The 144,179-nt window shown below is 41.2% G+C and overlaps 7 protein-coding genes and 2 long non-coding RNA genes across 29 annotated transcripts in view; 4 read left to right on the top strand and 5 right to left on the bottom strand.

Annotated features, from left to right (window-relative positions):
• The window catches only part of LOC124144590 (ras-associating and dilute domain-containing protein-like), a 25,304-nt gene extending 20,255 nt beyond the window's left edge, over window positions 1–5,049 (bottom strand). For 2 of the 3 annotated variants that reach the window (XM_046514078.2, XM_046514079.2), the window contains exon 1: window positions 4,811–5,049. The gene's annotated coding sequence lies outside the window, so the exon portion shown is untranslated. Of the gene's footprint in view, window positions 1–3,918; window positions 4,104–4,810 lie in introns of those variants that run through there. The other variant, XM_048392109.1, reaches the window with a different exon arrangement.
• A 9,496-nt stretch (window positions 5,050–14,545) lies between these two features.
• Window positions 14,546–16,968, top strand: LOC125377958. The gene is made up of 3 exons (XM_048392107.1): window positions 14,546–15,612; window positions 15,869–15,942; window positions 16,334–16,968. The coding sequence occupies exons 1-3, from the start codon at window positions 15,579–15,581 to the stop codon at window positions 16,652–16,654; spliced, it is 429 nt and encodes a 142-aa protein (XP_048248064.1). The 5' UTR covers window positions 14,546–15,578; the 3' UTR covers window positions 16,655–16,968.
• A 7,568-nt stretch (window positions 16,969–24,536) lies between these two features.
• LOC124144594 lies at window positions 24,537–40,216 on the top strand. Of its 5 annotated transcripts, none has more exons than XR_006862437.2 (3): window positions 24,553–24,676; window positions 37,380–37,441; window positions 39,049–40,216. XR_006862437.2 is itself a non-coding variant. In XM_048392108.1 (3 exons), exons 1-3 carry the CDS (start codon window positions 24,643–24,645, stop codon window positions 25,692–25,694), a joined length of 411 nt encoding a protein of 136 aa, XP_048248065.1. In that variant the 5' UTR covers window positions 24,553–24,642; the 3' UTR covers window positions 25,695–25,742. The 5 variants fall into 5 exon arrangements, 1 of the variants encoding a protein (XP_048248065.1); XR_007219891.1 differs by having other exon boundaries at window positions 37,380–37,453; XM_048392108.1 differs by lacking the exons at window positions 37,380–37,441; window positions 39,049–40,216 and adding exons at window positions 24,931–25,004; window positions 25,392–25,742.
• LOC124144592 (2-oxoglutarate and iron-dependent oxygenase domain-containing protein 3-like) lies at window positions 28,925–37,409 on the bottom strand. The gene is made up of 9 exons (XM_046514083.2): window positions 37,068–37,409; window positions 36,380–36,582; window positions 35,024–35,099; window positions 33,043–33,085; window positions 31,806–31,870; window positions 30,638–30,694; window positions 30,249–30,402; window positions 29,402–29,525; window positions 28,925–29,110 (listed from the first exon to the last, which is right to left on the bottom strand). Exons 1-9 carry the CDS (start codon window positions 37,127–37,129, stop codon window positions 28,974–28,976), a joined length of 921 nt encoding a protein of 306 aa, XP_046370039.2. The 5' UTR covers window positions 37,130–37,409; the 3' UTR covers window positions 28,925–28,973.
• On the bottom strand, window positions 39,984–58,810 carry LOC124144591 (uncharacterized protein C2orf81 homolog). 2 transcript variants are annotated; one of them, XM_046514080.2, is made up of 13 exons: window positions 58,665–58,810; window positions 58,308–58,446; window positions 57,137–57,299; window positions 56,268–56,337; window positions 50,361–50,502; window positions 49,450–49,561; window positions 49,019–49,219; window positions 48,527–48,553; window positions 47,322–47,425; window positions 46,193–46,350; window positions 45,808–45,866; window positions 40,871–40,942; window positions 39,984–40,677 (listed from the first exon to the last, which is right to left on the bottom strand). In XM_046514080.2, the coding sequence occupies exons 2-13, from the start codon at window positions 58,418–58,420 to the stop codon at window positions 40,483–40,485; spliced, it is 1,416 nt and encodes a 471-aa protein (XP_046370036.1). In that variant the 5' UTR covers window positions 58,421–58,446; window positions 58,665–58,810; the 3' UTR covers window positions 39,984–40,482. The 2 variants fall into 2 exon arrangements, with proteins under 2 accessions (XP_046370036.1, XP_046370038.1); XM_046514082.2 differs by lacking the exon at window positions 48,527–48,553.
• A 128-nt stretch (window positions 58,811–58,938) lies between these two features.
• LOC124144593 (enkurin domain-containing protein 1-like) lies at window positions 58,939–80,652 on the top strand. Its single transcript, XM_046514084.2, has 7 exons — window positions 58,939–59,045; window positions 60,632–60,737; window positions 63,104–63,264; window positions 64,462–64,602; window positions 66,653–66,813; window positions 77,785–77,921; window positions 78,576–80,652. Exons 2-7 carry the CDS (start codon window positions 60,674–60,676, stop codon window positions 78,731–78,733), a joined length of 822 nt encoding a protein of 273 aa, XP_046370040.1. The 5' UTR covers window positions 58,939–59,045; window positions 60,632–60,673; the 3' UTR covers window positions 78,734–80,652.
• On the top strand, window positions 73,753–77,778 carry LOC125377959. Of its 13 annotated transcripts, none has more exons than XR_007219896.1 (3): window positions 73,753–76,424; window positions 76,531–76,575; window positions 76,629–77,778. It is a non-coding gene; the product is annotated as an uncharacterized LOC125377959 (long non-coding RNA). The 13 variants fall into 13 exon arrangements; XR_007219901.1 differs by having other exon boundaries at window positions 76,531–76,673; window positions 76,764–77,778; XR_007219903.1 differs by having other exon boundaries at window positions 73,756–76,424; window positions 76,531–77,224; window positions 77,331–77,778.
• On the bottom strand, window positions 79,534–82,040 carry LOC125377960. The gene is made up of 2 exons (XR_007219906.1): window positions 81,767–82,040; window positions 79,534–79,605 (listed from the first exon to the last, which is right to left on the bottom strand). It is a non-coding gene; the product is annotated as an uncharacterized LOC125377960 (long non-coding RNA).
• Window positions 82,041–82,715: 675 nt separating this feature from the next.
• Window positions 82,716–129,995, bottom strand: LOC124126300 (broad substrate specificity ATP-binding cassette transporter ABCG2-like). Of its 2 annotated transcripts, none has more exons than XM_048392106.1 (18): window positions 129,952–129,995; window positions 118,045–118,241; window positions 112,228–112,287; window positions 111,697–111,811; window positions 106,579–106,731; window positions 106,015–106,172; window positions 105,438–105,589; window positions 104,096–104,197; window positions 98,280–98,340; window positions 97,804–97,912; window positions 97,609–97,674; window positions 97,202–97,287; window positions 91,857–91,946; window positions 91,603–91,727; window positions 89,206–89,360; window positions 88,859–88,948; window positions 88,624–88,697; window positions 82,716–87,486 (listed from the first exon to the last, which is right to left on the bottom strand). In XM_048392106.1, the coding sequence occupies exons 1-18, from the start codon at window positions 129,958–129,960 to the stop codon at window positions 87,336–87,338; spliced, it is 1,953 nt and encodes a 650-aa protein (XP_048248063.1). In that variant the 5' UTR covers window positions 129,961–129,995; the 3' UTR covers window positions 82,716–87,335. The 2 variants fall into 2 exon arrangements, with proteins under 2 accessions (XP_048248063.1, XP_048248062.1); XM_048392105.1 differs by lacking the exon at window positions 129,952–129,995 and adding an exon at window positions 118,330–118,613.
• Window positions 129,996–144,179: the final 14,184 nt, after the last annotated feature.

The following is a 144,179-nucleotide window of genomic DNA, read 5'->3' as shown; positions in this document are numbered from 1 at the left end:
CGCCCTCTCTCCCCAACGCACACATTTACCACGTGCACACCCCCTGTCTCCCCAAAGTCCCCCCCCCCCCCCCCCTCCCCCCCGACACACACACACACACACACACACACACACACACAAACACACACACCTCTCTACAAGTCGACCTGCTGCCGCCATGTCAAGCAACGTTGAGGTGATGGGTGTTGTTGACATGGGGATTTCTCAATTTTTCCCCTCACGTAAACCCCACAAGCGACGACATGGGGTTACGTTAGTGAAGGCGGTAGTAATCGCCTTGATTTCTTCTACAAACTGCAAACATCCACCGTACATTTTCTAATTAAACACTAGATGGTAGTCATAGTCGGATGACGTTTAACGTGTTAAATCAGGAACTGGATTTTATTTCGACATATTCAAAATATAACGTGCCAGGAAATGGTACACATGGATTTCTGTTTACACGGGTCCATTTCAAATATACTGCAGAATGAGTATAACAAGATAATATATAACAATCATAAACTAATCCACAGCATTGACTTGTTGTCTGGACACTAGTGAAACAGATTTAACACCAGTCTACAGCATTGACTTGTTGTCTGGACACTAGTGAAACAGATTTAACACCAGTCTACAGCATTGACTTGTTGTCTGGACACTAGTGAAACAGATTTAACACCAGTCTACAGCATTGACTTGTTGTCTGGACACTAGTGAAACAGATTTAACACCAGTCTACAGCATTGACTTGTTGTCTGGACACTAGTGAAACAGATTTAACACCAGTCTACAGCATTGACTTGTTGTCTGGACACTAGTGAAACAGATTTAACACCAGTCTACAGCATTGACTTGTTGTCTGGACACTAGTGAAACAGATTTAACACCAGTCTACAGCATTGACTTGTTGTCTGGACACTAGTGAAACAGATTTAACACCAGTCTACAGCATTGACTTGTTGTCTGGACACTAGTGAAACAGATTTAACACCAGTCTACAGCATTGACTTGTTGTCTGGACACTAGTGAAACAGATTTAACACCAGTCTACAGCATTGACTTGTTGTCTGGACACTAGTGAAACAGATTTAACACCAGTCTACAGCATTGACTTGTTGTCTGGACACTAGTGAAACAGATTTAACACCAGTCTACAGCATTGACTTGTTGTCTGGACACTAGTGAAACAGATTTAACACCAGTCTACAGCATTGACTTGTTGTCTGGACACTAGTGAAACAGATTTAACACCAGTCTACAGCATTGACTTGTTGTCTGGACACTAGTGAAACAGATTTAACACCAGTCTACAGCATTGACTTGTTGTCTGGACACTAGTGAAACAGATTTAACACCAGTCTACAGCATTGACTTGTTGTCTGGACACTAGTGAAACAGATTTAACACCAGTCTACAGCATTGACTTGTTGTCTGGACACTAGTGAAACAGATTTAACACCAGTCTACAGCATTGACTTGTTGTCTGGACACTAGTGAAACAGATTTAACACCAGTCTACAGCATTGACTTGTTGTCTGGACACTAGTGAAACAGATTTAACACCAGTCTACAGCATTGACTTGTTGTCTGGACACTAGTGAAACAGATTTAACACCAGTCTACAGCATTGACTTGTTGTCTGGACACTAGTGAAACAGATTTAACACCAGTCTACAGCATTGACTTGTTGTCTGGACACTAGTGAAACAGATTTAAAACCAGTCTACAGCATTGACTTGTTGTCTGGACACTAGTGAAACAGATTTAACACCAGTCTACAGCATTGACTTGTTGTCTGGACACTAGTGAAACAGATTTAACACCAGTCTACAGCATTGACTTGTTGTCTGGACACTAGTGAAACAGATTTAACACCAGTCTACAGCATTGACTTGTTGTCTGGACACTAGTGAAACAGATTTAACACCAGTCTACAGCATTGACTTGTTGTCTGGACACTAGTGAAACAGATTTAACACCAGTCTACAGCATTGACTTGTTGTCTGGACACTAGTGAAACAGATTTAACACCAGTCTACAGCATTGACTTGTTGTCTGGACACTAGTGAAACAGATTTAACACCAGTCTACAGCATTGACTTGTTGTCTGGACACTAGTGAAACAGATTTAACACCAGTCTACAGTATTGACTTGTTGTCTGGACACTAGTGAAACAGATTTAACACCAGTCTACAGCATTGACTTGTTGTCTGGACACTAGTGAAACAGATTTAACACCAGTCTACAGCATTGACTTGTTGTCTGGACACTAGTGAAACAGATTTAACACCAGTCTACAGCATTGACTTGTTGTCTGGACACTAGTGAAACAGATTTAACACCAGTCTACAGCATTGACTTGTTGTCTGGACACTAGTGAAACAGATTTAACACCAGTCTACAGTATTGACTTGTTGTCTGGACACTAGTGAAACAGATTTAACACCAGTCTACAGCATTGACTTGTTGTCTGGACACTAGTGAAACAGATTTAACACCAGTCTACAGCATTGACTTGTTGTCTGGACACTAGTGAAACAGATTTAACACCAGTCTACAGCATTGACTTGTTGTCTGGACACTAGTGAAACAGATTTAACACCAGTCTACAGCATTGACTTGTTGTCTGGACGCAAGTGAAACAGATTTAACACCAGTCTACAGCATTCACTTGTTGTCTGGACACTAGTGGAAACATATGTATTTTTCACCTCTACCATCAATTAGCTGATGATTTGTTGCTAACCAGTAATAGTATTGTATTTGCAACACACACATAGTGTAGATGACTGCAAAATCCAAAGTGCATACACTTTTGCATTGAACTGAAATACGAGCACATGTTGAGGTTTTACGGTAAATGAAACAACGCTCTCTCGACTTTACTCACGATTGTTTTTTCCTCGTAACATTGTCTGCAAAAACCTTTATACTGTGCTCTGGGGAAAACCTCACAAAAAACAACGTCCTTATCGGAGAACTAAATGTACTTGCGCATGTAGTGAACACGCGGAGTCACATGACCTATTCTTTCTTTAAGAATTTGTAAATTAATCTGACCTTAACTTTCCTCATCATACACCAACAGCTGGCCATGTTGACAGCAGGAGACTGCGCGGCACATGGGTTAAACAAATTGGCTTTCTCCCAATTATTAGAGCTAAATTAAAAAACCTACAAACGTATTTCCTTTGAAGAGGACAACTTGCTATATGAGGCTCTGTTCACCTTCGAAGGCTGGAGCCAGTCTATGTTCCAAGCTACGGAATACACTACTGTTGTCTCGAGGTGAGGGGATCCAAGCTAAACTTCGAATTACCCGGAGTTAGGCGATCCTGAATCATATATATGAAACACAACTTGTTTTGTTGTATCTGAATTGGCACCAGCCTAATGCCCTTCGCATGCGCACACTATACATGTTTGAATATACGCGTGCTTTCACAATAACTACATGAATAATTACACAGAGGTCTACATACGGATGTGTATGAACACACATATGTAGCACGCGTAATGGGTGCTGCATGTGAATGGTGTATGGGTTACACCGACATGTCTTAAGCCACCAAGGACGACATGTTCAAATGTAATTGTGAAATGTCGTGTTCGGGCGCGGTGTGTTTTCTGTGTTGAGTACGATGTTTGCCGGTCAATCGACACAGAGCATTCAACACACGTTCAGTCATCCCGGTTGAAAAGTGGAAATAAGTTGAATAAATCTGATAGCTGACCTTGACCTTTGACCAACAATACATGTACAGGTTTGCTTTAACTTTCTGCTTTCTACATTCAGTAGATGATGCGTATGTGCAGCTGCACTCTAGAATGTCGCATTTATAGATAATGGGTGAAGAGTGACATTTAAAAAGGACAACTCGGGGACGTGCTTCAAGCCTTCCGGAATCTTGGGAATGACAAAACATACTTACCTTCATTTCACGCCTGGTGTTGCGAATCTTTCGGCCATGTTCATAGGCAAAACACTAAGTCTTTCTTTCATTCATTAACTATAGTACACATGGCGGTGAAAAGGTATGCACCTTCAACTGTTTTGTGTGATGCGCTGTTGCGCTGTTGCAACTGTGACTTCACCCTTTCTGTATGGCTCCCATAATTGAATATTTACATCCTGTAGCATGGCCGCGTACTTCACACCGACAAGTTGAATAAACGTAAACCTATCGATCTACACGCCTCTTTTATTACACGATCATAAATGTGGCCATAAAAGCATAAATAACAACTATCGATTGAAAATCGCGTTGTCAGAAACCCTTTCAGGATAAAGCAACAAAAAAACAACCTTACCTGGAAACGGGTATGAATCACTTCGTCTCTTGGCATCCAGACATAGGGAATATTAAACTGTTCGCCAAGTTCGTGGAGAATAACGAGACTTTGGGACAGACAGTTTGAGGGATTACTCGTTCAAGAGTGAAGTATAGCTAATATCAAATACAGGTATACAACTGTTTCCCATTGTATTGCTGTCACAGTAAACGAATACAATTCTACCTTTAACTTGTATTCAAAAGTGTGTTTCTCACGTTAAAAAAATATAAATTTAATGATTAGGATTTGATAAATGTTGAGCCAAGGTTTTGTAAGTATTTGGCGAAAAGTATGACTGGTGAGAACTAATCACACCCTCGGTTCGTCACGCTTTTCGGCCTTAAAGTGTTTGGTAGAAACCGACTGAGCAAATAACCGTTCTCGGGTGAATACAAGTCCGTTCCTAACTATAGGTGTCCATTTGTCCTATCGCACCTGCCGTGATAAAACATTCATGTGTGTGCGAAAACAAACTCTGTATACACTTACCTGTGTGATCAAAGAAAAGCAGACTAATGCCGATTTACAGGTAGACAAGTGAGGAATCCAGGTAAACTACCAGCTCGCTCAGTGTTTTGAGCGACCTGTCCCAATAAATGCACTCATCCTTTAAAAATGTTAAAAAGTTAGTCCCATCATTCCACAGGATGTCCTCAATGGATATCGGTTAATGAAAAATTTGGTTTCCATGGCAATGGACAACGCGAGCAGGTCGAGCAGTACTCCATGTTAAGTTTCTCCCGGGTAACTCACATCAAGCCAATTCGCATGAGACCATTTGCCACAATTTGCTTCCTAGTCAGAAAACTTTCTCTCTGCTCACCACTGACTTGTCAGGCCAGACCAAACTGCTTTAACACCGGAGTTAGCGGATTACGACGGGCTAAGTCTTAGGAAAAACCCCATTGCCTGTCATTATTCGGTCTCAATTAATCCCTCTAAAACCGCACAAACGCCGAGAGGACGGGTCCCCGGCTTTGCATGTAAATATCGCTGTGGAGACGCGTGGAAGCCATTCAGCTTTAATTATAAATCCATCTTTCCTCTCCCCGCAGGAGGCCATGATGCATGTGTCTTGAAATTAACACACGGGGTGCACGTCATTACGTGGAAGATGTGGGACCCGGAAACGAGTGGTGTAGGGGGGGGGGGGGGGGGGGGGTTAGTTGATGGGGGAACTTGTGAATGCTTCAGATTTAATTTTCATTCAAGCTAACAATTTGAATTTAATTGCACTGTCAAGATCATTGATGATGTAATTCTAAAGATGTGATAATTCCTTAATACTGCTTAGGTATATACACTATACCCCTGAAGGCAGTACAATATAGCAGTAATATAGCAGTTGCACTAGCAGCAGCGGTGCTAGTGGTAGTAGTAGTAGTAGTAGTAGTAACAGCAGTAGTAGTTACAGCAGCAGCAGTAGAAGGGGTAGTAGGAGTAAGAGTTGTAATAGCAGTAGTAGCAGCAGCAGAAGAAACAATAGTAGTAGTAGTAGTAGTATCAGTAGTAGTAGTAGTAGTAGTAGTGGTTCGCAGAAAAATGATGATTGAGAACTCGTTAGAAATGGGACGGGGGCGTAAGAACACTATGGCAGTTCTACCGAAAACAGCTTGCTTAGACGCAGAATGTGAATGATACGTCGATGTAATTTTACTTGTCCGCCCGATGTAGCTCGCGGCTGCGAGTTCGGTACCACTAGTCAGTAGACGGATCCAAGTTTCATCTTTCTTAATATAACACTGTCGGTGTAACTTTTACTTTCATCAATTTAATTAAAACATAGTGCGGACAATACAGTCGCTTTTATTTGAAATTTAAGACTCATAAAGTTTAATTATTTGAAGTATTATAAAACATAAAAAAAAATTTACCATTCAGAAAATAATAGTGCGCTGTAATCAAAAACATAATTTGATAATTTACTATTTATTATTTTGTTGTGATAATATTACAATTTATACAGCAACAAAGAAGATATAAAAGTAAGAACTTCGACAGTATGTGAAAGGAAATTACATAGGGTCGTACCTTAATGAAGAAAGCCTCGAGACAAAAACTTCCTGTGCTTCAAAGACGACCTGCATGCATTGACTGACGACAGACAAGCATTGCCCATGTCTCCTGCCTTTTGTTTTGCACAGCCAAAACCAACATGACGGCGAGCAGCGAGAATACACAACCTGTACAATGTAAAGCTGCACACAGTGTTTGTCAACAGTTTGTTGGGACTGGCCTCTCCCGTCAACTGACTTTGGCCAACTGGTTTCATCTCTACAGTCACAATTTGTATTTGATTGGGGGAAAAGCGTGCCCCAAACTGGATGTTATGTTTCCAGAGCCCGGGAGAACCTGTGTACGGTAACAGGCTTAGTACACCTGTTTGGGCGAGATTTGAAACGTCCGAGAGGATTTGAATCTCGAGACAATCTTAGCTTAGAGAATACGACAGGAGCAACTACTGGCTTCGTGATGGACAAAGGTAGCAGCGTCCTTTACAAAACTATACATTGGTTTACCTTTCGGAAACATATTAGATTTGTGTTTCCATGCTTCATAGAGAAATGGAAAAACGGGCTGCACCCATTGTAGAGTGGCAACAGTCTGTATGATCTATGTGTACGAGTTGGTTGAAAAAATCCCGTGAAGATCCGGGTTAGAATTGGTCTTCAGCAACCCATGCTTGTAGTCAGGGTCGCTGACATGGTTAATGCACGTCACCGTATCCCAATTGCGTGGATCGAAGCTCATGATGTCAATCACTGGATTGTCTGGTCCAAAATAAGCTGAATGACCCTTTGCTTAAAGTATTGTTTTAGTTAATTTCATTTTCAGCTTCCAATGCGATTGCATTTTTTTACAAGAAAAGCCAACAAGATAAATTCATTCATAAATAGTCCAGACAACGCATCCTCTACGCGTATTATCCTCGACCCGCATGGAATTTGCAGTGAAGTTGTTTCGACTTTATGTTGCTGCAATATTTAGAATATTTCCAGGAACGTATGTGAAAAGTACGTGAAAACATGTAAAACATCTGTCACGAGAATGTAGACATGTCTAACCTTGTCTACACATTGGTCCAAAGTTTGTTGTTTAACGCTGCACAGCACTATTCCAGCTATATGACGACGGTCTGTAAATAATCGAATCTTGACAAAACAATTCTGTGACTGACTCCATGAGCATCGATCTTTGCAATTGGAATACGATGACATGCATCAACCAATTCTGCTAGCCTGACCACCCGATCCCGTTAAACGTCTCTTACGGCTAGCATGGGTTGCGTAAGATCTATTCTTTACCCGGGTCTTCACGGGTCCTGTGCGACATGACACTTTAATGACTATATGTATCCAAACAGTGACAAACATGATTAATGGTAGTTCTGACTGACTAATAAAGTTATGATTGCGGCTCCGTTATTTCTATTGATTTCCTATCAGTGGCTCTGTTGGCTGAGCTTCAATACTTCATTGTTTCAATATGTGGAGCCAGTATACCCACGATGGCGGCTAAAGGGAGCTGTTACTGCCTCTGCAGCAGGCAATATGCAGACCATCGATGCACGCTGCAGTACCTCCAGTCAACGAGGGAACTGTCAACGCCGCCAGGTAATACAGAGATACCGTGGCAGATAACACGTCACTGTGACCCTGCCTTAATGGTTGATCGATGACATAAAATGCCTTTGAGAAAATGTGAACAATAGCACTTTTGATTACTTACTTTGAACCTTTTGAAACAGATCTAACCCGGATTAACACGAGACTCGATGGCCATAATGTGAGTGTCAATGAGTAAATACAATAATAAGGACGTTTGATTCAATAATGTTTATTTCACATCACTAAATAACTTTATAAATGCCTCCTTGCGCTTGCTTGCAAATTTATTTTAAAAAAATATAAATAAAGCTTCAGGTACTCTGACGACATAGAAATAACGCCGACGATTATTTGCATTAGTAGTGCATCCTTACACGTGTGCATAAAAAACACAGTGTTAACATTGACATCCAAAATATTGCCCCAGGTAAGCCCAGGCAATATATACAAATGGCCATCTAACATGGAGGGATCACATTGGGCAAGCCTTATTACCAAGTATTTACTGTCCAGGGCTGGCGAGCATCCCGTGTGTCGTCTACAAACAACCCGACAAGCATAGCCCTGACCAAGACGTCTTGCCAAGTTGGCTCGCCCACAACAGGGGGATTAACCTGCTTTAGACATTAATCCGTCTGATTATGTAGTTTACTTGTACTTTTATTGTGGTTATGATGACGCTTATTAAAATGTTGTAGGCATATACATACGTTGAAATTTGAATTGTTATTTTATAAGTTAAGTTTATTTTAAAGATATGAGTCTTCATGACCCAAGTCTAGAATAGAATAGAATAGAATCGATTTTTCGAATTCCCGGTTGTCTCGAACTCATCTTCCGGTCCCTGCAAATCCCTTCTATATTTATCATCATTTATAATCGGATCTGTCGAACTGGATGTGTCGAATTCCCGGTTGTCTGGAATTTAGTTGGGAGTCCCAGGTATCCAAATTAAGCATAAAATTCCCCTGATGACTCGATCAGTTCATAATAAAAAATAACGTCCACACACTCACACTTCAACTCACTTCAGACACAACTGGCTGACCTCACTGCGCAATTACATCAAAGGCAGGATACCTTCTGACATCACGCCAATATCCAATCAAGCCTAACTGTAACAAACACACCTTACAACAGACCCGTGAAGATTCGGGGTAGAATAGGTCTTCAGCAACCCATGCTTGCCGTAAAAGGCGACTATGCTTGCGGTAAGAGGCGACTAACGGGATCGGGTGGTCAGGCTCGCTGACTTGGTTAATGCAAGTCATCGTATCCCAAATAAACAAACAAAACAAAAACCTTACAACAATGGTGAACGCTGGTTACTGTATGCCTTATCTTTTCTTTGTTTGTTGTTTAACGCCGCACTCTGCAATATTCTAGCTATATGACGGCGGTCTGTAAATAATCGAGTCTCGACCAGACAATCCAGTGATTGACATCATCAGCATCGATCCACGCAATTGAGTACTGTTTTCACAACAGCGGCAAGTTACTTAAATGTTCTCACGTAACTGCCGATGACACATGAAAATTGACAAATGAGTAAAACGGATTAAAATGATGTTAGTTAATTCTATTATTTGAGACAAGACATAAACAATGACACCCATCCAGATGGGGACAGTGAGATCAGTGATTCGTCTGAGATGCCGCCCCTTTCACTACCAGCAGCCTGGGCACTGAAATTTACGTTCGCCTTGAAATCTTGTGTTGCATCCAGACTTGGTAAAAATCTCTTATAACATGATGTTTGATTTTCGAAAAATCACTTTGTTGGTTGTCTCGCACTTTCTGCTAGGACCCCACGAGGTTCGATTGTATGAGGATACTAGTGCATGATATAATGTGACGATCAGATGTCAAGTTTGATGACGACGCAGCACTGGTTGGACCGGTTAGAGACAATTCAGCGTAATGAATTGACAACTGAAAGCTCAAAACTGTTACGTCTTCTCAATATACCACAGTATATATGGTTTGAAGATAGTAGGTTTATTGTGCTGAGTGTTGAGTATACAGCCTCCATATGGGCATTGATATAAGGGAGACCACTCTCGCATATCTACAGTCATGCATAACAGAGCTGGGGGCACGGGTGGCCCAGTCGTCTAAGGCGCCGCGATTCGCTGTGCAGAGTTGCGTCCCTTGGGCACGCCAGAAACCTATGATTGTGGGTTCGAATCCCGGTTCGCCCCGATTATGTTTCTAGGTTTGTCAGCACCATACCCGTGCTCGTGGGTTTCACCGAAGTGGTAAACGTCGGAGACCTGCATCACTTCGGGCTTTCCCCCCACATTAAGCTGACACGCCGTGATATGACTGGAATACTGTTAAAAGCGGCGTTAAACCCAACTCACTCACTCACTCATAACAGAGCTAGTAATGTTTAGGCGGTAGAGCACCTAACCATAGTCATACATAATATAGATAACCCTACATCCCCCTTTCTGGGAACGATATGGTTCTAGTTACAGACAGATATATGCCTAACACATTTAAATACATTTAAACACAAATGTGCAATAAAGACTGCAAATAAATGATCATACTTTCTTAAGTGAAAATTAACATTTGATACTTCAAAGCATATGTATTATGCATAACATTATATTGAAAATAAAGACTTAACACTTAGTCTACGTTTCTAGATCATTCTACTTTATAAGTGTTTTCTAAAATAGAACATTATAACGAACATTGCTATAACTCTGAGTAATGATAAACTTCAAAATTACTGATAAAACATCGCTGTCAAATGCTTTTCAAATACAATGAAATATGCATTTCAAAGATCAAATCTTTTTGGTGGTTTTGAATGTCTACCTCTTTTAGTTTGAACACATGATGGACTAAGAGGATTAACTTTAATTGGAGTCTTAGAGTTAGTATTGTCTTGTGACCACAGACTTGCACTTCTAGGACTGCTGTTGACAGTTGGTTGGATCAGTTTGACACTTGTATCCTCTGAACCAGGAATTAACTTGAGATCACATCTATTGCGCCTCACCTCCCCCTTTGGGGTTGACACAATATATGACAGGGGGGTGTCAGCTTTACCAACCACTTTCGACTCAGACTGATTTACCCAAACACAATCACCAGGTGATGGTGGTCGCACATTATGATGATGATCATACTGATCTTTCATTATTAGTTTTTTCACAGATTCAGCTTGCTTGAAGCTTTTCACATCCACATGTTTGGATTGTAGTTGTGTAGGATGACATGGTAAGCTTGTTCTCGGCTTTCTTCCCATTAGAAGCTCACTTGGAGATAATCCACCAGATACAGGTGTTGTCCAACATTGCAAGATATGGATCATCAGCTTTACGCAACATATTCTTGCATGACTGAACAGCTCGCTCAGCCTCTCCATTGCTCCTTGGATACAATGGGCTGGATGTGATGTGAGTAAAGTTGTACTGTTGAGCAAACTCACGGAAGTCCTGTGAAGAATATTGAGGTCCATTATCTGAGATAACTACCTCTGGTATCCCATGTCTAGAGAAGATTTCAAACTGTTGATGATACTCTTTGATGTTGTAGAAGACAGTTTCATGATTCTAATTACCTTGAGAAGTAGCCAATCACAAGTATGTACATTACTTTGTTCAGTTCAAACAGGTCTGTACCTACTGTCTGCCAAGGTCAATCAGTAATTGGTGTTGGTAGGAGAGGTTCAGTTGGATTTCTCCTGTACTTTAAACAGATTTTGCAGTGTGCTACAACAGATTTTATTTCTGCACTCAATCCTGAAATTGTATCTGCAATTGCCAGATTTTTGCCAGGTGTGTGGAGCACAGAATAACTATATCACATTAACCTCATTCTGAAACGTTGCAATCTTGGAGACAGATCACTGAGACATTTGGATCCATGTATGGAAACAAGAGGCTTATGGTCAGTCTCTATTTGGAAGTGTTTTCCAAGCACAGAATAATGGAACAGTTCTGTTTCCCAGGTAATCGCCAGAGCTCCTATTTCAATTTGTGCGTATCTTTGCTCTGTGTCACTTAGATACCTGGATGCCAAGATTACTACTTTCCATGATCCATCAGCTCAGTTTTGTCTGTATGAGGTTTTCATGTTGACAAGGGCTTTGACTTTATCCGGATCAGGTTGAACACCATTCTCACTGATGACATGTCCAACAAACTTCAGTTTAGTTTTGTTGTACTCGCACTTGTCCCTGTTGAGCGTGACATCATTATCTGCTTGACGTTTGAGTACTCTCATGTGACACTTAGCATGCTCCTCTTGAGTCGAGCCATAGATGAGTATGTCGTCCACCAGGCAGATTACACCAGGAAGATCTTTCAGGATTTGAGACATTGTTCGTTGAAATATCTCGGTTGAACTCGAGATTCCAAATGGCATCCTTTTGAACTGATATCGGCCAAATGGAGTTATGAAAGTTGTTAACTTGGATGCTTTGTCTGACAACTTCAGCTGTTAAAAGCCTGAACTAGCATCTAAGCGAGTAAACTACTTAGCACCTTTAATCTGACCGAGAATATGATCAACTGCAGGCATAGCGTAAATGTCTCTTCACACTATTGTTGAGCTGTGTCAGATCAACACAGATTCTCACTCCTGTCTTCCCCTTTGGAAGGACGACAATACCTGAACACCAGTCAATTGGATGTGTAACTGGTTCAATGACTTGCAGATCCTGCATTTTTTCGAGCTCTTTCTTGACCTTTTAAAGGAGTGGTATGGGTACACGTCTTGGTGTGTTAAGAGAACAGGGTACAGCATTATCAGTTAGTTCTATGTCATGTTCACCCGGAATTTCACCCAGACCTTTGAACACTGATGGAAAGTCTCTCTCCACATCAGTAATTGTGACTGAGTCTACAAACTTGATCAATTCAAAGGCTCTTATGGCTGGTCTCCCCAGTAGACTTCTGTCAAGGTTTCTCACAACACAGATGTCTTGTGATGTACCTTGCTGCCTTTGGTTAGCTTTGGAGTAAACACCCCTATGATGTCAAGTTTTATTTTGGCTGGGCCAAGTAATTTCTTCTTGGTCTTTTCAAGCTTGACATTACCAAGCTTCTTGAAACATGTATCAGATATGGCAGTGACAGCCGCACCACAATCGATCTTGAACTTCATCAAGGTACACGGAAATTTTATGGCCGCTACACGTTGGGCGCTAATGTAGCAGCCATAAACTTTCCGAGTACCGTGATGGGATTCGAACCACGGACCTTTAGAACACAGTACTACAACTTCTCGTTAGGACGATCTCTCCAGTTTTAGTGAGAATCCGTCGGACGCGAACCCGCGACCTTCGGATTGTTATCCCCGACAGCTAACTGACTGATCTACGTCCACACTGTTAAATGTAGTGCAAATTTACCTAGTCATGCCTATGACGTTACGGAACTGAACGAAAAGGGTCGAATAGGTGACGGACACTTACGAAGGTTACGGGTAGGCATGGTGTCTCGTGACTTTAGTCTACGGACACTTACGCATGATCCCGATGCCATTTGGCACACTCGTCCCATTCCGTAATGTACAAGATACCGAGTGGTGAGGAATGAGCCGATATGCCGCAAACTGAAAACGGCTCCAGGCGTCAGACGTCAGACGTCGAACTCGCAAGTAGTCATGAATTATATGGTATTTAATAATTCGTCGGGTGATTTTTGTGACAGAAAAGTGTGGTAGGGAACACTGTAAGGATGATGTGGATAATAGTAAGGAACGAGGGAGGAATAAGCATGACTAGTGACGACACAACGGTGAGTTCGCTTTTGAATCAGTACTGAAAAAGTGTAGCCGATGAAAGTGGCTTGTGTGAATGTTCCAGGACAGTTTCCAGTAGCCAAAATATTCGACACAAAACCATTTCATCCTTTTTACTCGACGTTTTTGTGTGAAGAATATTAGGACCCGTTATATAATCTATAATAGCCACTAAACGAGTACCTAACCCCTAATGGTCGTAAAGGGGTGATTGATCGTAAAGGGGATCCAAGGGCTAAGGATAGACTTCGGGTAATCTAATCGCCACTAAACGAGTACCTAACCCTAATGGTCGTAAAGGGGTGATTTATCGTAGAGGGGATCCAAGGGCTAAGGATAGAGTTCGGGGTAACCTACCCTAACACTGGCGACATTTGGATGTGTTCAGCGCCATAGAGAATCTATAGGGCCTATAATATCCCTAATAAACTGCATTCTTGTGCATAATAATAAAAAATAATGAACTGAAAAAATAATATATGTATATTAGTTCATTTATAACCATTTTATCCACTTGAATTACGAGAAAAACGAAATAAAAAATAAATAAAAAATAAAAGTGCTTTCGTAAACTAGCGCTTGCTCTAAAATGCGCCGCCGCAGGCTATTATTAGTAAACAAATTCTCAAAACTCTCAACACCGCAGGGGGTATTCAATGACATTGCGTGTAAGGATGAAAGATCACTGGGAGGAGCTTATGCACACTCGATGACCCCTGACGTCACAGGGCATTGTTTCGCCGGTGTGACTGGCAACAATACTACAAATTACGTCATAGGGTATGATCACGTGTTTGAAAAGTTTGTGGTACTGTATTCTAAAGGTAGGCCGAGGTTGGACGCCTTGTCCACATGACAAAAGAGGTTAACCCCATCAGCAAGCTGACAAGGTAAGGATATCATCTGTGGGATGACTCCACGCCCTGCTACATCACCATCTTTTTGTATGCGTCTGTTATTTATACAGCTCGATCTCTCATATATCACATTATGAGAAATTAAAAAAGTGTCTCAGAAACGTTTCAATCACTGTTTGATATGACTTCATTTCTTCAGCTGTCAAATTCAGAGATGACAAGATATCCTCTGCTTCATCCCCCATATGGTAAATGAGTGAATTGATTTGAACCTCATCTGCTTCTTCAGTCACAAGAGATGACTGTCTGAATCGTTCAAAACGACGTGACCATTTTGGCCAAGATTATGGTTTTGTAAAGTCAAAGTGTTCAGGTGGGTTCACCCTGTATGTTGACTGTGGTAATAACTGAGGTAACCGTGGCTGCTTTTCGTTATTTGCCATTTTTATCACACCAGATGAAAATTTCCAACACTTCACAAAAAGCACATGGACTTCAATTAAACCTTCCGTTTTCGCTCACTAACAAGTTCATTAAGTAAAATCTCTTTTTGACTATTGTAGTTGCTAACCTGGTTAATAATATCCTCATCCCATCATGTTATGTCTTCTCAATATACCACAGTATATGTGGTTTGAAGAAAACTTCCTAACCTTGATTTTGTTTGGATTAGGAATGTGCAGATCTAGTATAATGGGTTATCCGTCATGAATGAAATCACTTGAGACATAAATAGATCAGGTTCGATTCCCAACATTGGTAAAATGTGTGAAGCCAAATACGGCGTAAAACCAAACTCACTCTCCCCAAGAAGTAGACTGATAGCGCTCTGCGCAGAGCGCACAAGATACCAGTTCATCATATATACCGGGTACCAGTTCATCAAAAAACGTAGTGATCTCGCGAGAACGTCTCCATGGTGACTTTTGTCTGTAAACGACGCCATTGTTGTTTTAGCATCACTGTTGCAAACTTCAAGTCTCCTCTCTATTTTGCGATTTGTTACACACTTCTCGCAAGGTCAGCACCATGTTCACGAGTGTGGCAAGCGTCTTTCATCAAGGTATCATATTTTAGTATTGTGGATTTAGTATTTCTGATACATCTGGCTTTGGATCCAGATGATTAATGTTGATCAAACGCGATTTTCCTAGATCCTAAAATTCTGGATACCTTCCTACACGTAATAGGTTACTCTATTTTCATTTCAAGGCATAGGGTCAACTTTATTTTAACTGTCAATTTATTTTTCTGATTTGCCTTGAAAGTGAGGCAAACGGTTTATGCACCATTTGTTCATGCTTCATTTCTTTGGGCAGCTCGGGAAGAGTTGAGAAAATCTCGGCGACCTACCATTGCTGCCTCCCTCTCCGACCTTCCTGTTCCTCTCCCAGTAGGTCATCTAGGGCATTTTTGTGTGTTTGTGTAAAAGGGGGGTTATGCCTAAACATAGAACATGGGCTTATAGGGGAATCCTAACATCAGGAGTCACATATAGGCTCTTTGGAAACGTATAAAGATAAGTACTGTATATTTAGACATATAGTTTTCATGCCATTGACTGTTGTTCTAAAATCATGATAAAAACAAGTGCACGTAGATAACTTTGACATTAGTTTATGGAAATTCACAGGTTAAAAACCATTTGTTTATTCCAATTTGGTTGGAATCAACGGATTATGACTAACCCCCATACATTACATTACATTAACAATATTTTACACTTTTGTCTGATTTACTTATTCTGTAAACCATCTATACGCTCTTTCTCTTTCCTCTCTAAGCTCTCAACTGCTGAAGTTGATTCCCTGCCCATAACCCAGGCCCCTCTCCCCAACCCTGCCCGTCCGTCACTGTGTGGTTCCTCCATGAACTTGGAGCAAGACATCCCCGAGATAGACTTGGGAGATCCAACAGAACCATTTGCAGGACAGCATGTAATGCCAGTGAAGCATGTAAAGCCAGTGAAGCATGTAAAGCAAGATGCATATGTCCTCATTGACATGAGCCACCTGGAAGAAATAACGCCACCACAGTCATTTGTGACAGCATGCTGCAGCTCCAGTGTATTCAGCTTCATCAAGAGATTGTTCACTCTGTACTAAATGGACATTTCATGTGACTCAAAACTAGTGGAACTTTTATAGCATTTAAGAAACTAAATATTTTCTGTAACACAAGATACCTATTTCGACTATTTGAATAATGCAAAACTTAATTATGTTATATGAATGAATATTTTCATAACCCTTATTGTGATTCCAGATTTTAAAATTTTCATAAATGTTGTTTTCCGTTCAGGTGTTTGTTTCCCCTGTTATTGCATGTTACCATAAAATGTTGAGAATTGTGTTCTACATTTAAACACAACTCTCTAACATTATGTAACATTGAGAGAGGGGAGGAGAGGAGAAGAGAGTTCTCATTAAAAATTAGTTCTTGCTTCCGCTAAACAAAGCAGTAACAACAACTTAGATCTGATTTTTGTGAGATGTAGGGTGTGTGCTATTAGATTAAACAGATTCCTGAGATCCTACGTGGAAAATAAACTGGATATTTTTTTAGCATAACTCCAAATTCACATGGTAGGAATCATAGGTTGTGGAAAGCGAAATGTTATATATAACCACGAATTTCTGACATATTATGTCAGAAAAGATTTTCCAGCTCATCGATTCTGTTCTTCAGGTGCAGAGAGACTTTGGGATTTGATTAACCGAAAGTACACCGACACACAATGCTTGCTCAACGTGTTAGTTTACAAAAGCTAATATGCCCATAAACTTAACTTGGAACATATCGATAACTTGGCATAACAGCGGTAGAAACTAACATTTTAGTCCACTAGTCCTTTTAATGATAACATATAGCAAAACCCGTAAAAATTCCAAACTTCTACTAATCCTTAGGATACCTTAACTATCGGGCAATTTTGACAAGGACTATAGGACTAGTGCCAGTTTCTAACGCTGAATAATGCCTAACGCCTAGGGGATCGGTAATTTAATATAGGGGTGGGTGGGTCAAAGGGAATCAGAGCGTGGTCACATAAATGAAGACACTGAAGAAATAGCTGATTAATGTTTACTCGTACGCAATTAGGGAAATCCTGTTGGTTATTTTTATTATACTTACTACATAATAAAAAAAGGAATGCGTAACGACCAGCTGAATATGTCCAGTAAAATGATGTTTAATTCCGCCAAAACATTACCTTCACCGGAATGACCTGTAGTGAGTGAGTAAATATTGTGAAACGTCACATAAGCAAATATGCTCCTATGGAGGTACAGAATACAAAGTGAAAGGCACTTTCACATGTTACTAGGATATATCACAAAATTCAGGTTGAATATGTTTACATAGTCAAACAGACGGTGTTAAAATGAAACTAATAAATGCATCGGCAGGTGTGCTTCGATTCATGTCGTCTGGAATTAACGCGCACTGAAAACTAGTGCAACGGAAATGAGCCCTGATGGGTAGACCTCGTAACCATGACATCACGTGACGATGCTGGTAGACACCTGCGTGAAATCTGAAAGGCTTTAAACCTGGTTTGACATGTGTTTCTAAATAGTCTCAAACGACGAAGCTAAATTTCTCAAGGGGAAGACGTTCAGCGGCCTTTCCCAGGCTAGTGAGTGAGTTGGGTTTAACGCCAAGTCAGCAAGCCTGACCACCAAATCCCGTCTTGTCGCCTCTTACCACAAGCATAGTCGCCTATAGCATGTATCTTTATGTAACTTTATTACAAATGCCACTCCACAGCCATTCGTTTATATCCATCATGGTCATACTGTGTCCTACAAAATATTTATCATAGTCTGGCTGATGCTATACATGTTCATGGCAATATCTGGTGTCTTTTGAATTACTTGAAACAAATTTATTAATTAGCCCGAACCTAGCACCGCAAAATCATCGGCATCCACCGCCCTATTAAACACACAAATAATTATCACTTTTTAATTATAATAAAAATGGTTAATCCTTATTAATAATGAGTATGTGAGTGAGTTGGGTTTAACGCCGCTTTTAACAGTATCCCAGTATCATCACGGCGTGTCAGCTTAATGTGGGAGGAAAGCCCGAAGTGATGCAGGTCTCCGACGTTTACCACTTGGGTGAATGGTCCTGACGAACCTAGAAACATAATCGGGGCGAACAGGGATTCGAACCCACAATTATAGGTTTCTGGCGTGCCCAAGGAACGCAACTCTGCACAGCGAATCGCGGCGCCTTAGACGACTGTGCCACCCTGGCCCCCCTAATCAATAATGATTGACCCTGCCAAACTAATTAAAATTAAAATCAAATCAAATTAAAATCAGATCTTAGTTCTCGCTACCGCTAAACAAAGATCTGAGGACATCCCATAACGCACTGAAGTCAGAGCTCCAGTTTTTACTCTAGGGTTTCTATTTTGATTGGGCTATTACATTTTTCATTGGGTATCCAATATTTTTTCACTCATCTATTCATCACGCTATTGGGGTTTTCCCAAAATAAGTGACCATTTTAAGATTTAATAAAATGAAATAATGTTTTAGATGTATATCTGTTCTAAATATATAGGCTTGACTCGGAAAGTAAATTAGCTCGTAATTGTGTTTCGGAAATTAGCTCCTTTGTACGCATGCTGAAAAAGCTTCATTGGGTATTTACGCGTGCTGTTTTTATACATTTGAGTTTTTCTATTAATGCATGCGTTTCTGTACGCAAGTTAATTGAAATTAATTGGTTTTGAATATTTTGGGGGGTATTTTACGCAAATACGCTGCTTATCAGTAGCTCAGATTTGTAGATAATTAATTAAACTGGAATATCAACACAGGTGCTGTTTTTAAGAAATGAGTGAGTGAGTGAGTTGGGTTTAACGCCACTTTTAACAGTATTCCAGTTATATGGCGGCGTGTAATTTAAATTTTGGAGGAAAGCCTGGTGATGCAGGTCTCGGACGTTTACCACTTCGGTGAAACCCACGAGCACGGGTATGGTGCTGACAACCCTAGAAACATAATCGGGTCGAAACGGGATTCGAACCCACAATCATCGGTTTCTGTCGTGCCCAAGGGACACAACTCTGCACAGCGAATCACGGTGCCTTAGACGACTAGGCCTTTCGTGCCCCCTTTCAAGCAATGTCAACAAAGATGACATTTTATGCGAAGATTAAGATCTTTAAGAATGTTAACAAGAGTGTGCTGTCCCTATTTAATCGTTGTTTTGTTGAAGGCGTTTTAACGTTTTCCATTCAGTGCTGGTGTGGCGGCGATCTGTAAATAATCGAGTCTTGACCAGACAATCCAGAGAGGCGACTAACGGGATCGGGTGGTCAGGATCGCTGACTTGGTTGATGCATGTCATCGTATCCCTATTGCGTGGGTCGATGCTCATGATGTCAATCACTGGATTGTCTGGTACAGACTCGATTATTTACAGTCCGCCGTCATAAAGCTGCAATATTGCTGAGTGCAGCGTTAAACAACAAATAAACAAACAAAACAAAAACCTTACAACAATGGTGAAAGCTGGATATGTATGCCTTTTCTGTTCTTTGTTTGTTGTTTAACGCCGCTCAGCAATATTCCAGCTTTATGACGGCGGTCTGTCAATAGTCGAATCTCGACCAGACAATCCAGTGATTGACATCATCAGCATCGATCCACGCAATTGAGTACTGTATGCACACCAGCGGCAAGTTACTTAAATGTTCTCACGTGACTGCCGATGACACATGAAAATTGACAAATGAGTAAAACGGATTAAAATGATGTTAGTTAATTCTATTATTTGAGACAAGACATAAACAATGACACCCATCCAGATGGGGACAGTGAGATCAGTGATTCGTCTGAGATGCCGCCCCTTTCACTACCAGCAGCCTGGGTACTGAAATTTACGTTCGCCTTGAAATCTTGTGTTGCATCCAGACTTGGTAAAAATCTCTTATAACATGATGTTTGATTTTCGAAAAATCACTTTGTTGGTTGTCTCGCACTTTCCGCCAGGACCCCACGAGGTTCGATTGTATGAGGATACTAGTGCATGATATAATGTGTCGATCAGATGTCAAGTTTGATGACGACGCAGCACTCGTCGGAGTGGTTAGAGACAATTCAGCGTAATGAATTGAAAACTGAAAGCTCAAAACTGTTACGTCTTCTCAATATACCACAGTATATATATGGTTTGAAGATAGTAGGTTTATTGTGCTGAGTGTTGAGTATACAGCCTCCACATGGGCATTGATATAAGGGAGACCACTCTCGCATATCTACAGTCATGCATAACAGAGCTAGTAATGTTTAGGCAGTAGAGCACCTAACCATAGTCATATATAACATAGATAACCCTACATCCACCTTTCTAGGAAAGATAATTGCAAAACTTTAAGCAGTTGAAATAAAGTAAACATTAATGCATTCTACATGCTCTAGTTACAGACAGATATATGCATTTAAATGCATTTAAACACAAATGTGCAATAAAGACTGCAAATAAATGATCATACTTTCTTAAAGAAAATTAACATTTGATACTTCAAAGCCTATGAATTATGCATAAGATTATATTGAAAATAAAGCCCTAACACTTAGTCTACGTTACTAGATCATTCTACTTTTTAAGTGTTTTCTAAAAGAGAACATTATAACGAACATTGCTATAACTCTGAGTAATAATAAACTTCAAAATTACTGATACAACATCGCTGTTAAATGCTATTCCAATATAATGGAATATGCATTTCAAAGATCAAGTCTTTTGGTGGTTTTGAATGTCTACCACTGTTAGTTTGAACACATGCTGGCATGGGGGAATAACTTTAATTGGAGTCTTAGAGTTAGTATTGTCTTGTGACCACAGACTTGCACTTCTAGGACTGCTGTTGACAGTTGGTTGGATCAGTTTGACACTTGTATCCTCTGAACCAGGAATTAACTTGAGATCACATCTATTGCGCCTCACCTCCCCCTTTGGGGTTGACACAATATATGACAGGGGGGTGTCAGCTTTACCAACCACTTTCGACTCAGACTGATTTACCCAAACACAATCACCAGGTGATGGTGGTCGCACATTATGATGATGATCATACTGATCTTTCATTATTAGCTTTTTCACAGATTCAGCTTGCTTGAAGCTTTTCACATCCACATGTTTGGATTGTAGTTGTGTAGGATGACATGGTAAGCTTGTATTCAGCTTTCTTGCCATTAGAAGCTCACTTGGAGATAATCCACCAGATACAGGTGTTGTCCAACATTGCAAGATATGGATCATCAGCTTTACGCAACATATTCTTGCAAACTCACGGAAGTCCTGTGAAGAATATTGAGGTCCTAACTACCTCTGGTATCCCATGTCTAGAGAATAAGATTTCAAACTGTTGATGATACTCTTTGATGTTGTAGAAGACAGTTTCATGATTCTAATTACCTTGAGAAGTAGCCAATCACAAGTATGTACATTACTTTGTTCAGTTCAAACAGGTCTGTACCTACTGTCTGCCAAGGTCAATCAGTAATTGGTGTTGGTAGGAGAGGTTCAGTTGGATTTCTCCTGTACTTTAAACATATTTTGCAGTGTGCTACAACAGATTTTATTTCTGCACTCAATCCTGAAATTGTATCTGCAATTGCCAGATTTTTGCCAGGTGTGTGGAGCACAGAATAACTATATCACATTAACCTCATTCTGAAACATTGCAATCTTGGAGACAGATCACTGAGACATTTGGATCCATGTATGGAAACAAGAGGCTTATGGTCAGTCTCTATTTGGAAGTGTTTTCCAAGCACAGAATAATGGAACAGTTCTGTTTCCCAGGTAATCGCCAGAGCTCCTATTTCAATTTGTGCGTATCTTTGCTCTGTGTCACTTAGATACCTGGATGCCAAGATTACTACTTTCCATGATCCATCAGCTCAGTTTTGTCTGTATGAGGTTTTCATGTTGACAAGGGCTTTGACTTTATCCGGATCAGGTTGAACACCATTCTTACTGATGACATGTCCACCAAACTTCAGTTTAGTCTTGTTGAACTCGCACTTGTCCCTGTTGAGTGTGACATCATTATCTGCTAGACATTGGAGTACTCAAGCCATAGATGAGTATGTCGTCCACCAGGCAGATTACACCAGGAAGGTCTTTCAGGATTTGAGACATTGTTTGTTGAAATATCTTGGGTGCACTCGAGATTCCAAATGGCATCCTGGCATTTGAACCAATATCGGCCAAATGGAGTTATGTAAGTTGTTAACTTGGATGCTTTGTCTGACAACTTCAGCTGTTAAAAGCCTGAACTAGCATCTAAGTGAGTAAAGTACTACGCACCTTTAATCTGACTGGGAATGATGATCAACTGCAGGCACTGCGTAAATGTCTCTTCACACTATTGTTGAGCTGTGTCAGATCAACACAGATTCTCACTCCTGTCTTCCCCTCCGTAACGACGACAATACCTGAACACCAGTCAGTTGGATGTGTAACTGGTTCGATGACTTGCAGATCCTGCATTTTCTCAAGCACTTTCTTGACCTTTTTAAGGAGTGGTCTTGGTACACATCTTGGTGTGTTAAGAGAACAGGGTACAGCATTATCAGTTAGTTCTATGTCATGTTCACCCGGAATTTCACCCAGACCTTTGACAATGATGGAAAGTCTCTCTCCACATCAGTAATTGTGACGGAGTCTACAAACTTGATCAATTCAAAGGCTCTTATGGCTGGTCTCCCCAGTAGACTTCTGTCAAGGTTTCTCACAACATAAATGTCTTGTGATGTACCTTGCTGCCTTTGGTTAGCTTCGGAGTAAACACCCCTATGATGTCAAGTTTTATTTTAGCTGGGCCAAGTAATTTCTTCTTGGTCTTTTCAAGCTTGACATTACCAAGCTTCTTGAAACATGTATCAGATATGGCAGTGACAGCCGCACCACAATCGATCTTGAACTTCATCAAGGTACACGGAAATTTTATGGCCGCTACACGTTGGGCGCTAATGTAGCGGCCATAAACTTTCCGAGTACCGTGATGGGATTCGAACCACGGGCCTTCTGATAACAGGTCGGACGCCTTGTCCACATGACCAAAGAGGTTAACCCCATCAGCAAGCTGACAAGGTAAGGATATCATCTGTGGGATGACTCCACGCCCTGCTACATCACCATGTATGCGTCTGTTAAATACAGCTCTCTCATGTATCACATTATGAGAAATTACAAAGTGTCTCAGAAACTTTTAAATCACTGTTTGAAATGACTTCGTTTCTTCGTGCCCATTTTGGCCAAGATTATGGTTTTGTAAAGTCAAAGTGTTCAGGTGGGTTCACCCTGTATGTTGACTGTGGTAATAACTGAGGTAACTGTGGTTGCTTTCAGTTATTTGCCATTTTTATCACACCAGAAGAAAATGTCCAACACTTCACAAAAAGCACATGGACTTCCCATCATGTTATGTCTTCTCAATAAACCACAGTATATATATTTGAAGATAGTAGGTTAAATTTATTGTGCTGAGTGTTGAGTATACAGCCTCCACATGGGAAATGATCTAAGGGAGATCACTCTCGCATCTCGCATAACAGAGCTACTAATGTTTAGGCGGTAGAGCACCTAACCATAGTCATATACAATATTATAGATAACCCTACAAAAACCTCTCTCGTTTTCCAGCTTTCCAACTGAAAAATATAAAAACTCAAACTTCCTAACCTTGATTTTGTTTGGATTAGGAATGTGCAGATCTAGTATAATGGGTTATCTGTCATGAATGAAATCACTTGAGACATAAATAGATCCGGTTCGATTCCCAACATAGGTAAAATGTGTGAGGCCAATACGGCGGAAAACCAAACTCACTCGCCCCAAGAAGTAGACTCATAGCGCTCTACGCAGAGCGCACAAGATACCGGTTCATCATATATACCGGGTACCAGTTCATCAAAAAACGTTGTGATCTCGCGAGAACGTCTCCATGGTGACTTTTGTCTGTAAACGACGCCATTGTTGTTTTAGCATCACTGTTGCAAACTTCAAGTCTCCGCTCTTATTTTGCGATTTGTTACACACTTCACGCAAGGTCAGCACCATGTTCACGAGTGTGGCAAGCGTCTTTCATCAAGGTATCATATTTTAGTATTGTGGATTTAGTATTTGGTACGTCTTTTGATACATCTGGCTTTGGATCCGGAGGATTTATGCCCGTTGATCAAACGCGATTTCCTGGATAACTTCCTGCACGTAACAGGTTACTCTATTTTCATTTCAAGGCATAGGGTCAACTTTATTTTAACTGTCAATTTATTTTTCTGATTTGCCTTGAAAGTGAGGCAAACGGTTTATGCACCATTTGTTCATGCTTCATTTCTTTGGGCAGCTCGGGAAGAGTTGAGAAAATCTCGGCGACCTACCATTGCTGCCTCCCTCTCCGACCTTCCTGTTCCTCTCCCAGTAGGTCATGTAGGGCATTTTTGTGTGTTTGTGTAAAAGGGGGGTTATGCCTAAACATAGAACATGGGCTTATAGGGGAATCCTAACATCAGGAGTCACATATAGGCTCTTTGGAAACGTATAAAGATAAGTACTGTATATTTAGACATATAGTTTTCATGCCATTGACTGTTGTTCTAAAATCATGATAAAAACAAGTGCACGTAGATAACTTTGACATTAGTTTATGGAAATTCACAGGTTAAAAACCATTTGTTTATTCCAATTTGGTTGGAATCAACGGATTATGACTAACCCCCATACATTACCTTAACAATATTCTACACTTTTTGTCTGCTTTACTTATTCTGTAAACCATCTATACGCTCTTTCTCTTTCCTCTCTAAGCTCTCAACTGCTGAAGTTGATTCCCTGCCCATAACCCAGGCCCCTCTCCCCAACCCTGCCCGTCCGTCACTGTGTGGTTCCTCCATGAACTTGGAGCAAGACATCCCCGAGATAGACTTGGGAGATCCAACAGGACCATTTGCAGTACAGCACGTAAAGCCAGTGAAGCATGTAAAGCCAGACACATATGTCCTCATTGACATGAGCCACCTGGAAGAAATAACGCCACCACAGTCATTTGTGACAGCATGCTGCAGCTCCAGTGTATTCAGCTTCATCAAGAGATTGTTCACTCTGTACTAAATGGACATTTCATGTGACTCAAAACTAGTGGAACTTTTATAGCATTTAAGAACCTAAATATTTTCTGTAAAACTGTTCCAAAAGAACACAAGATGACTATTTCGACTATTTGAATAATGCAAAATTATATTATCTTATATGAATGAATATTTTCATGACCCTTATTGTCATTCCAGATTTTAATATTTTCATAAATGTTGTTTTCCGTTCTGGTGGTGTAAGTTTCCCTTGTAATTGCATGTTAGTTTATACCATGAAATGTTGGAATTATGTTCTACATTTAAACACAACTCTCTAGCATTATGTAACATTGAGAGAGGGTAAAGGGGGCGGGGTGTCTCATTAAAATCAGATGTTAGTTCTTGCTTCCGCTAAACAAAGCAGTAACCACAACTTAGATCTGATTTTTGTGAGATGTAGGGTGTGTGTTATTAGATTAAACAGATTCCTGAGATCCTTGGTGGAAATTAAATGGATATTCTTTTAGCATAACTCCAAATTCACATGGTAGGAATCATAGGTTGTGGAAAGCGAAATGTTATATATAACCACGAATTTCTGACATATTATGTCAGAAAAAAATTTCCAGCTCATCGATTCGGTTCTTCAGATGCAGAGAGACTTTGGGATTTGATTAACTGAAGGTAAACCGACACACAATGCTTGCTCATCATGTTAGTTTACAAAAGCTAATAGGCCCATAAACTTCAGCAATCAACCAAGACTGTCCACCCGATCTAGTTTATGGTCCATTACGACATGCAGTCAGTTAATGGTAACAGTTTGCTTATTGGGAATTATACAGCAATAAACCTACACTCACTTCTCGAGAGCCTTGACGCTTTTGCATACATAACTGTTTATCATCCAAAACTGGTTCCCACAGGAGATACCGCTTGGGCTATATGTACATTGTAGATATCGCTTTTATAATTTTAAATCACTGATCTTTTTGCGCGTATTTCGATTTAAGAATGATATAAGTTGCTAAATAAAATCACGCCCTCGTGTATTTTGACGTGTCTTTATCGGAGTTTTGTCCACTTTTATCAACTCGTGTTGATATATTTGATATCAAAAGACACTGAGATTCTCTATATATTCATAAATAAAGACCAGCTGAATAAATATTGTCAAACGTCACATAAGCAAATATGCTCTTATGGAGGTACAGAATACAAAGTGAAAAGCACTTTCACATGTTACTAGGATATATCACAAAATTCAGGTTGAATATGTTTACATAGTCAAACAGACCGTGTTAAAATGAAACTAATAAATGCATCGGCAGGTGTAGTGCCTTATTCCAATATGTCAGAGTAACAAACATTGTGGGCATTATTATATTGCCTGTCAAACCAGTAATATATTTCTTGTATGTTCAGCCTGTTCTTGTGAGGCGAGACAGATTAACGTCAAGTAAATGGATACAGCAAATTGCATCGTTTTGCCGTATTTACTGTTGTTAGTACAGATGATGAAACTAGCTATTACACATGCCCAGAATCGGTGGAGTGAACAGCTCATTTTGCGTACAGTTCTTATGTTGTTAATATTGGATAATAGAAAAGACATACGGTTTAATTATTTTAATCAGAACAGATAGCTGTGGCATTATCTCACATGTTATTCTAAGGGAACTAGTAATAAGTTATACGTGAACATGGTCAGAACAGATTAATTATTTATATATTCCTGCACTTTACCTTGTCATGTGCAACGTTTGTTCAAAATTAACAGCTAGACAAGAATAAAAAAAAACCCGTTTCTATATTGATATCCTTCCAGATTTATAATGCACATCACAAATAGGAAACAACGTTTATCGTATCGTGTAAATAGTAGAAATATCAGTGTCGAAGCATATATTCTCCATTTTATCAGCTTCTTGCCATCAAATCGACATGCACCGTTTCAGTTATTGAATACACGTTACTTGTTTCGATTCATGTCGTCTGGAATTAACGCGCTCTGGAAACTAGCGCAACGGAAATGAGCCCTGATAGGTAGACCTCGTAACTATGACATCACGTGATGATGCTGGTGAACACGTGCTTGAAATCTGCAAGGCTTTTAACCTGATTTGACATGTGTTTCTAAATTGTCTCAAACGACGAAGCTAACTTTAATAAGGGGACAATGTTCAGCGGCCTTTCCCAGGCTAGTGAGTGAGTTTGGTTTAACGCCAAGTCAGCAACTGGAATATCAACACTGATGCTGTTTTCAAGAAAAATTAAGATCTTTTACTGTTAACAAGAGTGCGTATTCTCTTTCTCATCGTTGTTGTGTTGAAGGCGTTTTAACGTTTTCTATTCAGTGCTGGTACGAAGCTCTTTCTGTTCAAACAAACCACGCTTGGACAAAATTGTTTTAGTAGCTAGTTTGTTGTTTAACGCAGCACTCAGCAATATTCCAGCTATATGGCGGCGATCTGTAAACAATCGAGTCTTGACCAGACAATCCAGAGAGGCGACTAACGGGATCGGGTGGTCAGGCTCGCTGACTTGGTTGATACATGTCATCGTATCCCATTTATTTGCTTGTTTGTTTAACGCCGCATTCAGCAATATTCCAGCTATATGACGCAATATGACATGCATCAACCAAGTCAGCGAGCCTGACCTCCCGATCCCGTTAGTAACCTCTTACGACATTCATAGTCGCCTTTTATGGCAACATGGGTTACTGAAGACCTATTCTACCCGGATCCATCCGTATCCCAATTGCGTGGATCGATGCTCATGATTTCCAGACTTGATTATTTACAGACGGCAGACATACAGCTGGAATATTGCTGAGTGCGGTGTTAAACAACAAACAAACCAACCAACCAACCTCACATTGTTCAAGCCACCCCACCACATTATTAGCCGATACTAACGCTTAGTCTCAGAAAATATATAATTATCACAGAAACAGCAACTACATTTAAATTGAAAAGGAGCAGCCCCTAAGAGATGAACCTGAGGAAAATCTAGACTTGCTTCTCTTAGAGGTATTTCTGTACAGTAAGGGCTGGTCACAAGGGTTTGTCATATGGTTCAGGGACTGTGAGACAGAATACTTGTACCCATGAGGGAAATCAAACACCTGGTTGTGAACATATGTAACACCCCCAGCACCCAAGGCACAGAGAAAATCTCACTGGGACCTGGTTTAAAGAGCCCACCCACACATAATCAATAATGTCCACTAGAAATCAGCTGGTCAGAGAGCAACTGAGCTTACACTGATAGAAGAATATGTTTTTATTGTGTCTTATTCACAAACATGGAAGGATTACCTCGACTCTGGGTCGGAAATAGCTTTGCTAGGATCACATGTAAATGACACAGTAATTGCATATCGTACTCCATCTGTCAAACGTTCTACAAAATGGACATTCTCCGAGCCTGAAGTGAAGAAAGACACACGCCCTGAAAAAAAATGGAACATGAATTCTGGTGAAAACATTCCCACTGACATGTTGAAAACATTCTTATTGATATATGAAAACATCTGCTTCAGCTCAGTCTATTTATGTTTTATGTGTCAGTGTACATTTCTATACCAGAACTGTCAGTTTAGAACAAAACGTTAATATGCAAAATCTTCATAAATTTTTCAAAATATGAAAAAAACTGTTTTCATTGCTTGAAAGGGTGAAACTTAATCAGTTTGTTGTGGCCTAATATTTATTCAGTCAATCCATTCACCGATATCCCTACCTAGTTTCGGTTCCACTGTTCTGTTGGCATCGGTGTCCACAAACACAAACCTGCCGCCATCAAAGTCCTGCTTGTAGGTAGCCAGATAGAGCAGGGAGGTGTAGTGGAAGGAGCCGTAAGTCTCCTGCATACACAAGTCACAAGGACGTTAGCACAAGCAATGTCTTCTTATTACTTGGTGTACAGATAAAACATTCAATAGAATGCCCCTAAAGAAGTGATCTCTCACACAGAGACTTGGGTCAATTCGCAATCCTAGTCATTTTGAATAAAGTCATTTAATGTTCCACTTTTTGTCTGCTACAGTAAAATATTACACTTATCACACACAGTCAATGTCTCAATGTGTCAGACAGTCATGACTCCATATTACAAAGTGGAGACCTAGGTTGAAATATGCATTAGACCATAGAACAGGTCCACCCAGACCCGTGGTTAGTCACGTGATTATATTTAATGGCAAAAATTATCTAGAACTCTATGGTTACACTATAAGGGATAAATGTTCACATTTCTTTCTGACTTTGCACACATTCCTTCTGACTTTATACGTTTGCATATTGATAAAACATCAGTCAACTTCAGTGTATGCATGACCAGATCGGTTTATACATATATCTAAATTTATTTTGACAGGAATAGGGTCAAACTATTCCCAATCGGACATGTTTTACCCATCTCTTGAGACCTACAGCGGGTATCTGGGTAGGGTCGGATAATAGGGGGATGGGTACCCGGGTAGTAAATTTGGACTCGTCCCAGCCCTAGAGTTGACCAATTGGTAAATGAAGTAGAATGTTAAGTGAGACTCCTAGACATCCTCCAGCTGGCCTCTTGTTAGACACACCTTGTCAACATGAGCATGCCAGTATTCATCGTGTATTGTCTTGGGCGTTGTCATGTTCATTCTAGAGAAGAAGGTTGGCTTTGTCAGATACAGTTTCCCTGGCGGCACCCCAAACTCTGCGGCAATGGCATCATGGATCTGGTCCTTGACTTTCCTGGAATGTTAACAATTTGGTATATTTACTTGTTTATCAATTGAAAATCTATGTTTTTAGAATTGTTGGTTTAATTAAGTGTTAGATGCTCAGAAATTGAACTCTTAAAACTCTTCCTTCTCATGCCTTGACTTGCCTCAAATACTAGATAACACCAGCAAATCCAAAACATCTTTCATCAGGAGATGTTAAGTGTAAAGTGTAAGAACTTTGTATCAACTCAAATTTTACTTACTTGTAAATCTTAAAATCTTTCTCTGTTAATAAGTCAATCTTTTCTGCTTTAAGTAATCTGTAAAAGACAAACAGATACCTCTTCAAATACAAGTATGTGAATTGTATTCAAAATGCTCCTATTGCCACAAGAAAATGTATAAACTATATATAAAATGTGAAAGTTTCCATGTAACTTCATTGCCACCTGGGTGCAATGTGAGAAGTCCGTTCTCTGCACTGAGACATGGCTGGAGTGCCACCACTATAGGCACACTTGAGACTATGGTCAGTGCAGACATACATTGATAAATGTGAACTGTTGTTTGCTGGACACCTATATAGGCAGGACACAAAATTCATAACAAAGAATTGCTTCCTATGGAAAGTTGGTAAATATTTTGTAGGATTAGGAAGCTCTCAAACTGTTTGACAGTATTTGTAGGTACAGTCTAAATGATGTGATGAAAACATATGTTACATATTGGGAAGTACAAACCTTACTAAGTAAATGTCATGCCAAATTATTTCTTACAAGACAGACACTGCAACCATACCCAGGATGTCAGGAAATAATTTTAAAATAAATAGTCATTTTGTAATATGTTTTCCAGATCCAGCATCCCTAACTTTCACCATTTCAAGTGGGTCCTGACACCCCAACCATGTGTATAGATCTGTGACCTGGTTTGTGAGGAATGTTGAACTCCTACATGAACAACCTGTATCTACTAGGGCTGGGACAGGCAACCTGGGTACTTGGGACCCATGGTTGGTCACGTGATATATTATTTATTGACAATACCCATAAAACTCCATGGTTACACAACAAGTGGCTAATGTTTGCATTGCTTACTGACTGTGCACACATACCTTCTGACTTTCATATGTTTGAGTAAAGATAAAGTTTCAGTCAGCTCCAGTGTATGCACGACAAAATCGGTTTACACTTATATATAAATAGTTTTTGCCAGGGTAAAACCATTCCCAATCAGAGATTTGGGGTAACCGGGTAGGGTCAGGTAATAGGGGGTCCGGGTCCCTGGGAAATACATTTGGAATCGTCCCAGCCGTTAGTAGAATCTACCACTCCTGTCCTGATACAGACAGTAAACCGACTGCTACAAGGGTCTGTAAAGTAAACACAATCTCACTAACATATTCATCAACAGCCAGCAGACTACTACTACCTGTATATATCAATGAATGCGTTATCCTTTGACAAAGCTCCAGTGTGTAGATCCAGGATAGAAGCCTGAGGATGTAGATGTAAGAGGTATTAATAACAACATCAGCAGCACTGGTTAACTGTCTAGACCATGGAATCTGATATCTATCAAAGACAGTAACTGTTTGGTGAACGTATCCTGTCCGTGGTCCCATACTCACATACAATCATGCAGTCTCAGAATGACTAATTGTACTGTGACTAATTAAGCTGGAGTCCCATCCTCTGTATCTCCAGGGTTCGCATTTCGGTGAACCTACACTTACCCATGCGTCCATGCCTGTCATTCCTGCAATCTCAAAATAATCGCCTTGATTTGCATGGGGTAATTTGATTTTCTACACTCTCTTAGTCTAAAGGACCAATCCGATTCTGAGTTACAAACCAGCTTCAATATTGGGTTGGCAATATCAAGAACATGGTGGGCAGTCCCACTGATAAAAATAGTTGCAAGTTAAGAAACATAAAAAAATATGTTGAAATGCAAAAGAAAGCCCTTAAAAATCATTTTGACGCAAAGGATGTCTTTACGTCCACCTCCTCTACCCATTTCCATTCTCCCTATCGTGATGTTTGATTGGTCAGTAGAATGTAAATGAAAACAGAGGGTGGGATCCACGAAAGTGGGTCCAGGGTTTAGTGTAGGTTTATCAAATGCGAGCCCTGGAGATATGGAGGAAGTTGTAGCCCATGTTAGTGCAGAAAAGTCACAATATAGAGTTATGTCTATTTGATCGATTGTCATCTCAAGCCATACCATAAACTGGATTGGGTGTTTAGGCTTGCTGACTTGGTTGATGCTTGTCATCACCGGATCATCGATTATTTACAGACTGCCGTCATATAGCTGGAATATTGCTGAGTGCAGCGTTAACAACAAACAAACAAACAAATCATACCATAAGGGTAAACAAAATAAACCCAAAGGCTATGAAATATACAGTATGTTGCCTTTATGTTTAAACATTGCATTAATAATTACTTGATGCCTTTATATACAGGCTGGGCAGAAAAGTTTGCCATGTTTGTCATGATGGCAGACTGAGCATCAGGTGGTTGTGTGTCATAGTCAGGCGACTTTTACTCATGCCAGTTGTTTTACTGGTTTGCCTGGCCAAGACTGTGCTTCACAGCCCATCCTGACCGTCTGTGATATTGCTGTGGCATAAAACAGCACCCACTCACTCACTCAGTCTTACCCCTCCGCTTGATCCACCCAGGGCGAGGCCCTTCTCAGCTACCCTGAAACAAGAGGTTACGATGCGGTAACAACACTTCCATTTTTCACTCAAGTGACTTCATAAATACAGAGTTTTGTAGTCACAGAGACTGGTGTCAGTCCTTGAGGGTCATGTCACCATCATAGTCCAGATTTGAAACATACTGTACAGACGGAGGGTCAGTTGTTCTTCCTTGGGTCAGTGAACCTGCCTCCCTGGCAATCTAAAGCACTACTGTATGAAATATGCCTGGAACATGGCAAGAAATACTGTTGCTGGATTTACCCAGACACTGTAGGCTGCTAGCTGCTTGCAGATGCTGGCCCCAGGGGATAGGCAGTGCACATGATTTCACCATGGTGATGTATGATTACTCAATATTTTGAGTCTGGTAATTTAACCCTGATTTATTAATAATAAATAGTAAAGTGTCTAATAAAACAAATGTTCCAACCTGGCACAGTGGCATTCAAGGACATAACCTGCCACAGTGGCATTCATGGACACGACCTGCCACAGTGGCATTCACGGACACGACCTGCCACAGTGGCATTCACGGACACGACCTGCCACAGTGGCATTCACGGACATCACCTGCCACAGTGGCATTCACGGACATCACCTGCCACAGTGGCATTCACGGACATCACCTGCCACAGTGGCATTCGGGGCGGTCGGGTAGCCTAGTGGTTAAAGCGTTAGCTCGTCACGCCCAAGACCCGGGTTCGATTCCCGACATGGGTACAATGTGTGAAGCCCATTTCTGGTGTCCCCCGCCATGATATTGCTGGAATATTGCTAAAAGCGGCGTAAAACCTCACTCACTCACAGTGGCATTCACGGACACGACCTGCCACAGTGGCATTCACGGACACGACCTGCCACAGTGGCATTCACGGACACGACCTGCCACAGTGGCATTCACGGACACGACCTGCCACAGTGGCATTTTCACGGACACGACCTGCCACAGTGGCATTTTCACGGACACGACCTGCCACAGTGGCATTCACGGACACGACCTGCCACAGTGGCATTCACGGACACGACCTGCCACAGTGGCATTTTCACGGACACGACCTGCCACAGTGGCATTCACGGACACGACCTGCCACAGTGGCATTCACGGACACGACCTGCCACAGTGGCATTCACGGACACGACCTGCCACAGTGGCATTCACGGACAGAACCTGCCACAGTGGCATTCACGGACACGACCTTGCACAGTGGAATTCACGGACACGACCTGGCACAGTGGCATTCACGGACACGACCTGCCACAGTGGCATTCACGGACACGACCTGCCACAGTGGCATTCACGGACATAACCTGCCACAGTGGCATTCACGGACATAACCTGCCACAGTGGCATTCACGGACATTACCTGCCACAGTGGCATTCATGGAGATAACCTGCCACAGTGGCATTCACGGACATGACCTGCCACAGTGGCATTCACGGACACGACCTGCCACAGTGGCATTTTCACGGACACGACCTTGCACATTGGCATTCACGGACACGACCTGGCACAGTGGCATTCACGGACAGAACCTGCCACAGTGGCATTCACGGACACGACCTTGCACAGTGGAATTCACGGACACGACCTGGCACAGTGGCATTCCCGGACACGTCCTGCCACAGTGGCATTCACGGACATAACCTGGCACAGTGGCATTCACGGACATAACCTGCCACAGTGGCATTCACGGACATAACCTGGCACAGTGGCATTCACGGATATAACCTGCCACAGTGGCATTCACGGATATAATCTGCCACAGTGGCATTCACGGACATAACCTGCCACAGTGGCATTCATGGAGATAACCTGCCACAGTGGCATCCATGGAGATAAACAACCTCCATAGGTCATAATGGCAGGTGTGGAATTATCACTTTTTGAGTGTCTTTTGCAGCATCTGAGTGGACACATCCAGCACTAGTGTTTACCTCAGCAAGTATTCAGCATCTTCCTGCCGCACCAGGTCATCCATCACCACTCTTCCACATCTCTTCGGCTTACAGTCTGAAACATACCAGCCATGGCAATCAGATACTGTACAATAATATCAAACATACTATTTAATCATTGAAAACCTATTACATGAAAGTCTGTCCAAAGACTTATGGATGCTTCCCTGATCAGAATCTGTAAAGAAGTGATGGGACCAGCCACATGGACCCATCAGCTGGTCAGGAGGCCTCTCTAACTGTGTTAGCCAATCATACAAGAGCTGGCCAACAAGATACCTGGTCAGAAAGGTGCTGCCACACCATTCTGTTGTATGTCTATAATACTGAAGTGTTTACAACATGGAGTGTGTTCCTCAACAGGTGGAACAGGAGATTTCAAATATTACTTGTCCTGCTGAAATATTACAGATAACAGGAAAGTAGGCAAATGATGAAGGAGTAAGAAAATACTCTGAAATATTGTGTTCCTCGTAATAAAGAATTTGGCATTCATAAATTCTCTCTGTTATGTGTATCACTTCGAAATGCCATTCAAAGACTTATATTTATGTAATAGCAATATTCCAGACATGATGGTGGTGCTTTCCAATATAATGCTCACACTTTGAACCCATGTGGGAAATGAACCCAGTCTGTGGTGTGATGAGTCAGTGCTTTAACCACTAGGCTACAACACCTTCCCCTCATAATAGTGGAATGCATTCTTAATATTCCTACCTCCAGTGACATCATCCTATTTTTCTCCAGTCGGGTTAAATCTCATAAACAGCGATGTTATAATTTCCCCAGGATTTTATATAATATCCCGGGGATATTTGCAATATAATATGTTATAATATCGCCAGGATTTTATATAAAATCCCGGGGATTTTATTAATACAGCTTGTGTTTATATTGTAACTTATGAATGTTTCTCGCCAGAAATTTATTTTGCATTTGAACAGAATGTAATAAAATGTAAAATCAGATTACAAACGTTTTCTTTATATTCCCGTGGATGAAACACGCAACCTTTGTATCTCCAGCCCAGGGAGTACCAGTAGGCTACAGAGGCGCTGATAAATCACAATGCTTTTAAGAATGTCTTTTTCAAGTAACTGTACGCCAGCAACATAGATTTTACGACCTATTCCTAAGGTTCATCATGTTCATAGAAAGTATGTTTGAAACTTCAAAATGTTGTTTTAAGTTTCTTTTTTTTGTTTATAAGTTAGATAAAACACTTACCCTCGGGTTTTTATAAGATTTAAAAACAAAACCTCTGACATGTCATATCCTACACATAACAAATACTGAGACACATTTGAATAAAAAAATATAGGCTTCAGTAACCTTGAAATTCTTCTTGTGAATAATCTTTAGAGCATGGAACATTATATACCGCCCGCTGTACATGGTCGGCCACCCGCACAAACACTGTGTCTGGGGCTGCCAACAAGAAGTAGTAGCCACACAGTGCAGCAGCCAGGGTGATGAGGAGGAGGAAGACTCCAGCTGAAGGACCTGGTGATGACTTGCTGTTGTCAGCTACACCTCTGTAACAACAGGTTCAATCCCAAGTCAAGTAATAAACAATTACAAAAGCTAAGCTAATATAACGGGCCCTAAAAAACAAATAAGTAGGGATGATATAATAATGAAAATATATTTTGATAAAAAATATACCTCAACAATTTTTCAACCACTAAACTTAGGCTAAGAATGAAATGGCTTTGAAATAAGGAATCTTCATAATGGCAGAATTCCTTGCTTAGGAATATTCTTTTCCTGAATAGAAATTGGATTCCAGAGTCGGTTCCCAGCAACCTATGTTGGTCACAAGAGGCAACTTTGTAGGTCAGACTTGGTGGCTTGATTGATGGCATGTCATATTGTACCACAATGCCATGAATAGTTGTTCATAACATCAACCACTGGATTGTCTAGTCCAGACACAATTATTTACAGACCTGTGCACGCACACACACACTTTTCCTGACTATTAATTAATATTGTAAATTACTAGAAGGTTTGCACCTACCCTTTGCTTTCTTGTGATTTGTTCTTTACACCAGGACGTTTTCGTGTGGTCTTTTCTCCCATGCTGAATAGTGAGTAATTCTACCACATGTAAGGTGTTCAAACAGTATGCATGAGTAACGGTTTCAGTTCGGTGCAATACCCGATTTACTCATCAGAAAGTTGATCATCCACTCCATGCGTTTGTCACGAAAACATTTACATCGTAACTTAGTATGCCCTTTGTTCATCACAGAGACGCTTACAACATTTTGACCTCATTCAGTTCAGTTGAATGCATGCAGATTCACACGTGTTACTTGTTGATTTGCAGTGCTGGAGATAAACAAGGGAAAACCCCAACAAGAGCAGATAACTCTAATGACTTAGCTACCGGTAAGCTTTCAGGTGGGGAATTCTACTTCTAAATTAGAGTTCGATCAATGTCGACTCTTTTGACTATTACTATATTAATGTTTATTCTTTTAAGGATACCATTGATATATTTCATTCATGTGTAATTGTCCTCTCTGGACAGCAAGATACATTAAATGAAACTCTAACCCATACATTTGTGAAATAAGGTGGTTTTATTGTGACGCTGCTACATCCATGGACTCCAAATATAAAGTGCCTGTGTTGCTTTCTAAAGAGCTGACAATGTAGTTTGGCTGCAGACTAATCCACTGACCATGGTGATAACTGTGTTGTGCAATGAACATGCTCTATAGCAGGGATACAGTTCAACACTAATATGTGCAAACATTAATATTTACATAAGGTAATTCATTCAACAGTGTATGGCTTTGTCAGAGTGAGTGTGCCACATGGATTGACACTGCTGTTTGCAATATTCCAGCTATATTATGTTGGGGGATGCAACGTTTTGAAGATTTGTAGATCTTGAGTAATAATAATCTTTGATATTTAAGACACAAAATGGCAACTTACTAATTATAAAGTGTAAGGTCTTGTGAACACAATCCTCAAATAAACCTGTTTATCAGTAATGTCAAATTATGAGAGCCCTCTTCAGTGGTGTATGAGTTATTAAATCACTGAAATGTAAGTGAAATAACAGGTTCATGTCTCAATGCAAGCACAGAGAATATTCAAAGGGCATTACATCAGTTGACTGGACACTATTAAAGTGGTGCACAGGCTATTCTTAATAATTCAGTGTATTACCAGGTATGCTAAATACAAAATCTTGCCCAAATGCCTTTTGATATTTAAATATATCAACACATGTTCATTGATGTAGTAAAGGAGTATAATTTGTTTCCCACTTTCATTAAAAAGAGTTGATATATTAGTGAGTGAGTGAGGTTTCATTTATTATTCAATATTACTGTCAATCAATAAAAAAATAATGTATTAGATTGATGGCAATGTCAACATTTCAGACCATCTTGAAATAATGAAGATGCATCACCTTTTGCGGCAGTTTGGGGGGCAGCATAGCTTTTTCTTTGTAACTGTATAATATCTATGAGAAAACAATACCTAAAGATATTTTATGTGTGTTTAAAACTAAAAAATTGCAAAGTTGAATGAAAAGCCTGTATTTTGCTGGAAATGGTAAACTGGTCAAGAGTATATTCTGTTGAGCAGTACTGCCAGTCTGTAGACGTGATAATGTTCCCGTTTGTCACAGTTCAAAAGTGACATCCCAATTGAAAGAAAATATATACTGAAGCAAAAGGTAGTAAAAAATAGAATCACTTATCAGATTTAAACATTTAAGCTTCCCACGGACGTTTTTTCCCAAAGAGATATAGTTTGATCACACTCAAGAGATATCTCCCATATGAGTCAGAATGGAACAATAAACACCCTTTACTCTTATCAGTGCTTCATTTGAGATTGATTTGAATAACAAAATGCTAAAACAGGGGGGGTGTCCGGACCCCCTCTTTTGAAAACCAAATGTAGTATGTTGCAGACAATCTCTCCCCTCCAACTGAGAGAGGATTTTGATATTTTGTACCCCTCCATTTTAGAAATGGTGGATCCGCCCTTGATTCTGTGCAGAGTAACAGATGAGAGTGATGGAGATGGTGATGCCACTACACCAGGCCGTCCAGGATATGTAAAGCGGAATGGAGATACAATTCCCTGCATACATGTAATTGAGGATGTGCTGTGAGCAAGGATGACAATTTGCCATTTCCCTGTGACATGGATGTATTGGTGCTTTGTGCTGGTACTTGTATATCTCATAAAAGTATCACAGATGTTCACCATTGTCTTGGACAGGACTTGTTTCTTCCTATAACCTCTGAGTCTTAGGAGGTGTTTCTCTTTCATAGTAAGACCTGGTGAGTGTAGTAGAAGACAAAGTTTGGACAATTTTCCTAAACCAACAACAAGAAATGAAACCTTTTCATTATGGGTCATTACGCCATGGGAATCGAACCCACAACCTCTTGATCAGTAGTCAGGCACTCTAACCACTAGACCACAGAACTGGTTGAAGAAGTTTAGCATATATTACCTGGCCAGATATATTTTACGAGCATTTCTATAGACCATTTTAACATACTTTATTACATTACATTAAACACACATTAATAAATGTTTTGGCGGTTCATAAGTCGGGTAAAACACTCCTCCTCGGTTGTAAGTTAACGTATGGGAGTTACGATCACCTTAGTGCTAAGATTGCTACAACTGCACCCTGGCTAGTAAAACTTCCCTTACATAAACAGTTCTATTCCAGGAATGTAGCTTACATACCAGAATATTTTATCGTCTATGAAAATAGAACAATTCATCTGACATCACTTTTGATGTTTGATCGCTGTTTGATGATGTGTTGCGCAGTTTCCTGACTATATTTCCACAGTTGTTCATTCTGCTCGGAATAAGGATGGAAGGAATAGAACATGTATCCCACACCATCTTTGTGTTTGCAGGGCAAAATCAAAACAAAGACTTTTTTATGAAGAAAACAGTTTAATACCTTTACACACAGATAAATATACATTTCCAGCATAACTCCTATCCATACCCCATCCCCAGAAACATATTCCCACGGTTCTACAAATCATGTTCAAAACAACAGAATTTCTTTCCTATTTTCTGTGTAAGAAATAGTGATGAGCAATAAACACAGTGTTCAGTCTAAAAAGTTCAAATAATAATGTTCAAGTATCAATTGTATTCAAATATTAACTTTAAAGATTTAGAGGCAGAGTATAGAAGACGAAAATAATGTAGGAGTCCTCATCCTTACCATTCAAATGATAAGATAAATAGAACATTATTCTACTATCAAAATATTCCAATATTTAGTCTACTTTAGTGTATACATGTATTTTCATCTACAATAAAAATATGTACAGATATGAATTTCGAAATTATCACAGTTGAAAATTACATGGCATCCAAATTTAAAATATGTACAATTGATCATTTTAGCATTGTAAATGACATTATGTTGTTATCCGTGACTGTGTAGGGGGGTGGGGGATAATAGGAGGCAGTGGGGGTGACTCTCCAATAGGGCGGAGGATGGGCGTGGTCCGATCAAGCAGATCGGCTACATCTAGAGCTTGTGCTGGGATTCTTGACGCAACTGGGCGGAGTGTTTTCTGATGTTCTTCCAGGACATCTGATTTCCGGACATACTGGAACAATTACAAGTTTGAAATGATGAGCCTCCTTCAACTCTGCAGTATATTATCATCACAGCTTCATTTGTGTTTTCATTGATGGTGTTTGTTTCATGTAGAACACATTGTATTATTCAAGATATACCATACTTTGGAAGTAAAACATGTAAGATTTATCATAAATACAAATAATTTTTTTTGTCCTCACTCTGTTTGGTCCCTTCTTGACCCGCCCACCTTCCTTGACTGTTACACCAGCCGCAACCTCCATCGCCTCAATCTGGGAAAACCATACAGAGAATATGTAAATCTATAAAATCCAGATTTTCTGTCCAAAAAGAATTTCATAAATGATGTTGTGATCTGTAGATTGGAAACTCACTAATGTTCAGCAATATCAACTTATGTCAGCAAAATCTGGAGGAAACCCATGACCATGGGTATGTTGCTGACAAAACTGAGAATCACACTCTGGGGGATTCAAACCCACAACCTGCAGGGGCGGTCGGGTAGCCTAGTGGTTAAAGCGTTCGCTCATCACGCCGAAGACCAGGGTTCGATTGCTGGAATATTGCTGAAAGTGGCATAAAACCATACTCACTCACAACCTGCAGGTCCCAGCAGCAAAGGGGGATAACACTGTTCATTGACTTGTTGTGCCTTATTTGATACCTCTCTGCATGAGAAGTCACATATCAGGTGAGCTTTCTAATCAGAATGCCATTGGCCTCTAAATTCTAGATGTGAGCAAGCAAAACATTTGCAGCAACACATCTGATTTCAGTATCTCATAAACGAAGATTGACGGGCAGTTCTGTGTAGAGAATATTAGAAACATGTAAACACCCTGACAATTTGAGCGCCATGGCATCATCACTCAGTGGAGTGAGGGAACAGTTATATCTGTGTTTATTTTGTAGCTGTTTAGACCAAAATTAACAATTCCAAGGCCCACTTGCACAAAGCGATCTTAGCGCTACAACTATTGTAAGCCTATGTTAAAGTATGGGAGTTACGATCATCTTAGCACTAAGATCACTTTGTGCAAGTGGGCCCAGGACAGAAACTGATCACCAACAGGCCATGGACAGAAATAAAATATAGTGAAGCTGAATCATTTCGGCATGTAAGAAGGCTGACACCTGATTGGCTCAATCACAACGCAGCTTTCATTTCACTCATGATTCACTTGATATGACCTTCTGTGGGAGGTGTCCTCAGACGTTCATGCAGTCAGGTATCGTAGCGGTGTCAAAGATCTGATTTTAATGAGATTGCCCCTCATTCAAACTGTGTGAAGACTGGATTGACTCATGTTAGTTTGTGTTATGCTGTCGTAGATGAGGTAAACCAGATGAGTATCTGTTGGGGACAATGAACGATGCACAGAACTGGCCTACCCAGGTATCAAAATGTTACTCACACACTCACCACTCATCTTCATCACCTGCATCACAGACAGGTGTAGAGAGTACCCTAAACTCACTCCTGAAGTATAACATCCATACAGATCTACCTCACATATACAAGGTGAGGTGAAATGGGGTTTAACGTCCAAGATTATTGCACTTATATAGCGACGTGCATGCACGTGTGTGGCTGCTTGTACTAGTCCGGACTGATGCCGATTTATAGTGCTAGCTCACTGAAATACCATGCCGCAGTTTAACATGAATACCCCACTCAGACTCCGAGCCGACCAGTCCTTGTTTTAGCCACTTAATGCCGAGCGCCAGACAGGGTAACAACAAGAACCATCTTTTAACGTCTTTTGGTATGACGTGGTTTGGGATCCATCTTCCCGAGGCAAGGAAGTTATCTGACTTTAAAAGTCCAGTTTCCACCCTTGCCGAACTCGGCTGGAATTACTGGGCTCAATTGTTGCGCCACCAGTGGTTATTACCAATTATGTTCCTTCTAAGCCTCTCCTATGGACCAATCAGATTCCACCTCTCGTATCACTTGCGTTTGCTTCGCACAAAATGGTGGCGCCCAGTCAGGACGATCTGATCGATAATCAAGATCTATATTGTGATAAAACGGGTCTTACATCGCGAAATGCATCAAATCACGTGAGCACCTTGAAAAACATGAAAGGATTAGGAAAATATCTGCTGACAACGAATTGGTGATGCACATGCTTTGCAAACCCTGCAATTGATCGAAATCTGCAAGACAGTTTACGAACCGGATTTTGATTTCGGTGCGCGATTTTGATTGGACTATGCATAGACTCGTTAGTCCAGACAAAACGTAACTCCATAATACCAGCCTAGTTCGGCAAGGGTGGAAACTGGACTTTTATAGTCAGTTAACTCCTTTGCCTCGGGAAGATGTCGGGGATCAAACCCTGGACCTTTCGCTCTCCAGGCGGACGCTCTACCACTAGACCACGGAGGGAGTCTTCACATATACAATGTTGCTTCACATGTATACACAAAGAAAAAAGTATCGCAACACCCAGATATGTAAGCTGTCAAGTGACCATGTTGACATATATATAAAGAAGCTATCTTGAAATGAAAATTATGGCATGTCCTGTCCTCCATACCAGTCATGATGAGATGCATGTCGAGCACGTGTCTGGTCTACGGCACAAGGAAAGCATGCACCCCTTGCAACGTGAAAATCATGTTTTGGAGATCTGTCACTGTATTGAGTAAAGGTTACAAGTCATTGTTTCCTCTGTCAGAATTTAGCAATGGGTCCTCGACAACTCAGTACAGAAAAAAGATGGCAAGTTATTGGCATGAGCAATGCCGGTATGTCAATGAGAGAGATTGCAAGGCAGCTGGGTCACCATCCTTCAACCATTAGTCGATTGTTTCGAAAGCATCATCAGACTAATGATGTCAAGGACCGCCATCGTCCTGGTAGACCTTTGCTGTACGTCAGCAAGAGAGGATACAGCTCTTATGAGGATTGTACAGCGGTTTCCTTTTGCACCAAGCACTGTTCTGAAAAGGGAGTGGTTACCTCACCGTCGCATATGCCACAGAACTGACCGTAATTGACTTAAAGATGCTGGATATCGTGCCAGGAGGCCTGTCAGAAGACCTCTGTTGTCACGTGAACACAAGGCAGCTCGATTGTCATGGTGTCGAACACTTAATCACTGGAATATTGCGTCATGGCAGAAAATCCATTGGTCTGACGAGAGTCGCTTTCTGTTGTTCATGTCAGATGGTAGAGCACGTGTTTGGCGACGTAATAAGACGGCATATGCTGAGAGGAACATTCTGGAACAAGTTCCATTTGGCGGCGGCTCTGTTATGATATTGGGTTGCTTGTCATATGACTTCAAGCTGCCACTGGTAACAGTGAGAGGCAACCTTAATGGCCAACGATACCAAACAGAAATCCTTGACAGGGTTGTAGAGCCTCATATTGACAATCATGCTCTAAACACAAGGCCAGTCGGATTTTCTGCGTCATGAGGCTGTCACTACCCTACCTTGGCCAGCCAGACGCCCAGTCCTCAATCCTATCGAGCATATCTGGGACATTCTTGGACGTAAAATCCGTCAGAGGGAGCCATCAGTGCAGAATGTTGATGAATTGGAACAGGCACTACACCAGGAGCGGAACATTCTCACACAGGAACAGATCAGACGAGTCATTAGGTCAATGAGGACGAGGGTTGAACAGGTGATTCAAGCTGGAGGAGGTTACACCAGATTCTGACATTTTTCACTGTTTTGCAAACTCGATGAACTTTCCGAGGATGACATGAATGGAAATTGACTTATGAATTCAGATAGACCTGTTCTAGCCATAGTTATTCGCACTGGATATTTTCCATTTTTTTCGTCTTTTTGGTAACTCAGCATAAACACATTACGATCTTTACCGACAATTTCATTCCAACGTTTTCTTATTGTTCAATATTTGCTCTACAAACAACACTGAGACACCATTGGTTTACATAGAGGTTATCACGCGAGTGTATTTGGGGATGGTAAATATCCTGCATTAGGAATAAACATTGTATTTAGCGAGCCTTGGCGAGCTAAATACATAGTGTTTATTCCTTTATCATATAATGTCATCCTTTAATTCTGTGCTTTAAAATCGCTTTCCCTCTCTCACAAACATTACTGAAACATTGGGAGTTTTCCTGGAATGCGCGCATTAATATTTATTACGTCACAGGGTAAGTGATGTGTCAGTCGGACAGTGACAGTAGCCAATATAGTTCCAACTGAAATCTGTTTCTTATACCGTGGCGAAGCAACATATACGCAAAACAACAGTTGTTTTTAATTGCCTTTCGCGGCAATCCATCGGTCTGTCCACTAGAGTAACTGCCCTTTGTCAAAGGGAAGCTACTCTAACCCTAGTATATGAGATGTCACGGCTACGGTCAGACGTTGTTGACAGTCGGTCTACCCTGTCATAATGTTAAGAAGTGTAGTTAGATTTACACACAGCGACAAAACGAAACAAGGTAACAATTCAAACATATTTCGGCAAAATCCAACTATTTAAATTTGTGGAGAAGGTTTTAAGCCGCAAAGGTCTACAAGCACAGATATGGCTACTTATCCCGTTTGGCTAGGCCTCGTGCCCTCGCAAAATTGTTTCGTTGCCAAATCTCCAAAGTTGGCAAAACTTATAAAATGCCTTAGCTACGTCACAGTTAGACACTGATTTTCAGTATATTAGACTGCTCTTTTGATAATGATAGCAATTACCCCTGTACTTTATCCAGATTCCCGATGGTTAATTCTGCCTCGATCGCCGAATGACGAGGGCGACGCCATGTTTGTTTATAAACAGTGAAAGTAGTTCTACTTGACCTTTGATATTTGCATCTCTATCCGCATATGACCCCAACGGATATCGTTTTTATCCGTTGGCTTTATCCTCCCGAGAAACCTACCCATTATATGATAAACACATATATCACGTATTGCGATCAAATCGAATCAAACACCAGCAGTATAATCAAATAGGGTTGTTGCGATACTTTTTTCTCTGTTTATACATAGATTGATACCTGGCAACATGTGGACACACCAGGATAAGTATGAATAATCATACTTTAAGTTATCATTTCTTAAAAAATTGATCGATTTCAATAAGAGTAGTGCTCTGTAACAAATAATGTGAATATATCTATTTTAACGTTGACAGGCAACTCACCAGTGGAGGAGGCAGTGGAGCAATGGTGGGCTGTTGGGATGTCTTACTGGACGATTTGGCTGGAAAGTAGTATTTAACATACCGGTATATCTCATATATAACTAAGAAGCTTGTTAAAACATTGCTTTTTCTATGAGCATGATTAGTATATTCAGCAATAACTGTTTTGTTAAGGCAAGATATGAATATGTTACCATAACTATCATATTCTATATATCACAAATGAAGGTATAATGCATGTAATTCTGACAATCATAGCATTTTATCACTTTGTTGATAAGAACCCAAGTATAAAGCTGGGATGTGTGCTGTACATTAAAACTTATGTCATATGAGAATCTATGTGTGAGTCCTACAAAGCTTTGAAAGTCACACTGATACTCACAGACGGATGCTGTGTCGGAGTTGCCTTTGACTCTTGACTTGATTCTTCTGATGGTGGGTACTTGTGGGGCCCCCACATATTTACCGTGTCGCATGGCTTCCAGTCGGGCCTGGGCCGCCTCGATAGCAGGGTCTACCACCTGGTACTTGACCCTTACTCTGACAGAACAGAAAGAAGTTGTTTTGATCACTTGCACAGAGAGAAACGTATTCAATTGGTTAAGCAATCTCATTAAAATCAGATCTTAGTTCTCGCTACCGCTAAACAAAGATCTGAGGACATTTCCATTGAGGGTCATGCCAGGGTGACCTTTCACAAACTTTGACCGACCAATGAAATTACAATCATGAAGTCGAAATTAGAGCTTTCTCGAGCTATACGGCACAAGTTTCAAACTGGTGACTTCCATTACAGACTATGCTTTGAAAAATATTTTGACAAAGTTCTCGATTCAAAATTTGAAAACTGAAAAAAAAGAGAAGAAATTTCTGGAATGTCTAATACATGGCACAATGGCACTCCATCCCACTGGCTATAGAAAAGTCTCTTCTGTTTCAAATATTTATCCCACTGAAGCGAGAGATGAACGATGATTTTGAAGGAATTAGTCTGTAACTATCGTTCGGAATAGCCTGAGTTAACCTTTTCGAGATTGCATGTTTAGAAAACACATTCCAACTGTCAATTTCCCCAACTGGTAAGCGACGCTCTGATTGGTTGGATGAAAGGTCATTCTGATGTGACCCGTAATGGGATGTCCTCAGATCTTTGTTTGAATAGCGGTAAAGAAAAACTGAGATCTCATTTAATTAGATTGATTGGATCAGTGACTGGTGTTCAGCTCACAGAAAACATTCACACACATAATGACAGAAACCTTGATCTACAGTATCAGCATCAATCTGGAATCTGAAACCACAATCATAGGATCCTGGCACTACTAAGGGACATAACTCTGCACAGACAACTGTGGCACCTCAGACAACTGGGCCATCTGTCTCCCACTCTTACAAGTAAAAATTGAAAAAAAAGACACAAATTTCATAACTGGTAGGTATTTGTTTTGATACATAACACAAGCCAAGAATGATAACAGAAATGTTGAACTTGAAACTTGGGTTAATCTTACCTATGATTTGGCAGTTTCTCCGGGTCTAGCTTGACAACTGCAATGACATTACCCATGTCATCATACACCACGTCCTTGTTGCCAGGTGGACGACCTGCTTGAACCTGCAGTAACATCGACATGTGTCATTTGGGAAACTGATGAAGTAACGAGAAGTGGTGAAATTGATGTTAGTATCAGTCAGAATTATTGGATTTGTCAATATTGCTGATAATTGTTCGGCAAGATGCACAGACTCTTGTTTGCTTTGAACATGGCAAACGTAAATATTATATCAGCATATATTCTCTTTGCTACTACCTAAAGATGCAAATATATTCCAAACATAAACCATTATCAGACGTAGCTAAATTTCATTGTGCAGTCTGAAGTTGCAGACTCTGAACTATACATGAATATACATTTTGTAATAATCAGATGCAGAATCAGTCAGAAGAGTTCTTCAACAAAAGAAATTAGTATGAAGAAAAGTGTTAGTATGAAACATTTCTGTAGAAACTAAAGAAAAAATATAATAATACAAAAATATGACAATTATTACAAAAGTAATTAATAATTATAGACAAATTCCATTTTGACAAATACCAACTTAAATTAATAAGAAAAGAAACCATGCCAAGCTGCTGAAGAGCTGAAATAACTTAATACCATGTAGCAGTAGGGTGTGGCTGGGGTAGGAGGGGTGGGTGGGGTGGGGGTTGTGGTAAGCAAGGAATAAACATGTGGGTTGTGGTATCTAAAGTACAGACAGTAAGGTGAGCATATAATTTATTTAAATTTTCCTCCATTATTCAGTGTCAACATTTCTATTAACAATACATATGCTTAAGTTTTATACATATGATACACATATGCATATATCATATGACTATGACTTGCTTGTGATTGTAAGTGAGTACTAAAATGAAATAACCATCTATACAAGTAATTCCTCTAACACTTTGTGAGCATGGTGAGGGCTCTGTCAAATATTATGAACATTTATAAGCCCAGTAGCTGCAGCAAACACAATTACACTCTCATGCTAAAGGTTTAGATTCTAAAGCATATGCAAAAGGTGACAATTCTACTGTAATCAATTATCTTAACTGGAAAGGTGAAAATCATCTAACACTTTGTGGTAAAGCGATATGTTTAAACTAATGAGAAAAATATTGTCTACAAAATTATATGTGTTGTTTTAAGTCTTTCTACTTATAATATACCTGCGCGGATGTGGCGTCAGTATTACTCTGAAATTGGCAACATTAATACCTGCAATGATTTGTTATGTAATCCCGCACTATTCATCATAAACAACATCAACAACAACAGCCATATTTATCATTGAAAATGAAATGTTGCAATAAACAAGTACATGTACCACTGATATGAGAAGAGTAATGATTGACACCTGTCAGGTTGTAAGTGTGATCAATTTTAAAAAGACATGTTACTTATATTTTCATGCAGTTAATAGTGCAGGGATGTTAACACAAAAAGCACAACATCAAGATACGGTGCATAATGAACACATCACTCATGTTTAATCGTGATTAATGTTTCATACAATATTTATTGTTGATATAATTTCAGTGACATCATTCTTACATAACATTTCAGTAAATGTAGCATGTTTCCATTCAAGATAAGGTTTACTGTTTAAATCTGCAAAAATAACATAAAATTATTGAAAATGAAATTGACATACGACTTACACGGAGAATTGAGTGACATGAGGCCGGCATTAGCATTCCGCTGGTGCGGTCTTCTGATGGTAGGGAGCCGGCTATCTCATCCATGAACAGTTTCATCTCTGTATCCTCCAGAGACTCGGTTATTTTGCTCACTCCCGCAGACTTTATCGGACCTCGGTACCGCTTAAACTTAAACTTCTTCTTCTTTTCTACTGTCTCATCCTATAAAAGTATTTTTGATAATTTGTTATTATTAATCAGTTCTAATCTACCTTGTTAGTGTCCTCAAGATGAATGAATAGGTTACATTTTGACATGTTATTTGCTGCATAGATACAACATTTTGATACATTATTTCTGTGTGCAAGGTGTGCAGTATGGGGCTGACACAATGCTACATAGATACGGGATTGATTTCATGAAGTTTTGACATGATCTCTTCAACTGTGTACCTTCTCAACAGTTCCAGCCTCAGTCTCAGTCTTTTCATCAACTCGGTCCTCATCTGGCTCCGACACTTTATCAGGCAACTCAGGATCCTCATCTGGGTCAACAATCAGGACTCTGAAACAGTTATCTCCTCTTGATCACACCTGTATACCTAGAAGTTGTCAGCTGATCTTGAGGGGTATATGGTGTGATGTACCCTGTGTGAGCCTACGTACCTCGAGCCATATATCAGCAAGATTCATTACACGTGTCTTGAGTAAAAACCAACTTAACAGATACTGAAGTAAACAGCCATTTTGACAGCTACCAGACGACGCAAATGAATCAAGTTACTTCCCTTTACCAAATGCATTCAGAACAACATAGGTTCATTTCAGCTCATTGATACCTATATGAGACAAGCAAGTTACCTAAGGTGTGTGATTGATTACTCAGCGGGCTACATGAGCAGGCAACATTGAAAATAATTGCCTGCTCCTTAACCATGCAGAAGCTCGTATTTTAATGTAAGGTGTGATCAGTGCTGCAATCTTGACCCTCTTAAGTAAAGATACGCCAATGAAACATGGCACAAGGAGTATTCATGATAATTAGTCCTTATAAAATTTGAGACTAGAAATACCAGGGTACTGAACTCAAAATATTAAGCACTCTGTTCCCATAAGCATTCTTTCTTGAGCTAACAGGTAACATGTTTCTTTACATCCATAGTATATCATAATAAAATATACAGATGCCTAACCTAGTTTATATATTAATAAGCCCCCATCCCCACCCCTCCCTTTGAAACTGTTTATGCCCCCTGGGTGCATAATATGTGGACTGGTAATATTAAAGAAGCAGTTGTGACTGTCCCAGGGAAGAGAGGGTGATACACTAAATGTTGTGTTCTGCCATGCTGTGTTCCACTTACTTGGCTTCTTCCAGATCTGTCTGTACATGTTCCTCCTCTAGCTGCTCCTGTGTTTCCTCCACTATGACGGGGGTGGGAGGGGGCAGGTAGGTCCGCGGCACAGAGCCCTGAGCCCAGCAGTCTGTTGTCGCAGGGTCAGGCTCTGGAGGGAAATACAGAATGTTTATGTTTATAACTATCTTATCCCTTAAACCTGCAGAGACATATCAGATAAAATAGTTTGAATGGTTCCTACATAACGTTAGAGTGTACTGTAGTAGTGATGGGTATTGGCCTGACTTTTTATTATTGCAATTTATTGTGATACATGCCACAATATATTGCATTTGTTCTTTCCACTGTAATTTGTTTGGAACCTGAATAAAAACAACCCAAATGACTTGAGCTTATTTCAAGTCTGAAATGGACCCACACATCAGATTTCGCTCGCATATATTTGACAACTTCAAAGTAATCCGCCATTTTGTTGGATGTTACTATGGTCACAACACATGCATAACAAACACATTATACACAGGCAAGTGCTAATTTCTGAATTTCATATTTTAATTCAACTTTTCAGTTATGTAAACTTTACCGGTATTGTCCAAACGTAATGTGAGGTGTAATCATTAGTATTTCAAAAACTTGGGATACTGGCAATACCTCACACACCTACACTGTAGCAAGTTATTAGTGCTGCTGACAGATAGGAGCTTTGACATTAACGAGACACTGGCAGTGGTATATTCACATTGACAAAATCCTCTTTTTGTTAGCATTATTGCTATTACCATGGTTACAAAACATTAAAGGATCATAGTTACTATTATGCATGGTAAGTTTTAATGTCTAGACTAACAAATATAAATATGTCAGGACAAGATCTGTAACATATAGCTGATATTTGATACCTGTCTGATCTAACATTTATGGCTTTGTCATGCTCACCTGGTCAGGCTTATATATCTCACAGAGCATTGAATGAATAAATTTTGTTGGTCCCCCCAACTTCTCAGTCCCTCAACCTATTAGGGAATTAGGGATTGGAAACACTTCTACTGGGGCAAGTCAACAAGCATGATGAGTTTAACTTTGTGTAAACATAACCTACAAAGATTAGATACTGGTAGTAAAATCAGAAACTAGACAGAACCACAAGACTAAAAAGACATGCAGCATTCCATGATGACAGCACTGTACTTTTCTACAAATTTAGTAAATCTAAATATGTTTTACTATTGTATACTTATCCTGCATTACTCCTTTTAAATGCATCTCCTGCTTACCTTACAACAAAGAAGACTGCACCTAGCGATGGTCGTAGATGAAGAAAAAAGGTTGTTTTCACTTTCAGTCTTCTTTTGCAAGAACCCATTGACCATCTGGGTTCATGTCACATCTGGTCACATTGGTGCTTGTCAACCATGCTAAAATTTCTGAAGCTATAGTGGGGAGGGAGGCAGGTCTGCGACGGGTAGATGCAGGATCAGTATACAAATGTGAAAAATATTTAGATTTTACTAATTTTTTTTACTTATAACCTGCATTACTCCTTAATGCATCTGTATCTGACGGTATGGCGGTGGGTATACCTTCAGATGAAATATCCTCAATATATCAATATATCCTTCAAGCAACAGGCATGTAAAGTGAACTGTATGGCGTATCAAGTGCTGATCGGTTTTACTCGTTCAATCTTATCCATCAGAGAGAAACGAGAAATGAGGATAAGTCCAGGTAAACAAACAGTAAGGAGAAAAATAGTGTAAAATAGCCAAGGCTGTAAGCCTGATGATCCCCATAACGGGCGTGTAAAATAACTGCCCAAATCGGGTAAGACTAGCTCTGGACAGGAGGAGTTCTTTATTTGGTAACCTGCTGGACTATGACCAGAGGGCCAAAGCTATGAAAGCCTTTGATGTCTTCAAGTGCCACATCTCTGGCAAAGACAGTGTCGGACCACTAAAAACATCCTTCCATGATTGCTCTTATGAACAGTTGCTATGTAGAGCCATGGTTGAGGCGACCGCTCTCCTCTAGTGAGGATTATTCAGTCTCGGAGGATCAAGGTTAGCGATACTTCCTTGTATGCCTGCAGGATGACCGTGTGTAACAATAGTGAAATGGTGTTGTGACTGACTTCGGTCGTGGACATCTGGAATACAGGAATGAACAAACGTTTCCTTGTGCCACGCCTAGTCTTGGAGCGGTGGATGAAAGCTTGTCATGTGCGACAGGACACAAGGAGTTCACCCTCATCTTCGACCCCCACAAACGTAGTGATTGGTGGATTGGTCGTGCTGTTGTCATTGGAGATTGCGAGTTGGGTGTACCGTGGCTGCTCCTGCCAATGTGAGATTGCCAGAATGAGGGCTTCCAACTCGAGGTTGTTGATGTGCCAAGTATGTTGTGCACCGGACCACAGGTCTTGAAGGGAGGTGTCTACGAACAGGTATATTTTTATTGGGGCCAGCCTGGATGAGGAGACGAGTGAGTGAGTATGGTTTTAGACCGCTTTTAGCAATATTCCAGCAATATCAAGGCAGCAGACACCAGAAATGGGCTTCACACATTGTACACATGTCGGGAATCGAACCTGGGTCTTCGGCTTGACGAGCGAACGCTTTAACCACTAGGCAACCCGACTGCCCCAGGTGAGACGGTAGAGTGATGACTGATCTTGACGCCTGATGTAAGGCGTCAGGAACTGTTGTATTGGGTGTAGGTGTAATCGGCCTCTGCTTGTTAAGTCCTGGGCTGATGTGAGCAATTCCAAAAGCACTTGCCACTGGTGAAGTGTGCAAGATTGTCGAATGGCAGGTTACAGGTGGCATAGGATCTTGAGCCATCTTGCCGCTGCACTGATAGTAGGTCCTGATCTATCTGGAAAAGGCCTCCTATGACCTGGAGTCGGTAAGAAGGAATTAGTTCCAACTTCGACTCGTTGACCATCCATCCCATTTGATATAGCAGACGCCTTATGAAGTCCCAATGGCAAACCAGGGTAGCCGTATCGGGCTGATTCAGGAGACAGTCGTCTATGTACAACTCGAACCGGATGTTCCTCAGGTGTAGGAAAGCAGCTACTGGCTTGGTTATTCGTGTAAGTAGCCACGGGGCCACTTAAAACACTAAATGCAGGCCTCAAAGTTTAAAATTTTACCAAGTAGCCATATGGCTACTAGTATTTTTTTCCAGATAGCCAGTGGGAAAATTAAGAAGTCAAGCCAATAGTGTAGGTGGCCAAAAGCATTTGAAATTATCTTTGATCAAATAACTACTATTGTATATTAGTGGAAACTGTACTTGAGTTTTGTTATTTGTGACTCGAGCAATGATGTAATTTATGTTACTAGATTATATAGGTATATCCCTGCTTATCCAATAAACTATCAACTAAAATAAAATACTAATTACATTAATAATTATGTATTTCGGTTCATTGTTGACTTTAGGAGGAATGATTTGCATGTACAATTAGTAGCAGACATGTTTTGTGTCTACATATGTGTGGCAATAGAATTTAGTCGCCAAAAGATATTTTTCAAGGTAGTCATTTGGCTACCTCTGAATTTTAGACAGTAGACAAATTGAAATTTAGTGTGCATAGTTGCAACTTTGAGGCCTGAAAGGGCAGGACCGCCCACTGGTAGTGAACCCCATTGAACTGGAACCTGAGAAAACTGCAGTCAGAGGGATGGATAGGTACATGCAGGTACGAATACTGCAAGTCGAGACTGATCAGGGAGTCGAGGGCATCGATGATGGTCCTGACCAGTCTCAAGTTTGTGAGGCGAAAGTATGGTGGCCACTCCAAATAGCGCTAGTTGAACACTGAGAGATTGTGGATCATCCGCATCTTGTCTGAATCCTTCATGGGTACAGGTAAGATGGGCGAGTAGAAGCCTGGTGTTACCGCTGGGGCATGTACAATCTCTATAACTCTCTTCTCCAGCAAGATGTCTATGCTGGATCTCAGTAGTTGGGTAAGCCCACGAAGGAGGGGCCGCATTTAACAGTTGGTCTACCGCTATGTTCAAACGATAACCGTAGCGCAGTACGTTTAGTATGAATGCATCCACCAATCCAACCAGTTCTGCAGGAAGAGGCCAAGCCTCCCAACTATGGGGATGTCGACGATTGGGATGACTGGGGTTGAGAGTTCCCAGTCTCTGCCCGTGCCTCTGCCACAAAAAGAATGTTGATCTTGTTCTTTGAGAGGGAAGAGTGTCTTGGCCAATAATTGCCTGACCTGCCAGCTTGCTGAGACAGGCTAAGGGCTCCAGACATGCTCCAGCACCTTGAGTGCCGTCTCATCATGAGCATTGGTATCCATGACTTGATCGTTAAATAACGAACTGGCTGACCATGGTTGACAGAGGAGACGACGCTTGAACTCAGAGTCCAAATTTGAGAGCACCAGGAAGCCAAGCATAGCCGTAATCTACCCAAGGGCTGCGGTGAGGTGGCATGCCACTGACATGGGTAGGTCTGCCATCCCCTCCGGCATCTGAGGTGGGTATTCCATCCCGTAGTATGAATTGCAATCATCGTCTAATGAAGCTTCCGATGACTCGGAATGGTGGTGATATGCTCACCCCACGGGTGAGCTGTTTCTGGTACGGGGCGTTGATCTCTCTTGAAGAGTGCTTGGACGAGGCCCTGGGTGAAGCCGGGTGAGATGGGAAGTAGAGTTGGCACTTGCTGATGGCATACTGGTCGACATGGAGCACTCAGCTGGAGTTACTGGCTTCTGGTGTGCTGCAGGCGTTTACGTAAGCGTAAACACTTGTTTCAGGCTTAGGCATCGCTGCTGACAAATGAGGCTGGAAGACAGCCTTGATGAGCCTGGTAAGGTGTTGGCAGAGATTGCGCTTGGCGCAAGCCCTTTGGGTGACACACGCAGGGGTTGACAGGATTGAGGTATGCGCCAGCGCTGGAACCATCATGGTGGAGGCCAGGGATGCCTGAAAATTAGAGACAGGTATGGCAGAAAATGAATGTCGCCGTCCCAGGAACCCAATGCCGAGGGTTGAGAGGTGATACCCGGGGACTGGTGGCTGGAAGACTCCTGTGAATCCGACATCCTCCTCGCGTGCTGACGGGACTACTGAACCTGTCTATAAGTTGAGAAACTTGACGGGGAGAGAGATGAACAAAAATTACATGAGGGCAATCCAAACAACATGGATGAGGATCATAAGCCATTTTTTTGCCACAAAATTAATACACAGTGCATAAGTTACACAAAACTTGAAGTTGTAGTGAAAGAAGACTTGTACATACCAATAGATAAACCAAAATACAAAAGTGAAACTCTGGAAAATGCCATTAGTGGCTAAAGGTATTTACACAAACACAATGTAATACCAAGCCAACAATTGCAAACTATAATGAATGCCTCGATTAAGGAGACAAACATGTAATGCAATTACAAAATGGCAGGAAAATAACGAGCCAACTGGAAGAAAAATATGTGGAAAACATATTCCCATATATGACCGCAGACAAGCCGGTATTACACAAAGGCGAGCATAAATATAAGACAAGGTATACTTCACCCGTCGCAGATGAAATGTAACACGGTAGCAAAGTGCAAACTACAAAAATTAAAGCCAAAAGTTGAGGACAAAAACAAGGCACAACATGTCTGTTTGGCGACAAGCAGCAATGTGACAGATGTGACGACACGGTGGACGGTCACATGACAGCAGCGATGGGTCCTTGCAAAAGGAGACTGAAAGTGAAAACAACCTTTTTTCTTTATCTAGATCCATTGCTAGGCGCTGCCTTCTTTGTCATAAGGTAAAATGTAGACGCATTAAGGAGTAATGCAGCATAAGTAAAAGATTAAACAATCTGTCACAGGTTAGAGACCCTCAACGACTGAATCAACTTTTGTTGGTACTTAGTCATTCATCTCACCTTCATCCTGGAGCCAGGTGGGATCCCCCTCTGTGTTCACCTCCCCTCCATCTCGGTCCAGGAACTGCCACTGCAACAGAACTGACACAGTCAACAGAGGAATGAAAATATAAAACTCTGTTATATGATATATTCTATTAAATTATTTTATTATGTAATGCAAAAAACAAATATCTATAGTTTGTTCCTATTTTCAGAATGACCATAATGTGGATGTCCCTGTAAGTCAAACACCCCTATAGCGTGTCCTTATGACAATGCTGCTGGAACGCCCATTATCAACCTAAGAAACCTTGTCAAGTCAATGTACAACTGCAACATGTACAATAAAGTTTATCTCATACATTGTAGTTTGTGTTTGACTCATGCTTATAGAGCAAATTCATTTCCAACCTGCACATATAAAACAATAACTTGAGTTCTTTCCATGTCATCTGATCAGTATTTTGGCCCCTACAAAACTGCCTCATTTAATCTGACATTTTTAAGATATTAGACATTACAGAAAAAGGTAAATAAATCTTACTACTATATCAGCATACTTACAAGTATGATGCACACAGGTTAAAAATATATATGAACACACAATGCCATTTAGAAAGTGGTCAAATGTAACAAATGTTATATTTGAGATAACACTTTCTTTGTAAAGTACAGATTCAACAGTGTGGCAGTGTGGGTTGGAATCCCAGATAGGACTCAACCCCAAAAAGTACAAGAATCTGTACTTTGCTAAGAAAGTGTTATTCCAAACATAACATTTGTTACAAATATATATATGTATCACATAAAAAAACTTAATAATGATACATTTCCATTATCTTTTTAACAGTAACAACGATAATCTTCAAACATGAAATAAAACTCACATCAATTATTTGTAGAATGGCATCTTTGGCCTGAGATATTGTGAATGGGAGAAGTTGTTTATCAATGTATGTCTTGTAGATTGTGTCCATTGTACTGTCAACAACCTCGTCCACAAGGTCCAGGATAAAATCCTCAGTTCCATCCTTGTCCAGCATGATATTCCTGAAACATATATGGATGTTAATAAATTGAACAATTGTTGTTCAATTCAAACTACATTGTACTATACAAAAGGGGGATTTTTCCTCTAACTTCTTTTATACTTAAAATATACTTTTGCATTTGGGCCCTGAATGAACATAATTTCAATAATCACTGGTATAATTAAATTTACAATTGTGTCATAAGGTTATGTCAAGTAGGCAATCAGTTTTAAAAGATTATATTTTCTAACCATATTTCACTATTTCTAACTATAATTCTGCATGTATGTTGACATAGAAAGAATACTTGGGTCTACTTTCCATAAATGTCAAATACTTTAATGAAACGACCTGCTGCAAAATTACAAATCAATGATGTAAATGTCTCCATTTGAAATATCTGTAATGTAAAGGAGAATTAAATGCAATTTGAAAGAATATGTAAACGTTCTTTATATCACAAGCACATAAACAGAGAGGTATGTACAAGATATAATATTATGTATGTTTTAATATATATTGTACTACTGTCAGGATGGAGAAATATTCGCTGAAATAGAAACCAAACATTATAGTCTTCATTGTGCTACAGAGCACTAAAGATATTCTCATCTAAAAAATTTAAACAAGAGGACCATAGGGCCTGTATCACTCGACTGGATCTTTACGCAATCATGACCAAATATACATCTGCATTGTACATGTAGATAATACTGCAAATATTTTGTAATTTTGACTCTAGGGATGCTTCCAGTCATATTTCATTAATTTCCAATTACTGTTTCAGAAGAAGAAGTCGTTTGAAAAAATTGTTGACGTATGGACGCCGGATGCCACGGTATGGCATAAGCTCACCTTGGTCCTTCAGACCAGGTGAGCTAACAATGCAGCAAACTTGACTTCTAGAACTGGTTACAATATGATTGTTGCTATTTATAGATCCATTTTTATCATAGAGTGTGACAAATTGTTAATGAATGGAAATCAATGTGGGTATAAGTTATAAGTTAATAAAAGAACAACATACCAGTCATGGTCATTGAACTTCCCAGGAACTATTTCATGGGTGATGACAGGTGTTTGTGCTGCTGGTGGCTTCCCTTTATCAGCCCTTGATTTGGATACAGCGGCTCGTGACATTCTCGGTTTGTTGTTAGCTCACTTCACTGGGAAATAAAAAGGAAAACAATATGGAAGTCGTGGTGAAAGAAATAATACAACCTCACTTGAATGAATAATGCCAAACACTGAAACAGACCATTAGCTGTGTTATAACCATTCCTCCTTGCCTTTTGGTAAATATTTACCGTTGCACTAATCCCTTGCACTGACACGTAACAACTACAGATATATAAATAACACATACAAAATGTGGTTGCAGTACCATTTGATTTGTTTGTAAAAGTCCACACATCATACTCTGACTTCACTTTGTCATTTTGGAAAAATCTATTTGTCTCCTGTTTAGGAGGCATCCATTACTGCGGATGTTGTCATCGCCATGGCAACATGACGCTCTCGTTAAATCGTGAACTAGTTTTCTAGCAAATCTGAAATTATTTTTATATTTCATATATAGATATGTGAACATAGTTTATTAAGAAATGCTTTGCGATTCACAACTACAAAAAAAGTATGTATATTAAACGGTTACTTTGCAGTCACGTGACTTAAACAAACCAAGATGGCGGGTGAATAGTTATACTGTTGAAATTGAGAAAAAGCCATTCAAATCATAATTTCTCTTTCTACGCATCTGGGAAAGGTATTGTCGAATCATATTCATACACTTCTAAGTTATCACATATGATACATTCTTGTCATGTGCACCGAGAACATGTTGCTAGCTCGTGAATGGGAATTTATACCGAATTGTTCGTGTTGAATCTTGACTTCATATTCAGTTTCACAAATGTTTTGTGTTGTTTTGTATCTGTAGCTTACCCGAAATACTTCTTGGGTTTGCTGGTCTAGGCTGCTCTCTAGGTTTCGACTATTTACTAATCATGCTCGTAACACTCTATGTACATGTGGGCAAGTTTAATGTTCGATGAACACAATAGTGAAAGAAACACAGGGCTTTATAGTTCATTATTACTCTTCATCAACAATGATCAAGATTAATGACCATGATGGGAATACCAAATGACAATGTTTTAAACAATGTTACTGGACACATCAACAAAACAGTGTTACTGCTACTTCAGACTCATTTTCTGAGGCAAATGGGTTGACTGACTATAAAAGTCCAGTTTGCATCCTTGCCAAACTAGGCTGGAATTAAATTTTGGTTGGCTAACGAGTCTGTGCATAGTTCAATAAAAAATTGTGTAATGAAATAGACATCCGTTTTGTAAACAACATGACGACTGCTGTGCAGATTTCATTTAATTGCAAGATTTGCAAAGCATGTGTACTGTCAACTGGGCATAGTCAAAACTTTAAAAATCTTTTCAGGTTTTTAATGAACATATTCAAGTGATTTGATGCGTTTTGGGAAGTAAGACCTGTTTTAGTACGATATAGGGCCTACCTTTAGAATACAGTATCACAAACTTTTGAAACATGTCACAATACCATATGATTTTTAGTATTTTGTTGCCAGTCACGCCAACGAAACAATACCCTGTGACGTCAGGGGTCATCGAGTGTGCATAAGCTCCTCCCAGCATTGCCCAGTGATCTATCATCTCTACACACAATGTCATTGGATAAGCCTAGCAATGTTGAGAGTTTTTAATATTTGTTTACTAAATGACGCCTGCAGCGGTACATTTTATAGCAAGCGCTAATTTATGAAAGCACTTTTATTTTCAATATAATGTTTGTTTCTGTTTTTTCTTAATTCAAGTGGCTAAAATGATTATAAATGGGAACTATTATACATATATTATTTTTTCGATTCATTAACTTTCCTTATTATGCACAGGAATGCAGTTTATTAGGTGTATTATATTGGCGCTGAACTCATTGAAATGTCGCCAATGTTAGGGTAGGCTACCCAGAACAAGCAGAACTTGATCCTTAGCCCATGGATCCCCTTTACGATCAATAATGTTTGTTTGTTAACGTTGCACTCAGCAATATTCCAGCTATATGATGGCGGTTGGTAAATAATCAAGTCTGTACCAGACAATCAAGTGATTGACATCATGAGCATCCATCTATGCAATTACGATGACATCCATCAACTCGGTCTTCAGAGGTCGATCATATGAAAACTGGAGATCTGTTCTGTCTTGGAAGTACCCAAGTGAGAGTCCTCATGGTTCCACAGTCATGTAACTGTAATCACAATATTCATGGCATGTGTAGTTATGTAATCTGATGGCGGTTATTGGCATGTTGCAGCTACACAGATTCTAGCTGGTTGTCGCAGTTGCTTTACAGAAGATGCAGGGGTTGATGATGCAGGTAGATGGCCAGAGATATGGAACATCTCACTACAACAGACCTGGTAAGTCACTCAACAGCACTCTCCTTCACATTCCTGTTTGCAGAAAGACGTGTCTGCTTCATGTGTCTATGCTGCCAGTGTTAAACTATCATTGCCTGATTGCTGATGTTTGTGTACAGTAATCATGGTAATGTTTATAATGTTTATAGTTTAGAAATTCAAATGAAATTCAAAGACAAAGTGCAATCCCTCAATCTTTTGTAATACCGGTACTTTATATCAATTTTACCATACATTATACATAATGTCAGGTCCAGAGAAGATCCAGGTTAGAATAGGTCTTCAGCAACTCATGCTTGCCCATAAAGGGCAACTACACTTGTCATAAGAGGTGACTAACAGGATCGGGTGGTCAGCCTCACTGACTATGTTGATGCATGTCATCGTATCCCAATTGCATAGATAGAGGCTCTTGATGTCAGTCAATGGATTGTCTGGTCCAGACTTGATTATTTACAGACTGCCGTCATATGTTGCAGAGTGCTCCATCAAACAACAAACATAATAATGTCACTGACCCTTCTTGTCCACATGCACCCTTGCATCAGAACATCAGTCTTATGAGATCTTTTACTCTGACACAATACCTATGTGTGCTAGATCCTCCATGGAAGGTTGTGTCAGGTGAACTTTCTGATCAGCCAATCAGCATTGAGGCTTCTATACTACATGTACTAGTGAGAGTAAATGAGCTTAAACAACCTTTCACAAAGGTACATGATGATAGTCGTGCCATTACCTTCTTGTGGATATTTTGTACAGCTTGTCGTTTCTGAGCTCTGTCATGTCTGTGGCATCTTTCTTTTATTCAGGGGGCGGTCGGGTAGCCTTGTGGTTAAAGTGTTCGCTCGTCACGCCGAAGACCCGGGTTCGAATCCAGACATGGGTACAATGTGTGAAGCCCATTTCTGGTGTCCCCCGCCGTGACATTGCTGGAATATTGCTAAAAGTGGCGTAAAACCATACTCACTTACTCTTTTATTCAGTTGTCAAATTTTGAATCAAGAACTTTCTCAAAATATATTTCAAAGTGTAGTCTGGAAGAGAAGTTGCCAGTTTGAAACTAGGGCCACAAAGCTCGAGAAAGCTGCATTTTGCTCGACTAATGTCAACTTCTTGTTTGTCTTTTCATTGCTCGGTCTGATGGAACCTGTAATGGGATGTGCTCAGATCTTTGTGAAGCAGTTACAAGCACTAAGATTGGATTTTAATGAGATTAACAAATATAATTGGTTGGTTTTTTAACTGGTTGGTTGTTTAAGTCACACTCAGCAATATTCCAGCTATATGACAGCGGTCTGTAAATAATCGAGTCTGGACCAGACAATCCAGTGATTAATATCATGAGCATCGATCCACGCAATTGGGATCAATGACATATATCAACCAGGTCAGCGACCCTGACCACTCAATCCCGTTAGTTGCCTTTTACAACAAGCATTGTCACCTTTTACGGGAAGCATGGGTTGCTGAAGACCTATTCTACCTCGGAATCTTCACAGGTCTAACGAATATAAAAACCCATTGTATCCAATGGTAGCCAGCGCTCCCAGTTACCTTCTCATAGTATATGTAGTAACACCATCCTTGTGCGATGGCTCAAGGCAGCAGTGAGCTAGCTGTGTATTAATTAAGAAATAAACGATGAGTGAGAGTTGTTTATTGTACAATAGAACAATGCAGGGAGAATGATGAGCATGATGAGGGGCTCATAAAACAACTCCTACTTGTTGTATATTTCTGATATCACATATCAACATTATGTACAGCCTCTTTAAGCATGTTAAGGATTTTAATAAAATGTACGAGTTATAAAAATATTTCCCTGTATTTAAATAATGATGACTCCCTGAATAGAATCTGACCTCGGCAATGTCGGACAATGATTATTTCATATTAGAAATTGACAACTCCCACTCGTCGTTTATTACTTAAAAAATATGTGTATTTCAGTTTGCCCCAATTATGTTTCTAAGTTTGTCAGCACCATACCCGTGCTCGTGGGTTTCACCCAAGTGGTAAATGTCTGAGACCTGCATCATTTCGGGCTTTCCTCCCACATTAAGCTGACACACTGTGATATAACTTGAATACTGTTAAAAGCGGCGTTAAACCCAACTCACTCACTAGTCTTGAACAATAATGTGAAAACATTATCAGCTATTGTTTTACTTTGTACATATTGCCAATAACATGATTAGTCTTACATGTTTTATAATATTAAAACAAAATGGTTTCACAATATCATTTTGATATGCTGTGACGTGATGATCGGTATTGGATCATGTTGTATTGGGAACATATTATTGTGATTTGTATCATGTCCTGACCATGTAACAGTGACATGAATGTTTGTTTATTTGAAGGGTCCAGATCCAAGGACCATGTCCAGGAAAATGTCCGCCGCATGCGGCAGATACAGAGACGAAGTAAACAAAGGGAGCAGGAATCGCAGCAGCCGGTCAAGGTCATGTGGAAGTCAGCCAAGTTCTCAGAAGTACAGTCAAAGATCAAGGATGATATTGAGGTTAGCAGATAATATTTATTCTCACTATCAAAAGATAGGCGAACCAAAGAAACCCATGGAGAAGTATGTAAGTTAAGAAGAGATGTTTCCAATGTGTACCATTTCATGACAAAACTAACTATCAGTCAAGATTATTCTTTAAATTATACTTATCATGATGTGTTGCGGCACATGATTTCCAACCGTTACATGCTAATCCTGCACCAGACAAATGACACATCTGGAGTCATGGATCTATTACGTCACATAAACACATGACTGTTCTCTTGAACATGACAGTGATTCTTCATATATTAACCGACATGTATGGTATTTGCCTTTCTTTTGGTTGTGAAAATATGTATCAGGTCCTTTTATTTTCCCACACATCTTCCTGAGGCAAGGGAGTTAACTGACTGTAAAAGTCCAGTTTCCACACTTGCCGGACTAGGCTGGAATTTCTGGGTTCGATCATAGCGCCACCAGTGGCTATTATGAGTTATTTGACCAGATTCCACCTCTCATTTTACATGCATTTGTTTCAAACAAAATGGCAGCACCCAGTCAGGACATTCTGATCGATAATCAAGATCAATATTGTAACAAAACAGGTCCTACTTCGCAAAGCTCATCAAATTATGTGAGCACCTTGATTTAAAAACTTGAAAAGATTTGGAAAATATCTGTTGATGCTGAGTTGGGTGTGCACATTCTTTCGAATCCTGCAACTGACTGAAATCTGCACTATGGGATTTTGATTGGAACATGCACAGACTTGTTAGTCCAGCTGAAATATAACTCCATAATTCAAGCCTATTTCGGCAAGTGTGGAAACTGAACCTTTACAGTCAGTTAACTTGCCTCATGAAGATGATTCCCATGATTTATCAGTTTAGGGTAGAATCCCCAGTGCCTAATCTTGTGTCATATTTCTAATTATGTTAGCTGATCATACTCAACACAATGTGTATAGAACTTGGTCACCATGGTAACACAGCTAGATGTCAATGTGTCAATGAGATTTAGCTGAAATAGTGTTGACTTGCACGTCTCAACCTCAGTGACATTTACTCATCGTGGAAAGGCTGGTTCCCTACGGTCCACAGCCTCAAGCATGTGTAGCAGATAGAACATGACCATGGGCCCAGGTCTTTGTGAAACAGGGGCCATGGTAGTTAAGAAAAGTCACACATTTTATCCTGCCTTCAAATTTTGCAGAGGCCTCCTTCAGCACCGAGACCACACTCAGCTAACTACCTCCGCGCCCACTCACGAGCAGGTCCCCCAGTGAAGCTTGAATCTCGACCGTGTACGCCAGACCCAGCGGTCTCCGTCCCTCCTGCAGCAGATGCCAAAAATGTAAGACTTTTGTGAAAGTGTACACATGATAGACCTCACCCATGGAGGAACCCACTCATAATTGTCAAAAAAGATTTATTTAAACTAAGCAATAAAGCATGAGATATGTCAAACAGGCGAAAAGTCACAAGTTAGCAACACTGATAATAAACTAGTCAGTACTACAGTGGTCCCTCGCTACAACGCTACCAATGGGGTCCAAATAATTGGTGGGCATTATAGACGATGAGCCGTTTGGCCGAGGCCGAGGCGGGGGAGCGCGCTCAGCAAATCTCAAATCATCAATATGTGTTTATCTCACGTCAGGTCAAAATAGAATATATTTTTATGGACCTAGATCTACCTGGAATATCATTCATTTATTAAATCTGTCACATTTCACAATGTCTGAAATACGTATTCCATTTCAATTTATAATTTTTTATCGATAAATTAAAAAATTATTCACTATTTCCTGCGATGTTATTGAAAATAAAATTCTCGGACACAAATTTCGACAACGGGTCCGCATCGAACATGTCAAAGAGCAAAATAAAGACTTTTAAGCAAATCTTTAAATATATTATACAAAGTGATGAATAAAATCAACAAAAATATATCTAAAAGTAATCAAACTTACATCTAAGTTATTATTTGCATCGTTTCGTGCGATCGCGTGTAATGTAAGTCAAATGACATCTCGGCTTTCGTCGCCTTGAATTCTCGGCTGTGACACAACGTTTAATGCAAAAATTTATGCATGAAAAATCTTTGTCACAGCTCGTAACCTAGCACCATACATTCGCGAAGTTCCATATTTTTAATATATATCGTGATTTCCTGCTTAAAACGTTCAGAATAACACGATTTAACAAAAATCTTTCGCCAACTTCTGAAATTTATCAAACACGAGCTTGGTATCACAACTATAATTTGATTGGCTGCCTTAGGTCACGTGCTCAAAATTGACCAATCACGAAACTTGTAGCAGATTTCGACAAGAAAGCGTCATTAGAAACAAATTTTAATCCAATGAAATCGCTTGTTATAACTACGGAAAAAAAACAGGCGATGTTACGAAAGCACGATTACGAAATGAATGACCGCTGTGTTGTGACAGCAACTACAAGTGTGTGACAGTGTCGTCTCAAATTGTATTGCCAACTAATTAAGAATATAAACTTCTCTTGTGGTTCTCTTTTATTGCATGCATGCGCTTCTAAGATCAAAGGATGTATAGTGTGAAAAGTTAAACAATCGTATTTCCGGGACTTGCCGCGGATGTTTTCAAACAGATTATTAGAACTCCATTCAGCGATAAACGGTTGATTATGCAATGAGAAGCGTTATGTGCAAATGAACAACGAACAACAATACAATTATGTCTGTGTAAAACTCTCAGTAATAAAAGTGTACATAAATTTTGGGAGCCATGCGGTACCGCGCGTAGTAACCGAGGTAGCGCTTGATCGAAGAGCACAATAGCGTGGGATCACTGTGTTATACACTGATGTGATCTAAATACATAGCAGGTATACAATATTGCCACAAGCGACTCTGGCCTCAAGCATCGGGATCGGGACCGGGCGGGAGGACAAACTGGTCTTGGGAGAATCTCAGAGTATCTTTAGATTGGGGAATCTTTCACCCCAAGCAACCAGCCAAGGTTATTAAATTAAGTGTGAACCAACATGAGTATTAATACCATCATGATATGGTGCAGCACTTGAACATGTTTTGTATGCAATAAAGTTATGGTTATTTATTTAACATACATAGGCCATGAAAATACAATGGGTGCTCCCTTAATCTGAACCATGTCACACAGGTGTATATATGACTTGTGTGATATATGGAAACCGGCAAATACCAGTCAATAAACCATGTTGAAATAATCCTATTTGCTGTCGTATTTCAAGTTTTTTTGGTGTTTTACATAGAACCTCTTGAACTTGTCAATTGTTACTTTTCCTTTAATCTGGACTTGTTTACCTGTTGCTATGTGGATTAACAGGGATTGATTGTATGTAAAGACATGACCATGTTAACAGTATACATACTGTTTGATCAGATCGAGCTTATCCGACGTGATGTCGACTTCATCAAACTAAATGGGCGCTCAGTGAAACACACCAAGATGCAGCGAGCTCCAAGTCTTACAGCATTAGATGACATGAAGAAGAAAGACGAGGACACATTGCAGAACTACCAGAGAGGAGAAGTGCCCAAATAGTGAGTGACATGCACTGTCAGTACACCTCGGGGTAATTACTGTTGTGTGCTTTTGGGCTCCCATATTGGTGCTTAACAGTAAATTAGTAACAGCATCACTATATGGTACCAATCAAACTATCTGTTGGCCTGTGTGAAATCAGCTAGCCCACTGACTTAACATGATATAATGAAGTTTTTGATTGGCAGGTACATTTTGAATGCACTTTTAGCATCTTGTAATAATGTAGCAGAATGTGCAAAGAAGACAAAAACTACAGAGTGAGATGTTTTATGCCACCAACAGATGAACATAATTTACACACTGAAAGGAATGAGTAATATGAACAGTGTACATATTCTAGTCATCAACATTATCACAGTGGTATCGGTTTAACAAGACAAAATGGTTTTCCTCTTACAGTAGCTGTTAAATGTACAGGAAGCTGACAATTGGCGTAAGAGCCAAACTAGATAACACAAAACATGGGTAATTATGACGATTATGAATCTCTTACATACTACATCCATATGATAAATAGGTACATATCATATACCCTAAAAATGTCATAATCTGCCATTGTGAAAGAATTCAAAAAAATAATATTATTCTCCTGCTCAGAAATCCATGTGCAGCCTGTCGTGTTTGTAGTGGGGTATAAGGGATTTATATTTTCCTCCCAGGCGTGATAGATAGTATTGGATTAAGATCACGTGAACCAATCTCATCACAATCTGACATGGAGGTATGATAAATATATATATTACTAGTAATAGAAATAGTTCACATGATAATTATGGCATGACACATTTAATATGTTACACAAATATAAAACAGACTGTACATGGAATACAAAGAGCATCTACCCTGTGGGTGAGACTGGGGTGTCTTCCTGACCTCTGAACAAAACACCTATGCCATTTACTTACACTTTAATATAGTACTCCTGTGTATTACTGTAGTAGCATGGGACTTGGGAATGAAAACCACAAGGCTACAATGTGTGAGCTGATGGTGCATTTATTTTTCTGGGACAAATCTGCCAATGTGCAATTCCCTCCTTATACTTAAAACCCCCAAACAATCAGTGAACAATATTAATCTGAGGAGGTATCCTGTCATCAACCAAGACTCATCCACGTCTTCAGCAACCCATGCTTTATGTTAGAGGTGACTAACAGGATCGGGTGCTCAAGCTTGCAGACTTGGTTGATGCATCTCATCGTATCCCTATTGCGCTGATCAATGCTCATGACATCAATCACCGGATTGTCTGGTCCAGAATTGATAATTGACAAACCGCTGTCATATTGCTGGGTGCGGCGTTAAACAACAAACAATACATGCTACAGATATCACATTATATGATATATAGCTAAGATATAAATCACGAAGAATGAAGTGTGGTTTATTTCATGATAAAAAATTGTTCTATCATGATGTTGTTTCTGGAGATTTGAACAAACACTTGCAACTTCATGATGTAAATTCGATGATATTATTTTTTTAAAGGGAAGTGTCTAGTGAGTTATTCCCCATAGATGTAGCTGGGCAACACAGATGAATGCAGTGGCAGATGATCGCATTCAAAAGTGGGAGAGATGACAGTTGGTATTGAGAGAAATGGTGCAGATAATCGCCATGGAAATTGTGAGAGTATCAGGGAAATACCAAACTTTACCCCCCCTGTTCTTAAAAGGGACTTGTCCGTTATTGCCGAGATTATATTCAGTCATCATTATCTAAATATGGGTCAATATTGTTAAAGCTTGTACATTTTATGAACATCCTTAAACATGTTAAAGAGGCTGTACAAAATGTGGATATCTCATGGAAGAAATAAATGACTTGTGGTCGTTTATTTCTTAAATAAATAAACCCCGGATGTATATAACACATCTGTCATGACTATCTGAATCAGTAACCTTTATGTGACACTGGTCAATATATGCACACTGATACACTGACATGAACCAGGATACGAAACACCTGCCAGGTGGGTGGACCTAGGGTTTCACGATCCAACAGTTACTCGTGCAGTCCTGTAAGGATCGGTTCAATAAGTAAACATACATGGTACCACATGATCATCTACATATAGGTACACAAATAACACATGTGCTTGAGATGTCTTTAAACATCAACTCAATACGTAGTACATTTCATTCTACATACATACTTCATTGCATGCACACACCTTCACACATGCACTTAAGTCTACACATGCACATTAGGCTACACATGCACTTAATTCTACACATGCACTTAATTCTACACATGCACATTAGGCTACACATGCACTTAAGTCTACACATGCACATTAGGCTACACATGCACTTAATTCTTCACATGCACATTAGGCTACGCATGTAGTTTAGGCTACACATGCACTTAAGTCAACACATGCACATTAGGCTACACATGCACATAAGGGTACACATGCACTTAAGTCTACACATGCACATTAGGCTACACATGCACTTAAGTCTACACATGCACTTAAGTCTACACATGCACATTAGGCTACACATGCACATTAGGCTACACATGCACTTAAGTCTACACATGCACATTAGGCTACACATGCACATTAGGCTACAGATGCACTGAAGTCAACACATGCACATTAGGCTACACATGCACTTAAGTCTACAGATGCACATTAGGCTACACATGCACATTAGGCTACAGATGCACTGAAGTCAACACATGCACATTAGGCTACACATGCACTTTAGGCTACACATCCACATTAGGCTACACATGCACTTAAGTCTACACATGCACTTTAGGCTACACATGCACTTAAGTCTACACATGCACATTAGGCTACACATGCACTTAAGTCTTAACATGCACATTAGGCTACGCATGTAGTTTAGGCTACACATGCACTTAAGTCTACACATGCACATTAGGCTACACATGCACATAAGGGTACACATGCACTTAAGTCTACACATGCATATTAGGCTACACATGCACTTAAGTCTACACATGCACTCTAGGCTACACATGCACATTAGGCTACACATGCACATTAGGCTACAGATGCACTGAAGTCAACACATGCACATTAGGCTACACATGCACTTTAGGCTACACATGCACTTTAGGCTTCACATGCACATTAGGCTTCACATGCACTTTAGGCTACACATGCACATTAGGCTACACATGCACTTAAGTCTACACATGCACTTAAGGCTACACATGCACATTAGGCTGCACATAAGCCTACACATGCACTTAAGTCTACACATGCACATTAGGCTATACATGCACTTAAGTCTACACATGCACTTTAGGCTACACATACACTTTAGGCTACACATGCACTTAAGTCTACACATGCACTTTAGGCTACACATGCACATTAGGCTACACATGCACATTAGGCTACACATGCACATAAGCCTACACATGCACATTAGGGTACACATGCCTTTTAGGCTACACATGCACTTTAGGCAACTAGGCTACACATGCACTTTAGGCTACACATGCACATTAGGCTGCACATGCAATTTAGGCTACACATGCACTTGAGGCTACAAATACACTTTAGGCTACACATGCACATTAGGCGACACATGCACTTTAGGCTACACATACACTTTAGGCTACACATGCACTTAAGTCTACACATGCACTTTAGGCTACACATGCACATTATGCTACACATACACATTAGGCTACACATGCACATTAGGCTACACATGCACATTATGCTACACATGCACATTATGCTACACATACACATTAGGCTACACATGCACATTAGGGTACACATGCCTTTTAGGCTACACATGCACTTTAGGCTACACATGCACATTAGGCTGCACATGCACTTTAGGCTACACATGCACTTGAGGCTACAAATACACTTTAGGCTACACATGCACTTTAGGCGACACATGCACTTTAGGCTACACATACACTTTAGGCTACACATGCACTTAAGTCTACACATGCACTTTAGGCTACACATGCACATTATACTACACATGCACATTAGGCTACACATGCACATTAGGCTACACATGCACATAAGCCTACACATGCACATTAGGGTACACATGCCTTTTAGGCTACACATGCACTTTAGGCAACTAGGCTACACATGCACTTTAGGCTACACATGCACATTAGGCTACACATGCACATTAGGCTGCACATGCACTTTAGGCCACACATGCACTTGAGGCTACAAATACACTTTAGGCTACACATGCACTTAAGTCAACACATGCACATTAGGCTACACATGCACATAAGGGTACACATGCACTTAAGTCTACACATGCACATTAGGCTACACATGCACTTAAGTCTACACATGCACTTAAGTCTACACATGCACATTAGGCTACACATGCACATTAGGCTACATATGCACTGAAGTCAACACATGCACATTAGGCTACACATGCACTTCAGGCTACACATGTACATTAGGCTACACATGCACTTAAGTCTACACATGCACATTAGGCTACACATGCACATTAGGCTACAGATGCACTGAAGTCAACACATGCACATTAGGCTACACATGCACATTAGGCTACACATGCACATTAGGCTACACATGCACTTAAGTCTACACATGCACTTTAGGCTACACATGCACATTAGGCTACACATGCACTTTAGGCTACACATGCACTTAAGGCTACACATGCACTTTAGGCTACACATACTCATACACGCATACTTATCTGCATGTACTGAAAAGATATATTTCCGAATTAATCCCTTACAACCTGCCTAGGTTCATGCAAATACAATAGGTCGTGTATATTGGCTAATGGTTACACTAAGTTAACAGGAATCTATCATAGTATAGATTCTTTACATTGGATATGTATGTATATATACATTGAGTAGACCACAGCATTACTTCTTTACCACAGAATGATAGACATAAAACAACTAACACATCTATATATATATATATTTATTGTATAATGGGTTAGTTTCTTGGCAGGATAAAGCCAACAGATTACCACGATATCTGTTTGGGTCAAAAGCGGGTAGAGATGCAAATATCAAAGGTCAAGTAGGGACTACTTTCAGTGTTTATAAACAAACATGGCATCTCCCTTGTCATTTGGCGATAGAGTCAGAATTAACCATCGGGAATTTGGAGAAACTACTGGGATAATTGCTGTCATTATCAAAAGAATAGTCTAATATACTGAAAAATCAGTGTCTAATTGTGACGTAGCTAAGGCATTTTACAAGTTTTGGCAACTTTGGAGACATAAATTGCAAAACAATTTTGCGAGGGCATCAGCCAAGCGAGATTAGTAGCCATATCTGTGCGTGTAAACCTCTGCGGCTTGGAACCATTTTCAAAAAAAAAATAGTTGGGTTTGGCCGAAATATGTTCGAATTGTTACATTTTTTCGTTTTGTCACTCTGTTTGACTGCACTTAACGTTATGACAGGACAGACTGTCAACAACGTCTGGCCGTGACGTCTCATAGACTAAGGTTAGAGTAGCTTCCCTTTGACAAAGGGCAGTTACTCTAGCGGACAGACCGTGTGTCTGCAGTTGTTGTTTTGTGTATATGTTGTTTCGCCACTGTATAAGAAACAGATTTCATTCGGAACTATATTGGCTACTGTCACTGTCCGACTGACACATCACTAACCGTGTGACGTAATATATATATATGCGCACATTCCAGGATAACTTGCAATGTTTCGGTAATGTTTGTGAGAGATGCAAAGCAATTTTCAAGCACAGAATTAAAGAATGACATTATATGATAAAGAGGTTATCACGCTTGTGTGTTTGGGGATGGTAAATATCCTGTATTAGGAATAAACATTGTATTTAGCTAACCTTTTTATCCATCACCCTGATTAAGCAGCTCTAAACACAATATGCTTCAGTACACATCACAGACTTACCTTGGGGGTATGCAGTTGTGAGCTGTTCTCCAAACATCCTCTAATTGCTGAGTAAATCTACTTGACTGGGGAACTGCTTGACTGGGGAACTACTTGACTGGGGAACTGCTTGACTGGGGAACTACTTGTCTTGGGGACTGCTTGACTGGGGGACTGCTTGACTGGGGAAATGCTTGACTGGGGGACTACTTGACTGGGGAACTGCTTGACTGGGGGACTACTTGACTGAGGAACTGCTTGACCGGGGAACTACTTGACTGGGGAACTACTTGACTGGGGAACTGCTTGACTGGGGGACTACTTGACTAGGGAACTACTTGACCGGGGAACTACTTGACTAGGGGGCTCCTTGAGAGGGGAGCTGCTTGACTGGGGAACTGCTTGATTGGGGGACTACTTGACTGGGGAACTGCTTGACTGGGGAACTGCTTGACTCGGGGACTACTTGACTAGGGAACTACTTGACCGGGGAACTACTTGACTAGGGGGCTCCTTGACTGGGGAACTACTTGACTGGGGAACTGCTTGACTGGGGAACTACTTGTCTTGGGGACTGCTTGACTGGGGGACTGCTTGACTGGGGAAATGCTTGACTGGGGGACTACTTGACTGGGGAACTGCTTGACTGGGGGACTACTTGACTGAGGAACTGCTTGACTGGGGAACTACTTGACTGGGGAACTACTTGACTGGGGAACTGCTTGACTGGGGGACTACTTGACTAGGGAACTACTTGACCGGGGAACTACTTGACTAGGGGGCTCCTTGAGAGGGGAACTGCTTGACTGGGGAACTGCTTGATTGGGGGACTACTTGACTGGGGAACTGCTTGACTGGGGAACTGCTTGACTCGGGGACTACTTGACTAGGGAACTACTTGACCGGGGAACTACTTGACTAGGGGGCTCCTTGACTGGGGAACTACTTGACTGGGGAACTGCTTGACTGGGGGACTGTTTGACTGGGGGACTGCTTGTCTTGGGGACTGCTTGACTGGGGAACTGTTTGACTTGGGGACTGCTTGACTGGGGGACTGCTTGACTGGGGGACTGCTTGACTGGGGGACTGCTTGTCTGGGGGACTGCTTGTCTTGGGGACTGCTTGACTGGGGAACTGTTTGACTGGGGGACTGCTTGTCTTGGGGACTGCTTGTCTTGGGGACTGCTTGTCTTGTGTACTACCTGACTGGGGAACTGTTTGACTGGGGGACTGCTTGTCTTGGGGACTGCTTGTCTTGTGGACTACCTGACTGGGGAACTGCTTGTCTTGGGGACTGCTTGACTGGGGAACTGTTTGACTGGGGAACTGCTTGTCTTGGGGACTGCTTGACTGGGGAACTGTTTGACCGGGGAACTACTTGACTAGGGGGCTCCTTGACTGGGGAACTACTTGACTTGGGAACTGCTTGACTGGGGGACTACTTGACTAGGGAACTACTTGATCGGGGAACTACTTGACTAGGGGGCTCCTTGACTGGGGAACTACTTGACTGGGGAACTGCTTGACTGGGGGACTACTTGACTAGGGAACTACTTGACCGGGGAACTACTTGACTAGGGGGCTCCTTGAGAGGGGAACTGCTTGACTGGGGAACTGTTTGATCGGGGGACTACTTGACTTGGGAACTGCTTGACTGGGGAACTGCTTGACTGGGGGACTACTTGACTAGGGAACTACTTGACCGGGGAACTACTTGACTAGGGGGCTCCTTGACTGGGGAACTGCTTGACTAGGGAACTGCTTGACTGGGGAACTGCTTGACTGGGGAACTGCTTGACTGGGGGACTACCTGACTGGGGAACTGTTTGACTGGGGGACTGTTTGACTGGGGAACTGTTTGACTTGGGGACTGCTTGACTGGGGGACTGCTTGTCTGGGGGACTGCTTGTCTTGGGGACTGCTTGACTGGGGGACTGCTTGTCTTGGGGACTGCTTGTCTTGTGGACTACCTGACTGGGGGACTGCTTGACTGGGGAACTGTTTGACTTGGGGACTGCTTGTCTTGGGGACCGCTTGACTGGGGAACTGTTTGACTGGGGAACTGTTTGACTGGGGAACTGCTTGAGAGTGACTAAAGCTGCAGGTCCACCAAGGAGTTCAAACTGTGCTTGGCTCTTGTCAGTGTTGTATTTATGCATTGATTGGTGGGCTTTACTTGTTGCCCATGCTTCAGCTGTCCTGTAAAATAGGGTGGTCACAATTGAAGGTGTACATTGCACTAACATAAACAGACTGATACATCTACTGCTGAATTAACACAGTATAAACATTTGATACGACACTGTCACATTACACACAGTATATTACACAGAACTCATGACAAAAGCAATAAAAATAATTAAGTAAATATGTACAAAGGTTACCATGGTTACATCTGCCACAACAAAACAATATGAAACAGATTTTAAGTAAGCAATGTTCTGTGTGTACATGTATGTTGTGTTGTCTGTTTATGGAGCCCAGTTTGTCTACAGTAGGTGTACATGTATGTTGTGTTGTCAGTTTGTGGAGCCCAGTTTGTCTACAGTAGGTGTACATGTATGTTGTGTTGTCAGTTTGTGGAGCCCAGTTTGTCTACAGTCGGTGTACATGTATGTTGTGTTGTCAGTTTGTGGAGCCCAGTTTGTCTACAGTAGGTGTACATGTATGTTGTGTTGTCAGTTTGTGGAGCCCAGTTTGTCTACAGTAGGTGTACATGTGTGTAGTGTTGTGGAGCCCAGTTTGTCTACAGTAGGTGTACATGTATGTTGTGTTGTCAGTTTGTGGAGCCCAGTTTGTCTACAGTCGGTGTACATGTATGTTGTGTTGTCAGTTTGTGGAGCCCAGCTTGTCTACAGTAGGTGTACATGTGTGTAGTGTTGTGGAGCCCAGTTTGTCTACAGTAGGTGTACATGTGTGTAGTGTTGTGGAGCCCAGGTTGTCTACAGTAGGTGTACATGTATGTTGTGTTGTCAGTTTGTGGAGCCCAGGTTGTCTACAGTAGGTGTACATGTATGTTGTGTTGTCAGTTTGTGGAGCCCAGTTTGTCTACAGTAGGTGTACATGTATGTTGTGTTGTCAGTTTGTGGAGCCCAGTTTGTCTACAGTAGGTGTACATGTGTGTAGTGTTGTGGAGCCCAGTTTGTCTACAGTAGGTGTACATGTGTGTAGTGTTGTGGAGCCCAGTTTGTCTACAGTAGGTGTACATGTATGTTATGTTGTCAGTTTGTGGAGCCCAGTTTGTCTACAGTAGGTGTACATGTATGTTATGTTGTCAGTTTGTGGAGCCCAGTTTGTCTACAGTAGGTGTACATGTATGTTATGTTGTCAGTTTGTGGAGCCCAGGTTGTCTACAGTAGGTGTACATGTATGTTGTGTTGTCAGTTTGTGGAGCCCAGGTTGTCTACAGTAGGTGTACATGTATGTTGTGTTGTCAGTTTGTGGAGCCCAGGTTGTCTACAGTAGGTGTACATGTATGTTGTGTTGTCAGTTTGTGGAGCCCAGGTTGTCTACAGTAGGTGTACATGTATGTTGTGTTGTCAGTTTGTGGAGCCCAGGTTGTCTACAGTAGGTGTACATGTATGTTGTGTTGTCAGTTTGTGGAGCCCAGTTTGTCTACAGTAGGTGTACATGTATGTTGTGTTGTCTGTTTATGGAGCCCAGTTTGTCTACAGTAGGTGTACATGTATGTTGTGTTGTCAGTTTGTGGAGCCCAGTTTGTCTACAGTAGGTGTACATGTATGTTGTGTTGTCTGTTTATGGAGCCCAGTTTGTCTACAGTAGGTGTACATGTATGTTGTGTTGTCAGTTTGTGGAGCCCAGTTTGTCTACAGTAGGTGTACATGTGTGTAGTGTTGTGGAGCCCAGTTTGTCTACAGTAGGTGTACATGTATGTTATGTTGTCAGTTTACGGAGCCCAGTTTGTCTACAGTAGGTGTACATGTGTGTAGTGTTGTGGAGCCCAGTTTGTCTACAGTAGGTGTACATGTGTGTAGTGTTGTGGAGCCCAGTTTGTCTACAGTAGGTGTACATGTGTGTAGTGTTGTGGAGCCCAGTTTGTCTACAGTAGGTGTACATGTATGTTGTGTTGTCAGTTTGTGGAGCCCAGGTTGTCTACAGTAGGTGTACATGTATGTTGTGTTGTCAGTTTGTGGAGCCCAGGTTGTCTACAGTAGGTGTACATGTGTGTTGTGTTGTGGAGCCCAGTTTGTCTACAGTAGGTGTACATGTGTGTTGTGTTGTGGAGCCCAGTTTGTCTACAGTAGGTGTACATGTATGTTGTGTTGTCAGTTTGTGGAGCCCAGTTTGTCTACAGTCGGTGTACATGTATGTTGTGTTGTCTGTTTATGGAGCCCAGTTTGTCTACAGTAGGTGTACATGTATGTTGTGTTGTCAGTTTGTGGAGCCCAGTTTGTCTACAGTAGGTGTACATGTATGTTGTGTTGTCAGTTTGTGGAGCCCAGGTTGTCTACAGTAGGTGTACATGTATGTTGTGTTGTCAGTTTGTGGAGCCCAGTTTGTCTACAGTAGGTGTACATGTATGTTGTGTTGTCAGTTTGTGGAGCCCAGGTTGTCTACAGTAGGTGTACATGTATGTTGTGTTGTCAGTTTGTGGAGCCCAGTTTGTCTACAGTAGGTGTACATGTGTGTAGTGTTGTGGAGCCCAGTTTGTCTACAGTAGGTGTACATGTGTGTAGTGTTGTGGAGCCCAGTTTGTCTACAGTAGGTGTACATGTATGTTATGTTGTCAGTTTGTGGAGCCCAGTTTGTCTACAGTAGGTGTACATGTGTGTAGTGTTGTGGAGCCCAGGTTGTCTACAGTAGGTGTACATGTATGTTGTGTTGTCAGTTTGTGGAGCCCAGTTTGTCTACAGTAGGTGTACATGTATGTTGTGTTGTCAGTTTGTGGAGCCCAGTTTGTCTACAGTAGGTGTACATGTGTGTAGTGTTGTGGAGCCCAGTTTGTCTACAGTAGGTGTACATGTGTGTAGTGTTGTGGAGCCCAGTTTGTCTACAGTAGGTGTACATGTGTGTAGTGTTGTGGAGCCCAGTTTGTCTACAGTAGGTGTACATGTATGTTATGTTGTCAGTTTACGGAGCCGCCAGGCCACGTGGAAGAGGGAGGAGGTGGAGCGTGTGGCCAACACTCCGGACCCTGCCATGCCGCCGGGACACAAGATGATGCCCGAGGCAGAGAGGACAGAGACACTGGGACTGCTGAGGAAAAGTAAGTGTTGGTTTCTGTTTCTCAACAAGCTTTCATTCAAATTGTATAAGATTTCCTACATAGGAGTTTAGTGGTATTATGTCAGTGGTAAGATTATTGAACCACGGCCTACAGAATCACTCATATTGCTTATATTGGTGCAGTGATGAAAAGTTGTGAAAAACCATATTCTCAGTTGCACTTTCATGCCAACATGTCTAATGCACCATGTCAGATGCATTCTTATTGGCTAATTAAAGCCACCCAAATACAGATGAACCTGATGATGATGATGATGATGATGATGATACTTGAGATTGTTGTACCAAATTTATGCATGAACTTGCTGTCTTTGTGGCTGTTTAATTAGAGAGTAAGAGAGACTAAAATGTTAATTGAACTTGATCATCCCCATTGGGTCCCCAGGTCTTGTCCTACGAGGCGAATCATGATATGCATTGAGCATGCAACACCAATTCTGTTGCACACAACCCTGACAAGCAAGCACAAGCAGCTTTTCATTCTTTCTTTCAAATAAAATAACAGCTTTCCTCAAATTGTCTGTGAGGTTTCTGTAGCTATGACTAGTTTATACTGACACAACTGTCTTAGTTTAATAATGTGTTATGCAAACTGACTCAGGTCTGATGGTGACACTTGATACATGTATTTCAGAACAAGACGAACTTACCCGCCAACTGCAGGCGCTACCCCTGAGGAACGACACCTTCAGAGTCCGGACGTGTAAGCAGGAACTAGAGAACAAAATAGCTGAAGTGGAAGAAGCCATTAAGATATTCTCCCGGCCTAAAGTCTTTGTCAAGGATGATTAAGAATATATTATTTCTTTGACTGACATCCCCTGAAAGCATTCCTTGGAAGAGCAGTGTCTGATTATTAGTGTTGAACACCAAGCTATGGTGGTATCTGGAGCATGTCAAGTGTTGGGCCAATAAAGTTGTATACTGTACTAAGCTTTCAGTGGATTCCTTAAGTTACAAAATTTGAATGTTATCTTTTAAACACCAATCAGTTGAAAAATCCAACAATATGGTATGTATTTTCCAAGGAAATTGAAGAAACGTTCCAAAATGGTGCAATCTTGATGATTTTGGTAATATGCAACACTGGATAGTGAGTTGAGCCAGGGTTTTCACTACCCCGTTTATAAATCTGCCAACTTCTAAAATCTTAAGTGTCACATAACATTTATATTTGGACATATACAGCTTTTGTCAATGGCATCAATATAAAATACTATGGTAAGGGAAGTAACTCTTTTGCTTTCCAAAAAACACCACTTTTATTTCATTACTCTTTGAACATACTTATAAAGAGATGTAAATTAAAAGAGTTTTTGGCCCTTGGATATTAAAAATAAGTCAGCAGAAAGAAGGTTGTGTTATGCACGTTGAGTCCAAATCATAAGCATTTAGTTTAACAACTCCATCTCTGAATCCATACTTTAAAATTAAGCATTGAGCTATGTTTTATCCCCCCCAAAGAGGAAGAGGGACATTGGAATGGGTGGTGTCCTTCCGTCCTTCACATTTGTTTCTGAAAACCATGAGAGATACCTCAACCAAACTTGGCACATTTATAGGTCTAGTGGTGAACTACTGGTGCCTTTTGATAGTTTGGGATATTTAAAAAAAATATGAGTTTCCATGGCAACAATTGTGAAAATGTTGGTAGTGTTGGTTTCCTGAAATCTTGACAACCATACAATATTTCTTGCCTTGCACACAACTGGACGTGTCATATGAATATATCATGCTTCATGGATTTGCCCTTGATATTTGATGTAGGTGAAGGCTGTGTTTGTGTTAAAGGGGATGAATATGATGAAGAAACGGCATTGTCTATTTTTGCTACCACTGTGTATTCTAGAAATCCATATTTATTTTGTTGCTGTTCACATCTAAAATGTAGGTTGTTTCTTCTTTGTCTTGTACATTTTCTCCACAATGCTAATTTTATATGTTACAAGGGTAACATATATAGATATACATGATATAGGCAATGGTGTTTTTAATGTTTTAGCAGATGTTTGGTGCAGATATCTATTGCAGCAGATTATCAGTATTTTACTTATGTCATTTCATAATCGGTTTTAACATTGTCTCAGAGATGTGTATTTACGAAGACTTCCAGGGACTTCAACTTCAGTTGATAATACCCTATTTACCCAAATCTCATGAAGTATGCTACTGTCAGCTGATTGTTGAAAGTCGAGTATGTATTCCATGTTAACTTGCATGTTATCTTCGAATAATGATCACATTACATCAGTTTAAATATGAGTGTAAGAAATAAAGAACTGGTAGAAGTGCCACAAAACCTCACTTACTCACCCCAATACACTTGACCTTATCTCTAACATATTGGATTTGTTTATTGTTTATTGAGTTTTTAATCATTCTGTGATATTTGTTAATAATGTGACCATTTGAAGTTTAGTTTTGTGTTCCACACCAGGTCCTGCCACACACTAACATACCATGCTTACCTAGCCAGTTGATTTTAAACACATTCAAACCTGTCACTACAGGGACACAGTGGCTATCACTGTACACCCCTCCCAACTTGGAAACATTTATCTCACACTGTATGTAGTGGTACCTGGTGACGGACTCCTTGATCTATAAGCATGATGTTGGTAACTTGTCACATACATTCATGTTAAGTCACTCGATGTAAATAAACCCATTTTCATGTAGGAATTGTAAATAAACTGAGTGCTGGTACTCCACATTTGTTTTGTTTTCTCCCTGTGATGTGGTGGTGGAGGATAACTATAATATTGGACTAGATGATGTCACAGAGAGAAGTGATGGGCACGTCAAGAGATGTATGTGTGTTTGTGAAGGGGACTAGTTTGGGAAATTTACTCAACAACAAAAGTTCCTGTGACACCAATATTTTAGTGTATTTTTCAAACAAGTAAAGTATGGTTTTCAATACTGTAGTACATGTATGGAATCAAGTCACAAAAACGCAACTGCTACAGAAAAGCATGCATTCCATGCAAATGTTGACTTTTATGCAAGCCCCATGCATTTCACTACCCAAGAATGAGTATAAAAACGTGCGTTAACGGGATTCCATATGTATTGTTTAGCATCGTGCTGACAACAACCACTCAGAAAAACAACAAAATTACGCAATTATTCAACATTACAAAATGCCACGCCTGTCCGAAAATGAGCGTCTGCAAGCCATTAGTATGCTTGAAGCAGGATCAAGTCAAAGTGATGTCCACAGAAACACCATTTGGTGTTTAGGGCAACTTTGGTAACAGACGAATGCAGTCAGAGACCTTTGGAGTGGCAAGCCACGCGTAACTGGATTCGAACTACACACCTACGAAATCGATTCCAGCCAGCAACAGTGACTGCAAGAAGCATCCCTGGCCTTCGACGAATATCTTCACAAACCAAACGTCGCCGCCTCAGATGTGCAGGGATTGTCATCAGACCGGCCAGACGTCCCATTTTGACAGGAAACCACTGTCAAGCACGTCTACAGTGGTGCAGACAGCGTCTACGCTCGACGGCCATGCAGTGGGGACAAGTTCTATTCACTGACGAGTTTTGTTTTCACCTCAGCCACAGCGATGGATTCGAGTGTACCAACGTAGAGGTGAACGTTACGTCAATCATTGTGTCATGAAGGAAGATCGGTTCGGGGGTGGCTGCGTTATGGTATGGGGTGGGATTACAGCAAGACAGAGGACCCGTTTGGTAATGGTAGAGGGAAATGTCAATGGACAGCGCTACCGCGACGAGATCATTGGCGCTGTTCTACCGTTTTTGCGTCGTCATGGCCCAGGCATTACCTTTCAACATGACAACACCCGGCTCGACATGTTCAGGAATCTCTTCAACAAAACATGAATGTCATCCACTGGCCGACTTGCTCCCCTGATCTCTCACCAATCGAGCACATGTGGGATGAGATGGATCGTCGCCTTCGCCGTCAACCATGTGTTCCACAAACACTCCAGGAACTTTAAAACATGCTCCAGCAGATATCCCACAGGACTTTGTGCGACACCTGGTCCATTCCATGAGACGAAGATGTGTTGCTTGCATTGCAACCAGAGCTGGACACACACGCTATTAATTTGTAAATTGACATTTGGGCATGTTCATGTTTTTTTTTTATTAAATCACGCATTTTCTGAAGTCAGTATGACAAATTAAACCATTTGAACACTTACAGGAGTCTTTTATCTGTTGCAAACTGAAATTGTTTCAGATTTGGTAAAAAACATAACTTTGCTTTAAATCTTATTCAATGTCACAGGAACTTTTGTTGTTCAGTATATAAGCCCATGAAGTTGAGTGTAGAAAGTTGCCTTGTGTTTCAGATCCTCTGGATAGTTTTCATCTCAGTTGCCACACACATTTAATGAAATCTTACTCATCATTTGCTTGATAACGGTGTTAGAATCGCCCAATTGTAATAAAGAAGTTGCTCATCCATAACAATTTTGTCTTAGTCAATGAGAGTGTTATTAAATTACATGTCTTTCTATCATTGTGGAATTACAGACTTCCTATTTGTCTTTTTGACTCTGACCTGTGAAGATCCTGGTAAGAATTGGTCTTCAGAAACCCATGCTTGTTGTAAGAGGTGAGCTGCTTCTGTTTTTGCAAACACCTCCAGTTGTATTGTAGAACTTAAAGTTAACCTCAAATAACCTCAGTTTCATACATTCCTGCTTCCTGTATCTTTAACTGCTGGCTACAAATCTGTAAAGCAAGAAATAAACATCGTCTGGCCATAATGTTCACAACACAAAAATAATTCTTCTCCCAATTTTAAATTTTTATTCATGAATATGTCATTTGACATACATGTATGCAACAATGTCCACATAGGCACTAGTACAAAAATAGATGACAGTGAAACAATGCCTAGGACTAGTGTGGACACACAGCTGAATGGCAGGTGAACACAGGAGATTCATCCTACATAGGACAAAACAGCAATACACCAAAATACTGGGAATATGCTGAAAAAACTTAATTTCGAACTACATAAGTTCTTCTGATACACAACAGAAGATATTGTAACCGATTGCATGAAATGATGAATATCAAATGCACTAATACCACCTCGAAGCCTTGACATTATCACCATGTACACATGAACAAAGGTCCCTGAACATGCACTCCACATCAACATGGTGTTCCTGTAACATGCATACCACTGGGAGAGACGGAAACACAACTGGGAGAGGCAAAACACAACTGGGAAAGACAGGAAAAATGGAGTGAGGTTGCACTCAACAAAACCCCTCAAAAAGCATCCGTGACCACAAGGAAAATGATACCCCCTCAAAAGTTTAATTTTGTTTCCTATGAGGTGAAGACTGTTATAGTGTCCATGGCTTGGTATTAAGGAACAGATTATAATGACCAACTTCTTGCATCAGCCACACACTTCCAAATCCATTGCTAAACAAACTATACCCTATTATTTTAGCCTGATTCTTCATATCTACATAACATCATGAATCAGGCTATAATAACTGGGTAGATTCATATTGTGTAGTTATGGACTTGGAAATGTGTGGCTGATGCAAGAAGTTGTCAATCATAATCTAGTCATTAATACATTTACACAAAGACTGAGATACGTGTTTTCTCAAGACTGGTTTGCTTCTCTTTCCAAATCCTCCAAATTTGAATTTTATTGAACATAAAACCTTCATTACAACATGAGAAATACTTATTTTCTATTCAAGCTTCAAATTTAAGAAGAGCTCTTACAATATTTAGATGTTGCTCCAATGATTTAAGAAGGAACAGATGTAGACTCTCTGGAGAGCTTGATTTTACAGATGCTATATGCAATTATTGTGGTAAAGGATTTCATGATGAATTCCATGTGCTTCCAATATTTCCAGCTTATAGCAATTTACGTTCACGATATATACCTGTATATTATTATGAATATCCTACAATGCTTAAGTTAACATCCCTGCTTCAATTTTAAACAATCAAAGATAAGATGACGGTGCCCTGTTTATAACCTGTTCCCAAACTGTGTGATCATCTGTAATATCGATTTTATGGCCAGCATATGAATAATAAATTTTGTACTATTCAATTATAACAGTCTTGTTAGTCACCCAGACTTTGTCTTAAAAGAATTTCATTTTCTTTTCCTATTTAGCTGAATTTTCTCTTCCCTGCAGCAACCTTTCAACCTTCGACCATTTTGATTTATTAAAGCTGAAGATAATGTATGTGCAGACATTATTCAACAAAACACAGTGTGAACCAATGCAGAGTGACAGCTAGATAAATACACCACCAGAGTCCATGCATCCATACAAGCTGGAACAGACGCCATTCTAAACAGATAAAGACGTCCCAGTTGTAATCATAACTAGTCAACATGACAATCACATGTGAACATGATGAATCAGTAATGTATATACAATCTACCATGACAGATCTTTTACCAAGCCAAGCATGCTCATAAATTCATGCACAATTCTGCAAGATCCACTACTATCAGAGGTGAATATAACCGTTACATGTAACTACCCGTTAAGTCATCACTTAGGGGAAGATCCCCAGGCTTGACAGCTGGCTCAAGGAACAACCCTTGACTATTACAGGTGGTTTATAATAAATCACACAACCGTTTGTGAGATCAACATTCAAACCATGTGACAATTCAGTGACAATGAAAGACTTTCATCAAGATTGCATATTTAGGCACTTTTTACAAAGGAAGCATATAGACTGACCACTGTTCACTGGACACAATCATTAGTTTGGCTGCCCAACGACAGTGTAAACAGGATTTTAATGTACTATTGTAAGATTCATGTCATAAAAGTACAGGTGTCCAGAACTTAGGTGCATATTGCAGGAACCGCCGTTCCCTGTAGTCCTCGACATACACATGACCTCACACAAATAGTTTCAATTGCAGCATATTTCATAATATTGTGTAACATGTAATGGTTAATATCATATTCAACGTCTTTTTCAATAATAGTTGAGAATGGTTTTGTTCTGCTCTCAAAGTCCCTTTGATGAGGGGAAAACATCTCTGACACGACCAGTGTCCAATTTTAACGTATTGTATTGCCAACTTACACCATCAAATCACACATAGCATCATCACCAGGTGTCTTGTTACACGGAAGGGGGTCAGAACAGACATATACCAGTCTTTGTCAAATAAATAGGCTCCAGATGGTTGATGCATCCACTGCACTATAACACTGAATTATCTGCTACGCCTACAGTCGGACTGTGGATGTCCCAACAGCTGATGCTTCATCTAGAGGGAGTGAGTATGGTTTTACCCCGCTTTTAGCAATATTCCTGCAATATCACGGTGAGGGACACTGGAAAATGGGCTTCACACACTGTACCCATGTCAGGAATCCAATCAGCGTGACGAGCCAATGCTTTACCACTAGGCTATCCCATTGCCCCTGCTTGATCTAGAGCTGCAATTCATGAACTGTGAGCGTCCCAGCAGTTTGACAGTGAAGTTGATGCTTCATCTAGAACTGCAGCTGGAGAGTTATGTACATATTCCTGAGACAAACAATCCCCTTATACAAGTCCATGAACAGGTATCTTCATGAACCTACTCAAGATGTTGTTTCAAGTTAACACCTCTTAAGAATAGAATATTTTCCTTCTTCCATAGAAGTATTCGAACAGAACCAAAGCCAAGGTATATTTTTATAAGGCACATGATCTAAAGTAGCATTGATGACTTGATATTTTGTTGTGTGAGATTATTTGAATAGATTCAATACTTACACCAATTTTATATCAACCTAAAATCACGGTTTTTTTCATGAACTGTTACATTTAAACCCCAAGAAGCACCTTTGTTTGTACAAGTGTGTTTACGTCATGACATTAAACCTATTCCTGGAGCACATGGAAAAAAGGTGCCATTGGCTGCTTGCTATAATCTTACAAACATGTGACCTCCATTAACAGCAAGACAACAACTGGGGAGGTAGGTATATTTCCCTGAGATAATAACACAAACTAATAACCTTTACATATCTTGATAAATATTAGACTCACAAGAAGATGAATCTACAAAATATGACCTACCTTTCGTAGCTTTAAAGTTTCAATTTTCGTATATTTTGTTTCTTAACAGTACATAAAATGTGTCACATCAACAAGAAGGATTAAAGCCATATACTGCACAGATTGTTAAACTCCCTTAACTTTTTCTGTCTTCTGGGATCTAAAATACTGAGTGGTATCGTGCTTAAATGTAGTAGCTTTCCAAATTGTTGAAGAACAATGCATGATTAACTGGACTGAGGATATAGAGAAGCTATATAAAAGTGTCCTTAATGCAATATCCAACCCCCCCCCCCCCATATGCTACTGTCACTTTACAAAGCATCCCTGGTTTTCACATACCCAATGCCTATCTGTAGTACACAGACTTTAGGACACTTTTCTTTTTTATGTTCACAGATTTTTGCTGACTTTTAGTATGGATTCGTCAAAACAGAGAAGAAGTATTCTGTAGCTACTAATAATATTACTTTTAATTTTATTTGGTTCTGGTCTGTCAAATCTGTAAACAAAAAAAATAAAAAGAGTGTTGCCTTAGACACATGGTACCATATACCAAAACACAAATACACTTTGTACAAATATCAGACAAGGACGACATATATTTCTGTGTCACTGTTGTGTAGAAAGGAAGAAATATTTCCAGGAAATGCAGTATTTGAATGTCTACCGTGGGTGCCTGCAGGAAGAAAGAAAGTGCAGATCTTGTTCCAAAATCCAACCTGGTAAATACATGATTGTAGACAAATGACTAGATCCTTCACAGTTGATAAGTCACATCCAGATCACAAGTAAACAAGTTAATTCAAGTGGAAGTCCACACTCTGAATATCAAGATTGCATTCATTTCCACATCGTTATAATTTTCCACTTCCGTCATATATTTTCTACATATCGTACACCATTTTCCAGCTTAATTTTATTGGAAATCGGAAGGTCAGATGCTACTTGACACTGGATCTCATAGTTTCCCCAGTTCGTTGGCAAATGTCAATCCTCTTATATTGGTCTTCTTAACCCAAGCCAACTTTCAGTCCATCACACTGACACAACCCTGACAGCCAATCTGCCAGATCCCAAATATCCCAGCTGATGACACAACTGCTTCATGTCGTCCAGTCAAACACTTCACCAGGAGAATAATCCAAACCTTACGTGTTGGAATCATACGCTTTGGGTATTTGGCAACAAGAGAGTGTTGTCACTGAAATCCATGTGCTACCATTTGTCTGCAGGTACAACAGTGAGAGAGTGTTCGTCCTGCCAAGTCATGACTTGATGACTGTGTGTCTCACACAAGCTTCAGTGACAGGCTATACACGAGGACCAGGTAGGGGACGTGGCCTCACTTGAGTTTCTTGATGCGGCGTAGCTGGACATAGGTGAGGAAGAGGAAGATGCAGGACATGATGAAGAGGGCAGCCTCTCTCTGCCACAGGTTCCATCCTGTCTGGTACGCGATATCCTGCTGCTCCAGATAGGAGTTGCCCGTCACACTGGAACAAGGAGTTGAATGTTTGGACAATGTGGAGAAAACACCAGAAACTGACAAATGGATAACTGATAATGTTGCCCTCCATGCCTGACTAGAGGTGTCTGAGACGAGGCAGATATGAGAACTACTACACTTGTGAAGGGTTCCCCTCCATGCCTGTGGTGTGTTCCCCTCCATGCCTGTGTCATGTTCCCCTCCATGCCTGTGTCATGTTCCCCTCCATGCCTGTGTCATGTTCCCCTCCATGCCTGTGGTGTGTTCCCCTCCATGCCTGTGTCATGTTCCCCTCCATGCCTGTGTCTTGTTCCCCTCCATGCCTGTGTCTTGTTCCCCTCCATGCCTGTGTCTTGTTCCCCTCCATGCCTGTGTCATGTTCCCCTCCATGCCTGTGTCTTGTTCCCCTCCATGCCTGTGTCTTGTTCCCCTCCATGCCTGTGTCTTGTTCCCCTCCATGCCTGTGTCATGTTCCCCTCCATGCCTGTGGTGTGTTCCCCTCCATGCCTGTGTCATGTTCCCCTCCATGCCTGTGGTGTGTTCCCCTCCATGCCTGTGTCGTGTTAACCCTCCATGCCTGTGTCGTGTTAACCCTCCATGCCTGTGTTGTGTTACCCTCCATATCTGACTAAAGTGGTGTCTAAGACAGCTATGAAACCTACCAGATTTGCGTTGTGTTCCCCTCCATCAACCGTCCCTTCCTGTGTCGTGTTAACTGTCCATGCCTGTGTCGTGTTAACCCTCCATGCCTGTGTCGTGTTAACCTCCATGCCTGTGTCGTGTTAACCCTCCATGCCTGTGTCGTGTTAACCCTCCATGCCTGTGTCGTGTTAACCGTCCATGCCTGTGTCGTGTTAACCCTCCATGCCTGTGTCGTGTCAACCGTCCCTTCCTGTGTCGTGTTAACTGTCCCTTCCTGTGTCGTGTTAACCCTCCATGCCTGTGTCGTGTTAACCCTCCATGCCTGTGTCGTGTTAACCCTCCATGCCTGTGTCGTGTTAACCTCCATGCCTGTGTCGTGTTAACCCTCCATGCCTGTGTCGTGTTAACCCTCCATGCCTGTGTCGTGTTAACCCTCCATGCCTGTGTTGTGTTACCCTCCATATCTGACTAAAGTGGTGTCTAAGACAGCTATGAAACCTACCAGATTTGCGTTGTGTTCCCCTCCATCTCCTCAGCACAGAACACTTGATCCTTCAGCTCATTGATACATAGGGCCTGGAACATGACACATACACTGTAACCTCCACACAAACCTCAGGCTCTCTCTCTTTTTCACATAAGGAAATTTATGGGCAAGTATATTTACTGCTCTCATAATTTGTCTGGGAGAGAAATCTTCAAGGATATAACTGGTCCTACTGTTCGCTTATACTCACATCCAGGCTGAATCTGAAGATGGAGATCCACTTGGCCCAGGTCAGCCATTCCCCAATAGATCCCAGGTTGATGAGGAGCCCACTGAACAGCTGCAATAAACCAGGTGAGGAGCACATTATACACATACCTCTTTAAAATACAACAACATCATCATAAAGTTACACAGTCCTGTGTCATGAAGTCACACTGAGTTATGAAGTGTGAGTGAGTATGTCTTTACACCCCTTTCAGCAATATTCCAGCAATATCATAGCAGGGGACACCAGAAATGGGATCCACGTGTGACAAGCGAACACTTTAACCACTAGACTACCCTACCACCCCTGGGGTGTCAAGAAGTACTCACCATCATAAAGACAAAGCAGAGTGAGATGAGGATGTTGGCAACAGCTCGGACCTGGATGCTGGCACTGATTGCAAACGCCAGACTCGTGGCCGACAATGTCGTCAAGAACAGGTTCAGAAGGAAGAAAAAAAAATGACTTGCACCATTTTTAAATCCTGAAAATTAAATTTTGTGCAGGTAAATGACACAGCTGAGGCTGAGGAGGTAACATTTGATTAAACTGAGACACTTACAACCTTTCCCTAACACTTGACAATCCAAGATGGCCTTAAATAAAATGTTTCTCTTTGTATTCAGCAATGTATGTACATTCTCAGCAAAACAGAAGATCAAGTACTTTTTAATGTTATCCAATAAATCTTATTTACAATGATTTTCAGGATATCCAACTTACAAGATGGAAGAGAATGGCCATGTTCAAGTGAAACAAAGACACTAATTCAGAACAGATCAATCAATTTGATGTTAATATAACCAGTATGATCCTTTGCAATGTTTCAAAACCACATCTGAACAGTTTTGCTGTCATCCTGCTACCATGACACAGTGTCCAGATTCAAGAAAAAAACAAGGGTAATTTGATATCATCTAATAATTCTGTTTAATCTCATGGTGTATTTCTTACCTCTAAGACCCAGTCCAAAGATATATACTGAACAACAAAAGTTCCTGTGACATTGAATAAGATTTAATGCAAAGTTATGTTTTTTACCAAATCTGAAACAATTTCAGTTTGCAACAGATAAAAGACTCCTGTAAGTGTTCAAATGGTTTAATTTGTCATACTGACTTCAGAAAATGCGTGATTTAATAAAAAAAACCATGAACATGCCCAAATGTCAATTTACAAATCAATAGCGTGTGTGTCCACCTCTGGTTGCAATGCAAACAACACATCTTCGTCTCATGCAATGGACCAGGTGTCACAAAAAGTCCTGTGGGATATCTGTTCATATCTGCTGGAGCATGTTTCGAATTTCCTGGAGTGTTTGTGGAACACGTGGTTGACGTCGAAGGCGACGATCCATCTTATCCCACATGTGCTCGATTAGTGAGAGATCAGGGGAGCGAGCCAGCCAGGGGATGACATTCATGTTGTTTTGTTGAAGAGAATCCTCAACAAGTCGAGTAATATGAGGCCGGGCATTGTCATGTTGAAAGGTAATGCCTGGGCCATGACGATGCAATAACGGTAGAACAACAGGGCCAATGATCTTGTCGCGGTAGCACTGTCCATTGAGATTTCCCTCTACCACTATCAAACGGGTCCTCTGTCTTGCTGTAATCCCACCCCATACCATAACGCAGCCACCCCCGAACCGATCTTCCTTCATGACACAATGATTGACGTAACGTTCACCTCGACGTAGGTACACTCGAATCCGTCCATCGCTGTGGCCGAGGTGAAAACGAGACTCATCACTGAATAGAACTTGTCCCCACTGCATGGCCGTCCAGTGTAGATGCTGTCTGCACCACTGTAGACGTGCTTGATGGTGGTTTCCTGGCAAAATTGAATGTCTGGCGGGTCCTCTGGCAACAATCCCTGCACATCTGAGGCGATGACGTACGGTTTATGAACATATTCGTCGAAGGCCAGGGATGCTTCTTGCAGTCACTGTTGCTGGCTGGAATCGATTTCTTAGGTGTGTTGTTTGCATCCAGTTGTCTTGTCGATTATTGGTTACGCGTGGCCTACCACTCCGAGGATGGTCTCTGACTGCATTCGTCTGTTGCCAACGTAGCAATAAACACCAAATGGTGTTTCTGTGGACGTTAAATTGTCTTGCAATATCACGTTGACTCGATCATGCTTCAAGCATACCAATGGCTCGCAGACGCTCATTTTCGGACAGGCGTCGCATTTTGTCATGTTGAATAATTGCGTAATTTTGTTGTTTTTCTGAGTGGTTGTTTCTTGATTCCATACATGTACTACAATATTGAAAACCAAACTTTACTTGTTTGAAAAATACACTAAAATATTGGTGTCACAGGAACTTTTGGTGTTGAGTATATTACATATCTGTAACAGCTATGCTGTTATCCTGCTTATGACAGACAGATTTCAGAATAGCAAGGGGTTGAAAGAAATAAATCCAATTTTCCAAATTTTGTGTGTTTTTAAGCTTAGAACTTAATATGGAACGCTTTAAGATAGAGACACTCTTCAAAATGTCAGAGCACTATTTCCTACAGTTTTCGTTCTTATCCCGTTTGAGCAGACAGGACACAAGGTCAGAACCACTTCCTATACCCCTCCCACTTTATGGCAGCAGTGTCTCAAGCGGGCCAAGAAATTGTTTTAGTTGCTCCAATGTCAATGTCTCAGGTAATGTGTGGATGTGATCAGACAAATAGGCATGCACATTTCTAGGGCAACAATTGAGTACTGACCAATGAGCCAGTACACGACTGAGCTGAAGACCGCCGTAGGCACCAGTCTCATGGGGACAAGATCGCAGAACACCTTGGCCAGGAAGAATGACGACACTCGGTAGAAGCCGCTCACATTCTCATGCCTGTCGGACACAAACTTCAATACTGTGACAACTTGAACAAGCAACTCATTCATCAGAGCCTGCGCTCTCTTAACAAATACTTTCCTTATGACAAAAACTGTTGATGATTCTACATAAATAGAAACTCACATGAACATAGATCTCTCACGAAGGAATATTTCTACAGCTGACAGGTTACCAAATATCTGATTCATCACCATGAAGAAAAAGGCTCCAACTCTGAAACAAATGAGAAAGATGTTTACAGTGAGTTTGTGAATGTCCACATAATTGAGAAATCATGCTGGAAGGCTCAGTGTCCCACTGCAATATATTACCTACACTGTCAAGGCTCAGTGGCCCACTGCAATATATGACCTACACCATGAAGGCTCAGTGTCCCACTGCAATATATGACCTAAACCATGAAGGCTCAGTGTCCCACTGCAATATATAACCTACACTGTCAAGGCTCAGTGTCCCACTGCAATACATGACTTACACCATGAAGGCTCAGTGTCCCACTGCAATATATGACCTACACTGTCAAGGTTCAGTGTCCCACTGCAATACATGACCTACATCATGAAGGCTCAGTGTCCCACTGCAATATATGACCTACACCATGAAGGCTCAGTGGCCCACTGCAATACATGACCTTCACTGTCAAGGCTCAGTGTTCCCCTGCAATACATGACCTACACTGTCAAGGCTCAGTGTCCCACTGCAATATATGACCAACACCATGAAGGTTCAGTGTCCCATCACAATATATGACCTACACTGTCAAGGCTCAGTGTCCCACTGCAATACATGACCTCAACTGTCAAGGCTCAGTGTCCCACTGCAATATATGAACTACACCAACAAGGCTCAGTGTCCCACTGCAATACATGACCTTCACTGTCAAGGCTCAATGTCCCCCTGCAATACATGACCTACACTGTCAAGGCTCAGTGTCCCACTGCAATATATGACCTACACCATGAAGGTTCAGTGTCCCACAACAATATATGACCTCAACTGTCAAGGCTCAGTGTCCCACTGCAATATATGACCTCAACTGTCAAGGCTCAGTGTCCCACTGCAATATATGACCTACACCATGAAGGTTCAGTGTCCCACTGCAATATATGACCTACACCATGAAGGTTCAGTGGTCCACTGCAATACATGACCTTCACTGTCAAGGCTCAGTGTCCCACTGCAATATATGACCTACACCATGAAGGTTCAGTGGTCCACTGCAATACATGACCTTCACTGTCAAGGCTCAGTGTCCCACTGCAATATATGACCTTCACCATGAAGGTTCAGTGTCCCACTGCAATATATGACCTCAACTGTCAAGGCTCAGTGTCCCACTGCAATATATGACCTCAACTGTCAAGGCTCAGTGTCCCACTGCAATATATGAACTACACCAACAAGGCTCAGTGTCCCACTGCAATATATGACCAACACCATGAAGGTTCAGTGTCCCACCACAATATATGACCTACACTGTCAAGGCTCAGTGTCCCCCTGCAATATATGAACTACACCAACAAGGCTCAGGGTCCCACTGCAATATATGACCTACACCATGAAGGTTCAGTGTCCCACCGCAATATATGACCTACACCAACAAGGCTCAGTGTCCCACTGCAATATATGACCTCAACTGTCAAGGCTCAGTGTCCCACTGCAATATATGACCTACACCATGAAGGCTCAGTGGCCCACTGCAATATATGACCTAAACTGTCAAGGCTCAGTGTCCCCCTGCAATATGTGACCTACACTGTTAAGGCTCAGTGTCCCACTGCAATATATGACCTAAACTGTCAAGGCTCAGTGTCCCACTGCAATACATGACCTCAACTGTCAAGGCTCAGTGTCCCACTGCAATATCTGACCTACACCATGAAGGCTCAGTGTCCCACTGCAATATATGACCTACACCATGAAGGCTCAGTGGCCCACTGCAATACATGACCTTCACTGTCAAGGCTCAATGTCCCCCTGCAATACATGACCTACACTGTCAAGGCTCAGTGTCCCACTGCAATATATGACCTACACCATGAAGGTTCAGTGTCCCACCACAATATATGACCTCAACTGTCAAGGCTCAGTGTCCCACTGCAATATATGACCTCAACTGTCAAGGCTCAGTGTCCCACTGCAATATATGACCTACACCATGAAGGTTCAGTGTCCCACTGCAATATATGACCTACACCAAGAAGGTTCAGTGTCCCACTGCAATACATGACCTTCACTGTCAAGGCTCAGTGTCCCACTGCAATATATGACCTTCACTGTCAAGGCTCAGTGTCCCACTGCAATACATGACCTCAACTGTCAAGGCTCAGTGTCCCACTGCAATATATGACCTTCACTGTCAAGGCTCAGTGTCCCACTGCAATACATGACCTCAACTGTCAAGGCTCAGTGTCCCACTGCAATATACTACCTACACCATGAAGGTTCAGTGTCCCACTGCAATATATGACCTACACCATGAAGGTTCAGTGGCCCACTGCAATACATGACCTTCACTGTCAAGGCTCAGTGTCCCACTGCAATATATATGACCTTCACCATGAAGGTTCAGTGTCCCACCACAATATATGACCTCAACTGTCAAGGCTCAGTGTCCCACTGCAATATATGACCTCAACTGTCAAGGCTCAGTGTCCCACCGCAATATATGACCTACACCAACAAGGCTCAGTGTCCCACCGCAATATATGACCTACATTGTCAAGGCTCAGTGTCCCACTGCAATATATGACCTACACCATGAAGGTTCAGTGGCCCACTGCAATACATGACCTTCACTGTCAAGGCTCAGTGTCCCCCTGCAATACATGACCTACACTGTCAAGGCTCAGTGTCCCACTGCAATATATGACCTACACCATGAAGGTTCAGTGTCCCACCACAATATATGACCTACACTGTCAAGGCTCAGTGTCCCACTGCAATATATGACCTAAAGTGTCAAGGCTCAGTGTCCCACTGCAATATATGAACTACACCAACAAGGCTCAGTGTCCCACTGCAATATATGACCAACACCATGAAGGTTCAGTGTCCCACCACAATATATGACCTACACTGTCAAGGCTCAGTGTCCCCCTGCAATATATGAACTACACCAACAAGGCTCAGTGTCCCACTGCAATATATGACCTACATCATGAAGGTTCAGTGTCCCACCGCAATATATGACCTACACCAACAAGGCTCAGTGTCCCACCGCAATATATGACCTCAACTGTCAAGGCTCAGTGTCCCACTGCAATATATGACCTACACCATGAAGGCTCAGTGGCCTACTGCAATATATGACCTACACCAACAAGGCTCAGTGTCCCACTGCAATATATGACCTACACTGCCAAGGAGCAGTGTCCCACTGCAATATATGACCTACACCATGAAGGTTCAGTGTCCCACCACAATATATGACCTACACCAACAAGGCTCAGTGTCCCACCGCAATATATGACCTACACTGTCAAGGCTCAGTGTCCCACTGCAATATATGACCTACACTGTCAAGGCTCAGTGTCACACTGCAATATATGACCTACACTGCCAAGGAGCAGTGTCACACTGCAATATATGACCTACACCATGAAGGTTCAGTGTCCCACCGCAATATATGACCTACACTGTCAAGGCTCAGTGTCCCCCTGCAATATATGACCTACACTGTCAAGGCTCAGTGTCCCACTGCAATATATGACCTACACTGCCAAGGAGCAGTGTCCCACTGCAATATATGACCTACACCATGAAGGTTCAGTGTCCCACCGCAATATATGACCTACACCAACAAGGCTCAGTGTCCCACCGCAATATATGACCTACACTGTCAAGGCTCAGTGTCCCCCTGCAATATATGACCTACACTGTCAAGGCTCAGTGTCCCACTGCAATATATGACCTACACTGTCAAGGCTCAGTGTCCCACTGCAATATATGACCTACACTGTCAAGGCTCAGTGTCCCACTGCAATATATGACCTACACTGTCAAGGCTCAGTGTCCCACTGCAATATATGACCTACACTGTCAAGGCTCAGTGTCCCACTGCAATATATGACCTACACCATCAAGGCTCAGTGTCCCACTGCAATATATGACGTACACTGTCAAGGCTCAGTGTCCCACTGCAATATATGACCTACACTGTCAAGGCTCAGTGTCCCACTGCAATATATGACCTACACCATCAAGGCTCAGTGTCCCACTGCAATATATGACCTACACTGTCAAGGCTCAGTGTCCCACTGCAATATATGACCTACACTGTCAAGGCTCAGTGGCCCACTGCAATATATGACCTACACCATCAAGGCTCAGTGTCCCACTGCAATATATGACCTTCACCATGAAGGTTCAGTGTCCCACTGCAATATATGACCTACACCATGAAGGCTCAGTGTCCCACTGCAATATATGACCTACACTGTCAAGGCTCATTGTCCCACTGCAATATATGACCTACACCATCAAGGCTCAGTGTCCCACTGCAATATATGACCTACACCATGAAGGTTCAGTGTCCCACTGCAATATATGACCTACACCATCAAGGCTCAGTGTCCCACTGCAATATATGACCTACACCATGAAGGCTCAGTGTCCCACTGCAATATATGACCTACACCAACAAGGCTCAGTGGCCCACTGCAATATATGACCTACACCAACAAGGCTCAGTGTCCCACTGCAATATATGACCTACACCATGAAGGTTCAGTGTCCCACTGCAATATATGACCTACACCATGAAGGTTCAGTGTCCCACTGCAATATATGACCTACACCATGAAGGTTCAGTGTCCCACTGCAATATATGACCTACACCAACAAGGCTCAGTGGCCCACTGCAATATATGACCTACACCAACAAGGCTCAGTGTCCCACTGCAATATATGACCTACACCATGAAGGTTCAGTGTCCCACTGCAATATATGACCTACACCAACAAGGCTCAGTGGCCCACTGCAATATATGACCTACACCATCAAGGCTCAGTGGCCCACTGCAATATATGACCTACACCAACAAGGCTTAGTGGCCCACTGCAATATATGACCTACACCATCAAGGCTCAGTGTCCCACTGCAATATATGACCTACACCATCAAGGCTCAGTGGCCCACTGCAATATATGACCTACACCAACAAGGCTTAGTGGCCCACTGCAATATATGACCTACACCATCAAGGCTCAGTGGCCCACTGCAATATATGACCTACACCAACAAGGCTTAGTGGCCCACTGCAATATATGACCTACACTGCCAAGGCTCAGTGTCCCACCGCAATATATGACCTACACTGCCAAGGCTCAGTGTCCCACTGCAATATATGAACTACACTGCCAAGGCTCAGTGTCCCACTGCAATATATGACCTACACTGCCAAGGCTCAGTGTCCCACTGCAATATATGACCTACACCATGAAGGCTCAGTCCTACAACAACACACCTGTTCTGTATTCCCGAGCCTGCAGAGGTGTCCAGCTGGAAATACACAGCTCCAACAATGATGGCAAACAACAGCATCATGAATACCTGAAAACCAAGTCACATCTTCCTTTAATTTGCCACCACAATAAGCGTAACAGATGAAATTGGACAAAACAAAATATGATGTTATTTGACATGTACGAACACACCCAAAGAACAGTTGATGTGAGCAAGTGTAGGAATCCTGATGGCCATGCTCACTCACGAGAGTTGCCATGTTTCTCACAAATTTGGTGCTGTATTTGAGGCAGGATTTGAGAAGGATCAATCCTAAATAGAATCCTCTCGAAGAAACCAGGTAGTATACACATACCTATATGGAAGGCTTCCATTTCACTGAAGGAATTATCATAACATCTAACTAACCTGCATCATGGCTGCATGTGGATTCCTGAGAATGTTCCGTAGTGTCCGGCCAGCTACAACAACAAACTGAAAGAGAATTTTTCATTCAGTTTTCTTATCACTTTTTAATCTATAAATCTGTTGTGTAATATATTCTGTCTGTGTGATATTGGTGAACATGATGTGAAAGTAGGGGCAAAAGTTGTCTCCCTGTACCTGTTGTAGGAATGAGGTGGCGTACTCCACTCTCTCCATGCGGACAACACCGCCGTTCTTTGCCTCCTCCTTGAACTGGTCGTAGACTGGCTGCACCTCCATCATCAACCTGGCAACACCAACCAGCAGCCATATACAGTCTCAGCATACCTTAACATGACAGTGCATGCTTTAGAGATGGACCATGATTGGGAAGAGAATTCATTGTTCATACAAACTTAAGCCACACAATGATAAAGCTATACAAGGCTAAAAGTAAGACCCAGTGTCAACAGCCAAACTAACCACTTGCACACACTCATGGTCTTGTCAACGTTTTCAGGAAGGTTTACGGCATTTCCACATCTGTGAGAACCTTGGACAAAGGTTGGTTGTAGGCTTCGGGACACTACTGTTAGAACAAGCAATTGACAAACACATTCTGCTATCGGGGAGACAAGTCTTTTGTGACTAATGCAATACAACACAATACTAACTCTTTATTCCATCTGGATTTTCTGAAGCCATCAGCTAGTGTCTGGTTGACAGTCACCTCTTCTGTAAACAAGAAATAGTCAGATGTATTCATATATTCAGGAATGTGAAATCTCCACAGAAACTGGGAAACTCATTTTTTTTTAAACAGTAGTCTTTGGGAAAAATCATCTTCCGTATAGAAATATCATCAAAGGATTGTCCTGTTTTCGATCAGAGTTTTCAGCATCATACGAGTGGTGTTCATTAAAGATCTCCCCTAAACCACTTACGGTGAAATTACACATGTGTAATGATACATGTATCTATGGGTTATGTCTGAATTTGCAGCACCGAACTATTAATCTTACCACTTTTACAGGTGTTATGATCGAGTAGGGTGTGACAATGGAGCCAGTAGAATACCGAGCAGTGATTAGGTTTTTATATATGAGTGAGTGAGTGAGTGAGTTGGGTTTAACGCCGCTTTTAACATTATTCCAGTTATATCACGGCGTGTCAGCTTAATGTGGGAGGAAAGCCCGAAGTGATGCAGGTCTAAGACGTTTACCACTTCGGTGAAACCCACGAGCACGGGTATGGTGCTGACAAACCTAGAAACATAATCGGGGCGAACAGGGATTCGAACCCACAATCATAGGTTTCTGGCGTGCCCAAGGGACGCAACTCTGCACAGCGAATCGCAGCGCCTTAGACGACTATGCCACCCGTGCCCCCTTTTATATTTGAAAGGTCGCACACCAAAAGAAACTTTCGATGAAATGAAAGCAACTTATGGGGAAGATGCTCCATCATATGACGTTGTTAAACACTGGCATCGCCAGTTTAAGTGTGGTCGGACATCTGTGGAAACAGCTGCCATTCCTGGTCGCCCCCATTCAGCCATTGATGAGGACACTATCCATCAAGTGGAGACCGCCATTTTGGCAGACCGACGTATAACTGTTCGCCAGTTAGCACAAGATGTCAAGATCAGTGTAGGGTCTGTGGGAAAAAATCATCCATGACAATTTGAACATGCATAAGGTGTCTGCACGATGGATTCCGAGGTTGCTCATACCTTTCCAAAAGCAGGAACGAGTCAATTGCTCAAAGGATCTTTTGGACATGTGCCAAAAAAAACAGGCAAACTTTTTTGACAGACTTATCACACAGGATGAAACGTGGGTCCATCACTATGATCCTGAGACTAAAGTTCAGGCGATGCAATGGAAGCATGTGGAGTCACCTCCCCAAAAGAAGGCACGTGTCCAACCCTCTGCAGGCAAGGTCATGCTCACGGTGTTTTGGGACCAGCACAGAGTAGTGATGATGGATTTCTTTGCAAAGGGTACCACAATTACAGGAGCTTATTATGCTTCACTGCTGCGGAAATTGCGGGACGCTATCAAGCTTAAGAGGCGTGACATGCTGACCAAGGGTGTCCGTCTCCTGCAAGACAATGCTCCAGTACACAACTCTCATGTTGCACAGACAGAAGCACGGTCCTGTGGCTATGAAATCCTTGTACATCCTCCTTACTCTCCTGACCTTGCACCAACTGACTTCCACCTCTTTCCAACCATGAAGTCATTTTTGAAGGGAAAACGTTTCACAGATGATGAAACACTGATTTCTGAAGTCAAGTCCTGGTTTGAGACGCAAAATGAGGGCTTTTACAAGCGAGGTCTCCATAGTTGCATAAAACGATGGGAGAAGTGTGTAACTCTTTGTGGTTCCTATGTGGAGAAAGACTAATACCTATGCCAAGTTTCATTCCACTAGGTCCATCGGAAGTGGGTCAGGGGAAATCTTTAATGAACACCCTTGTATATATGCCTTTACTATTATTCATGACAATACTATCGTCAGATCATAGGTTTTCGGACATCATACGTTTTCTATAACGAATACTTGCACTATAACATAGGGTGTGGCATCACACAGAAATTGTAAATAGCGAGAAAACTATGAATGTTACTTCAGCATCCCAAAACCCATAACACAGGGATATATGTTGTATTGATGTCTTATGTTTATAAAGGTGTTTTGTTTTTAAACAACAGGTAAGTAAGTACATGGTAAGTTTTGCTTCAACATGGGGAAATGGTCAGACATTGCACGCTTGTGACAGTTGTCCTTGTGTCTGGGGGATGGGGGGGGGGCAGTATTGCTCCCCGACCTGGCTGGTGCACGGAAGCTATTCCTCATTTTTTAAAAGTACTGATTTAACTTTGAAATTTTTACTGCACCCGCCATCTTTATATAGTTGACTTGACTTTTGCCACTGACTTATTACATTTCATGTTGTGAATGTTGTCCAAACTGCACGAAATTGCTTAAAATGCAATCAAATGTTTAAAAATTCCAGAAGCCAGTCAGCAGCTGGAGCTACTTCCTGTATGTGTAGTTGACAAACACATTCCTCCACAACACAACACAAATCCTTGGATGCAAAGTGAGCAGGGAGCCTCATCTTCAGCCATCACAGACACACACACACCTGATACTAGCATCTTTATTATTATCCAGTTACAATATCCACTATGTGTTTCACAAGTGTATATTTTCTTCAAATGTGTGGGGTCATCGTATAGGGCACCCCAGTTTGCTGTTCAGAGTTCCAGGTCTCAGTTGTGCCAGAATCAGACTGATGCTGATATTCCAGATTTGCCCTGGTTATGTTTCTTGGTTTGACAGCACCATACCTGTACTGGTGGCTTCCACTCAAGTGGAAAACGTATAGGACCTGCATCCCCTCGAGCCAATCTCATTAAAATAAAATCTTAGTCTCGCTACTGCAAAACAAAGATCTGAGGACGTCCCATTACATGTCAGAACAACCTTTCATCCAACCAATCAGAGCATTGCTCAACAGATCAGGAAAGTGACAATCGTATTGTGTTTTCTGATCATGCAACCTCGAAAAATTTAACAGAGGGTTTTCCTAATGACGGTCTAGGCCATCTATTAGCCCTTCAAGAATGTTCTTTTGTTCAGTTTTCAAATTTTTAATTGAGAATTTGTCAAAGTATGTTTTGAAGCATAGTCGCCAGTTTGAAACTAGTTTGAAAGATGCTTTCGAATTGGCTAATGTCGACTTCTTGTCAGTCATTTCATTGGTCGGTCAAAATTTGCAAAAAGGTCAGTCTGATGTGACACGTATTTGGATGTCCTCAGATCTTTGTTTAGCTATAGTAAGAACAAAGATCTTATTTTAAAGAGATTGCACCTCAGGCGTTCTTCCCACATTAATTGACAACCATGGCATAATTGAAATACTGTTCCAACAAAGCATCATAGCCACAACTCACTCACTCTTTGGGTGTGAAGGTTATAGAGTAACAGCCCATTCGAGACTTACTGTGTTTCAAATATGGATTGATACATAAATTTTTTAAATCACAATAACGATCCCTACAATTCACATGAACTCAGTGCCAGACAGCCAGACAAGTGCCTGATACAAACCTGTGTCAACGAGGATCAGTTGCACATGGAATTAGTTCCATCCCGAACAAATATTGCCAGTGTCAATGTATCATGGACAATTTTTCATAGTATAATCTGATCCATGGGAATAATAGTACAAAGGAAGAATTTCACTACAGAAACAGATATTATTTGATGACAGTAGCCTTATGGGGTGAGAACTGGTCTATATAAACCCCCAATGCCTGCAACACTAGGAAGACATCTGTAACTGCCACACCACCAGTCAGCTGCCACACCACAAGTCAGCCAGTCAGCTGCCACACAACCAGTCAGCTGTCACACAACCAGTCAGCCAGTCAGCTGCCACACAACCAGTCAGCTGTCACACAACCAGTCAGCCAGTCAGCTGCCACACAACCAGTCAGCTGTCACACCACCAGTCAGCTGCAACACCACCAGTCAGCTGTCACACCACCAGTCAGCTGCCACACCACCAGTCAGCTGTCACACCACCAGTCAGCTGCCACACCACCAGTCAGCTGCCACACCACCAGTCAGCTGTCACACCACCAGTCAGCTGTCACACCACCAGTCAGCTGTCACACCACCAGTCAGCTGTCACACAACCAGTCAGCTGCCACACCACCAGTCAGCTGCCACACCACCAGTCAGCTGTCACACAACCAGTCAGTTGTCACACCACCAGTCAGCTGCCACACCACCAGTCAGTTGTCACACCACCAGTCAGCTGTCACACCACCAGTCAGCTGTCACACCACCAGTCAGCTGTCACACCACCAGTCAGCTGTCACACAACCAGTCAGCTGCCACACCACCAGTCAGCTGCCACACCACCAGTCAGCTGTCACACAACCAGTCAGTTGTCACACCACCAGTCAGCTGCCACACCACCAGTCAGTTGTCACACCACCAGGCAGCTGCCACACCACCAGTCAGCTGTCACACCACCAGTCAGCTGTCACACAACCAGTCAGCTGCCACACAACCAGTCAGCTGTCACACCACCAGTCAGCTGCCACAAAACCAGTCAGCTACCACACAACCAGTCAGCTGTCACACAACCAGTCAGCTGCCACACCACCAGTCAGCTGTCACACAACCAGTCAGCTGCCACACAACCAGTCAGCTGTCACACAACCAGTCAGCTGTCACACAACCAGTCAGCTGCCACACAACCAGTCAGCTGCAACACAACCAGTCAGTTGTCACACCACCAGTCAGCTGTCACACAACCAGTCAGCTGCCACACAACCAGTCAGCTGTCACACAACCAGTCAGCTGCCACACAACCAGTCAGCTGCCACACCACCAGTCAGCTGTCACACAACCAGTCAGCTGCCACACAACCAGTCAGCCAGTCAGCTGCCACACAACCAGTCAGCTGTCACACAACCAGTCAGTTGTCACACAACCAGTCAGTTGTCACACAACCAGTCAGCTGCCACACAACCAGTCAGTTGTCACACAACCAGTCAGTTGTCACACAACCAGTCAGCTGCCACACAACCAGTCAGCTGCCACACAACCAGTCAGCTGCCACACAACCAGTCAGTTGTCACACCACCAGTCAGTTGTCACACAACCGGTCAGCTGTCACACAGCCAGTCAGCTGCCACACAACCAGTCAGTTGTCACACCACCAGTCAGCTGCCACACCACCAGTCAGCTGCCACACCACCAGTCAGCTGTCACACAACCAGTCAGCTGTCACACAACCAGTCAGCTGCCACACCACCAGTCAGCTGTCACACAACCAGTCAGCTGCCACACCACCAGTCAGCTGCCACACAACCAGTCAGCTGTCACACAACCAGTCAGCTGCCACACCACCAGTCAGCTGTCACACCACCAGTCAGCTGTCACACCACCAGTCAGCTGTCACACAACCAGTCAGCTGCCACACCACCAGTCAGCTGTCACACCACCAGTCAGCTGCCACACCACCAGTCAGCTGCCACACCACCAGTCAGCTGTCACACAACCAGTCAGCTGCCACACAACCAGTCAGCTGCCACACAACCAGTCAGCTGTCACACCACCAGTCAGCTGCCACACAACCAGTCAGCCAGTCAGCTGCCACACAACCAGTCAGCTGTCACACAACCAGTCAGCTGCCACACAACCAGTCAGCTGTCACACCACCAGTCAGCTGTCACACAACTAGTCAGCTGCCACACCACCAGTCAGCCAGTCAGCTGTCACACAACCAGTCAGTTGTCACACAACCGGTCAGCTGCCACACCACCAGTCAGCTGTCACACAACCAGTCAGCTGCCACACCACCAGTCAGCCAGTCAGCTGTCACACAACCAGTCAGCTGCCACACCACCAGTCAGCTGCCACACCACCAGTCAGCCAGTCAGCCAGTCAGCCGCTTCACTACCTTCTACTCCCTTGTCCTCCACTGGCAGCACACATGTGGCGTCGCCATTGATGACGTCCAGGAAGAAGTCAGGAGGGTTGTTGTGTTCCTCACAGATGTAACCTGGCAACAGACACATTCAACAAACTGAGCATCAAATTGCACTTTGTAATCATTTAAATTAAGGCATCTTAACATTGATGATTTGGAAGATATTATTACCATGATCTTGGGCACAAAAATCATATGTAAACAGCTAAATAAACCCTGATGAAAAGACCAAGGGTAGGCAGACACAATGGTCAACTCTGTAAATACATGCAACAAACTACTGAAACAAACAACATTCACATTGCAATGAAAACGCAGTGCCTTGGCCGGTATTAAAAACAAAACCAGAATAGGTATTATAGTGACTGGAATAACACATGATCATGAAGATAACTGATAACATTTTAATATTTCCCTGTGTGAGAATGTACATCCAAGGGCAGTGTAACCCATCTTCCCGAGGAAATGGCGTTGACTGACTGTAAAAGTCCAGTTTCCACCCTTGCTGAACTAGGCTGGAATTTCTGGGCTCCATCATAGGGCCACAAGTGGTTATAACGAGTTATGTCCCTCCTAATGATCAATCATATTCCACCTCTCATATCACTTTCATTTGTTTAAACCAAATAGCGGCACCCAGTCAAGATCTATATTGTAATAAAACGGGTCTTACTTCTCGAAGTGCATCAAATCATTTGAGAAACGTTGATAAAAAAAATGTGAATATGTCTGTTGATGCTAAGTTGATGTTACACATGCAAATCCTGCAATCAACCAAAATTTGCATGGCAGTTTACAAACTGGATGTTGATTTCGTTATGCGATTTTGCAAAGACTTGTTAGTCCAGCCAAAATATATCTCCATAATTCCAGCCTATTTCGGCAAGGATGGAAACTGGCCTTTCATAGTCAGTTATCTCCCTTGCCTTGGGAGGGCACGGGTGACCCAGTCGTCGCGATTTGCTGTGCAGAGTTGCATCCCTTGGGCACATCAGAAACGTATGATTGTGGGTTCGAATCCCGGTTAACCTTGATTATGTTTCTAGGTTTGTCAGCACCATACCCGTGCTTGTGATTTTCACCAAATTGGTAAACGTCCGAGACCTGCATTACTTCGGGCTTTCCTCCCACATTAAGCAGACATGCTGTGATATAACTGGAATAATGTTAAAAGTGGCGTTAAACCCAACTCACTCACTCACTCACTCACTCGCTCCTTTGCCTTGGGAAAATAAGTGTAACCAGTCATCAACACTGTCCTATCTGCAGCAATGTGTCTCTATGTTGTCAACTATGAGAAATGGAAACTTACCCATTTCCCGGAAGAAGAGGAGAGATTCACTGGCCTGGCCATGGTAGACAGTTTCCCCCTGTGACAGCATCAGGAGCCGATCAAACTGCTTGAAGATGGAGTACCTTGGCTGATGGATTGAGAAGATGATCGTCCGTCCTCTCTGTGATATACTGACAAGCAAACAGCAGTAGCTGTAATCTTTCACACTTACTTTTTATATTTGATAAAACTTCAAAACAACTCCAAAATAAACTTTCAATTATGTCATATTAAAAAAGTAGAATACCTTCCCATGTTTCTAAATACCAGCCAGATAGATATACCATAGATACCCATAGATCTGTGAACTGACTTTTCAAAGACCATATTTACATAATAATCTGTGTATCAATATTGAAAATTAAAAGGCTGTAAGCCATTATACAGAGTTACAAAAACTGATGGCTTTAAAATCAATGTCCTCAATTCTCACTATCATCAAATTTCCCTGACAGTTAGCAGCCATGTTGGAGTGGCTGGGATTCAGGAACTCAGAGGAGTGCTTATTATTCCTGCTTCGTGCATTTATCTTAATGTGTTTCTATGATGGGAGTACCTCCTCAACATGTGGATGACAGCGTTAGCCGTGCTAGCATCCAGGCCTGTGGTTGGTTCGTCCAGGAACAGCACGGGAGGGGAGATGATCAGCTCCATACCGATGTTTGTTCGACGTCTTTCACCCCCTGACACCCCTCTCATGAATTCATTACCAACCTGAAAATCATAGCTTGTACATGGTATTATACAATCAGAACTCACAGTGAACACTTTTAATATCTAACTTGCAAAGTCAGTATCATAAATCAACATTTAACCTTGATTGATTTACTGCAGTACTACTGTTTGTTCATTTTGAAATAAAACACAATAATATGGACAAAGTTCTGTGAGTTTTCTCTGCCCACATGACACTGAGTCCCCCCTTCAATTAAAATCTTGGTGTCACAGTTAAAAGTGGCAGGTCATAGAACAGTGTATGTTTACTTTTCTCAGGAATCTAAAGAGAATGGGTATTGTTGAAAAACCAAGGATCATTATGAGGACAAATCATGGATTTAAACCTATGACTAGCAAATCCTGTTAAGGAAGGGGAGGCAACTCTATGTCCTTTATGACTGACCTTGGTGTTGGCACAGGACGACAGGCCAAGTTCCTGGATGACATTGTCTATCCTTTCATTCCTTTCCTTCACAGACACAGACCGGGACAGGCGCAGAGCAGCTGAGAACTGCAGGTTTTCCCGCACGGTCAGGGTTCCCATCACAACATCATCCTGAACAGCAGGTGCAACAGATGAATAGGACAGAGTTAGGAAATATCAGTTAGTTATGAGAAACAGTATTATTGAAGAGTATGGACTGCTCCTAGTGGAAGTTGGACAAGTGATTGTAACTGTAACCATGGTAACAAGAAGTCATGAGATACCAAACACATACAACTTGAGAATCACACGTTCATTTTGTATTAATGAATTAGACGTTGAACAATCATGGTGTGCCTAAGATATAGAATGTTTCAAAGACACATGCTCATGATGTCAATCACTGGATTTTCTGTTCAAGACTCGATTATTAACAGACTGCCATCAAATAGCTGGAATACTGCTTAGTGCGGCGTTAAAAAACAACAAAAACAATCAAATAAACCAAAAAAACATAAGATTCCAATTCCAATTCTTCACTGCATTTTCAATACCTTCAAAGACATTCAGGAGCAACATTTAAGGAACAAGAAGTAAACATTTCAGTAGGTCAGATGTTTCAGACACAAAGGGAGAGTCGCAAACTGATTTCTGATTAAGTAGCAGGCAGTGGAAAGGACAAGCAGGTCCTTGAGGTCTGTTGCCCACTTGCAGGCAAAGACAATATGTGTGTCGTGTGAAGCTGAAACATTGTCTTTAAGCACGCTCAGAAGGAATAATAATTACAAAAAGTTACACTAATCATGCTTATATTCATCATAAAAGGTGAATTAGTGTTTACAAAGTAGCGTCTAAATGACTTAAATCAAACTTGTAGGGGACAGCCACTTTGTCGGATCCTAGTCCCCTTGGACATTGTTTAACATCAGGTCACATTGCTCCTGTTGTCTCCTACCAACAGTAGGAACAAAGAAAACAAGTGTATATCAAACTCAAAACGACAAGGCAAAATTGTGTTGCCAGCGACATGCACTTGTTCTGTGAAGATGACATTGATATGTTCCATAGTTTTGGAGCAGAACAGTTTCTTGTTCAGAAGTTGGGATGGATGAGAGACAAAGACCCATGACATATACTCACACTGAGTCAAAGTGAGCCAAACAGTATAGCCTTTACCAGAAGAAGCTGACCACCAATCTCTAAATATTGCCCAAAGAAAAGAAACTTATGTCATTTCTGGACTTGCTGTATACAGTGTCCACCTATCTCAATAAGCCATTATTCGTCCTCCATGCATTTCAAATATTTCTGAGGAAAAATGAAACTTGAACGTATGTCATTTACTAAACACTATCTGGACTTGTATATTGGTGTGTGTAAACAAGGAAGTGCTGCCCTTAGCCACAGCACAGTTCACATGTCACCACTGTTCACACGTGTAGATGGGCAAACCACTGATGGGTGACAGATGGCCGCTAGCGCTCCCACAAACCACAAAGGGATGTTATGAAGCAAAGATAGATCTCTGCATTCCAACTATCCATCATGTCCATGTGGGTCAAGGTAAACAGTTGATTGTGGTGGTGATTACCATGGTTACTTGACTCTCAAAAAGAGGCTGGATACGTGATATGGTTGTTCCATTTCTATAACATCCCACGTAATGTAACAGGTAGATAAACAACCCCTTTGAATGCCAGTACTCCCTGCCATTTTGTAATAACAATGCCCTTGGAGCCTAATGCACACTATTGAGGTTCTCTGTTTTATTCATCAAGCCAAAGCTTCTTGGTTACTGAAGTGTTTAGGTTCTATATATAGTCCTTATTTGGAGAAGACGGAATACTGGACGAAAGACTCGACTAGGACATCAATGCGATGAACAGAGACACCAGACGACACACTCCCAGCTGGACATTTAATTAACAAGTGAAAACAAGGTACAATACATGTAATAAGACTTCCAGTTAATGATGCAATACATCTAACAACTAATTAACCTAATACAAACTTCTGCTGAACATTAAAGTTACCATTTCCCAATGAAAGGTATTTCCTCCTAGGATGTCATTTACTTGCTAATATTATATTTCTAGTAGTCTCAGTAATACTTTTAAAGCCAACACAATTTCAACAGGAGCTAAGTTCAATATTTGAAATAACCACAGTGTTCAAGATAGAACAGAGGCATATCATGCTCTCTGTTATTCAGTAAATCAATGGACATCACATTCAGTCAGTACCATTCTTTTGCATCTGCTATTAAGTACATGTTTTGCAGTAAGCATGGTAAGTTCTGTGTATTTTTCACTAGGATTGTCTTAGCATAGAGAATAATATGGGATGATCTTACTAGGTAAAAAGAAACTGGGCTCATTAATCACATTGTACTGCACTAGGGGGACGTTGTTAACACATTGTACTGCAGTAGGGAACGTTGTTAACACATTATACTGTAGTAGGGAACAGTGTTAACACATTGTACTGCAGTATGGGAACACCATTAACACTCTGTACTGCAGTATGGGAACAGTGTTAACACATTGTACTGCAATAGGGGAACATTGTTAACACATTGTACTGCAGTATGGGAACATTGTTAACACACTGTATTGCAGTATGGGAACACTGTTAACACATTGTACTGCATTAGGGGAACATTGTTAACACACTGTACTGCAGTATGGGAACATTGTTAACACATTGTACTGCAGTATGGGAACACTGTTAACACATTGTACTGCAGAAGGGCAACACTGTCAACACACCGTACTGCAGTAGGGGAACACTGTCAACACACTGCACTGCAGTAGGGGAACACTGTCAACACACTGTACTGCAGTAGGGGAACACTGTCAACACACCGTACTACAGTAGGGGAACACTGTCAACACACCGTACTGCAGTAGGGGAACACTGTCAACACACAGTACTGCAGTAGGGGACCACTGTCAACACACCGTACTGCAGTAGGGGAACACTGTCAACACACCGTACTGCAGTAGGGGACCACTGTCAACACACCGTACTGCAGTAGGGGAACACTGTCCACACACTGTACTACAGTAGGGGAACACTGTCAACACGCCGTACTGCAGTAGGGACACACTGTCAACACACCGTACTGCAGTAGGGACACACTGTCAACACGCCGTACTGCAGTAGGGGAACACTGTCAACACGCCGTACTGCAGTAGGGGAACACTGTCCACACACTGTACTGCAGTAGGGGAACACTGTCAACACGCCGTACTGCAGTAGGGGAACACTGTCAACACACCGTACTGCAGTAGGGGAACACTGTCAACACACCGTACTACAGTAGGGGAACACTGTCAACACCGTACTGCAGTAGGGGAACACTGTCCACACACTGTACTGCAGTAGGGAAACACTGTCAACACACAGTACTGCAGTAGGGGAACACTGTCAACACGCCGTATTGCAGTAGGGGAACACTGTCAACACGCCGTACTGCAGTAGGGGAACACTGTCCACACACTGTACTGCAGTAGGGGAACACTGTCAACACACCGTACTGCAGTAGGGGAACACTGTCAACACGCCGTACTGCAGTAGGGGAACACTGTCCACACACTGTACTACAGTAGGGGAACACTGTCCACACACTGTACTACAGTAGGGGAACACTGTCAACACACCATACTGCAGTAGGGGAACACTGTCCACACACTGTACTGCAGTAGGGAAACACTGTCAACACACCGTACTGCAGTAGGGGAACACTGTCAACATGCCGTATTGCAGTAGGGGAACACTGTCAACACGCCGTACTGCAGTAGGGGAACACTGTCAACACACCGTACTGCAGTAGGGGAACACTGTCAACACGCCGTACTGCAGTAGGGGAACACTGTCAACACACCGTACTTCAGTAGGGGAACACTGTCCACACACTGTACTACAGTAGGGGAACACTGTCAACACACCATACTGCAGTAGGGGAACACTGTCAACACACCGTACTGCAGTAGGGGAACACTGTCAACACACCGTACTGCAGTAGGGGAACACTGTCAACACACCGTACTGCAGTAGGGGAACACTGTCAACACACCGTACTGCAGTAGGGGAACACTGTCAACACACCGTACTTCAGTAGGGGAACACTGTCAACACACTGTACTGCAGTAGGGGAACAGGGAATACAATCAGTATAAGGGACTTTTAGAGCATTATTCCAAGGTGAATTTTACATGAATAGTCTATCTTAAACTTTTGTCTGGGGAAATTGAATTTCAGATACATAACTTCTTTCAAAAAATTTCAAGATATGCAACAAAATGTAACTGACCAGAAAGCTTCCAACTCATCTAGCAATTTATTCATTTGATTAAATGGAACGGCAAAACCATCCCCGAGAAAAGAATGACAGTTCCTATCAGGAGGAATTCTTTATCATGCCCATAGGCCAGTCTTACATAAAACTCTGGACTGGCTCCACAATAAACTTCACATGAACAGTTAACCACAGGAGTCATCTTTCCATCAACATGTCTAATGTCACAAATCTTTTCCATCATAAATCACCAACTGTTACACAAGAACATTAAGTGGTTTGCAGTATGTCATTAAGTTCGACTGAGAGGGAAGAGGGTCTTAATGGGGTTTCTCTCCCCCTAAAATATGCAAAGGAACTATGAACTTTACCATTGTTATCAATGCACTTCCCATTAAGCGCCTCAAGTTACATGAGAAGTTGCTGTCACTCACTCATGCTACAGGTCATGCTATGTAGGGCCCAGTTCATGCATACATGTCACATACTGCTCCAAGCCCATCAGTGATAAGGCCACTTGGACCACTTGTCAAGCTAGACAAAACTAAAGCAATGGGCAGCAATTACTCAGCACATATTAAGCAATAGTGTCTGGTCAAGCTGTATGCATCATCATCATCATCATCATCATCATCATCATCATCATCACCACCACCACCACCACCTACATCACCACCACCTACACCACCACCATCATCATCTGCTAGTCCTGCTTTAGAGCATTTACATCCTCCTCTGTTAGTCCTGCTTTAGAGCATTTTCCAAACAACTATTGATGAGTTTGAAGTGTTTCTCACCTGTACAACATATCCCACCATGCACTTGAAGTTGGAGGGGGGCAGGGAGCCATCGATCAGCACTTGACCGGACAGCCCCTGGGGGTCCTTCCGCCCAGCCAGGATGTCCAGCAATCTGGAGAGGGGACAGCATATGATACTGCATTCATTGTTGTGGGCACTTTATCATTAGACGTTAACGTTTGCCATGCGCACACTGTTTTATTGCTGAGCTCAGGAGGCTGGAACTCTCATATGTACTTGGGAGAAAAGTGAACGTTGAGTGAATATTGTTTTACACAATAGTCAGCATTTATAAGCCATAATGGTGGCCTCTATATTGAGTCTCGGTCAGACAATACCTGGCTGATAGTACGAGGAGCTTTGAATGCAATCAGGTCACAACCATCTCATCACAATCGCAGTTGATTCTTCAGCATTGTTTTGACAAGAATGAAGTACTGGGTACACATTATTCCTTAAATAATCTTATTTGTAAATTCATTGACCAGTCTTAATTACAAAGAATATTAGAAATTGAAGTTGACTTACGATGTCTTCCCACTTCCAGTTGGTCCCAGGATGGCATTCATGCCTGGCTTGAAGATACCACTGAAATTACAAACATAATGGTAACTCATAATGGGAAAAATACACTTACTAGCCAAAACTGGCTCCCACAGCAGATATCGCTTGTATGAAATCAAACAATATCTTGGAGGAGATATTGTTTTCCTGATTGGCATAAACAATAGTGTGATGGTTCAAATGTACCAAAAGTGATAATTGTTTTAATTATGTTGTACTTGGAAACATATTTTCATTCATTTCATTCATCAGTGCCACAACATAACAGTAAAACTACAGAACTCTTGGGTTAGTGAGGATGTGATCGAGTGCAAGGCCAAAACTTTCATAGTTATAGTAACATGGTAACGCTAAAATTGATGTCACTTATCAGCTGTAATGTCGCAGGAGAATGTTGGCACATCTATAGCCTGGCATAAACTCTTGACAGATTTACAAATTTCAACAAAAGAAAGGCTTTTCATTTCACTTTGCAGTAAGAATTTATAAAACAAGTGGTAAATGCAATAGTTACATAGTGAGTTCTCACATATCTCGTACTGCGACATAAAATATCTTCCCCTTAAAGTTACAGTCAAACTAAAAAAGTGCATTTTGAGATTTCTTTGTGTGGTGATGCACCCATATAAATACAGCTTTAAATGTCAACATCGTCAAAAAAATTAATACATTGTTTATTATAAATATTCTAATTGAGAAGGATATTGTATAATAAACAAAATCTCACTCTTGTGCCTTTTGATATTAATTATATCAACACACATCAATGAATGTAGAAATTATCTATATATCCTGATAATAAACAGGAGATTTATTGTTAACAGGCAGTAATGAAGGCACTTTGGCATGATACAAGTATAACCCATCCATCCATCCATCCATATACATACATCATGTACATACATATACAGATACAAATTAGTTGGCTATTATAATGGCCAGCAGCACCTAGTCATGTGCGGGGTCAGCTGCCTGTCATTAAAGAGAATGGATGGTTGGCCACTGAAGCATTGCCTTGTGGATGAGGTGCGGGACACAGCAGGCAGATTAATATACATGAGTCACACAGGCAATACGTGACAGTCTGACAGGATCAAATGTGGAATATTTTGTGTTTTGTGGACTTGACCCTGGGACAGCGGCTAGGCAGGTTGGCTGACTCATGCCTCCAAGTCGCCACCTGGCCATGTCTGTACCATCGTCAGTATGTAGTTGTATTTGTTACATCATGAATAAAGTATTGTGGACCCACAGAAGGAAGTGTTTTTGCCAGCTAGCGCTTGGAGTCTGGGGCTGGATTTGTTGGTTTTGTTGGGTTGTAATTTATTGTTTGGTGTTCTCTGACAGACCAGGCACAAATATGACACAATGTCACAATCATCGTTAGTTGACGACAATAGGGTATTAGCATCTACAAAGGAAGGGGACAAGTGTTCCTTTCGTTGCCTCCCTCGTTAATAGATGATAGGCAATATTGTGTTCAGTCAGGCAGTTACTATGGCGGGTATACAGGCTGGTGTCGTGCCTGGTTAGCGAAAATCCAATTTTCCCAAGTATCAGTAAAGCAAAAACCGAAGTTGGGGTATTTGTCCTACGAAAACGAGAAATGAGTAATTGCTATAAAAACACCGGATTACCCTAGTTTAGATTAGCGCCCGTGCTGTTCAAACAGAGAGGAGATTTACTAGAGGGTCGTTTCGTAAAAAATAATACTGTTTGATGTTTAAACAAAGGAGAAGAGATGATCAGTTTCTTAATTGAACAAACAATTAGTTTCTTAGTTGATATGGGCTATGATACCGATGAGTTTAGAGGAGAGTTGTTTCTTAAGAATACATACAGTATGTATTTGATGGTATATATAAAGAGTGCAACTTATTTATCTATGGTCAAAATGGCTAACGCACAAGTTCGAGTGACCATGGTTGATACCGTGCGAGGTGGTCAGCACTTGTTTTATGAGGGATTCAAGTTTTGTTGTAAGAAAACGGTCCGTGAGAAGAAGTATTGGAACTGCGTTGTTGCTGCCTGCAGAGCGTCAGTGATCACTGAAAACGGCATTCTTCAAGCGGCTTTGCAGGTAAGAAAATAATGCACTTGAACATGATGATAATAATCTTAAAGACATAGACTCAAAAGACTTTGCTTAACAAACTATTCAGTAATTTATTTTACTTATTATTATTACTTATTTTTAGATACCACAGGTATTTGTCACATGTATGTATTTGTTTATAGTTAATATTAGTTAAAATGCAATTATTTAATTGCAGGTGAACCATACCCACATGAGATGGAAGTGGAATCTTTCAAGTCCAAGCTCATCCACCGTGCTAAGACAGAAACAACGCCGATTCCAACCATATACGGAGATGAGATTTCTAGACTTCGCCACCACCACGACGTAGTTCCTTCCTTTGCATCCCTGAAGACCATTCTGTACCGACAACGCCACAAGATCTACATTTCCTTTAAAACCTCGAACTGTCTCTGAACCTCGCCGCCCTTGAGCGCTGTATTGATGACATACGATCGTGGATGAGCTTCAATGAAGAGAAGACTGAGTTTTTAATCCTTGGTTCGCGACAGCAAGTCAGAAAGCTTCACCCTGACTCTGTATACCTTCATATTGGTGATACCACTGTGTACCCAACTGCCAGTGCCCGTAATCTGGGAATCACCTTTGATTCAACAATGGCCATGGACACTCATATTTCACTAACCAGCAGAGCATGCTACTATAGCATCTATAACATCAGTAAAGTCCGCCATCTACTTGATACTCCCAACAGTTAAATTGTTGATGCAATGTCTTGTGACCTCCAAACTGGATTACTGCAATGCATTGTATGCTAATCTTCCCATGAAAGCCATATCAAAGCTACAACGCATTCAGAACTCTGCAGCTAGATGCATCTCTAAAGTTCCAAGATCCAATCACATCAGTCTCAAAGATCTTATATCCCTGTACTCTCCAGAGCGTGCTCTCCGATCCTCTGGTGGAACTCTACTGTATCAGCCTCTGTCTACTTCTGCTATGTCTGACCGTGCCTTCTCCTTTTGCAGTCCACAGTTATGGAACTCTTTGCCTTTGAATCTGAGAAACTCTGCTTCTAAGGAAACGTTTAAGTCTCTCCTCAAAACCCACTTCTTCACTTCAGCTTTTCTCCTGATTGTTGGCATATGTACATAGACATTACTTTTTAACTTTGTCACAGCGCCAGTGGGCAACTGTCGATGGATATTAGGCGCTTTACAAATCAATTATTATTATTATTATTATTAAGGCCCTTCCCAAACTTCCTGCCACCCGACCTGAGATTTATCTTGAAGGACAGTGGACACTGACCGAAGCAGGAGAACACTTCCTTCATCAAATCGTCAACGACATTCTCATCTTCACCACAAGCAAGAACATTGAGCGCCTGTGTGCAGCAGAAGAAAGTCTTTGGTGACGGCACCTTCTCCTCGGCTCCACGACTGTTTGAGCAGATCTACACACTGCATGCTGAATTCCAAGGCCACATGTTCCTGCTTGTGTACTGTCTGCTCCCGAGCAAGTCCGAAGATACGTCTGGCTATGGACCACAAAAATGATGATGAAGTGCGACGACTGGTGAGAAGAGCTGCAGCTTTGCCTCTGCTTCCCTTGGACAAGGTCGACAATGGCTGCCTCCAAGCCATCGCTGTCAGTCCCGCGGGTCCCAAGGTCGCAGCCTTCATGGACTACGTCACGACAACGTGGGTGGAAGGACGCCATTTCGGACCTGAGATCTGGAACCATTTTGGTAACCAAGGGCATCGCACTAACAATAACGTCGAGGGATGGAATCACTAACTCAACAAACTTGCCAGGAAGAGCCATCCGAACATTTTTGAAGTTGTTACGCTATTTCAAAGAGAACAATCCAACGTAGAAGTCGCCATTCAACGAATTGGAGCCCAGTGGTCAGCACCACCAAGAAAGAGAAGATACCAGCTGATTGACAACCGTCTTCAGGCTCTGAAAGACAATCTTGTCAACAAAGTCATCGGCGAAGTTGAGTACACAGATCACGTTGGTGACCTGATCCACTTGGAGTGAATGACTTGAACACAACGTGTATGCCAGCGCAACCGCAAATTTATTATAGAATGTATTTATGTATTTACCATTATATTTTAAGATATAAGTTATTGTTGTTTTTGTAGAAATTATGATGTACATCTATGAAATATTAAAGTATTAGAGTTATTAAATTTGTTAAATGTAAAGTACTTTTGTGCAACTATACTATACTTCAGCGTCTAATAAATTACTACTGTGATTACGGTATACGCATTTCTGTGTTTTTCTTGTAATTTTAGAGTCCCGGTATAGCAATATCCCGTGTTTACTGTAGCGTGACCAGTCTTACTGTAGCTTCACGAAAGCGAAGAGATTTTAGAGTTGATTGTGGCTAGATTTTGCTCTTCCGGCCCAGAACCCACAGGCTATATTGTAGTATGTTGTATAACAATGAGAGGGAACCATCTGGAAATGATCACCACAAATAGCATGATTGTGATGTAGCTTTAATCCTTTATACCTAATACTGGCTAGAGGAAATGACAAAGACTTATGTGAAGATGTCATACATGATGTGTATCAAACACTGCAGTGTTGTGTAACAGGGTACTTCTTCAGTACTGGTCTCCCCATGTTAATAATGCTATGGCATGAATAAAACTCATCTCCAATCAGTACAAGGACTTTGCCTTCGATGACTGACTGCCACATACTTACATGTTTTAGTAGTTGGTGAGGAACAACAGGATGACTCTATGATGTTCACCATAGTAGCAGTAATGTATCTTTTTCAGTCTGCAGGTACTTAAGTCCTATCAAGTTATAACATGGTCATCTGTTTTATTTCGAGTAAAGGAATGACAGGGTCTGTTTGGAGAAAGTAGCTACATCGTTTAAAGCAATGGCAATAGTGAAATCCCACAATAATGTGGCGCATTGAATTATTTAGTATGTAATATCATGTACAGTGATAAGGACATTATATACATGCAACCTGACCTTACTGATACTAATGCCTAAGTACAGTACTCTTGTCTATACATGTTCATCATGCAGGTCTTAAATACACCAATAGCAGACCCATGAAGATCTGGTTAGAGAATAGGTCTTCAGCAACCGGCCATCCTTGCCGTAACGTAAAAGGCGACTAACAGGATCACGCGGTCAGACTCGCTGACTTGGTTGATGTATGTCATCGTATCCCAGTTGTGTAGATCGATTCTCATGATGTCAATCACTGGACTGTCTGGTTCAGACTTGATAATGTACAGACCGCAATCAAATAGTGTGTCTAACCTGTCAGAATAGTGATATAAATTTGATCTCCAGCGTGCTCTGAATTTTGAGGATATGTTACAGTGTTAGATTTTCAATGTCAATTCCATGAGCAGGCAGAAAATGTTCTTTTTTGGCTGGTGCACATGCATACTATACTATATTACTGGAATCATCTCATTTAATCATTTTGATGAATTATAGCTTATTATAAGATTCTTTAATCTATTCATGATGTCTTGATCATTATAACTGATAACACTCCGTCTATTTATTGATCAAGAAAGAAAAACGGCCAAACCATTTAATCGTAGTCCCCAACAAAAATAAACACGTCCAGAACGAGACGACATATGTATTCCTGATGCATATCGAAGTTGACAATAGCAAGGGGAGTCACTCGAGCGGAGATCGAGCGTGTGACAGACGCGCGCCAACAGAACAAAGGGACGACTCACTGTACATCTTGAAGTATCCTCTTGTTTACATTGCGACCACAACATGGCTTGTCTTTTACTGCTATCTCATAGCAGACCTTGTGGGCTGTCAACACGGATCCAGACTGCTTATCGCTCCCTCCCTCTAAGTTGATTTTCACAGCATCGCCATCGTATTTTGTTATTCCGTTTAGTTGTGTGTTCACCAAAAGCTTCTCCTGAAACAGTTAATAACATTAGACTAAGTATCATCACGATAAACACTGCGTAAATTCATTCGGTCAGATTCCTGCTTGAAATGTTTACCATGTTATTTTCTGGCTCCATATTCCTCCTTTGGGACGTGTACATTATTTCGTAGGTGAGGCAGCCTGTTGCATCGATCGAAGCAAGCACTCAGTTCAACCTATTTGCAAAAGCTTGGGGCGCGAATGTAATTGACATTCAATTACAAATGATCAAACTATGCTTTCGGGTAAAACATTTCCTTTCACAGTTTTGACATGATTAGATATCACCATGACGGACGTCGTCTTTCGCTTCCTACTTCCTGCTTGCATAGTGGGTTCTTCGACAGAAATTCTTGTTTCAGAAACAACGGGAAATCCCACGTGACTTCTGGGCCACGTGAATAAATGTCAACAGTGGACTCTGTTCGGTAACTCTGTGTAAACTCGAAATTTAGTGGTCATCTTTAATTTTTCGCGCATGACACCCTACAGATGGACGATGTTGACATAATGTCATTGTGAAATTTATACGTTTGTTTGTTATTATTAGTTACATATGGTCATGTGGTTGACGTTGATACCGGTCAGGAATATTTGTTCTCTTTACCAGTTAGTCGAGGCAATCTAGTCCATTTTTTCACTCAACTTGCAACAAATTGCAACAGAATTTATTTCACAACAAAGCATTCTGTTGCAATTTGTTCCAAGTGAAACCTTATTTTGCCTGGACGAAGTAATAGAGAGAGTTTGTATTTTTACGCGCGCTTTCCGACCCTATGCGTATTTCACACACGAATATACGTACCAATAAATACGTCATTTAAGTGCGTGCACTTCTCGCGTACTGATCTGTGATGATTGATATCCAGATTGCGTTGACCTATGCCCATGATGTCAATCAATGGATTGTCTGGTAAAGACTCAAGTATATAAACACAGACCGCCGTTATATAGCGGGATCATATTGCCGAGAGCCGCGTTTTAACAATCTCATTAAGGGACGGACTATTTGATATCTAGGGGGAGTCATGTTGGGTTTTTTTCTTCATTTTTAGGTGCTGAGTTTTTTCCCTTTCTCTAAAGAGAGCTGAGATTTTTTATGGCACATTTTAAATTCCTATGGGCAGAATGTTAGAATTTTCTCACTGTCACTAAAGCATAATAACTGTACTGATGTAGGTGGGTTTTAAACAGAACAATGCAAATAGCAGTATAGTAAAGAATTTATATGATAAAAGACCATAGGTGACGCGTAAGGATGTGTTACTTGACATTTATAGAGAGTGCTGGGGAAGGGGCCTTATGATTAGAGGGGATACCCTGAATGTTTGCTGTATACATTAAACAGAAAAAAGAAGAAAGAATTTCTGTGCTCTTTGGACACATATTGAAACAATTAGGTATTTTGAATAGTGAAGTTTTAAGGAAACATATTGAAGGGGTTTCCACTATAACAATACCCCTGAACGTCGTGGAGCTTTTGTCCTCAAACGCGTTTTAAATATAGTGACAATATTGAAAATACAAGTATACAGTAAAATGCATTTATCATCCAAAACATGCTCCCACAGGAGATATCGCTTGGATGAGATCAAGCGATATATACACTGTAGATATCGCTGCAATGAAATTACATCACAATGCTTTGCAGACCATTATGACGTCACTGGTTACCATGACGTCACAATCAAATGACATCACTAATGGCTCTGCTACTAAAGCTGTTAGCAGTAGATTTTACACTTAAGACACTGCTAATTACTGTTTACAAATTGAAAAAGTTGGAAGAATGATATTGGATGATAAATACAATCTCACCCTCGTGTCTTTTGACATCAAATTTATCAACACTCGTTGATAAAAGTGGCAAAAATCCTCGGCAAGCCTCGGAATATTTCCACTTTTATCAACTTGTGTTGATAAATTTGATATCAAAAGACACTCGGGTGAGATTCTCTATTTATCATCCAAAACTGGCTCCCACAGGACATATCGCTTGGGTGAGATCAAGCGATATCTACACTGTAGATATCGCTGCAATGAAATTGCATCACAATGCTTTGCAGACCATTGTGACGTCACTGTTACCATTACGTCACAATCACATGACATCACTAATGGCTCTGCTACTGAAGCTGTTAGCAGTACTTTTAGAAATGGGCTCCGTCGGTCCGTCCGTCCATCCGCACGTCCGTCCGGAGCATAACTCACAAACCGTTCAATATTTTTTCATGAAACTTTGCAGGTCTGTCAAGTACATGCTGAACTGGTGCCTTTTGCTATTGAGAAATTTTAGAAAATTTTATTTTTTACGGTTCCATGGCAACAAAATGGACTTAGGTTCTGTGAGGGTAGGGTTCGTTTCCGGAGCATAACTCATAAACCGTTCAATATTGTTTCATCAAACTTTGCAGGTTTGTCAGGTACATGCTGAACTGGTGCCTTTTGTGCCTTTAGACATTTTTATTTTTTACGTTTGCATGGTAACAAGATGGACTTAGGTTCCAAACTCTTGGATTTCCATAACAAGTTCCACCTCGGTTAAAAAAGGTTAGGGTTTGTTTAGATTTAATTATGTCATAAATTCTGCAACAGGGGGGGGGGGATATAGCCACGTTAGTGGCAAACTCTTGTTACACTTAAGACACTGCTTATCACTGTCTACAAACTGAAGAAGTTGGAAGAATGATGTTGGATGATAAATATAATCTCACCCTCGTGTCTTTTGATATCAAATATATCAACACGAGTTGATAAAAGCTGAAAAAGAGTTTTGCCACTTTTATCAACTCGTGTTGATATATTTGATAACAAAAGACACGAGGGTGGGACTCTTTATTTACTGAATCACAAAGATAAGTTTTTGCCTCAGATTGGTCAGGATGGGGTCATACTCACTTACATCATCACAAAATAGAAACAGGTGACGCCAGACCTATAATACTCCCAATTTTATAAGCAAATCGCAGCCATTAGGAAAGAATGTTTCAGACAGGTGCAAGATATGTTAGAAGCCAGTATCATTCAGCCCAGTTCATCTGAATGGAACACGATATGGCTAAACTATTGCCGATGGGACGTTAAATCTTAACTCACTCTGAATGGCACTCTCCCGTTGTCGTGGTTAACAAAGAATCAGCATCATCACTCCCCCCCCCCCCCCCCCCCCCCCCCCCCCCCCACCATGGGGGCTTGTTCATATAGAAATGAATATAAACAATAAAAAAAGAGTCCTATAAAACCGTAAGATAGGCACTTTGGCCTCTTCATGTCATCAGTAAAAATGACTAAATGTGAAAATAATACACACAAAAGGCCCCTTCTCAGGAATAAATAACTTCATAAGTATCTCTTAGAAAACGTGTCCACATTGCAGACACTATGCACTAAGCAAAATAATATCGATCAAGGGCTGTAACTCTGTGAAAAGATCATTTACGGGAACAATTTTTAAACTCAGTCTTGACAAGTTTCTTAGATAAACATGCAAACTTTCATTCATGCAACTAAGTTCAGTAGTTTCTGAGAAAACGGACGGACGAAAGGACAGACGGACGGACGAACTCCGTTCTTTTACCCCCTGCCCCACTTCCTGGTGGGGGATAAAAAACGGGATAGCTCTTACCACTTTGCCGTAGATTAAAGACGCCTCAGTGCAGTTACCAAGTCTATATTTTCCCCCATCACGTTTTAAAGATGTCATTGATGCCATATAAAGTCGACAGCCATGTCAACATTTTTAGGTTCCTTGATTGTGTTAGTGGCTTTTGGCAAGATCCGCTCCATTCAGATACAAAACACAAGTCGGCCTTCATTACACCCGATCGTGTTTTTGAATGCAATCGCATCCCTTTCGGCCTCAAAAATGCTCCTATGGCATTTCAGCAAACCATTTCAGGCACTTAAAGAAATGATTTGCGTTACATAAAAATATATATAGATGACATGATAATATTTTCTAAAACGTTTACAGAACATTTGTATCACCTTAAGTCAGTTTTCAAAAAGATGAAAGAAGCAGGACTCACTCTTTAGCCAAGCAACTGTAAATTCCGGCAAAACAAGTCACCTATACGGAGGGCAAATCTTTAGCAAAGATTGCATCCATGTCGATCCTTCCCCTCTCTCTCTCTCTCTCTCTCTCTCTCTCGATCGTTACTACATATTACTGGTAAAGAGAACCAATGTTCATAACTAGATATCAACGTCAGTGAATTAATGTTCCAGTTCAAAAGAGTTTTTTGTTTCCATGCAGGTTTACTTTCATAAAAGACTATGCATCCCGCCTGCGAGGGAAAATAATATTTGAATCAATTTTGATTTTGGTTTAATTCTTTCACAATAGCAGATGATGACATGTCGCTAAGATTAATTTGTTGTAGTGCAGTATCACTCGAGGTACATTATGTCATTGGCTTTTATGCGCCCCTCGTTAGGCTTTATACTATACTCGCCCCCGGTCCCTCGTAAGGCTTTATACTATACTCGTCCCCGGTCCCTCGTAAGGCTTTATACTATACTCGCCCCCGGTCCCTCGTAAGGCTTTATACTATACTCGTCCCCGGTCCCTCGTAAGGCTTCATACAGCTCGTCTCCGGCTGTGGTACGAAACCTAACGCGGGGCGCATGGAACCCCATGAACCCCTCGTGATCATGCTAAAACGTACATTGTAATGAAAATATGTTTGACAGTATTGAGTAGGAAGGAAACCGTCAATGTATCTATATATGTACGTTCACACATACACACACACACACACACACACACACACACACACACTAACATACCTGTTTCATCGGATTCGCCATTGTTTACCCTTGGCTCAACGAGCGCGAGTGACTCGGTAAGTCACCATGCTGAGTGGAGACAGGGTGACAGGTACTTGTCTTGTAATGTGACAAGCGTTTTATGACTGTATATAAAACGTCTTACATATGAATATAATATTACAAGACAAATGCAAGGTTGCATATGGTACATAGAGATTACAACATTGTGTCTGTCAGATACCATTGATCTTGCAACGAGTTGTTTCAAAACGTATCTTACGAGCGAAAGTGATGGTGTCTGATGAATGGTATCTGACAGGCACGAGTGCAGTAATGTTTCTTACACACCCTAAAATCGCACATTTTTAGCATCGAATCGATGCATTTTGTCTATTATGATCGCGCATTTATACATAACATCACTGTAACATAAGTGACGTCATCCTATGTACTGATTACTACTCATAAATAATGTGACTACACAAAAAGGTTTTCGTCTTATCTGAGGATCATCAAGGCGATGATGATAATGCAAACTAAACAAAAACAAAGAACACGCTGGGTGCCGAGTTAAAAGTTTACACCTCACAGAAATTACCAAATATGTACAACAATGTTTTCTTCCGTATGACATCACTTCCTGTGATCGACTTTTACAAAATGGCGTGTTCTCTGACAACAGTACGCGGGATTTCCAGGGGAGGATTTTCGTTGATTGAGGGATCGTATATACATAAATGTGTCACGTAAGTAATCAGAAACATTCTGACAATCTGCGTACTGTTATTTGTTTACCATGTTGTCTAATGTAACAAAGAGAATTAGTCAGAAATGTAGATAACTACCGTCGTCGTTGTGCGTGATTTAGCGTCAGTCATGGCGTCACACAGGACGGAAACCTTTACGGTTTCTGTTGAATTTACCACATCATTGTAATGTATACTGAACCAAATTAAAAACTTCACAATCCTAAAATTTTAACATTTTGACCAGTTATCATTGTGGGCCCTTATTGTGTATTTAAACAGTAATGGCCACGTATTGTCTTCAGAAAAGACCCGTTTTTGTGCAGGTGAATCGATGAAAATCATGTGCATAGCACTATAGTGGCAAAAGTGGTTTTTCACGTGCAACTGGTCACGTGGTCATAATACCGCACGTGTTTTCAGCCATACTTGTTAGCAGTCATTAACAAAAAAAGAAAAACACAAGAAAACAAAAGTCTTTACGGCCATTTGTCATGCCACGCCTTTCAAATGTGCAACGTGAACGTGCCATCGGCATGTTGCAGACGGGAATTTACGTCCGTAGCTGAAGTCGCAAGGACGATGGGTTGTAGTCGACGGACTGTTTATGATTTACAGACGCGTCTACAGCAAACGGGTACTATCGCTGATCGCCCTCGGCCAGGTCGACCACGTGTGACGTCACATGCAGAGGATCGTCAGATTGTCTTACGCCACCTCCGTAACCGATTTTTGACGGCTAAATCAACCAGAAATGAACTGTTTAGGGGTAGACTGAGTGCGCAAACTGTTCGAAACCGTCTGAGAACTGCTCACCTTCAAGCACGACGGCCATACTGCGGGCCGATTCTGACTCAATTACACAGACGTCAACGTCAATTGTGGGCACAGCGACACTTACGATGGACTCAGAGGAATTGGAATCAAGTCGTCTTCAGTGATGAATCCCGATTTAATCTTCGATTTGCTGATGGTAGGGCGAGGGTGTGGATCGAGGCGCCGTCATGAACGTTACGCCCAGTGTTGGTTACAGGAAGTTGACAGATTTCGAGGCGGAAGTGTCATGGTGTGGGGTGCTTTCTGTGGCAATGCACGTTCCAGGCTTCTTGTCATCCGTGGCAACCACTCTCCAGAACCAAGCACAGAATTTGCAAGATCTTGGCACCATTTTGCAGCAACAATGGCGTCGTCTTCCCAATCATGTGTTTGGTCCATGTAAGGTCCATGCGGAGGCGTTGTGTGGCAGTTGTCAACGCACATGGTGGCCATACACGCTACTGAACTTGTGTGCCATCAGATTATCGTGTTTGGGACTTATGATTTAAACTGTTGATGTTATTACCGAATACCGTAGGTGCTTGGAACAAATTATGGTTACCACCGTTAATTAAAATCCTTCTTTGGACATTAATGATTAAAAATTACCTTCTCTGATACATTTGTCCGTTGTATATCATATATATCATGACTCAGTATATATATTTTAAATTCCATAATTCGTGCAACGATACTCTTCCCATGAATCTTCTCAAACGCGTGATCGAGCCAATGTAAGCAATAATTTGACCAAAGTACCTCTAAAAATGCTACACAGTGTAAAATCTGAATTTTGCTTTTGTTTACATTTCAACAAGTACATTTTTCCGAGCACAGTGTTCGTTTCCACACCTAATTTATTTCGCATGATTTTGTATCTATATAATGTGCATCCATTTGTCATTTCATTTTTAAAATGTATGAGGAATTCAGGCATGCATGTATAGCAGCTGAGTTTGAAATATACCTGACCGAATAGGCGTCTCATAACCGGCATTTTGTAAACAATCCAATATGGCGGAACGTACATTTTGTACACTTCGGCGTTCGTCTACGCGTATTTTCCAAAACATTCTTAACGATTCTAGGCTTATCAGCGACGTTCTAGAATTATCAATAGTGATTTGATACCCTGTGCGTGGTCACTAATATGCTATTTTTCTACTTTAATTTTTCGAGTAAATATCCGATATTTAGATTTCTAAACAACCAGTAGATTAAATAACGCCGTGAATTGTGATTTGGCGAGATTTACGATGTACCTAATTTTCAGAAGTCACTTTCAGTAATTTTGCTTTGCCTAAAATGACTGTATATGATAAACAGAAGGGGGGATTCAAACCTGTGAAGTGTATTAGTTTTCGTGATGTATTTTGAATCTTATTCGACTTCGAAGTGAGGGTTAATAATAATAATTACACGGCCCTGTGGTTCAACACAGACTTAGGTGAACATTCAATGACTTATCAATGACTTACAATCAGAAAAGTAGTCCATCATCATCTGACCTCAGGTCATCGCCATGGATTAGCCAATCACTGGCCTGGAATTCGATCTCACACATATGTTTGATACCAGTTATGTGAAATGGGTTTCTCACCCACAGGTGTAGGAAAATGTTTTACAAAACCTGATATTAATTCTTCACATTTTCCGTGTCGACATGATATATTTCAGTTCAACTGTTTTTGGTGGAACATCGGCATGTTTATGTTTGGTTTTACAGCTATATGACGGTGGTATGTAAATAATTGAGTCTGGACAAGACATGCCAGTGACTAACATCATGAGCATCGATCCATGAAATTGATCCCGTTAGTCGCCTCTTACGACAAGCATAGTCGCCTTTTACGGCAAGCATAGGTTGCTGAAGACCTATTCTACCCCGGATCTTCACGGGTAACTGACAAATGAGGATTGGGTGGCTTTGTGTGACCAGGCGTGTATCGTGACTCATACTGTCAACCACTGGTTTGCCTGGTCCTGAGTCAATTATATATGATGCAGTTGGAATATTTCTCTAGAAGGCGTAAAACATCATTCACTCACTCACATATAAAAAATCACAACATCCATAAAAAAGGTTCATATAATGCATATCGTATATCCTCGAACCCCATACTATTAACATGGGTAATATCATCAAATAATCTCGAATTAAAACTATAAAACTATTATAAATATTGATTCACAAGCGTATAAAGCCTTAACCACAACTTTCTTTTCGGACGAAACGTGACAGAACAACACCGTCTGAAACTAAACATAAAGCATCAGCTTTATACATATACGTCGGTTCGTATTAGCCCAAGAAACATGTCGTTCGTGCACGGTGTGGACATTTACATATCTGGATCGGACCTGTCACGTCTGTACATAAATATCCCAGCATACGACGCACTTCAAAAGGCCGCCGTTCTCTGAACTTGCGTTGCCACTGTACCATGACATATATACTACAAAGGCGCTCATCAGCTCTTCGGGCCAGCTGTTGAATAACAGGATTATAGCCGATATTTACTCACAATATTTATTACGTGAAGGTTTGTGTTTTCTACCGTTGACTAGTTCATGTGTAAACCGTTTATGCTTGATCTACAGAAAAAATACGGGGAAAAGGATTTTAGTTATTCTTATCACGGCAATGTGCGGGCGGGCCACTGTCCCTCGTATCTTGGTGGGATGATGGTGGGATGATTTAACGAGCGGTTCTGGTGGATCCTATTTCGCATGAGGGACCGACCGTTTGATATTCTCGCGTGTGTGAGCGTGCGTGCGTACGTACGTGAGAGTGTGTGTGCATGCATGTTAGGATACTCTATGGAGATTGAATATTTGTTCAGCTACAGCTCCAAACCAGATATTTTATGATTAACACTATGAGCCCATAATTATTTATTCTTCTTATAACAACAGTCTCAGGTATATTTTTTTTTTTTTTTTTTTAAAAACCCAACATTTTCTGGAATTTCGGTAATATAACATGTGTACGCGTAACAGATACAATACGGCAGTCATTTGGAGAAGCAGCAGATATACACATTACGGTAATCATGTGTGCTTAAACGTACACGTAACAGATACAATGCGGTAATCATGGCCACTGAGGAACATGTACCGGACACGATCACCATGTACGGATGATGCATGATCGACGTGTATTGTCTCTGCCTCAACATTTCAAATCCATGATTAAGCACTTGACACAGGAATATTATAATGGTGGAAATGATACTATTCGTCGTCATAGGTCAAAGGTTTTACTTTGAATTCTATGTCATTTAAGTCCCCCATTGTCGCGCGAATAAACGCATTTTAACTCGCCTCTTCTGTCGTCGATTAATTTGTAACTTTCTGTAAAAGCTGTTATTTTATGTAGGCATATTAAGCCACTTATGTACCTTCAGAGAGAGTATGGACGTATGTTTTTGTCGGACTATTTGACTGACACAAATTCACGTCAGACTTGTTCACATTAAAATTAATGGAGTATAGTTACATTTGTACCCTTTAAAAGTGGTTTGAATCTTTACAGCGCGTCCCCTCACCCCCTGCAATGTCAGTAATTGTTGACGGGTCTGTTTCGTTACTCAACATGCATCTGAAACCCCCAACAGCTGGCCCTCCCGTGCTTTGTCTGCGTGTTTCCGGGGTCACATGTGGGCCATGTCATGCGAACCACTTCATCTCCACGAGACATGGACATACACAGTTCATGTTCGAACGAATATCACCCTGACCTGTTAGGGGACACTAGCAAGAACCATGGACACGTCTGTGATTTACGCGTATAAGGATTTTATACTCCGATAAATGTTAAACTGAAGTGTAATCAGGGCACGCTGTTGGAACTCAGACAATACATGTAGTCTCTCTTGTCATTTGATGCAAGCGTATCTCGTGACTGAATCAGTTTGATGAATTCTCTACACTATTTTTATGAGGCAATAAACGCACGTCAATAACTTGCTTCGCGAGTGTTCATATGCCCTGAAAACATAAACGCTCCACTAAAACACGACTGGTATCTGACGAACTACATGCAGTCCCATCGGCTTCGGGCTATAGTTATATTGACATGAAGAAATATATCAATAAAAAAACAGATACACAGTGAATCAACATCACGTCCATATCATATTTTAATAAGCTGAACTTGTCCTCGGTCAAGGATGTTGCCTCGGATAAAACTAGTTTAGTAACAATTGTAAATGTTGCATCTCGCCTTTGTATCGAATTTTAATAACCATTGTATGTCTTTTGTATCGTAATTTATCTGATGAAGTACAAATATTAGACTATACAGAAAAGCTTCAAGTTTTGTTGATGATTGTTTGTTAGTTGTTTAACGCCGCACACAGCAATATTCCAGCAATATGACGGCGGTCTGTAAATAACCGAGTCTGGACCAGACAATCCAGTGATTGATATCATAAGCATCGATCCACGCAATTGGGTTTTGATGACATGCATCACACAAGTCAGGGGGCCTGACCACCCGATCCCGTTAGTCGCCTCTTACGACAAGCATAATCGCCTTTCACAGCAAGCATGGGTTGCTGAAGAACTATTCTACCCCGGATCTTCACGGGTCTTTTGTTGATGAATTTGGCTGAAGTGATGAATGACACCATAACCAACAAGAGCCGTTCTAAGTTAATTACCACTGACAATAACACTATGATAGACATCCGTACCAGTATGGGTTGCATTGTTTGTGGATAAGGCCGATCTGACGATACTCTCAGTATTAAACTGACACGTGTATTCAGCGGTGTCTAAAGCGATTAATCATTGTTGTTTCATTTAAATAAAAATCTCCATCGAGGACACGTGTTTGATACGAAAGCTCATCATATAAACAAATAGACATTCAAATATTCCAGTCTAGTTACTTCCCAAGGCAATATTAACAACACACGACCTTAATGGGGGTCATGTACATCCACGGAAACAAATATCACAAATAACTGTTCTAGTCACGCACAATACATGCAAGGGTCAATATCCACGCTACTTGCACACAATCAGCTGAGCGTATATACCATCCAACTTTATTACGAACCGAAAAGCGTCACTGTTAGTGATTCTAAACATTTTCTTTGTGTATATTCCCCTTTAGGAACAGTATAGAATTAGTGCATTTGCAAACTGATCCAGTTGCTAGCTGTTATTTGTCAAGTAACTGTCGATATGTCAGTACAACTTGTGTGAATATCATACTCTTGTTGGAAAAGTGTCTAAACCAAGAACGCGCGTAGTTATTGATCACCAACACTTTTTACATGAATAAATTTGAAACAAGTACAAGAGTACGAATGAGCAAAAGAAAGTGAACAAAGAAATAACTTCCCGAGTTAACTTACGTCTGCCATTGTGAACGTCCTGCGATAACTGAGGACAATGGTGATAAGGGGAGGTAACTCGAACAGGCGTAAGCCCATGTGGTGATACCACCTGTGGCAGGATGGACCGCACTGGGCCGGTTACGTAAATGCTAATTGATCTTTGACATTACCATGGACCAAAATAAGGTAGTTTTAAAGGGCAATGAATAGCGCGATGTCTCACACCACGAAGGACGAGGGAATGTTGGCTCAATTTCTAATAATTGATTGTTGTTGTGAATGCACTTGCCCAAGTAAGTCGAGTATATCAATTTAAATAAAATAAATAAATACACCTTGTTTCCTAAAGGTACTAAGTTTATACCCTGTTCACATGCACAGCATTTACTAACGTAAGTAATTTTACGCATGTGTAACTATACATACGTGCGTATATGTAAATTTACTATGCCTTCACTTGAAAAGCATCTTAGGTGTGTAAATAAAGTATGTAAATTGTGTAAGGCACACACATTCGTCAGTGTGTTCACGACTTTCAACACACATCAGGTTGTTTTCCAATCAAAGTTGAATGAGAAGAGTTACTTCACCGAAATAATTCGCGTGAAGCAACGTGTTTGATTTAGTTTGTACACAAAGTTTGGACTCCTTGAAACCAAAACAAAACACCATCCGTTCAACTCTGTATATGCGCATGCAAGTTGGCAACTGTTGACAATTTGTTTGGTGTTGGCAAAAGAACACATATTAATTAGATCATTATCTTACGTTGACATAAACGTTCACATTGCAACATATACACACAGTGCAAATTTACATTTACATGTAAATATGCACATATGAGTAAACGCGTTCACAAGACAAGTATACTCACGTATGTATTTCTATACACGTATGCACACATACACACATATGTACAGAGGCGCATGTGAACGGGGTATTAGTGCCCAGTAGTGTAGCGCAACAATCCGAGAAGAAATACTCGGATTTTCAAGTGATATTCCGGAACGAAATGTCGAGTCAGGGGGTATGCTCATTACTTTATCAATATCCATATACCACAGAGGTTGTATTTCCTTCGTCGTTTGAGATATTTTCAAATTAACTCTACAATCATGTTAATGTTTAATAAAACATTAATTTTAGGTATTCTGAGTTGGTTCGGAAACCTGTCCGTTCGCAACAAAAACAACTGTTCAAAATCTGTAACACGGAATATCATTGGCATCTCTCGCTAGGACATCGGCAGTATTTAGGAACAGGAAATTATTAATGAAACAAATATAATATTAAGCGATATCTCGCATGTTTCACATTCGGAGTATCAAGTGCTTTCTTCTGGCCGCCGATGTGGAGAACATACAGAGTCAGAATTCATTCATACCAGCTTTAACAGGTTTTATAAGTTTTGTGATAAATAACTGTTGAGCATTTATTCGATCGTGCCACTTTAACTGTTAATTACTTTTGTGATGCTCTTATTTACTTATGTGTGTTTATCAATAGGCTGAGGCCGTGTGCTGATATAACCCAAATTTCCGTCATGATAATAGAGCGTTACCATATTGCTTATGGACCAAGATAAACTAGCTCACAAAACATAATGTGCTTTCTGCAAAATAAAAAAAAAAAAATACTTCACGAGGCGAGTGTAACTGCTCAAGTAACTTTCGCACTCTGGTAATTGCAGACATTATTTTTGACGCACCATGCACATACATACAGATTATTGCACGAATTTTTTGTGTCGGACTTATTTTACATAAAGTGCCAGTCTCGCCCGGGCGGAGGCGAGGAGATACACATTTTCCCGAGGCAAGGGCGTTAACTGACTTTAAAAGTCCAGTTTCCACTTTTAAAGTCAGGTAACTCCTTGCCTCGGGAACATGGGGAATACGTGATTTCTGCTTTACGAGTTTCTTAAATACAATATGATGCTCATGCAGTAATTTCGTTATTTTCCAGATATAATAATAGTGACGATAAAAAGTTTTCTCCATATTGAAAACCGTGCCCCGAAGTTTAACGGGGTTAACATGACGTCAACGTTGATATGCTGCGATGTCATTCTATAGGAACATACTAGTATAGCTGGTTTCTCCATGTTGAGCTTTCGGTATTAAAATCAATTGGGCGCGTTTAATTCTCCCACAGTTTACATGGTTCCACATTGAAGACACAGCATGCTCAGCCTAATATATATACTGAACCAAATTAAAAACTTCACAATCCTAAAATTTTACATTTTGACCAGTTATCATTGTGGGCCCTTATTGAGTATTTAAACAGTAATGGCCACGTATTGTCTTCAGACAACACCCGTTTTTGTGCAGGTGAATCAATAAAAATCATGTGTATAGCACTATAGTGGCAAAAGTGGTTTTTCACGTGCAACTGGTCACGTGGCCATAATACCGCACGTGTTTTCAGCCATACTTGTTAGCAGTCATTAACAAAATAAGAAAAAACACAAGAAAACAAAAGTCTTTACGGCCATTTGTCATGCCACGCCTTTCAAATGTGCAACGTGAACGTGCCATTGGCATGTTGTAGACGGGAACGTCCGTAGCTGAAGTCGCAAGGACGATGGGTTGTAGTCGACGGACTGTTTATGATTTACAGACGCGTCTACAGCAAACGGGTACCACCGCTGATCGCCCTCGGCCAGGTCGACCACGTGTGACGTCACATGCAGAGGATCGTCAGATTGTCTTACGCCACCTCCGTAACCGATTTTTGACGGCTAAATCAACCAGAAATGAACTGTTTAGGGGTAGACTGAGTGTGCAAACTGTTCGAAACCGTCTGAGAACTGCTCACCTTCAAGCACGACGGCCATACTGTGGGCCGATTCTGACCTCAATTACACAGACGTCAACGTCAATTGTGGGCACAGCGACACTTACGATGGACTCAGGGGAATTGGAATCAAGTCGTCTTCAGTGATGAATCCCGATTTAATCTTCGATTTGCTGATGATAGGGCGAGGGTGTGGAGTCGCCGTCACGAACGTTACGCCCAGTGTTGTGTACAGGAAGTTGACAGATTTCGAGGCGGAAGTGTCATGGTGTGGGGTGCTTTCTGTGGCAATGCACGTTCCAGGCTTCTTGTCATCCGTGGCAACCACTCTCCAGGACCAAGCACAGAATTTGCAAGATCTTGGCACCATTTTGCAGCAACAATGGCGTCGTTTTCCCAATCATGTGTTCACAAGCATCACAAGGTCCATGCGGAGGCGTTGTGTGGCATGCAGTTGTCAACGCACATTGTGGCTACTACTATTAACTTATGGGTAATATCATCAAATAATCTCGAATTAAAACTATAAATCTATTATAAATATTGATTCACAAGCGTATAAAGCCTTAACCACAACTTTCTTTTCGGACGAAACTTGACAGAACAACACCGTCTGAAAACTAAACATATAGCATCAGCTTTATACATATACGTCGGTTCGTATTAGCACAAGAAACATATCGCTCGTGCACGGTGTGGACATTTACATATCTGGATCGGACCTGTCACGTCTGTACATAAATAGAGGATATTTCATGTGTCGAGTGAAATATTTCTCTCACCGAGTGACGGGGGGGGGGGGGGGGGGGGGGGGAAAGGAGCCACTCGTGAAAATATCTCCTTTCCCCCGTCACGAGATGAGAGAAACATGATATTTCACTCGACACATGAAATATCCTATTTATTATATACTTTTGGTGTAGTTGTCTGCAGGAAGATTAAATTATTTCATTACAAATGTAAAACCTTCAAGCGTAAATTCTCCCTACATAACACACATGGACGGTTTTCCACCCCCTGTAAGTACGACTAAAAATGTAGTTCCGTCTTTGCTAAATCTTAAAAAATATAAACAAAAGCAACCAAAAATATTTGATGTCACTAAAATTCTTTGGTATTCATTTGGATATGATTATATTCAAAATCAACTTCATCAAAAAATAAATTTCAAATCAATGAGACGGTTGTTCGAAGCGAAAGAATACACGCAATTCAAGTAACAAAATGGCGCTTTGCGAAACGTAAAGTATCGACTGACAAATCAGAATAGAAATTCACAGTTTAATACAAATCATTTTCAACAAAATAACAAACGGTAAGAATCGGTATTAACTACATAAATTACCATCTGTCATTATATGACTTGTCAACGTTGAACTGACGTAAATCAACAGTTTGTGTACGAACTGTCTCGTGTAGGCCAACATAGTTCCGTCAACGTGTTATGTTCACTGCAGTGAAATATCAAGTGTTATGTTCACTGCAATGAAAATATCACTTTTCTCAACTTCAGAAAACTCAGTCTTTCACACTGGAATATATAATAAATATCCAAGCATACGACGCACTTCAAAATGCCGCCGTTCTCTGAACTTGCGTTGCCACTGTACCATGACATATAGACTATAAAGGGCGCTCATCAGCTCTTCGGGCCAGCTGTTGAATAACAGGATTATAGCCGATATTTTCTCACAATATTTATTACGTGAAGGTTTGTGTTTTCTACCGTTGACTAGTTCATGTGTAAACCGTTTATGCTTGATCTACAGAAAAAATACGGGGAAAAGGATTTTAGTTATTCTTATCACGGCAATGTGCGGGCGGGCCACTGTCCCTCGTATCTTGGTGGGATGATGGTGGGATGATTTAACGAGCGGTTCTGGTGGATCCTATTTCGCATGAGGGACCGACCGTTTGATATTCTCGCGTGTGTGAGCGTGCGTGCGTACGTACGTACGTGAGAGTGTGTGTGCATGCATGTTAGGATACTGTATGGAGATTGAATATTTGTTCAGCTACAGCTGCAAAACCAGATATTTTATGATTAACACTATGAGCCCATAATTATTTATTCTTCTTATATCAACGGTCTCAGGCATATTTTTTTTTTTTAAAAACCCAACGTTTTCTGGAACCTGACATGATAATCACGTGTACACGTAACAGATACAATACGTTAATCATATGTACACCTAACTTATATAGTACGGTAATCATGTGTACATGTAACAGCTACGTGTTGTCTACACATTACCGTATTTGATCTGTTACGTATACACAAGCCTACCGTATTGTATCTGTTATGTGTATGTATATGACCACCGTAATTGAACAGATTCAGTACGGTAGTCATATGTGGGGGTAACATATACAATACGGTAACCATGTACAATACGGCACTCATGTGTATACACGTACACGTAACATACATTTCGGTAATATAACATGTGTACGCGTAACAGATACAATACGGCAGTCATTTGGAGAAGCAGCAGATATACACATTACGGTAATCACGTGTGCTTAAACGTACACGTAACAGATACAATGCGGTAATCATGGCCACTGAGGAACATGTACCGGACACGATCACCATGTACGGATGATGCATGGTCGACGTGTATTGTCTCTGCCTCAACATTTCAAATCCATGATTAAGCACTTGACACAGGAATATTATAATGGTGGAAATGATACTATTCGTCGTCATAGGTCAAAGGTTTTACTTTGAATTCTATGTCATTTAAGTCCCCCATTGTCGCGCGAATAAACGCATTTTAACTCGCCTCTTCTGTCGTCGATTAATTTGTAACTTTCTGTAAAAGCTGTTATTTTATGTAGGCATATTAAGCCACTTATGTACCTTCAGAGAGAGTATGGACGTATGTTTTTGTCGGACTATTTGACTGACACAAATTCACGTCAGACTTGTTCACATTAAAATTAATGGAGTATAGTTACATTTGTACCCTTTAAAAGTGGTTTGAATCTTTACAGCGCGTCCCCTCACCCCCTGCAATGTCAGTAATTGTTGACGGGTCTGTTTCGTTACTCAACATGCATCTGAAACCCCCAACAGCTGGCCCTCCCTTGCTTTGTCTGCGTGTTTCCGGGGTCACATGTGGGCCATGTCATGCGAACCACTTCATCTCCACGAGACATGGACATACACAGTTCATGTTCGAACGAATATCACCCTGACCTGTTAGGGGACACTAGCAAGAACCATGGACACGTCTGTGATTTACGCGTATAAGGATTTTATACTCCGATAAATGTTAAACTGAAGTGTAATCAGGGCACGCTGTTGGAACTCAGACAATACATGTAGTCTCTCTTGTCATTTGATGCAAGCGTATCTCGTGACTGAATCAGTTTGATGAATTCTCTACACTATTTTTATGAGGCAATAAACGCACGTCAATAACTTGCTTCGCGAGTGTTCATATGCCCTGAAAACATAAACGCTCCACTAAAACACGACTGGTATCTGACGAACTACATGCAGTCCCATCGGCTTCGGGCTATAGTTATATTGACATGAAGAAATATATCAATAAAAAAACAGATACACAGTGAATCAACATCACGTCCATATCATATTTTAATAAGCTGAACTTGTCCTCGGTCAAGGATGTTGCCTCGGATAAAACTAGTTTAGTAACAATTGTAAATGTTGCATCTCGCCTTTGTATCGAATTTTAATAACCATTGTATGTCTTTTGTATCGTAATTTATCTGATGAAGTACAAATATTAGACTATACAGAAAAGCTTCAAGTTTTGTTGATGATTGTTTGTTAGTTGTTTAACGCCGCACACAGCAATATTCCAGCAATATGACGGCGGTCTGTAAATAACCGAGTCTGGACCAGACAATCCAGTGATTGATATCATAAGCATCGATCCACGCAATTGGGTTTTGATGACATGCACCACACAAGTCAGGGGGCCTGACCACCCGATCCCGTTAGTCGCCTCTTACGACAAGCATAATCGCCTTTCACAGCAAGCATGGGTTGCTGAAGAACTATTCTACCCCGGATCTTCACGGGTCTTTTGTTGATGAATTTGGCTGAAGTGATGAATGACACCATAACCAACAAGAGCCGTTCTAAGTTAATTACCACTGACAATAACACTATGATAGACATCCGTACCAGTATGGGTTGCATTGTTTGTGGATAAGGCCGATCTGACGATACTCTCAGTATTAAACTGACACGTGTATTCAGCGGTGTCTAAAGCGATTAATCATTGTTGTTTCATTTAAATAAAAATCTCCATCGAGGACACGTGTTTGATACGAAAGCTCATCATATAAACAAATAGACATTCAAATATTCCAGTCTAGTTACTTCCCAAGGCAATATTAACAACACACGACCTTAATGGGGGTCATGTACATCCACGGAAACAAATATCACAAATAACTGTTCTAGTCACGCACAATACATGCAAGGGTCAATATCCACGCTACTTGTACACAATCAGCTGAGCGTATATACCATCCAACTTTATTACGAACCGAAAAGCGTCACTGTTAGTGATTCTAAACATTTTCTTTGTGTATATTCCCCTTTAGGAACAGTATAGAATTAGTGCATTTGCAAACTGATCCAGTTGCTAGCTGTTATTTGTCAAGTAACTGTCGATATGTCAGTACAACTTGTGTGAATATCATACTCTTGTTGGAAAAGTGTCTAAACCAAGAACGCGCGTAGTTATTGATCACCAACACTTTTTACATGAATAAATTTGAAACAAGTACAAGAGTACGAATGAGCAAAAGAAAGTGAACAAAGAAATAACTTCCCGAGTTAACTTACGTCTGCCATTGTGAACGTCCTGCGATAACTGAGGACAATGGTGATAAGGGGAGGTAACTCGAACAGGCGTAAGCCCATGTGGTGATACCACCTGTGGCAGGATGGACCGCACTGGGCCGGTTACGTAAATGCTAATTGATCTTTGACATTACCATGGACCAAAATAAGGTAGTTTTAAAGGGCAATGAATAGCGCGATGTCTCACACCACGAAGGACGAGGGAATGTTGGCTCAATTTCTAATAATTGATTGTTTTGACCTCACTGCACTGCACTGCACTTGCCCAAGTAAGTCGAGCATATCAATTTAAATAAAATAAATAAATACACCTTTTTTCCTAAAGGTACTAAGTTTATACCCTGTTCACATGCACAGCATTTACTATTGAAGTAATTTTACGCATGTGTAACTATACATACGTGCGTATATGTAAATTTACTATGCCTTCACTTGAAAAGCATCTTAGGTGTGTAAATAAAGTATGTAAATTGTGTAAGGCACACACATTCGTCAGTGTGTTCACGACTTTCAACACACATCAGGTTGTTTTCCAATCAAAGTTGAATGAGAAGAGTTACTTCACCGAAATAATTCGCGTGAAGCAACGTGTTTGATTTAATTTGTCCACAAAGTTTGATTTCTTGAAACCAAAAGAAAACACCATCCGTTCAACTCTGTATATGCGCATGCAAGTTGGCAACTGTTGACAATTTGTTTGGTGTTGGCAAAAGAACACATATTAATTAGATCATTATCTTACGTTGACATAAACGTTCACATTGCAAATATACACACAGTGCAAATTTACATTTACATGTAAATATGCACATATGAGTAAACGCGTTCACAAGACAAGTATACTCACGTATGTATTTCTATACACGTATGCACACATACACACATATGTACAGAGGCGCATGTGAACGGGGTATTAGTGCCCAGTAGTGTAGCGCAACAATCCGAGAAGAAATACTCAGATTTTCAAGTGATATTCCGGAACGAAATGTCGAGTCAGGGGATATGCTCATTACTTTATCAATATCCATATACCACAGAGGTTGTATTTCCTTCGTCGTTTGAGATATTTTCAAATTAACTCTACCATCATGTTAATGTTTGATAAAACATTTATTTTAGGTATTCTGAGTTGGTTCGGAAACCTGTCCGTTCGCAACAAAAACAACTGTTCAAAATCTGTAACACGGAATATCATTGGCATCTCTCGCTAGGACATCGGCAGCATTTAGGAACAGCAAATTATTAATGAAACAAATATAATATTAAGCGATATCTCGCATGTTTCACATTCGGAGTATCAAGTGCTTTCTTCTGGCCGCCGATGTGGAGAACATACAGAGTCAGAATTCATTCATACCAGCTTTAACAGGTTTTATAAGTTTTGTGATAAATAACTGTTGAGCAATTATACGATCGTGCCACTTTAACTGTTAATTACTTTTGTGATGCTCTTATTTACTTATGTGTGTTTATCAATAGGCTGAGGCCTTGTGCTGATGTAACCCAAATTTCCGTCATGATAATAGAGCGTTACCATATTGCTTATGGACCAAGATAAACTAGCTCACAAAATATAATGTGCTTTCTGCAAAATAAATCAACAAAATACTTCACGAGGCTAGTGTAACTGCTCAAGTAACTTTCGCACTCTGGTAATTGCAGACACTATTTTTGACGCACCATGCACATACATACAGATTATTGCACGAATTTTGTGTGTCGGACTTATTTTACATAAAGTGCCAGTCTCGCCCGGGCGGAGGCGAGGAGATACACATTTTCCCGAGGCAAGGGCGTTAACTGACTTTAAAAGTCCAGTTTCCACTTTTAAAGTCAGGTAACTCCTTGCCTCGGGAACATGGGGAATACGTGATGTCTGCTTTACGTAAAGGTTGATATGCTGCGATGTCATTCTATAGGAACATACTAGTATAGCTGGTTTCTCCATGTTGAGCTTTCGGTATTAAAATCAATTGGGCGCGTTTAATTCTCCCACAGTTTACATGGTTCCACATTGAAGACACAGCATGCTCAGCCTAATATATATACTGAACCAAATTAAAAACTTCACAATCCTAAAATTTTACATTTTGACCAGTTATCATTGTGGGCCCTCATTGAGTATTTAAACAGTAATGGCCACGTATTGTCTTCAGACAACACCCGTTTTTGTGCTGGTGAATCGATAAAAATCATGTGCACAGCACTATAGTGGCAAAAGTGGTTTTTCACGTGCAACTTGTCACGTGGCCATAATACCGCACGTGTTTTCAGCCATACTTGTTAGCAGTCATTAACAGAAAAAGAAAAACACAAGAAAACAAGTCTTTACGGCCATTTGTCATGCCACGCCTTTCAAATGTGCAACGTGAACGTGCCATTGGCATGTTGCAGACGGGAACGTCCGTAGCTGAAGTCGCAAGGACGATGGGTTGTAGTCGACGGACTGTTTATGATTTACAGACGCGTCTACAGCAAACGGGTACCACCGCTGATCGCCCTCGGCCAGGTCGACCACGTGTGACGTCACATGCAGAGGATCGTCAGATTGTCTTACGCCACCTCCGTTACGATTTTTGACGGCTACATCAACCAGAAATGAACTGTTTAGGGGTAGATTGAGTGCGCAAACTGTTCGAAACCGTCTGAGAACTGCTCACCTTCAAGCACGACGGCCATACTGTGGGCCGAATCTGACTCAATTACACAGACGTAAACGTCAATTGTGGGCAAAGCGACACTTACGATGGACTCAGAGGAATTGGAATCAAGTCGTCTTCAGTGATGAATCCCGATTTAATCTTCGATTTGCTGATGGTAGGGCGAGGGTGTGGAGGCGCCGTCATGAACGTTACGCCCAGTGTTGGTTACAGGAAGTTGACAGATTTCGAGGCGGAAGTGTCATGGTGTGGGGTGCTTTCTGTGGCAATGCACGTTCCAGGCTTCTTGTCATCTGTGGCAACCTCAACGCTGCTGCTTACCGCGACCAGGTCCTGGCACCAGAACTTCTGCCTTTTATGGCAGCACATGGACGCGGTTTGATCTTCCAACACGACAATGCCAGACCCCACACAGCAATTTTGACAAGGAATTTCCTTCAGAATGTGGGAGTCAACGTCATGGACTGGCCGTCAAGGTCTCCCGACCTCAATCCCATCGAACACGTCTGGGATGCTCTTGGCAGAAGTCTGCGCACACACAAGAACCAACCACAGAATTTGCAAGATCTTGGCACCATTTTGCAGCAACAATGGCGTCGTCTTCCCAATCATGTGTTCACAAGCATCACAAGGTCCATGCGGAGGCGTTGTGTGGCAGTTGTCAACGCACATGGTGGCCATACACGCTTCTGAACTTGTGTGCCATCAGATTCTCGTGCTTGGGACTTATGATTTAAACTGTTGATGTTATTACCGAATACTGTAGGTGCTTGGAACAAATTATGGTTACCACCGTTAATTAAAATCCTTCTTTGAACATTAATGATAAAAAATTACCTTCTCTGATACATTTGTCCGTTTTATATCATATATGGGATTACTTTTAAAAATGTGAAGTTTTTAATTTGACTCAGTATAGAAACAAAGTTTTCTGTCTGCTTCTCAATGGGGACAAATTTTCTCAAAAGCTGTTTAAGTTAGGGTTCTGCGGAAGTGAGTTTACAGATCATGTAGAGGTATTGTTGAAGCACAACTCCTGATGATGTAAGTGGCTTTGTTTCAAATTTGGAAACAGGTTGCAGTCACTGGGGCCAGCTGGGTGAATATAGGTGGATGGATTGAAGCTCATATCCACATCCCGTACAGCAGCCGTAGAACCATAGAGCGAACTTGAGCATTGTCCTGATGGGGGAACACAGATGTGCAGAATATCCAGATGTGTGTGTTGTCCATCTCTTCTTAGGTGTTCACGTAAGAATTGAGAAAGCAAAACAGAAAAAAGAACCCAATTTGATCAATCTTTTAGTAAAAAGATTAACACGGCATGACTGAAGGACCGACCATTTGATATCCGGTGATTTTATTGGAAAAAAAACCCACATCAAAACATTATACATTGTTTTCAGCAGGAATACTCCCATCAAAGACATTATCTATACATTTGTCCCTATATACAGCCTATTGACGTAGAACCAGTAACATGTACAAATTTCTGTCTAGTAAATCTGTGGTAATAATTTATCAGCTGACTTTCCTGAGATACAATGTACATAGATTCTAAAAATCAGAAATGACCGATTTCAAGACCCCTGGATCAGGTGAATATTAACGATGTCAGAAGTAATGTTGACTGCCAGGGTATTAATGTATAAGCCAGGCTAACATAGTCTGAGGTGAACCTTCCTCAATGTGAACAGAATTTCTATTTGTATCTGACTGAATATATTGAAAATACTTTCAAAAACCTCAAATAAAAAATGGACATAAATTATATATGAACTGAGACCTTATGCTGAAAATTATAATCCATTGTTGTTACAATATGACCTGATGAAAAGTGACGTTCTCTGAGGGATGAGACATAATTTACATTTGGCACTGTGATAAAAATGTTAGTTAGTGAAGACACATATGGTTGATTGTTTTCTGGCAATTCAAATAGAAAAGGTCTATTCGTAAAACATAGCTCGCCTGGATATACAGACAACAGCAACATAACAAATGTTGCTGTCATAACATACATGAAACAAGAAACTATCCTCAATGTTTCTAAATCTGCAAGAGCTGAGGTGAGGTGAGGTGATGTGAGGGTACAAGATTATTGCACTTCTATAGCGATGTGCATTGCATGTGTGTGGCTGCTTGTACTAGTCCGGACTAATGCCAATTTTGTAGTGCCAGCCCATTGAGATACCATGCCGCAGTTTAACATATATACCCCACTCAGACACAGTATACTAACCCTCAGCTGACGAGTCCTTGTTTTAACCACTTAATGCTGAGCGTCAGGCATGGTAACAACAAGTACCATATTTTAATGTCTTTCGGTATGACACGGCTGGGAATCAAACCCCGGACCATCCGCTCTCAGGGCAGACGCTCTACCAGTAGACCATGCTGGCGGTCTAAATTTGCATGAATGTACTTTTGTAGAATCTTCTGTGGAGTAAAACTTTTCCAATGCCATACATTTTTCCAATTGTTTCACCCAAATGCCCACCAAAATCTTAATAATTTGAACAAAATATGAGGTCATCATGGTCTATCATCAGAGAAATACACATCCCAAAGTTCAGTTTCCTCAGTCTGCTAATATCAGAGAAGAGGCTGACTGAGCCATAAATGTATTTTGAGAGAATGTAAGTGGCCATACATAGCTAGTTTCAATGTAGCTGCAATGTTGGAGTCAAGGTGAGGTAAAATGGGGATGAATATCGCGTCCAAGATTATTGCACTCTATAGCGACGTGAATGCATGTGTGTGTGGCTGCGTGTACTAGGCCAGACTAATGCCGATTTTATAATGCTAGCCCACTGAGACACCATGCCGCAGTTTTACATGGATACCCCACTCAGCATACTGACAAGCCCTTGTTTTAGCCCCTGTAATGTTGAGTGCCAGACAGGGCAACAACAAGTACCATTTTTAATGTCTTGGTATGACGCGGACGGGGATCGAACCCTGGACCTTCTTCTCTCTGGGCTGAAGCTCTACCACTAGACCACGGAGGCGGTCAGATGGATTAAAACCTTTTGAACAAAATCTGAAGTCATCATTGGTGGAAACAAGCATGACAATTTCATTGGTAAAGTGGTTTCTGACAAGATGATGTTATAGTGAGTGAGTGAGTGAGTGAGTGAGTGAGTGAGTGAGTGAGTGAGTGAGTGAGTGAGTTGGGTTTAACGCCACTTTAAACAGTATTCCAGTTATATCACAGCGTATCAGCTTAATGTGGGAGGAAAGCCCAAAGTGATGATCTCAGACGTTTACCACTTTGGTGAAACCCACTAGCACGGGTATGGTGCTGACAAACCTAGAAACATAATTGGGGCGAACCTGGATTCGAACCCAAAATCATAGGTTTCTGGCGTGCCCAAGGGAGACGCAACTCTGCACAGCAAATTGCGGCGCCTTAAGACGACTGGGACACCCGTGCCCCCTGATGTTATAGTGTGAGGAAATGCAGTCTCAGAGAATTAGGAGCATAGACAAAGCACAAATATCAAATGAAGGTCCAAACCAAGGTGGGAACATATGTCTTATACCACATCTCCTAACAATTTGAAAGAAAATGTCTGAGAAATGTCCATAAGGAGTTTCAGCTTTCAGTATGGTCAAAGAGCAAAGGTCAAATCAAGGTCAAATGTCAATGACATATTACATTCAGGTGTCATCATTGGTGGGAACAAGCATGTGAAGTTTCAGCTTCATTGACCAAGTGGTTCCTGAGGAGAAGAAGTTTACAGACGACAACTTCACCTCTGGGCAAGCAGGACCTGACATCAATTCAGTGACTTTAAGCCAGAAGAGCTGACAGTACACAGAAAGATATATTCCATAATCCCTTCTGCCCCCCCGCCCAACAAATACCTAATAGTTAATCAAGTTCAAATTTGCTGTAGACGAAAATACATATCAAGGTTTTATTATTATTACCCTAA

The sequence above is a fragment of the Haliotis rufescens genome, unplaced genomic scaffold, assembly GCF_023055435.1.
Source record: "Haliotis rufescens isolate VD_foot unplaced genomic scaffold, xgHalRufe1.0.p SCAF_11, whole genome shotgun sequence".
Classification (NCBI taxonomy): domain Eukaryota; kingdom Metazoa; phylum Mollusca; class Gastropoda; order Lepetellida; family Haliotidae; genus Haliotis; species Haliotis rufescens.
The sequence above is the reverse complement of the archived record's forward strand: the minus strand, read 5'-3'. Positions and strand labels throughout refer to the sequence as shown.

Excerpts from the sequence above, each read along its gene's own strand:
- LOC124144593 (XM_046514084.2), top strand. The coding sequence starts at position 60,674 with ATGCAGGGGTTGATGATGCAGGTAGATGGCCAGAGATATGGAACATCT. Across the intron at positions 60,738-63,103 it reads ATCTCACTACAACAGACCTG|GGTCCAGATCCAAGGACCAT; the intron begins GTAAGTCACTCA and ends GTTTATTTGAAG. Across the intron at positions 77,922-78,575 it reads ACTGGGACTGCTGAGGAAAA|AACAAGACGAACTTACCCGC; the intron begins GTAAGTGTTGGT and ends CATGTATTTCAG.
- LOC124144592 (XM_046514083.2), bottom strand. The coding sequence starts at position 37,129 with ATGGGAGAAAAGACCACACGAAAACGTCCTGGTGTAAAGAACAAATCA. Across the intron at positions 35,100-36,379 it reads TTCACAAGAAGAATTTCAAG|ACTGTAAGCCGAAGAGATGT; the intron begins GTTACTGAAGCC and ends GGTATGTTTCAG. Across the intron at positions 29,111-29,401 it reads AACAGTGGAACCGAAACTAG|GGCGTGTGTCTTTCTTCACT; the intron begins GTAGGGATATCG and ends ATTTTTTTTCAG.
- LOC124126300 (XM_048392105.1), bottom strand. The coding sequence starts at position 118,374 with ATGTACACGTCCCAAAGGAGGAATATGGAGCCAGAAAATAACATG. Across the intron at positions 97,288-97,608 it reads CACATGCAGCCATGATGCAG|GTATTCATGATGCTGTTGTT; the intron begins GTTAGTTAGATG and ends CTTGGTTTTCAG. Across the intron at positions 88,949-89,205 it reads TCTGCTTTGTCTTTATGATG|CTGTTCAGTGGGCTCCTCAT; the intron begins GTGAGTACTTCT and ends GGTTTATTGCAG.
- LOC125377958 (XM_048392107.1), top strand. The coding sequence starts at position 15,579 with ATGTTCACGAGTGTGGCAAGCGTCTTTCATCAAG. Across the intron at positions 15,613-15,868 it reads GGCAAGCGTCTTTCATCAAG|CTCGGGAAGAGTTGAGAAAA; the intron begins GTATCATATTTT and ends TTCTTTGGGCAG. Across the intron at positions 15,943-16,333 it reads ACCTTCCTGTTCCTCTCCCA|CTCTCAACTGCTGAAGTTGA; the intron begins GTAGGTCATCTA and ends TTCCTCTCTAAG.
- LOC124144594 (XM_048392108.1), top strand. The coding sequence starts at position 24,643 with ATGTTCACGAGTGTGGCAAGCGTCTTTCATCAAG. Across the intron at positions 24,677-24,930 it reads GGCAAGCGTCTTTCATCAAG|CTCGGGAAGAGTTGAGAAAA; the intron begins GTATCATATTTT and ends TTCTTTGGGCAG. Across the intron at positions 25,005-25,391 it reads ACCTTCCTGTTCCTCTCCCA|CTCTCAACTGCTGAAGTTGA; the intron begins GTAGGTCATGTA and ends TTCCTCTCTAAG.
- LOC124144591 (XM_046514080.2), bottom strand. The coding sequence starts at position 58,420 with ATGTCACGAGCCGCTGTATCCAAATCAAGGGCTGATAAAGGGAAGCCA. Across the intron at positions 48,554-49,018 it reads CATGTCACTCAATTCTCCGT|AGTAATACTGACGCCACATC; the intron begins GTAAGTCGTATG and ends TGCCAATTTCAG. Across the intron at positions 47,426-48,526 it reads CTGACGCCACATCCGCGCAG|GTTCAAGCAGGTCGTCCACC; the intron begins GTATATTATAAG and ends ATGTTACTGCAG.